The sequence below is a fragment of the Pelecanus crispus genome, chromosome 1 (genome assembly GCF_030463565.1).
Source record: "Pelecanus crispus isolate bPelCri1 chromosome 1, bPelCri1.pri, whole genome shotgun sequence".
Classification (NCBI taxonomy): Eukaryota; Metazoa; Chordata; class Aves; order Pelecaniformes; family Pelecanidae; genus Pelecanus; species Pelecanus crispus.
In genome coordinates this window covers 116,670,512-116,814,690 of record NC_134643.1, presented here as the reverse complement: position 1 = coordinate 116,814,690, position 144,179 = coordinate 116,670,512, and positions in this window count along the sequence as shown.

The window sequence follows — 144,179 nt, the reverse complement described above, 5'->3', positions numbered from 1 at the left end:
ACCAACTGGCATTTGTTTTTAGATATTTATCTATACAATGAAGAGACATTTTTACTGTACAATGTTTTAAGATGGGAATATGTTTCATTCCTGTAATATTAAGAATTCAGTACAGATTTTGATTGTATTTAGTTTTCACTTTTATTAGCAGATTAATTTATAATGCTAATTAATTCATTCATTTCAGAAAATTAAACAGTTTATGACACAGAATCTCTAAAGCAACTAGAGTACTTGGAAGAATTACTCTTTGGATATATATACATAAAATAAGTACTAACAATTATTTTGTGCTCTGTTAAGGATCCTAGTTGTATTATCTTTTTGCAGGGCATCTAAAAATTAATTAATATAAAAAATATCAGAAATTAAGGTTTAAAGAATATCAGTTGACATTCTGAAGTATATTAAAGCATTACATTATATCCCACTGTTATGCTTTACTAGAGAGAGCAGATAAACATTACAAAAATATTCATATAGCACAGTTGCTAGCAGGAACTTAGTAGTAAAGAAATATTTGTCTTACTCAATGGATTTAATCACAAGTCATGAACATAATTCATGAGTGGAAAAGAACAATTAAATATTTTTATTTTTTCACAACTTTCAAAGATTTTATTTTGTAACTTCTACTTATTCTTAAGTACCATTAAGAACAGAGGAAACTAAAGTAAACCTCAATATATTAGGATTGGAATTAGTTTAAAAGTTAAATTAAAAGCCTAAACCATTAAAATTCAAATAACAGCCAAGTTATACTGTGAGTTCACAAATCCCAGAGGCAAAGAACAGAGGAATTTTGGCCCATTGTCTTTTAGTGGAAAACAATCTTCAATGAAACTGTGATTTCCTTTTAGAAGGCCTGCTTCTCCAGCAAATCACCAGGGATTCTTGATAGGAATTGGATTAGACTAACTAAAGGTTTGTAAAAGTGTTCCCTAAGCAATCTGAAGGCAGAGTTTTGATCTTCTTTGTTTAGACAAGAAAATCAACTACCCATCAAATTTTACGGTGTTTGTATTTTAGTTTGTTTTACTCCCCTAAAGCACGGAATTAAAAACAAACAAACAAAATTCCAGCTTCTCTCTTACATATGTGAAATCTGTTTTCCTGTATTTTTGTGGTAATATAAAAAGCAGCAAACACTCACCAACTTTTATCCTATCATCAGCAAGACGTGCAATGATTTCAAGAAGAACGGAAAGAGATGTACTTAATGCAGGTGTGAATCAAGTCAGTGCACCCTTTGCACCACAGACATCATATTATGGCTGTGCACCTCATAATAAGGAAAGCATACACTTGAAATGACAAGCTTATCTGTAAAATTTTATAGCTTATGGGAGCTGGTTCAGTTCCTTAACACAGTAGCAATAATTTTGAATTGAGATACAGATAATCTGTTTTGCCATTCTGCCTTGCAGTGACACATGTAGTAAATACCACACAGCATTTGGATATTCCAAAAGAAAAATAGGCTAGGCTTGGTGTAACTTTCTATTTTTAGTCCATTGATAAAAGATTTTTATTTTCTTTACATTCAACCATTATCATGGATTGTTTATTGCTCACACATGTAAAACTCTTCAAGGCCAATTGAAATGCAAACTAGTCAGTAAGGGCTCATCATTCATATTACATATTGGTGTTTTCAAACTTTGTATAGTTTGAAGTACAATCCAAGAACCAGGGGTTCATCTATCACCTGTTCAATTGTCTGTAACAAACATTCAGGCAGAAAGAGGAGGAAAGTGAAGGGAAGAAGTGTATTATCAGCATAAATTGCAATCAGGTTATTTTTCTGTTTCTTTATCTAATACAATGCCATCCATTCCTGTTCATAGGTCCATTTAAGGAATAGATTGGGAAAAGAGAAATCCTTGAATGTTGGAAAGATTATTTTACCCACATACACACTCATGTAGTTTGTATATTTGGTACTTTCTGACATGTACAGATTTTGAGTATCCTGTTTTACTTTCAGTATTTCTTTTCTGTTGAGAATATGTATAAGGAGGATGCTTTAACTAAAATAATAGCAAGTAAAAGTACGTTGCTGATATAAACAAAGTTGTCAATGGTTACTGTGGTAATTGTTGTGGAATATTCAAGAAGATGCAGATGAACATAGGATCATAATAAGTACTGATTGGCCATGTTTAAAATGTCGACTGCTTGCTAGGAACAATAGTTTGCAATACTTAGGTGTTTTAGTTTTCCCAAGGGGACTAACAGAAAGAAATTTGTGCATGGAGCCTCAAGCACTCAGATACATAAGGAACTCCAGAGAATTTTCAATTAGTTTCATCATAGCTGTATCTCTGAAGCACTGTGTGCAAACGTAAAGCACTGAAAATAACCCATACCACTTTGCATTCCTCTGTTCTTTTGTGATAAGAATGTGATGTGTTTGGCAGCATAGGAAGCTTGGAGGTCAGTAAAAACAAACAACAAAAATTCCACCCAATCCCCCCATTTTATTAAAAAAGTAGAAAACAAATCTAAACCCATTACTTCTAAAATAATTATTAATTTCCAGAAACTTTTGTCTAATTATCATTACATAAGTGTATTCTTAAAAAGAAATAGAAAATGGTGGAACTGAGAATTGACATATATCAGTCTTGTCAAACCACTAGAACTTTCACCGTTGAACTTTAACACTCTAGGTTTTCTGACAGAAAGAGTAGTTCTTGAGACAGCAATCATAAGTAATGCTATAGTAATTAAACTGATACTGAAGGTTTGCTGTAATATTGATATCCTCAAATCGTATCATGGAAATTGAGATACTAATTGCCATTATTTAAATATGAATTAAGCATCCACAATTTCAGTTACTGTCAGAAATTCCAGCTTAAACTATAGCTTATTTCTTTTATGTGTGATATAAACCAGAAGTCTATAAAAACAGGAGTGATATAAAACAAGAAGTCTATTTAGAAAGATTGTATATCCATCAGTAGAACAATTGATTTCTAGGTATTCTAGCAGATCATTTCCCACTGCTGGAGAAAAACAAAATCCTTAGGACCAACTGTCTTTTTCATAATTTTTTTTCACTGCCTACACTTTATTTTATATATGAGCATTCCTTATTTGAAACAAAAAAAATAAAAAACTGTCTGCTAATCCACTTTTCCTTAGACTGGCTGTAACATATGAAACTTTCCAACAAAACTTGTCATTAAAAATGCATATTGATAGTAAACAGGATTTAAACTAGCTTCATATGGCAGGATGTTTGTTATGTTTGTCCAAGTTTATTACTGAGATGTAAATAAAGATTTCAGTCTTCCATATTTTTGGGCATACCTAAGAAAACAGTTTTCCTTAACTGCCCAAATGTAAACCAGCCAAGATCTTTCCCTTCACAAATGGGCTCTTTCAGTTTTGAAAATATGTATTCAAAAAGTGTGAGTGGGCATCTCTGATATAACCAGGAGTGACATAAAAATAAGAAGATTTAACTCTAAATATTACAGTTCTTTGGTAAGGATGTAACAGTAAAATAGGGCAGCAGAACTGTAACAAAAAGACTGAAAATATTCCTAGAAGGAAAAGAATCAAGTGAACATTTGCTCTTCCCTTCCCTGACTCCTCTTTGGAAGATGTGAAATTTCATTTTTTCATCCTTTGGAGAAGATGAATTGCCTAGCTACTTGGTTTTGGAACTTTGCCATTTGGTCTTGCATATAAAAAAATTTGCAATTAGCATCTTCAGAATCTTTATCTCCCTCCATACATTGAAAGATAAGTCATTTACTGGGATTATTTGTTCTTTACTGGTACTAACAGGGGAGAGCTCTTCTCTTGAGAAAGGAGATAATTGGTCACGACAAGGTCTTCTAACATGAAAAAAAAACTTATCAAAATGAAATACAGTTGGCTGGAATACCTATTTTTTAAACTTAATTTTGCAGAACATTTCTCTTTGCTACATTTATTCTGGGTGTATTTCTGGAAAACATTAATTCTATACAGCTGATATATTCTAAAAGTCAATAGTCTACACAACTTCCCAGACATTCAGGACACCTTTTGCTGTGGATGCTTGGAGCAAATAGTTACGAGGGTCTAAGGTCTAAATTTCATTGTCTTTCCAGTATATGGCACCCTGTAGTCACCCTATAGTCAGCTTACAGGTCAACGGTCACCCTGTAGACCCTGGGGCCACAGCATACATCCCTACCCTGGATTCTCTCAGGCAGTTAGGCTTTAGTATGGCTAATCAAATATTAAAAAATCTTTAGCGGAGGATCTATTTTTTCCATTTTTCTCATCTATAACCTTTTAATCTTCTAATCTACAGTCAATGTCTAGAAGAGTTAGATGGGATCTAGGGACCTCAAATTTCTGCTCGTTTTCTACAGAAATGTTGTATTAGCAAATTACTTTGGATCTGAAGTATTGGATTATTCGGGAATAACCGTTTTCATAACAGTAATAGTTAAAGAGACATACACTTGAAAACTGTACCTGTGAAGAGAGGTGGTAAATATTATGGATGACATTGTGGTTCCACTGAAAGAAATTTATGTTTAATTGTTTTTGTCATTGACTTTTAACTGGTTGTTTTTGTAGGTTGCCCTTGGCCAGCTGCCAGACACCCACCCAGCCACTCTTTCAGCCCCCTCCTCAACAGGACGGGGTGACAAAACAAGATGGAAAAGCTTGTGGGTCAAGCTTGAGACCCAGAGGTCATTTACCAGTTTCCATCACAGGCAAAGCAGACTCAACTTGGGGATAATTAATTTAATTTATTGCCAGTTAAGACCAATTTGGATGGTGAGAAACAAAGACGAAAGCCGAAACACCTTCCCCCTGCAAGCCCCACACCTTTTTCCAGGCTAAACTTCACTCCATTCCTGATTCCTCTGCCTCCTGTCCCCTCCCTGAGTAGCCACAGGGAGATGGGGAATGGGGGTTGTGGCCCATCTGTAACAGCTCCTCTCTGCTGCTCTTTCCTCCACACACTTCCCCTGCTCCAGCATGCCTGAAGTTCTTCAAGATAAACCTGCTCTGGCCTGGAGTCCGCCAGGGGCTGTAGTGTGGATATCTGTTCCAACTTAGTCTTTCCCAGGGCTGCAGGGGGTCCCCGCTGGGGCACCTGGAGCACCGCCTCCCCCTCCCGCTCTCCCCGGGGTGCCCGCAGGGCTGTTTCTCGCACTTTCCCCTGGCTGCCGGGCAGCCTTGTGCCCCCCCCCCCCCAAGGCCCCCCCACCCCGAGGCGCCGCCATGTTGGCTGCGGGGCTCAGCCCTGCCCCGCGCTGGGGCCGCTGGAGCCGGCTGGAACCGGCTGTGTCCGGCACCGGGCAGCCCCGGCCGCCCCGCACAGGGGCCGACACGCAGCCCCCGGGCACTCACGCCCCGTATACACATACACCCCATAATTCGTGTCTGTAAGAATAATATGATAATGAGTTGTTTGCTCTTATTTATGTTCATCAGACTTCATCAAATCATTTCACACACTATGTGTGACTGCACAACAGTCAGATGATGATAATCTTGTCTTGTTTACCATGTAAACCCAATACAAGTCTGCAATATTCACCTTTAAAATATCACAGTTTACATGACACGCCTTTCTTCCAGTTTTCTCATGCTTAATTACACAGGCACACAGACATTAAGAGTACAGTGTCTCAATAACACTAGTTTAGAGCGAGATGAACCTCCAAGTACTGGTCCTCATTTAGTATCAGAACTGCAGGTAAGTAGGCAATAACATACCTTTCCACTAGTCCAGCGTCTTTTTAACATCACAAGAAAGTATGCATGTGTATGTTTGCATTTTAACGAGCTTGTATATATGATATATGCAGTATAGATGGGTGCAAATACCAGATAAAGAAAAATACACGGCAGTACACTACTAGAAAATAATAAATGGTCCTTTCCCACTCTGTCTTCAGGCAGAAAATATACACCTACAGCTGTTCTAAATGGACAATAATTTTCCCCATTTTTTAGCCGGATTTTTAAAAACTTTTTTCTTCCTTTGCATTTTCACTTTACATTTGTACATAATTGTTCAAGCCTGCAGCATCAGCTTTAGGAAGCATTAACACCCATTTGTTCTGCACAAGTTATCACAAGTTTATATTTGCTTGCTCTTTCTGCTCCCTGAAAAGTAATATACACCATAATCCAGAGGGAGGAATCCTGACTGTGAAAGATTATTCTGTATTTGTTCATTCTGAAGGATCCTGGCAGTTATAGAGAGTTTTCATTGAATTACTTAATTGGGCAACAGCTGTATTTGATAAAATATGGTCAACTTTTCTTAACAATGAGAAGAGTGGAATAAAGAACTTTGGACTGGGTTTGCTGAACAGGAAAACCCTCATTCAACATTTTTATAATAGAGCAAAGTGTAGTTGGCAGTGATTTATGGGGTCATGTGATCATTCACAGTATTTCAACAATTTAGTATCTAAGTACCTACATACCTTCCCCCGAGTATATGAATAGAGCTTTGAAAATAGAAGTACCTGTAACAGTTAGTCGGTGACACTATAAGTGCATATGCAATGAAAACAGTTTTGCCAACCACATTTATCCCATTCTTATATTTTTCTTTTACATTTCTGCATCTGCTCATCTTGTAACTGCAAAACATTCCCTGTGACTGCTGCCTGCTAGTCTGCTCTCTAACATCTAAGCTTTAGTATTTGCCTAGTATTATCTTTCATTGATTTTCCAATCAGTCATGCTCTGTTGACAGCTTAATGCCTTGATTTACCTACATCATCAAAAAATGTAGTATGCCTCTGGTATTCCAGAGTATGTAACACTGGGATTTGCTAAGAAAGTATTTTCAGTCACCTTAGGTATTAGTGATTTCCATGAACCTAAAATGTGGAATCAGAATATAGGAACACTCACACTCTCCTTCCAAATTTCAAAACTACCTCCCCTACCTCTTCAGCTGATATGGGTTAGCAATAGTCATATTCACTAGGATTGACAGATGTCACCTCTGATTTACTAGTTACCTTAAGTTTTGCAAGACTGGATGTTATCTTCATGTAGCTAAATTATTACTTTAATTTCTCTGGAGTTGTATAGTCTCTCATTGTATATTCTCTACAACCCATATTGTAAGCCATCTGAGGCAAAGATGTGTTTTTTTCTTTGTTTGGACAATCGTTGGTACTATGTGCCTCTAAACCTGGTTTGCAGTTCCTGTGTGTCACCACAATAAAATTAATGCATTCTTTTCTATACCTTTTGAACAGGAAATAAGATTTCTCACCAGTCAGCAGTTTTCTGATGTTGATCTTGAAACTAGGACAAATGCTAGGAATTTAATAATTTCACTGCCTTGTTGAAAAACCAAAGTGTCTTCTCATGGTTGCTTGGTATGCTCATCTGTTTAAGCAAATATGACATACAACCAGCCTCAGTTTCCTAAAGACTTGTAGTCCTTATAGGACACAATGCACTAAATGTGAACTTATTTCCCTTAAAGTTGCTTATCAAGGCATAGTTTAAAGTGTTCAGACACCTACACCTCTTTTCTAGGCTCCTAAATTCTCATTGATTTTCACAAGCCTAACACTCCATTCACAATCAACATTGCTCACAGTTAAATATCCTCTTCCTCTACCAGGTGGCACTAAGTTGAATTAGATCTTTTGTATGAGATGGCTAATTAGACATGAAGATTTGTTTGTGACAAACAGTTGCCCTGTGCTCCAGGAGGACAATCCACCAGTCCACAACCCAGTCCTTACTACCATCACACTCAAGGCCCTTCAGACACAGGCTAAATGGATGCCACCGGTTGTTGCAGCCATTTATTGAGGCTCTATTTAAGTGATATAGGGGAAAAACCATAAAGGGTTTGATTTTATATCCCCATTATATTTCATACAGTAAGAACATGTCAGCTTTGTAATATGTGACTAGGAGCAGGGTGAGATTTCTGTGGAACTGCTTGGCCTGCTCTCATGCCCAGTAATGTATTATCAACCCTTGCTGTTAGCATTGTCTGATTTCTAAGGCAAGGTGTTGGATGACCTGTGTGTACCCTGTTCTGGTATAGCCAGTGCTAAGTTCAGATGTAGATCACCTGTACTGCCCCATGTGCCTTTTCAAGCAGCTTGTTGAGGCAAAAAGAGAAGCTGTGAAGCCCAGAGTGGCAAAGCGTTCGGATAACATCCTTTTAATAAACTGGAAAGATTCAGATCATGTAGGTCCAGTTTCAACAAAATACATCTCCTAACTTTCCACTGAAGCAAATAGTGAATAGCTGCTGAAACAGAGCTGAAAATAGAGTTGAAATGGCTGTTGAAGATAGGCCCATGCAGGTGATACTTTTCCTGTTTCCTATGGCTTAACATTCAAGACTAATTATGGACTTGATACAAAGAGAAAAATCTCCATTGTCCCAAACTAGTTGTTAATAGTTGTTAATAACTAATCAAATCCTAGTGATTTTTTTATTATTATTATTTTATAGCTAGAACTCTTTTTTTAAACAGCAAAATAAAATAAAAACAAAATGCCATTCTTTTGATTTGATCTAGATTTTTTTTTTTTTTTTTGTGATCAAAACATAACATCTGTCCTCATTTGGAACTCTTCTTTTTTGTTTCATGAAATTCACATACCTATCTTGAAATTGCTATTTTAAAAGCATCTTTGAAATTAGTCTGAATAAATAATGATTTAAAAATATTAACAACAGACTTTTCTGTGAAAAGGTAATAAGGTCATCTACCATTTCATTTTCACCAGCTACGTTCTCAATATTAAGCAAGCTTATGTTCATGCATTTTATCATCATCTTCATTGGCCTACATGAGTTGCATAATGATGATTGTTAAAATGAAGGCACCTACTTCTGCGAGCCCTTTTCTAAATGCTATATATGCTCAATGTTACAAGCAGTGCTATTCCAGAAGCAGAAGTGGATTTTACTTTAGTGTTACAGTGTATTTATAAGCTGGAGTCACACATTAAAAAGTTAAGGCTTTCAAAATGCTTAACATTCAGTACCACCCATCTAAACTGTATGCTGATGAATTTTATGGATTATATATCAATAGAATGTATTTGTTAGGAAATGCACTCAAAGGGAAGTTGATCATGGCTTCAAAACTTTAAAAATCAAGGTGAGGAAAGTTTCTTTAATTTATATCCTTTTTAGGTGCAGGAACAAAGAAAAGTGACTAGCAAGATGTGTTGGTGCTATAAATAACAAGATTTTAACACACTCCCTCATCCAAGTACCACATTCTTCTCACTTTTTCAACCTTTTAGCTTCCCTCAGCTGCAATCAATGTGGTATATAGCTTAGAGTAGACCCAGTTAGTCACCTGGTGTTCTAAAATCAGTCATTCAGTTTAAGTTAAGTTAGGTTTTCTCCTGTAAACATATTTCACAGATATCCATTCATATTATCTTAATAGTGTTTCTGTCATTATTTTTCTATGTTTTCTTTCTTCAGCTGCATTAGAACAAAATTCTTTGCTATAGCTCCCTAAATTATCAACTTATATTTTTTCCATGTATACTTGTAATCTTTTAAACCTTTTGCTTATTAGATATCCTCCTCCTAGCTACTGTCCCTTGTGTCTCTGATCAGTGTAGTTGATAACCTTCTCGCTTGGAACTCATTTATATCATATCGTTCATCTTTTTCCTTTTTTTTTCATGCTTCATGAAATGAGCTAGAAAGAAACATTAAAAAAAAAAAAAAGGAACTAGGTTATCTACGTGAGACTTCTAAGGAAACACCTGTATATCTGTGTGCATTTGAGGCTCTTTTTGAAGTCCCACCTGGACCACTGACGTTGTCATACAGGAAGGGCAGTGCAATAACAGTGTTAGTGGTCTTTCTGAAAGCTTCTGGGACAACTTCTCCTGTACCTTACCAAACATTGCTATATATTTGTTATTCATCATTGATCAAAAAAGAATGGACTGTTTTGCTGTTAGATACACTCCTTCTATTCCATACAGGAAAGTGTCTCCCAGGGGGACTTGAACAGAAAAAAATATTTAACAGAGGATTTATCGATTTAGTAAGCCAGACTAAAACATTTTGGACTAAAACCTACTTAGCCTGCAGAGCAAATTAAAATTAGCCTGATCATTATTAAACACTGAGCACCCTCTTGTACTTCTCCTTTCTCCCTTCAAAAAGGCACTGCACACTGCTGGCTTTAAAGCTTGAGAGGACATTGAAGTAAACATAAAATGAATAACATTTCATGTTATTAAAGCCTATCTGGTCTTCAGAGAAAAGAAAACAAACTAGAATACCATGGTTTCTTTAAAATCTTTCTTTTGTATGAAGATTGGCATATGCCAGTATTTTTCAAACTTCATTAATAGAATGTAATTGATGGGAACAAAAAAAACCCCACCCTAAAATTGAAGACCTCACAAATCTGAGCAAACAATAACAAAATGAGTCAGATATCTGCTTTATGTTCAGTGCTGAAAGCAATCTTAAACATAATTTCCATATACTGATTGTTCACTTTTAAATTAATTGTTGCAGGGAAATCTATCTTTAAAGATGATGTATCCTTGTTAGTGAACACCTACCTTTTTCTGCCATGGAACACATTTCTATGCATTACACTGTTGAAGCCAAGTAAGTGGATAATCATTTTACCACACACAGTCTAGAAATACCCTTCTATTAGGAAAAAAACCCAAAACACCTTTTTCTGTGTTTTTAAGTAAGTATGGAAATTAAACTGTAAAAATATGTAGGTGAATGAAGAACTATCAGTGAGCAATATTCCTAAATATGGTCTAAAATATTTAACTGTCAGAGGTAATAATTTATAAGGTAGGACTGTAGACATTTTTCTGATAGATCTGAGGGGCATGTTAATGGAGCACAATGAAGACAGATAGCTCCATTCTATTACCATCGAACAGACAGCCACCTCATGAAATGCATCTCTGCCAGTGCCCATCAATCTCGCCATGATGGCTGCTTAGATTAGACACAGAAAAAGTACTCCTGTGAACCTTTAAAAAGCTATTTCTGTCTTTTGTGAAGTTGTTTAACTTTGTTTTCATTTTATGGATTTGGCTGGGCTGTAACCCATGCAGGAGCCTGCAGACCTACCCTTATAAAATATGTGAAAATTGTTGTTGTCACAGAAATCTAAATTGTATCTTTAATGGTTTAACTACTTGCGTTTGTTCTGCTTCACACTATGTACTTTTATTAGTTTTGAATCAGTTGTGTAAATCTATTAATAAAGAAGTGTAATTTAACAATCTGATAAATTTTAGATATAAATATGCAAACTTAAACTTTACACACCGTAACTAAATTGTTGAAAGGTTTGGGAATCTAATATTTGTGTGTTCATGAGCAAACACAAACCCAGTTTGTTCACCCAGGTGCTACAGAGTTCCTTAAAGAAAGAATTGATGCTAGAAGAGCCTATAGTATGATTAATTTGTATGCTGAAAGCAAAAGCTATAAAAGTATTGCTGTCATTCTCTATTCATTACAATACTTGGTGGCAACAACACAAAATATGGCTGCCTGCATTTTCTTACAATGATTTGTTTTCAATCTCACTAAACCTATAGTTGCATAAAGAGAAAATAAACAATACCAAAGTCCAAGCCATACCCTTAGGTTTGTAAGAAGGAACAAACACCATCTATTATTAAAGACACCTTCATCAAGATACAGGATGTTGGAGAGGTGTTGAAGTATCAAACAATGCTTTAAGGTCAGGAAATAAATTCTGTCAAGGTAAATTATATTTAAGATGGCCATGTTCCTCTCATTGCTAGAATGGGTCTATCACTTAGAAATGTTTAAAACTCAGTATTTTTCTAAAAAAACCCTATACTTTGTCAGCTGGTTTTAGACTACTTTCCTTTTCAGTGATTCCTACCCTTTTTGTAGCAGTGGAAGATCCCTGAGTTGCTTGTGAAGAGCTAAATCCAGTCATCTTATTGCAATGTGTAACAGGAAACTATGTTGAACTCAACACTGTGGTACAAATTGCCATTAAACATGATGGGTTTGAAGTCAGAAAATTAAGTTGTTTCATGACATTCATACAAGAGAGGAGCCTCAGACTCTAGGATTTATAAATCAGGATCATGGATTTTAACAGATTTTGGCCAAAATGCTGTTTGGCCTTATAGTTAAATATTATAGTTAAATATTATTATTAAATATTATTTAGATTGGATATTAGGAAAAATTTCTTCACGGAAAGGGTAGTCAAGCATTGGAACAGGCTGCCCAGAGAGGTGGTGCAGTCACCATCCCTCGAAGTGTTCAAAAAAGTTAGACGTGGCGCTCTGGGACATGGTTTAGTGGGCATGGTGGTGGTGGGTTGATGATTGGAATGATGATCTTAGTGACCCTTTCCAATCTTAATGATTCCTAGTTTTTGCTTTCATTATAAATAATTGAGCCACCAAGCCAGGAAACATGAAATTGCTACTCTCCCCTTAACTGGTTTAGTGGTGGACTTGGTAATGTTAGGTTAATGGTTGGACTGGATGATCTTAAAGGTCTTTTCTAACCTAAACAATTCTATGATTCTATGATCTTTATTTTTAAATATGTAGCCCTATTTCTTCTGGTGTCTTTCACCTAAGTCACTTCCAGCTTCAGGCACATCTGCACAAATAAGTGAAGCTTTCCCTGGACATGTCTGTCCATGTTCTTGAGGATGATGCAGGAGATCATGCAAGGAGATGTACTAGCAAATTTGTGTGCCAGGGCTAACCTACGGTTTCATCAGATGGGAAAAACACTGCTCTCTGATACAAAAGGTGCTGTGAGCATTACAGGTCTTTTTTTTTTTCCCTATTGACAAAGGGATTTCTACTGAATAAAGTCCCAGGAAAGTAAGTGAGCATGACTTGCTCCTGGTTATGTTATCAAATAACCTATACCTACACAATGAGTTTACAACCCCAAACTCCTAGAAATGATGTAAGATATTTTACTTTTGTATGATAAAGGTGTCTAATTTTCTTAAATCAGGAGATCAGTGTCTTAGTTTAGACTGTCCGAGAATGCTGGAGACAATGATCAGGGTCAAAATTTTGGTACTGCACACTTCAGAATTTAAGAGAAAATAAACATGTCTTGAGCTGGACAGTATCATATTGAACTTACTATGGTCATCGGAAAGTCAGCAGAATAGCTACTGCTTTTTTAATTTACACAGTGAGTTTAAGTGCTTGTAGAAAACTCCCCTTCTCCTTTAAAAAGCACCGAGAGTAAGTTTATCCGTTCTTCAGAGAGAGGCTACAAAACTGTATGCAGTCCAAAAAAACTCCAATGTTCAGTTGTCATGGCATGTAACAAAGCTGCATTTAGTATTTGATTTCTTTTGCTTTAAAAGGCCATCAGGAAGACATATCAGCAATAGACTATGAAGATAGGAAGACAGGAAATACTGCCTGACATCTGGACAGAGTTAACATATAAGATAGACCTGGATTTGTGATGATTGATTCTGTGCCAAGCTCAGAGTTTGAATTTCAAAAGTGCCATATAATAATGTTTGATTTAGTGGCCATTTTGGAACATTCTTAAAACTCACTTTCATTCAGCCTCAGCAATTCCTTCCTATTTTTCCAAAGAGCTTTCTCTCCTTTATCTGTACTTTTGTTCTGATCTGATACTACACATTACAGAGTTCTAGGTGTGTATATTTGTAATGTCATCTGAGTTAATGTAATGAGCTTATTTTCCACTTCAATGTGTGAGATGCAGTGCATGATGACTTCCTCACCCTCCTCCATTTTGCTGTAGCTTAAGTCTAACTGATGGTGACTGTCATTTCAGTCTGAAAGCCCAGCATATCCCTAGAGAAATGTGGTGAGATGACATCTGTGGTGGTGTGATTGTCATAAGAAGAAGAGGTAATACAGAAATGATGAGTGGTCATGGAGAAAAAAAGAGATTAATGACATAACTTGCTAGCCAGAACAAGGTCTCCTCAGGGGAAATCAAAGAAAGGAAGAGGGGAAAAAAGCAGCACTGTAGGAATCTGAAAACATCACCAATGTCATGATTACATCATGGACACCAACAGAAACACTTCCTGCAGAGACAGAAGTCTGGTCAGCTTTGCTGCATGGTAGCCTATCTGTAACATTATCCAATATGTCTCTTGCTCACAGTACAACTAAAGCCAGAACAGCTGACCTGCTATCATATTTTACTTGAACATTTTAACAAAAATTGTAAGAGAAGACAGAATTCTAAAAATAGTAACAATTTAAAGGTAACTGAGTTTACTCAGCCTACGCTGACAGAATCCATTTTCACCCTATGTATTGCAAAAATACTGCTGGGTAAGGTGATATACTCTTTAGCACAGAAGAATAAAGAATAGGGGTTTTATTTTATTTTATTTTCCAAATACAACAAGACCCCTATTAGCATGACATTTAATCACACATTTAACATTAAGCAAGTGAGCAGAACTAGCAACCACATGTATGCCGGAATATTTTATGTAGGGAAGGATAACTCACATCCAGACATAGAAACAGAGGGAAAATGAATTAAGACAGCGGATCTGCATGATTTATATTACAGAGGATGAACATTAGGTGATTTCATTGCTCTTCATAGAGACAGTCCTTCAGTTAGCGTAGCAGTTCTACTTTGTGTGATTTTCTCAGGTTTCAGCACGTTTTCTGAATATCCATCTCAGCATGTTAATCACTATGCTAAGATTTTTAAAGGTTAGTACATCTGCTTTGACAGGAATATTTAAGCACCTAAGTACTTACTGAACTAGTTTTTAATCTGAAATGGATATTTTGAAACATTTTTTGGAAACTGCTTATCAAGATTTTTTTCATGCTAGAGTCAAGCAAACATTGTCACCTACTTCATGGAGAACTAATCCAAAATCTTAGAAGTTATTGCAGAAAAGAGTAATGGTCTTATGGTCATCTTTCATTTTCTCTGTATTTATGTAAGTGTGTGAATAAATAGTCAACAAATATTTCCAGTAACTGAGATTTAATAAGTTTATTTGCCAAATGAATTATTCTTTCCCCTTTATGAATATAAGAACATTCTGATTTAAAGGACAGAACAAAGAGATTTCTCCAGTCCCTCCTGTTTGTGTCAGTAATACATATCGGGGGGGTGATATGGAAAGGTTCACTATGAGCTAACAGAGATCTCCAGTTGTGCATTACATTGTGTTTTGAAAATATAAAATCCCCAAGCTTTAAAATCTTTACTATTTTTTAAATTGAGGGTGCTTTTTTCCTACTGGAATAAATGAGTACGTGCCCTGAAGGACAAGAAGTCCTTGTGGGACAGGTAGAATGATATACTCCAGAACAAGGACAGAATGAACCAACCGTATCATCAATTTCCATTGGTTGAACAATGCCTAACAAACAATTTATCTCTGGATTGAGACTTTTGTCTTCAATTGTATACAAATATATAGTGACACTAGTCTTTATATGAGTAAAATCAGCACTTACCCTGTAAAACAGATCACTTCTCTGTTACTGATATCCAGGCATGTCACAGATATATTTTAACTGTGAATGTCTGTGTAAAAACTCTGGGACAGATACACCCCACAATTCTAATCTCCTCTTTACACGAATGAGGGTATTATCGAATTATACTGGTGGTTAGAGAGGAAATAGCTGCAAGAACAGAGAAACCTTCCCAATTATTATCCCCAGAAAATAGGTATATTAATAACTATAAATATATTTTATTTCTATATTTTATAAATACAGAATTAGTGCCAACAGAGTAAACATCTGCTGCCATCATCTCTCATTTCTTCTCTTCAGTCCCTGTAATAAAGGTGATAAACATAGGTGCAGTTGTCTGGAAGTTGTATTTCCAATGAGGAAACAACTTCTGTTCCTAGCCATATGCCACCATTCAGAAGCTTTTGGATTCTGAGTTGCAAAATATCCAGCAAGCATCCTTGCTGGGAGACAAACTGTTTGTCACTCCCATTGAACTACTGAATGGGAACCTGTATCTTCTGCTTTGCATTATCTTCTGAACAGCTTCCACTTTAGATTTTCCATTGAAAAAAGAAACTAAACTCACAGTCATTAAGAGCTTGAGGATTGTTTGAACAATGTCTCTTAAGCTACAAGATATAGAGAAAGTCCTGGCAAACTGCACAAATAGAATGATCATTTCCTGACATTCAGCTTGATTATGGTATGGTGGTGCAATATAGACTCTTTTCTCTTTTTACATAACTCCTTCATCACTGTTATTACATGGGTTTTACACAGTGGCAAGTACATAGAGTTTGGCTACATCAGATTTCACTATGCTAGGCACAGAGAAAGAGGGAGTGGCAAGCCTTTCTCCACTACGTGACAGATGAATAGCAGATACAAATGGGTCAGGATGACTGCAGCAGGGTAATGGTAACAGAGAAAAGTGTGATCTCACTGAGATAGCAATTATACCATATTGCATGCCAACAGCTTTCGGATACAGTGAGGTTATCTGTTACAGACCTCCACTGCAAAAGAGGGAGAAGTAGCATATGATAGCGTGGAGCACAGGTGGGGGAAAAATGAAGAGCATAATGTGGTCACCTCTGTTACCCAGAAAAAATGAATGTGGAAAAAAGATGTTAAAAACCTAAAAATAAAAAGAATGCCTTTTCTAGCAGTCAATCTTTGAAATCCTGTTACGATGGTTCAAACCATATGAAACACACATATACAACAAAACATACACATTCACTGGGAGCCAAATCAGAGCACAAGCTAGATGACTGAGAGGAGGCAAGTTATGTCAATATGGTGGGGGAATATTATATGTTGATATGTGTTGATATGTATGTTGATATGTGGATAAACAGAAAATGTTAAACTAGCAACAACTAGATGAAAAAAGGTGTCTCCATTTTATTCATGTATTAACTGAAGTTGGGATAAATATTAATTTATTTTATTTGGAGAAAAAACATTGTTTTGAAAATATAATTAATACCGTAAGAGATAAAAGAGCATCTGAAAATTGAAGTTTATAATACAGGGAAAAAAAAACCCAGATATTTCTAAAACAGAAGATATAAGAATATTACAACAGGGTTCCATCTGTCTCCATATCTAAGCATCTGTCTCACAACTTAGTTTTCCGATATTAGCCAATCATAAATGTAATTGCAGTTGTCATCAGGAAACTGATAGGTGGTTTCCTATGGGAAGCAGCTCTGAAGCACAAAAGAACTCAGGAAAACTTGCAGCTCCTTAAAGACTGCATGCTCCTATTACAATAGCAGCTCATCCCCAAAATCAGGAAAATAAGTAGATGTATCAGGAGGCTGGCTTGGCAAAACAGACAAATCAAGTCAGAGCTCCACTGCAAAAAGGCAGCATACAGAAGGCAGAAGCAGAAATAAGTAAAAAGGAGGAATTTAGGAACAATGCCTGGGCATGAAGGAATGGTGCTGTAATAGCCAAAGCTCAACTGCGTATGAGACCTGAAAGGTAAGTTAAGGTCAACAAGAGTTTCTACTGCTACGCCAGTAGTGAGAGATTCAACAAGGAAAGTGTGCGTCAGTTGCCGAGTGGGATTGGTGATTTAGTAACAGCAGACACATATAAGGCTGCCTTTGCCTTACCCTTCATCAACAAATTCTGGGCCTCTGTGCCTACAGGCAAGGTTGAAGTAGGAGGAGAATAACCTGCGATGGATGAGGATCAAGTCAAGGACTAGTTTTGAGAACTCAATCCTTAAAAGTCCATAGGAACACACAGGCTGCACCACAGGACGTGAAGACAAAAGGCCAGTGTCCTTGCGACTCCTAGCACCTTTGAAAGTTCAGGGAAAATGGAGATGACTGGAGATGAGCTAATGACTGGAGAAAGGCAGATCTTTACGCATTTTCAAAAAAGTCCAAAAGGGTGACCCAGTGAAGTGCAAGCTGGTCAGCTTCACACCAGTCCCTGGGAAAATCACTGAGTGAGTCCCCTTGGGGAATATTTCTCAGCACATGTGGGAGAAGGCAGCAACTGGAAACAGTCATCAGGAATTGTCCCAGGCTAAATCTTTCCTGACCAACCTTATTGCTTTCTAGGGTATAATGACTGGATTTGTGGACAAGGGGAGAGGCAATGAATGACATTTACCGTGATTTTTACAAGGTTTTTGACACTATCTCCTGATATATTCTTGTATCAACTTAAGACATTACAGTCTCAATTCACAGACAAACTAGTTGGGTAAAAACTGATTGGCCAGTTAGTGGCTAGTGGGTCATACTCTACTGAAAGCCTGTGACAAGTGCAGCATTGAATGGGTCTAATTTGGCACCTGTCTTGTTTAAGATCATTATCTGGAAGAAGTGACAGGGTGCATGCTTGCCAAATTTTAGTAAGTTGAAACAAGAGACGTTCAGGCTGGAAATAAGTAGAATATTTTTTTCACAGGCAAGCAGTGGAGCAGGTTGCCTAGTAAGGTTGTGCTATATCCATCCTTGGAGGTTTTCAAGACTGAACAGGGTAAAGCCCTGAGCAACCTGGTCTGCTCCCAGAATTGATCCTGCTTTGAGCAGGAGTTTGGACTAGAGACTTCTCAAAGTCCCTTCCAACCTGAATTATTCTATGATCCTATGATCATTTATAAACATTTAAATAGTATCTGGAGAAGACACCAGCACATAACTTGATTCTAAATTTGTCAACATTAGTGAGACACTTCACTTTGTTTTTAATGGACTTTAAAATACTATTCTAACCTGATAGCTGCAGTATGTGGTTTATTATTGAACTGGTTCAATAAAACTAAGTAGAGGAATCAGTGGATAAAGCACTCATTTAATCAGAAAATGGTCCGAGCCTGCTTCCTGAGGCAGATATGAGATAAGTAACCAATAGAACCCAGCACAATATATGTAAACTGATAAGAAAGATCTAAAGCAGCACTAAATAATCCATAGCTTTCTGACTCAGCTAAGTTACAAGCATCATGCATTTTGAAGCTCTGCTAGCCAGGCCTCTGGGAACATGCTTCATATCAGCAATATTTCCCCCTTCCTCAAAAGGTGTATGCTCTGCTGTTTTCTTTAGAGCAAAGTGGGCTTAGCTGAGAGAACTGATGATATTGTGAAGAGTTGGTACAAAGGCATTTGGCTGTCTTTTTTAAGAAGCTTATCCAGCTTTCAATAACTCACTCAGAATTCAGTCAATAAACACACTTCATACAAAACTGAGTTTTGCCCATATTATCTGAAATACTCTGTTGAGTTTCCCCACACAGATAGTACCAATAATGTGTTTTACTGACTTACCTGCTAATTTTGCTGAGCATAGACTTTGTAAATATTGTGCTTGTTCCTCAACAGTGATGGGCTGACACTGCACGTGGTTTGACTGAAATCCTTGGCACTCTCCGCTCAGTGTCTGAATGAATGTTGGACTCACTGTTTGCTGAAAGGAATTTCATTTAATGAACACATAAATATGTGCTCTTCAGAGCATATACCTTAAATTCAAACCTGGTTCTGTTTTATTATGTATTAATTACATAAAACAGGCTACTTCAAGGTATTCTTTAAAATATTTAGAATGCTTCATACGAGACATTGTTTCTTACTATATCATCCCATGGTGTAGTGGATTGACCCTGGCTGGAGGCCAGATGGCCACCGCCACTCAATCACTCCCCCTTCTCAACTGGACAGGGGAGAGAAAATATAATGAAAAGGTCATGGGTCAAGATAAGAACAGGGAGAGATCACTTATCAATTACTGTCATGGGCAAACCAGACTTGACTTGGGGTAATCAGGTTAATTTATTACCAGTCAATCAGAGTAGGATAATGAGGAATAAAAATTAAATCTTAAAACACTTTTCCCCCACCCCTCCCTTCTTCCCAGGCTCAACTTTACTCCCAATTTTCCCTACCTCCTCCCCCTGAGCAGTGCAGGGGGATGGGGAATGCGGGTTGTAGTCAGTTCATCACACATTGTCTCTGCTGCTCCTTCCTCCTCAGAGGGAGGAATCCACACACTTCTCCTCTGCTCCAGTGGGTGTCCCTTCCACGGGGTGCAGTCCTTCAGGAACAGACTGCTCCAGAGTGGGTCCCCCATGAAGTCACAAGTCCTGCCTGCAAACCTGCTCCAGCCTGGGCTCCTCTCTCCATGGGTCCACAGGTCCTACCAGGAGCCTACTCCAGTGTGGGCTTCCTGCAGGCTCACAGCCTGCTTTGGGTATCCACCTGCTCCAGTGTGGGGTCTTCCATGGGCTGCAGGTGGATATCTGCTCCACTGTTAACCTCCATGGGCTTCAGGGGCAAAGCCTACCTCACCATGGTCTTCACCATGGACTGCAGGGGAATCTCCGCTCTGGTGCCCAGAGCATGTCCTCCCCCTCTTTCTTTGCTGACCTTGGTGTCTGCAAAGCTGTTTCTGTCACATATTCTCAATCCTCTCTCCATCTGCTGTTGTGCAGGGGTTTTTTTCCCTCCCTTCTTAAATATGTTATCCCAGAGGTGCTACCACTGTTGCTGATAGGCTCAGCCTTGGCCAGTGGTGTGTCTGTCTTGGAGCTGGCTGGCATTGTGTCTATCAGACATGGGGGAAGCTTCTAGCAGCTTCTCACAGAAGCCATCCCTGTAGCCCCCCCTACTACTAAAACATTGCCATGCAAACCCAATACACATGGTTAAAGTGTTGGAAACTAATACATTTTATAGAATCAAGGAATCATATAATGTTTTGTGTTGGAAGGGACCTTAAAGGTCACCTAGTTCCAAACCCCTCTGCCACGGTCAGGGACACCTTCCACTACAGCAGGTTGCTCAAAGGCCCATCCAACCTGTCCTTGAACACTTCCAGGGATAGGGCATCCACAGATTGTCTGGGCAACATGTTCCAGTGTTTCACCACTCTCATAGTGAAGAATTTCTTCCTTATATCTAATCTAAATCTACCCTCTTTCAGTTTAAAGCCATTACCCCTTGTCCTATCACTACATGCCCTTGTAACAAGTCCTCTCCAGCTTTCTTGTAGGCCCCCTTCAGGTACTGGAAGGCTGCTGTAACGTCTTCCTGGAGCCTTCTCTTCTCCAGGCTGAACACCCCAATTCTCTCAGACTTGTCTTCATAAGAGAGGTGTTCCAGCCCTCTGATCATCTTCGTGGCCCTCCTCTGGACTCACTCCAACAGGTCCATGTCCTTCCTATGTCAGGGCCCTCAGAGCTGAATGCAGTACTCCAGGTGGGATCTCATGAGAGTGGAGTGGAGGGGGAGAATCAACTCCCTTGACCTGCTGGCCATGCTTCTTTTGATGCAGCCCAGGATACAGTTGGCTTTCTGGGCTGCAAGCACACATTGCCAGGTCATGTTGAGCTTCTCATCGAGCAACACCCCCAAGTCCTTCTCCTTATGGCTGCTCTCAATCCATTCTCCACCCAGCCTGTATTTGTGCTTGGGATTGCCCCAACCCATGTGCAGAACATTGCACTTGGCCTTGTTGAACTTCTTGAGGTACGCATGGGTCCATCTCTCAAGCCTGTCAAGGTCCTTCTGGATGGCGTGCCTTGCCTCCAGCGTCTTGACCACACGACACAGCTTGGTGTCATCTGCAAACTTGCTGAGGGTGCACTCAATCCCACTGTCCATGTCACCAACAAAGATATTAAACAGCACTGGTCCCAATACCGACCCCTGAGGAATACCACTCATCACTGGTCTGCACTTGGATAACAAGCAGTTGACCGCAACTCCTTGAGTGCGACCATCCAGCCAATTCCTTATCCACTGAGTGGTCCATCCATCAAATCCATGCCTCTCCAACTTAGAGACAAGGATGTCATGCGGGACAGTGTCAAATGCTTTGCACAAGTCCAGGTAGATGGTGTCAGTTTCTTTTCCCTTATCCACCAATGCCGTAGGCACCAAATTTGTTTGGCACATTTTGCCCTTAGTGAAGCCATGTTTGCTGTCACCAATCACCTCCTTATTTTCCATGTGTCTTAGCATATTTTCCAGGCAGATCTGCTCCATGATCTTGCTGGGCACAGAAGTGAGACTGACTGACCTGTAGTTGCCCAGGTCTTCCTTTTTCCCTTTTTAAAATTGGGGGTTTTGTTTCCCATTTTCCAGCCAGTGGGAACTTCACCAGACTGCCACAGCTTCTCAGATATGATGGATAGTGGCTTAGGACCCTCATCCACCAGTTTCCTCAGGACCCGCGGATGCATCTCATAAGGTCCCATGGACTTGTGCACCTTCAGGTTCCTTAGATGGTGTTGAACCTGATCTTCTCCTGCAGTGGCTGGTTCTTCATTCTCCCAGTCCCTGCCTTTGCCTTCTGCGACTTGGGCGGTGTGGCTTGAGCACTTGCCAGTGAAGACTAGGACAAAAAAGTCATTGAGTACTTCAGCCTTCTTCATATCCTGGGTAACCAGGCCTCCCGCTTCCTTCCGGAGAGGGCCCATATTTTTGCTCATCTTCCTTTTATCACTGACGTACCTATAGAAGCTTTTCTTGCTGGCCTTGATGTCTCTGGCCAGATTTAATTCTATCAGGGCTTCAGCTTTCCTAACCTGATCCCTGGCTACTCAGACAATTTCTCTGTATTCCTCCCAGACTACCTGTCCTTGCTTCCACCCTCTGTAGGCTTCCTTTTTGTGTTTGAGTTTGTCCACGAACTCCTTGTTCATACATGCAGGTCTCCTGGTGTTTTTGCCTGACTTCCTCTTTGTTGGGATGCATCATTCCTGAGCTTGGAGGAGGTGATCTTTGAATATTAACCATTTTTCCTGGGCACCTCTTCCCTCCAGGGCTTTATCCCATGGTACTCTACCAAGCAGATCCCTGAAGAAGCCAAAGTCCACTCTCCTGAAGTCCACAGTAGTGGGCTTGCAGTGTGCCCTCCTCAGTGCCCTCAGGATCTTGGCTACTGCAGCCAAGGCTGCCCTTGAGCTTTCTATTCCCCACCAGCCCCTCCTTGTCGGTGAGAACAAGGTCCAGCATAGCACCTCTCCTCATTGGCTTCTCTATCATGTGGAGAAGGAAGTTAGCATCAACACATTCCAGGAACCTCCTGAATTACTTATGCCTTGCTGTGTTGTCCCTCCAACAGGTATCAGGGTGGTTGAAGTGCCCCATGAGGACCAGGGCTTACGAACATGTGGCTGCTCCTATCTGTCTATAGAGGACCAGTCTTCCTGGCCAGGTGGCCTGTAGCAGACCCCCACTATAATGTCACCTGTCCCTGCCCTCCCTTTGTTCCTGAACCACAAGCTCTTGATCAGCTCCTCATCCATCCTCAGGCAGAGTTCTATGCACTCCAGCTGGTCATTGACATAGAGGGTGACACCCCCTCCTCATCTCCCCTGCCTGTCTTTCCTAAAGAGCCTGTATCCTTCCATTCCATCATTCTAGTCATAGGAGCCATCCCACCGTGTCTCTGTGATGCCAATAAGCTCATACCCCTGCAGGTGTGCACGTCTCTAACTCCTCTTGGTGATTCCCCATGCTACATGTGTTTCCATAGAGGCTTTCAAGCTGGGCCCCTGGTGAAGCTAACTTACTGGCTGGAGTGGCTGGAATTCCTTTGTGCTGCTCTTCAAGTGCTCTCCTGCTGACCTGTGATCCTTCTCCAGGCTCTGGGCATCTATTTCTGGCACTGGTAGGAGTGGGATGGATTGAGGTTCCAGTCCCCTGGCAACTTTAGTTTAAAGCCCTCTTCACCAGCTTGGCAAGCCTATGACTGAACATACTCTTCCCCTTCTCTGACAGATGCACCCCATCAGCCCCTAGTAGACTAAGTTTCTCAAAGCATGTCTCATGACCTAAGTGGCCAAACCCCTGGCTATGGCACTAGTCCTGTAACCAGATTCAACTGGCCCTTTCAAACCCCTTCCCTTTCACCAGGAGGACTGATGAAAAAACTACCTGTGTTCCGGAGTCCCTTGCTGCCTCTGCTCCAATGATTCTGCAATCCTTCTTGATACTCCTCAGATTGTTCCTGGCTGTATCACTGGTGCCCACGTGAAAAAACAGCAGAGGATAATAGTCAGTGGACTGTACGAGGCTTGGTAGTCTCTTGGTGACATCCCTGATATGAGCCCCCAGTAAGCAGCACACCTCTCTAGAGAGTGCATTAGATTGGCAAATGGGTGCCTCCGTACCTCTCAGAAGAGAGTTGCCTTCTATCGTCACCTGTCGCCTTTTCTTAGTTTTGCTGGTTGTTACACAGGGAGTAGATCTGTCTGCCTTACTCAGCTCCAGTGTCTATCCTGGTGTGACGGGTCTTTCCTCTTCAGTCTGCAGAGCAGTGAAGTGGTTCTGCAAGGGCATCTCAGGCTTTGGGGAAAGTCTATTCCTCCTGTTGGTCCTTGCCATTGCAACCACCCATTCTGCTGCATTATTGGCCCCCCCTCCCTTCTGTGTGTGCCAGTGTGGGAGTTTTTGTCTGTTTAGCCATGGGCTGTGAGTCCACTGCAGACTGCATTAATTTTATTTTAATATACTTAAACTGAATACTTCCACACTTTCATTAACTAATAAAATTGGCCCACATAGTGGATGAGGGAAAGTCTGTGGATGTTGTCTACCTAGACTTTAATAAAGCCTTTGACACTGTCTCCCACAGCATTCTTCTGGAGAAACTGGCTGCTTATGGCTTGGATGGGTGTACTTTTTGCTGGATAAAAAACTGGCTGGATGGCTGGGCCCAAAGAGTGGTGGTGAATGGAGCTAAATCCAGTTGGTGGCCTGTCATGAGTGGTGTGCCCCAGGGCTCAATATTGGGGCCAGTTCTGTTTAATATCTTTATCAATGAACTGGATTGAGAGCACCCTCAGTAAGTTTGCAGACAAAACCAAGTGGGGCAGGAGTGTTGATCTGCTTAAAGGGTAGGAAGGCTCTGCACAGGGATCTGGACAGGCTGGATCAATGGGCCGAGGCCAGCTATATGAGGTTCAGCAATGCCTGCACTTGGGTCGCAACAACCCCATGCAACGCTACAGGCTTGGGGAAGAGTGGCTGGAAAGCTGTCTGGCAGAAAAGGACCTGAGGGTCTTGGTCGACAGCCAGCTGAATATGAGCTGGCAGTGTGCCCAGGTGGCCAAGAAGGCCAATAGCATCCTGGCTTGTATCAGGAATAATGTGGCCAGCAAGACTGGGGAAGTGATCATCCCCCTGTGCTCAGCACTGGTGAGGCTGCACCTCGAATACTGTATTCAGTTTTGGGCCCCTCACTACAAGAAAGACATTGAGGTGCTGGAGCATGTCTAAAGAAGGGCAACGAAGCTGGTGAAGGGTCTAGAGCACAGTTTTTTGAGGAACAGCTGATGGAGCTGGGCTTATTTAGCTGGAGAAAATGAGGCTGAGGGGAGGTCTTGTCGCTCTTTACAACTACCTGAATGAAGGTTGCAGTGAGGTAGGACTCAGTCTCTTTTCCCAACTAACTAGTGATAAGACAAGAGGAAATGGCCTCAAGCTGTGCCACGGGAGGTTTAGATTGGATATCTTTTTAGCAAGGCCTGTTGTGACAGGACAAGGAGTAATGGTTTTAAACTAAAGAAGAATAGATTTAGAGTAGATATAAGGAAGAAATTTTTTACAATGAAGGTGGTGAAGCACTGGAACAGGTTGCCCAGAGAGGTAGTGGAGGCGCCATCCCTAGAAACATTCAAGGTCGGGTTGGATGGGGCTCTGAGCAACCTGATCTGGTTAAAGCTGTCCCTGCTCACTGCAGGGGGGGTTGGGCTAGATGATCTCTAAATGTCCCTTCCAACCCAAAGAATTCTATGATTCTATGATATTAGGAAAAATTTCTTCACCAAAAGGGTTGTCAAGCATTGCAACAGGCTGCCCAGGGAAGCGGTTGAGTCCCCATCCCTGGAGGTATGTAAAGGATGTGTAGATGTGACACTTAGGGGTATGGTTTAGTGGTGGACTTGGTAGTGTTAGGTTTATGGTTGGATGTGATGATCTTAAAGGTCTTTTCCAACCAAAATGATTCTATGATTCTAAAACCACTACTTTATGCTTTGCTGGATAGTCTATTCTCAAAATGTGTTAGTAAGATATATTGAATCTCTTTCTGGTGTTTATGATGCAAAATTAATTTTAGGGTTCTCATCCAGTTGAATGTTACTTTGCACAATATAACTAGTTCAGTGCTGTGGACAATTTCTCTAAATAAAACCCTCATTTACCTTTTTCTTCTCTTCTCTTTTCCTTTCTTTTCTTTCCTTTTCTCTTTTCTCTTCTTTTCTTTTCTTTTTTTTTTCTTTTCCTTTCTTCCAATCCTCCGTTTTCCTTAAAAAATACAAAAAACCAAAGCTCTGGTTAGTCACCATTTTTAGACAATAAATCACACATCACTTACCTGTAAAACTTTCAACTTACCTGTAAAACAGAAACATATAGGAAACTTGTACAAAAATAGCATAAATTATAGGTGAACAACGTATTTTCTGTTGTGTCTGAGTCTATGATCTAAAACCCTGCAATACTTTAGCAATCTACGGTAGTGATCACTTGGTACACATTTGCAAAACCATATAATACTCTTAATTTAAGATCCTAAGAGTGCTAAAGGAAACTGAAAGCGTTACTGACTCACAGGGATTGTTAGACAAAACTTTTTTTAAGCTTTATGTGGTCATTTTAACTTTTTGCCAGTGTCCAAGTGTCTCCATTGATTCTGTTCAACCTTTTGACTTCTGAACTATATGAATTCCACATCAAACTTAGCAAGTGAAGCAGAGCCACTGCAAAACCAGCAGGGCAAGGACCAAAAGAGAGTACTTTTCTGAAGAAATAGCATTCATATTTTTGAAGACTTCCTCTAAAGAACAAAAAAGACTCTAAGAAAGAAATCTGCAACCCACAACAGACATTTCTTCTTAGTACCTAGCTATGTTTTTCATGCTGTGCACTGCTTTAAATTGTTTCCATGGCAACAGCAACTTACTGTCTTTTTGAAAGAGAAAATATTTTTCTTGCCCTTTTTCTTGTGCTTTCTAACTCCTGGGATTGAGAGGTTTATTATTCTGTTGTGACAAATTAGGAATTTATTAACCCTATATTATATATATGTATGTATATGTCTGTATATACAATCTGCATTTTAATTGAAAATTTGTAGTTGGGTTTGATACTAGATCCATTGACTTAATTATCCTTTGCTGACTTTGAAGTTTTAATGAACTACACTTTGCCTTTCAGCTACACCTGATGTAGTTAAAGAACAAGCAAAACTATGCTCTGCTCAGCATGGAAACCATGCTGGATAGTGGTAGTTCAGAATGAATCATCTTGTAGAGAACTTCCAGACTTCACAGAATATCAGGAAACTAAGGTTAGACTCAAAGTTAATGCCTGGAAAACATAATGAATTGAAGAAAATACCATCAACTGGGAAAAAAAAAATTAAAAAAAAGGTGGTTTTATCATGTAAAGCAGACCTTCCTCCACTGGATCTGGCTTTGAAGACATTCGTTGGTAAAGAAAATTCTTAAATACTGTGACAAGTCCAGCCCTTTGGCAATGACCAAGCATGAAGCATGCTGGAACTTGAACTGCAATGTGGTCAAAATATCCTTACATTCAACTGCTGTCTCATAAACAGTTATTTGAAAGTGTAGTGATGATCTTACCTTGCTATAATTATGAAGAATTTATCTGTAACTGTTTCTCAGTGTGATTACTTGAGTAAGATTTGTTCACATAAGCTAAGGCTACAGGCATAATCCTTTCATTTATAGTAGCTTCCAAGACTGGGATATTAAGCAGTCACTTGTTATGCTCTGAAATTTTAAAAATTAGGTGAATGGGCTACAGCAACTCTTCCAGAAAGAAAGAGTCCATAACCCTTTCTTCCTTCCTCTCTTCTAGCAAAGAAACAAAAAAGGTAAAGCATTTTCTAATGTTTCTATAAGAATCAAGGTTGCAAATTTAACAGCAAAGTTAGACAGCAAAGTTGCAAAATTAACAGGTTTTTTTTAATTTTTTAAAAAAATATTTTTATTTTTAAATAAAAACAGGCATTCAAAAGCTCTTTGCAACATTACGTAGATTGTGCAGTCAAAAAGGAAGAGGTCAGTGATATTCTAAGGATTACAATAATAGCACAACTTCCTTGGTATCAGAGTTAATTGCACATGTCCAGACTTTAAAGATTCAGTTATATTAATGGGAACCATCTCTTAATACAAGTGAGATTAAGCAGGTCTAACAGCTGTGTGATGTATTCTATCACCATATTGCAAGCAGCAGCTCTAAAATTATCTTTTTAAAGCAGTTGATAAAAGATCTAGTGCTTTTTTATAAACAGTTCATTTAAGATATTACATTTATAAATGACAAGAAAGTTAATACTTTCATGCACATAACTGAATGACAGATTTTAGTGAGACTTGTGCAATACCTTGAGTGGGTGACAGAAGAGTACAGATTTCTGATGCTCCAGGTGTAGTTCTATAAAAGCAGAGCAATACCCTCCCCCATTGAAATTCTTAACAAGCAGTGGAAAATGAAAGTGTGGTAGCATGACAGAAACCAAGCATCAATAAATTATGAGAATATGTGATTGCTCTCATTCCAAACATCTACAATAAAGTTCTTGGCTCTCCTACATCCAGAAGAAACTTATTTATTCTATATTTTTGTCATACTTATAAATACCAGGCCTGATTCAACAATCAATTTAGGATGTTGTCTGATTTTTCAGAAGCATCAGTATAACATGCCAGCAAAAGAATGCATGTCATAAGTTATCAACTGCAGTGAAAAATGAGGTGTAAGCTCAAGAAGTAATTAAAATCAATGTGAGATGTGTATACATGTATGCTGCATGACTGGAGGGAAGGTGTTATTTCTACTTAGTATCTTCTACTAAACAAAACACTTCTAATGCTAATGTGACTCTTCATATGACAATGTATCTGATAAAGAATGTCCGACTTTTTTTCTTTTCAAGTCTTGCAGGAAGGAACAAGTCTCTGAGGATAAGAAGAAAGACAAAACTCACAGTAGCTTGTTGATATGAAATTGTGTATCTGATAAACACTGCACACTAGTTCAAAAGTTAAGACATAGGTGTTTTGCTCCAAAATAGTTATCGGAAGAGGTAATGACCAAATTATTTCTTTTGGAGGACTACTGCAGCTGCCAGTCATTCTAGAAGTAATTATTAAGCGACTTTTATAAAGCAAAGAAAAACAATTAAAAAGCAAATAATTTATTTTGTAAGCAACAGAACTAAGGAAGGCTGAACATTAAAACCATAAAGTGGAAAAAGAAAATACAGTGACACTGACAGAAACAAAGGTATGCTGACAATATTGTCTACATACTTGCAAATACAGTAATTCCTACTCCACAGCATCTGTGAATCCCACTATCAAAAAGTCTGAAGTTCTCTTACCTACCTTAAGTCTCCATTTATGAGCTCCTGCCTGCCCCAAGTTCTATCCCAAAATACTCAAACTTTCTCACATAATCCTTCATATATGTGTATGCAAGGTGGACATGTATTTAGATGATCTGAAAAAAATCTTTCAGGTTTTCATCCTGCTTTAGAATGTAGCTAGCACTGGTCTCAGCTTAGGGTTTCTTTAAGTAGTTTCAGTATACAAAAAAGTTGTGAGTGACTAAAAAGAAAATCTGGTCAGTGCTAGCAAAGCATTAAAGTACAATAGTAAAGAATTTCAGGCTTTCTTTCTACTCAAGTGTAGTCCCAACACATCTTTCAGGCATTTATTTTGCAAATTGTCCCAATTTTACATATATATGTAATCATGACAGCATGAGAACAATTGCTTGTTAAACAAACTGGGTAAGTTCCATGCTGGTTTAGAATTCAGTTCAAATATTTTCATATTTTTTGAACATACACAGCTAATGTACATGATGTAAGAGTGACCAGCAAAAATTTGGGGTTTTATTTTTTTCTGAGAAGTAAACCATTATATAATGCAGTTCTCAATTAGGAGACAAATGCTAAAAAACAAACTCAGTCCCCTCCCAGTTTAGGAAAAGAACCCTAAAACCTGATTTACAAGGTCAAGACCTGACTTAGCTATCAGCAAAGATATGTTTTAATTTAAAATTTAAAAAATTAATTAATAAAATAATTTAGAGCAGTTAAAAACATATCTAAAATTCAGATACAGATTTTGGAGAAATAAAAACAACAGAATAATTATTGCTTGCTTTTGCCATATGAAATAATCTGATATTTTTGGATATTAAGGAACATAGTCATAATTCCCCAAAATATAATATTAACATGAGGAAATATTATTTGCTGTTCATATAGATTCCCACCATCAATTTTCTTCCAGTCCCTTTTAAATGTCAGTAATTCACTTAAGAAAAGTACCATAATAATCAAGTGATTCAGGTGGTCAGACAGGTTCCAGAAATAACATCCGAAGCAGTTGGAGCAAAATGACATTTAAAGAAGGTATTCTTATATTTGCTCCAGTATCAGAAAAATGTCTGAAAAAGAAATACCTTTGAAAATATCTAGCACAAGTTCAGCAAATCCATTACTCAGATAAAAATAGGATATAATCATAAAACATAGTGCAATTACTAATCAAATCTCTGCAATAATTCTTGGTTTTACAAGAATTTTACAAGCGTCATTTTACACTTACTTATCTGCTCAAATATTACCATATAGAAAACAACACATAAAGAACTTTGCTAACAGTCAAACAAGGTGCTTGGAAAGTTGTGAAAAGAGATCAGATTTTAAATGTGGTACCTTTAATATCAGACCCCCAACATCTTTTACATAGGGACTGAAAACCACAGGTAGCTAGCTATTCAGTTTGGACAATAATGTGTCTAGAGCATTAATTTGGTTATGGCTCCTTTGAGGGTCCAGTAGAATAAAAAAGTAGGTGTATTGGCAAACTTATTCCTACCAATTACTGGGTCATCATAGAATCATCGAATGCTTTGGGTTGGAAGGGACCTTTAGAAGTCATCTAGCCCAACCCCCCTGCAGCGAGCAGGGACAGCTTTAACTTGATCAGGTTGCTCAGAGCCCCGTCCAACCTGACCTGGAATGTTGCCAGGGATGGGGCCTCTACCACCTCTCTGGGCAACCTGTTCCAGTGCTTCACCACCCTCATTGTAAAAAATTTCTTTCTAATGTCTAGTCTAAATCTATTCTTCTTTAGTTTAAATCCATTACTCCTTGTCCTGTCACAACAGGCCTTGCTAAAAAGATTGTCCACATCTTTCCTGTAGGCCCCCTTTAAGTCCTGGAAGGTTGCAACAAGGTCTCCTCGCAGCCTTCTCTTCTCTAGGCTGAACAACCCAACTCTCTCAGCCTGGCCTCATAGGAGAGGTGCTCTAGCCCCCGATCATTTTGGTGTCCCTCCTCTGGACCCACTCCAGCAGGTCCATGTCCTTCTTGTGCTGAGGGCCCCAGAGATGGACGCAGCACTGCAGGTGGGGTCTCACCAGAGCAGAGTAGAGGGGCAGAATCACCTCCCTCAACCTGCTGGCCACGCTGGTTTTGATGCAGCCCAGGATTTGGTTGGCTTTCTGGGCTGCAAGCGCACATTGCCGGCTCATGTCCAGCTTTTCATCCACCAGTACCCCCAAGTCCTTCTCCGCAGGGCTGCTCTCAATCCCTTCATCCCCCAACCTGTATTGATATTGGGGGTTGCCCCATCCCAGGTGCAGGACCTTGCACTTGGCCTTGTTGAACCTCATGAGGTTCACAGAGGCCCACCTCTCCAGCTTGTCCAGGTCCCTCTGGATGACATCTCGTCCTCCTGGCGTGTCAACTGCACCACTCAGCTTGGTGTCATCTGCAAACTTGCTGAGGGTGCACTCAATCCCACTGTCTATGTCATTGATGAAGATGTTAAATAGCACCGGTCCCAGTATGGACCCCTGAGGGACTCCACTTGTCATATCACACATATGTAAAGTTATACATGCACAGAAGTCTTTGCACAACTTTGTAATTTTTGCTTTTTAAAATTAATGTGAAATTAATATTTCAGGAAAACACATTCTCTTGGTGCTACAATAGAAGCATCTTTTAAGAAGAAAGTGTCTTATTTCTAGAAGAACAAAAAAATAAGGCCTCCCCAAGAGTAAAATGGTTTTTAGTTTTCATTTTTAAATTATAATATATACCCAGAAGATTAGCAACACATTATCATTCTCAAGCTACAACATTTTTCAAAATACAAAACATTTTACAATATATTCATGATTAGCAAAGTAATTTATTCACTTATGTTTAAATTAATCAGTTTACCTTTTGTAAGCTCATTAGGCTTCAGTTCTGCTTTAATCATGATTAGCATTTTGTATCTTCATTTTGATTGCATAGATAACATTTTTAAATCATAACTACAGAGATAATTAATTAACACTTATAAATTTTTTGATGTGTAAATGAATTTGAGCAGTGACAGGTTCCTGTTATGTTCACGTTTGGGTTTAAGCATGACTGATTTTGGAGTATTATTCAATTTACACCTTGTCTACCATCTGAATTCGGTGTTTCTAGAGGAAATTTCATATATGCAGGCCTTGGAATGAGGATGGAAACAGAAAATTTTTAATGTAGTGAACAGTTTGAAAGTAGAAAATAGAAATTGTGTGAAGACTATAGTGAGTTCTATCTTGAAGTTTCCCATTAGTAACAACTCTTAAGTAAGATTTCTTTTTCAGGAAAAAATCTGGAAACATGTCTCCGGTATCTGTTAAAACAACATGTGCAAGGAAAGAAAAGGACAGAGAGAGTTAAGAAGAAAAGGTGGTAAGGGTTTTTTTGTTGGGTGTTTTTGTTTGTTTGGTTGGTTTTTGTCCAATGAAGGAGTAAAATATGTCCAGTAAGAGGAGGATTTTACAGCTTTAAAAATATTAGCTTTGGTTTTTTAACTAATAAGCTGTTGCTATTTTGTCTTTTGTTATGTCTGTGGGGAGCAACAGCTGCATATTAGAATTGTAAAGCAAGTTTGTTATGATTTTTGGAATTATTACATTATTCTGTCATTTACTGGATTGAGCTAGAATGTTGCAGTAGTACAGACAGAGCTAGAAATTTATAGGGAATTGCTTTAAAATATAATTTCTACCGAATCAGTTCTAAAGGATTAAGATTTAAAGAAAGTAAGATTTCTCCTACTAATTTTCTTTCCTGCATAGTTTCTGTTCAGCACTTTTAACTTATTTCACTTCTCAGAGGGAGAACAAGTTCTCAAAAACCAGGTGATTGGAGCAAAACCATAAAATTGCCTTTTTCTGTATCTGATTCAGCACAAACAGAATATAGGTGAAAAATGAAAGGATATGTAAACAAGAAAAAATTGAACAGCCTGGTCCAATGAAATGGCGAAGAACCACTTAATACTGTGAAATTCCTTGTTGCAATGCAATTTGAAGTATCTGTAATAGGTTAGTCCCTGATATTATTAAAGTATTGTGGTATTCATGATGTGGGTTTGGGTCCACTTGGTCCTGCTGGAGATCATATTTTGTGTGAACTTCAACCTTGCTTGAACATCTCAAAGGACAGGGCATTAATCATGAAGCACCTGCATTTCTGCAGTATCATAAGTGTGCTTTGATGGAGAAATGGAAGGAAAGATTTGCATGGTTTGTCCCCTGAGGGACATCACTTGTCACCGGTCTCCATTTGAACATCGAGCCGTTGACCACTGCCCTCTGGATGCGACCATCCAACCAATTCTTTATCCACTGAACAGTCCACCCATCAAATCAATATCTCTCCAATTTAGAGAGAAGAATGTCATGGGGTACTGTGTCAAATTGGAAGGGTAAAAGTGTGAAAACTCATGGATTGAGATAACGACAGCTTAACAGGTAAAGCAAAAGCACACACAAGAAAAGCAAAATAAGAAATTAATTCACTATTTCCTATTGAAAGGCAGATGTTCAGCCATCTCCAGGAAAGCAGGGCTCCATCACACGTAATGGTTACTTGGGAAGACAAATGCCATAACTCTCAGTGTTTCCCCGCACTTTCTCCTTCTTCCCCCAGCTTTTATTGCTGAGCATGATGTCACATGGTATGGGATATCCCTTTTGTCAGTGAGGTCAGCTGTCCCAGCTGTGTCCCCTCCCAGCTTCTTGGGCACCCCCAGCCTATGCACTGGTGGGGTGGTGTGAGAAACAGAGAAGCACCTGACTCTGTGTAAGCACTGCTCAATGATGGCTAAAACATCCCTGTGTTATCAACACTGTCTTCATCACAAATCAAAACATAGCCCCATACTAGCTACTGTGAGGAAAATTAACTCTACCCCAACCCAAACCAGTGCAAGATTCCATAGTAAAAATATTATTTAAAATGCTATTTCTTTCATTATGTCCACAATTATAACCTTGATGCTATCGTTATAAACATGAATAATATAATGAGTACACCTTGTACTAAGCTACTTAGAATCATAGTTGTTTACATGCTAAGTCATATATGAGCAACAAAATTTTCCAAAAATAATCCTTTAACTCTCATACCTTAAAAATGTTGTCAGATTTAATATGTAATGTAATCCAGCATGACACTCTACTGGGTCAATGCATTCGTTTTTATCACAGATCTTTCTTTCCTTCATTTCCTCTTCTATCTGTTTTATAAGTAATGTTAACGTGGTAGAGATAAGTGACATAATCTTTTTTCTACACTTCACCAAAGTCTGGCCAGATTCCTAGGCAAGGCACGGTTATCTAAGGTTGCTTAAAGGGCATTTGTCTCCTCTTTTTCTTCCATTCACCTGCATGTTTGATACTGTTTTCTGCTGTCCTTTACATTGCTTACTGCGCTTTGCAGTCATTCCAAAAAAAAGATTAAAATGCTTGGCTACAGATGTCTCCTAAAGACATCCATTTAGTGCCAGCTGCAGCTTTCTGTATCCATTGAAAGAAGTTAAGTCACTTCAATATGCTCTTTTTTGGCTTAGATTTCTAGGTGTATGAAAGAATAACAATAACAGCCCCCCTCCCCCGCCCCCGATCCCTCTTCTTAGTTTGAGACAAAAGATCAAACCCTCTATTCCATATGGTTAGATGTATTAGGATTTCAAGGGGGATTTCCAGGTAGGCATCATATTTCCTTCTTGCTGTTCATAACAGCAAATGGTTATGTACTGTGGAGTGTTTAGTGAAGAGAAAAATCTTGTGCTGAGCTGTGCAAGAGAGGACACAACAATTAGTATTCCTAATTTCACTAAGCCTGTGAGAAGCACATTGTGCCAACTAAAGTCATTTTAATACATAACTTTCACAATGGTTTTTGTTATTGTCTTGGTGAAATACCACTCTGGGATCCCAACTACAGAAAGTCAAGATCAAAAATTTCTTCACGGAAAGGGTAGTCAAGCATTGGAACAGGCTGCCCAGAGAGGTGGTGGAGTCCCCATCCCTGGAAGCGTTCAAAAAATGGGTAGACGTGGCACTTTGGGACATGGTTTAGTCCAGTCTACCATTGATTGGATTAGTGTGGTCTTGGTAGTGTAGGTTAATGGTTGGACTGGATGATCTTAAAGGTCTTTTCCAACCTAAATGATTCTATAATTCTATGCTTATGCCATGCCTGCCCACAGCCTTGCTGAAGTCACAGAAATTAACAACAGTGCCCAGCGCACCTTTTGCCATCCCTTGAGCACATCCAGTAGAATACAGCTGCCCTCTGTATGGCCTCACTATAACAGGACTCATTGTAAACTTCCTAATATAGCCCTGCCAAGACAGTATTGGCTGTAAACACTGTAGGTCACAAGGGAAGAGTGAAATTTATTTATATGCACCAACAGCAAGCAAGAAAGAATAATGAGAACCGCAGGAACTCTTAACATAATTACATAACATCCAGCAGAGCCAGCAAAACATGAAAACTAATTTCAGGAACAAAAGCTATAAACCTTAATATGGTCTTAAAAAACCTAGGAAACAAAATAATGCCTCACTTCCATGATTTTCAATAGGGAAATAGTACTACAGAGCAATTAAGTTCTCAGATCTTTATCTAGAGCTTATTACTTAAAACGTTTCAGTCCAGATGCTGAAAATAAAAATTTTAAAGGCAAGTCAGGTCATAGAGTGGTACATGGTTTTATTGCCAGCTGAAGGAATATCCCTTCTCACTGACCATTGCCTCTTCTGTTTGGAGCCCCTTCTGCCTGCATGAGAGGGATAGGGAGGAAAAGAAATCCTATAGTTTAGGTTACAGGTACATTATTCCTGTTTTCCTTCCGCTGAACAGCGTCATGGTGCCTGTGTCTCTCCTTATACAATATACAGTCTGGGAAGAGAAGATAACGCAGGTGCAAAACCACCATGTGACTTGCCAGAAAGGAATGATGATACTTGAAGAAAGCCAAATTTGGTGGCCTTAGAGTACCAGGTGACTCGTCCCATCCCAGTCCAATAAATGCAACTGTGGGGTTTTTCCCATTTGCAGGGAACACACACACAGTGCAGACATAGCCAACTACACAGATCAACACAGACAGAATGCAGTGCCTTTATTGACATCCGGATAAACACAAACCTCACTCACATAAACATGGAACAACAGAGATGGCCCAGCCCTGCACCTCTTTTCCAACAGATCAGACTGGAAATTCACTGGTGACATGTGCATACACCTTCACTCTCTTGATTGACAAACAAACACACATCCATGAATCCCTTAAGTATTAACATTGGCTTTATGTCTACCTAATACCTGTGCCCAGAGTGCAGGACCCTTACCTAGCCACCAGCTCAGATCTCTACTATTTTGAGGTACAGGTGTCCTCCTACTCACCAGCTAGTCTACTTCAAAGCTCTTTAGCTAATGGATACATACATAACTCTCCCCACAAGTCTTGAATACAGAGTGAGATCACACTAAAATATTTAGTAATAGAGTTTAAAAAGAAGATGGATAAACAGTGGTGACCAGGCACAGGGCTCAGCGAGAGAGGGCATACCACCCAGCAGCTTGTTTACTTGCACCTGTCCCTGTCTATCCCCCATTCTCTCCGCTATTGTGTCCTTGTTCTTCCTCTACCCACCCTGATCACTTGTTTTCTCAGACCTCGCCTTGTCCCAAGTAAACAAATTGCCCCACTGGACCCCATTTTGCTCCAACTGTACCCCACTGTCATGGTTTAACCTGGCAGGCAGCTAAACACCACACAGCCATTTGCTCATTCCCCTGCAGTGGGATGGGAGACAGAATCAGAAAAAAGGTAAAACTCGTCGGTTCAGATAAAGACAATTTAATAGGGCAGAAAAGGAAGGGAAAATAATAATAGTGATAAAAGAATATACAAAACAAGTGATGCACAATGCAATTGCTCACCACCTGCTGACCGATGCTCAGCCAGTTACCAAGCAGCAGCCATGGAATCATAGAAACCTTTATGTTGGAAAAGATCTTTAAGATCATCAAGTCCAACCATTAACCTAACACTACCAAGTCCACCACTAAACCAATTAAGGGGAGAGTAATAATTAATTTCATGTTGCCTGGCTTGGTGGCTGGATTATTTATAATGAAAGTAAAAACTAGGAATCATGAAGGATGGAAAGGATCTCTAAGATCATCAGTCCAACCATCAACCCAGCACCATCATGCCCAATAACCATGTCCCAAAGTACCACGTCTACAGGTTTTTTGAACAATTCCAGGGATGGGGACTCCACCACCCCTCTGGGCAGCTTGTTCCAATGCTTGACTACTCTTTCTGTGAAGAAATTTTTCCTAATTTCCAACCTAAACCTCCCCTGACACAGCTTGAGGCCATTTTCTCTCATCCTATCACTTGTTACTTCGGAGAAGAGACCAACACCCACCTCACTGCAACCTCCTTTCAGGTAGTTGTAGAGAGCGATAAGGTCTCCCCTCAGCCTCCTCTTCTCCAGGCTAAATAAGCTCAGCACCATCAGTCGTTCCTCATAAGACTTGTGCTCCAGACGTTTCACCAGCTTCATTGCCCTTCTTTGAACACGCTCCAGCAACTCAATGTCCTTCTTGTATTGAGGGGCCCAAAACTGGACACAGTATTCCAGGTGCGGCCTCACCAATGTCAAGTACAGGAGGACAATCACCTCCCTGCTCCTGCTGGCCACACCATTCCTGATACAAGCCAGGATGCTGTTGGCCTTCTTGGCCACCTGGGCACACTGCTGGCTCATGTTCAGCTGGCTGTCTACCAACACCCCCAGGTCCTTATCGGCCAGGCAGCTTCCCAGACACTCTACCCCAAGCCTGTAGCGTTGCATGGGGTTGTTGTGACCCAAGTGCAGGACCCGGCACTTGGCCTTGTTGAACCTCATACAGTTGGCCTTGGCCCATTGGTCCAGCCTGTCCAGGTCCCTCTGCAGGGCCATCCTACCCTCCAGCAGATCGACACTCCCACCCAGTTTGGTGTCGTCTGCAAACTTAGTGAGGGTGCACTCAATCCCCTCATCCAGATCATTGATAAAAATATTAAACAAGGCTGGCCCCAAAACTGAGCCCTGGGGAACACCGCTTGTGACTGGTCGTCAACTGGATTTAACTCCATTCATCACAACTCCCTGGGCCCAGCCACCCAGCCAGTTTTTTAGGCCCAGGGTGGTGTTCCGGGCAGTGGCATGGGGCACAGGATATGTTTCCAGCCATCCGGTAGTTGCTTCCACCATGGTGAGCACATAGCGCTTGCCTTGGCAGGTTTGTGGGAGTGTGATATAATCAATCTGCCAGGCTCTCCATATTCATATTTCAGCCATCGCCGTCCATACCAGAGAGGCTTCATCTTGTCTGTTTATACTCACTTGGAATATTCCTTGACTGCTCATAACACTAAATCCAAGCAAAAAAACCCAAAAAACTCACATCCAAGTCTGTCCCCTAACTTTTTTCATTGCCATCCAGTAAAATGGGATGCTCTGTAAACAGAAAATGAACCACTAGCATTTTGTTGGCATGTGTACTAAGATAGAAAGGTGAACAATATTGAGACTCTCCAGCTATGGGCTTATGAAATGAAAATCAATAGCAATGTCAGGTGTCACTGAGTAACTGACTGTGATGAGCATGATTGCCCATATGATTTCCATCAGACTTCATGGGTAATATTGATACATGATTTTGGAGTGGCTTTTTATTGTGCTGTTGTTGTTGGCCTACAAAAAAACGAAGATGATCCTACCACTTATAGCACACTGGAGTGTTCAGTGGAAGCCTCGGGCAGCTGAAGTTCTATCATCTGGAAAACTGTGTTCCAACAGTAATCCTCTTTGTGTTGCATTTTGCTGTAACGTCAATTTTATAAATCTTACAGCCATCACTTTACCTCGCAGCTATGGAGCTTTGCAAGACTAAAAGCAAATGAAAGTGCTATCAAAACTTTCACCCTTTTTTTTTTCTTTCTTTTTTTTTATTCTGTCACCAGTATTGTGCTGGTGCTAGAGTTACAGATTAGTATAATGTAAGGTAGTTAAGTGAACTGAGATCTTTATATTTTGTGTGTTTGTGTGTGTAGTTTTGTGTTCCTATTTGAACAGAAAATATATTTCATAAATATTTTTATTTTAGGCTAATTTATAGAAATATACTGTACAGTTTAAGAAAAGGTAAGAAATAAGATTTTATATTACAGTTAAAGCTTTTGAGAACTTTATTATATGAGTCTGAAATTTCCAGAAAAAAAGAAGACATCACAATTTAAAATAAGTACCTTCAATTAAAGTTTAATTTATTATTGGAACACCTAAACTTTTCATTGAATAGGATGTCTCCTTTAATTTCTCATTCTGCAATATTGAGAGTAACATGAAAAAAATATACTTTGATAAATACAGATTGAATAAAGACCAATTTCTACTTCCTTTGACCCAGAAACCTCTGAGGGTTTGCTATCATCTCAGGTACTTGTGGAGGCATAGTACCTATGGGGTTGTTAAAGGCACTGAACTGTGTTTCAAAGGATCCAAAGTGACACCAGTGCAAAGGACTGACAGCATTACCCATATTGAAGATCTTTGCACATCTGTAATTTAAAATCTCAACTTTTGTTGTGTTTTAGGTAGGAACAAGTAAACTCTACTGTGCCCAATTAGAATATGAGAAAGGACATTTTACTTCTCCACTGCAGCAAGACAGGAAAATCATGGTAGCCTACAAATGAACGACACAGAGCATCATGAGGCAATTATGCAAAAGTAGATCTGAAAGAACTAGCACTAACATACCGTCAGTATACTTTTAGCCAGCTGCCAGTAGTTAGCTACTTAAACTCACTGTAGAGCATCACAAAGAAAACATGGGAAAAAATGAAATTTTAGGGATGCCCCGTTGTCTTCAACATGCTTAATTAAGAATTGAGGAAGATAGATAGAATATTGAAGTCAAAATGAAACTCAGAGTATGTGATCCAGAGACAACTAAACTAGAGAAACATCATTTAACAGAATTTACGGCAATGAATACATCTAAGTCATACAATTTTTATATTCAGATAACATTAAAAAAAATTAGGATCATTGCAGAACTCAGAAAGTGGAACAAATTTTTAATATATGACCCTATTCCATGCTAAAAAACAAAAGAAGCTACTTTCTTAGAAAGACATAGTGATAATTAAAAAGGTTGGATTTTTTTATTTCCAGAGTATACTAATTGGTTGATCTGCATTTGAAATGCCAGTTCTGATCTTTTTTTCTCCTGAATGGTCATTCACAAATAAAAAAGTCAGATCTAATGAAAAAGCAAACAAGCTTACTTATATAATCTCTTATATTCCAAAGTTAGCATAGAATCATAGAATTTATCAGATGGCAAAATATTTCAGTCTGTAATCTAATCTCTGTCTCTGCGTACTTCCACAAGATTCATCATCTGAATAGTATGAGTTAAAAAGAAAAAAGATATTGTATTATATTTTCAATGAATAAAATGATATAAACCATGAAGTGTTGTTCTTTAGAGTACTTTTTTTGATGCTTAGAATCCTTATTTATTCTAGATTGTCTGGTGCTACATCTGTAATGATAAATTTAGCAGAAACAACAAAAACTGTCCTTCCCACTTCCACTCCCCCACCCCCAATTATCTGGTTGAGACTATGCTCCTTATCTGGGCAAAATAACCTATAAACATAAAATCATTGCGTACATCCCCTACAGGATAATCATGTCTATTTTAGGGCTTTTTGCCAGGACAGAAGGGATACGAAAATAGATAAAACAATCCCTAAAATTATACAGACAAAAGGTACTAATCTAAAGTTGCCCAGATTGCATTTATATGCCTTCATCACATCTACTTTAAAATGAAAGAAACAGTGGGACACTACTTTCCCTTCAACCGTATGTTGCATTCAAAATCAATAAAAGAATAAGTTTCCTGGTAGTAAAAGGAGAATTTACAGTTAAATCAGTATTCACACCCCAAAAGCATCTGAAGAACTGTTTCCTGTACACAGTAGCTGTTTACCCAAGCTTTTCATAATGAACTTTTAAAATTTTCCTCTGTCAGTCTCATCAAGTCATTAATCATTTTTGTTGTTCTTTTCTAAATTCACTCTAATGTTGTCAATGTTTTTTATGGTGTCATGAACAGTAAGTAAGAAGTTATTACTGGCAATATTCATTGAATCTTCACTGGAGCACAATAAAGGCATGTGTGACACAGTAATAAATCTTTCCAATCAGTTGGGTTTTTTGTTTGTTTTTTTTTTAACACAGTTAATTTCTCTACCAAAAATCTTTGGTAAACAGAGAAGCCTTGATAATTATCTTCTGAAAATTTAATGTTTTAGACAGCTATAACTGCTAATAGTATAATGCAGTGATGATGAACCTATGACATTCGAGTCAAAATGAGCAAATGAAACCGCAGTCAGTACCTTGTGAATATACTTTTTTCATCCTCTTCCCAGCTAACATTTCTAGTGTTGCTGAAGAAGCTTTCACTCTTAGGAAAACCACAATTTAGAAAAATGTTTTATAAGTAACTGAAGAGTGGTGGAATATAGAAATGAAAATGGTTAGTTAACTTATTCTAAAGTGTGCCTTTCTTCTCAATGTAACAAAATAAATTCAGCATTAGTCAGTCTTTTGGGAGAACCAAACATTTTCTGGTATAGACAAATACTTCTAACTCCAAGAAGCCAAAAATGTGAGCAGAAGGGCTCTGAAATTCAGGGGGGTTCTTTTGAAATGGAAGCACTGGAGTCAGTGCGGGGAACTTCTCCTAGATTGAGACTTGTGGATTTCATCAAGATGCTTTTTCTTCTTTATTTCATTAAACTACTGATAATATAGTTGATGATTCCCATGTAGAGGCAACGGTACTATGCAGCTGACACCATGGCTGATAGTCTCATAAATCCATAAATAAACACAGTATTCAATTTTTCATGAACTAATTACACCTGTGATTTTATTAGACTGAATTCCTGAATATAGATGTTACCTTAAAACCAACATCCTTAACAATACCTGTATTTGTTTGACCCAAAAAAGAACAATGAGAAGACAGGGCTTCTCAATGTGCAACCAGTGATAGTAATATACCTCTGGAAATTTTAGACTGGTAAGTTTTATTACTGTGGTAGACAGGAACTACAGACCTCAGGTCACAGCTCCAAGCAATAACAACTGAAAGCAAACCCCATTTCCACAGTTTACCTTGCCATCAGTGTTTTCCTTAGACTAACAAATGTGCTATAAGAATGTCAGTATGGCTCTTTTGAAAACTGGAAAAGATAATATATTGCTATTTCTATTTTGATAAAAGTGGAGCACTTCTGAGGTACTACACTGGTGGGAGTAATTTCAGTATTTAGCTAAACAGAATGGAGAATATTATCTATTAACCACTAATTAGTATTCATCTGTCCCCGCTTAAAAAAAAAAAAAAAAAAAAAAAAAAAAACAGAAAAGGAAAAAAAAAGTTTTTATATTTGGAATCCAATTTTCTATGTGGTAAATTTCCAATAGCTTAGATGTAAAAGCTGTAGTGAGAATTTCAGAGGTTCATGAACTGCATCATTTGAAAACCAGGCACTTATATCTCCAGGTTGAAAAAAAAAAAAAAAAAAGAATCTTTTAATGTAAAGTATTTGCTGTTGAACATGAAGAAAAAATATTACTTCTGTGCTTCTTTGGTTAAGTACGTTAACATCTGCATTTTTTGTCAAATTCAGTAATTGTGTGGATTTTCATGACTGGTAAATATATGAGCTATTTGTCTCCTTTTTCCTCAGGTATACATCTTTTCTTTCTCAGTAGTCTGAGAGGTTGAGGGTTTTTTTCCCCTCAGAGACTGTATGCTGTCTCCAAACTTACATAAAACTTAATGACAATTATTAAAATGCTTCAGGAAACTTGTCCCGTGTCACAAGTGTGTGTTAGGGAAGTCTAAAAGAAGGTATTTAGGTGTCCCCATTGCACAGATTTCAACTGAGATTTAAGCCTGTTTGTAGGAGTTAGACATTAAATAAAGTATTTGTTGGTCTACTAATATGACTAATTACCAACTAAAGTAAAATTACACTAAAAATCAATATCCCCCAAAAGTACAAATAATAATACAAATATTCTTCTAAGTCTTGCTGTAGTAGTGCAATTATATACAAGCAACAGAGTTAAAAAAAAAACCCCTTTAAAGCATAATTTGAAGACTTTAAATTTGAAGCCACATCCTCATTAGTTTAATATTTTGGAGCATCCTCATTAGTTTAATATTTTGGAGGATGTTCTGGTTATAACTGACAAGGTTTTATAAAAAAACTGGATACAAACTTCAAATGTTAAATTCTACCCTTTGCACTACAGAACTCATTGATTTCAAATGGAGTTACCATTTTACCACGAACACCTAATATTTCATTACTCATACTGTGAATTCCACAAGAAAAAAAAAAATCCCTTTCACTTGTGCACTCTCTAGGTATAGTGTGCCTTACCTATGACTGGAACAGTTAAATGCTACTGCAATAAAAGCCACACTATACTCCAGTGAAAACCTGTAACTGAAGGCTTAGAAGAGTTCTGACCTAAGCAACTGATGGTAAAACGTAACCCATAATTGTTTCGATACAGTGAAGATGTTTGTGTGCTTTCCTTTTGTGTAAGCAAGAAAGACTGTTAGAAAATTAGTGAAATAGCCAACCAGGTAACCAACTGGTCAACAATACATATTGTGGTTTTCAATGCAAAAAGAAGCAAGTGGGTTTTGGATCTCCATGGCATGTCTCTTCACATGTACTGGCATGACATCATTAACTGAACTTGATTCATTCATAAAAAGGAGTGATCAGATTTGGAATGTATATGCTAAATGCATTTTAATTTTGAAAAAGGTGAAAATTAGGTCTAGCTTGATCAACCTTTTGTGTTGCAGTTTCCCTTGCTTCTTGCCATTATTTTTTAACTTGCCCCTGGTTATGATAATTTATTTGAAATAACTCTACTAACCAATAGATTAAGACAACGTAGTCCATCTAGCTTTTGATTTAGAGGAACTGTACTTCTATCAATGTCATGTCTATAGATTATAAAGATTATATAGATTACTTATTTTCTATAATATAGTAATTATTCATATTTTAGATCAATGTAGAGGTTAAATTTTAGCTCTGCCTCTAACTTCCTGCAGCACCTTCTGTACATAGGTTTATATTCTATCTTGCATAATATGCATATCTATACTGTGCTTAAAGGACATATAAATTATTGATGAACATTTGGTAAGGTATGTAGAGAATTATTTCTAGTTATACAGACTATTTATATATAAATGTTGCTGCTAATGTTTTACACATATGATTTATGGGTTCATCTTCAAATATAATGAAAGACTGCATAATTTAAGAAAAAAGGAAAACCACACATAATAAATTTAAAATATGGACCCCTAGGAAATTTTATTTTCTTACATAAAGCACTTGAGAAAACTCCCCATTTTTTTAGCACAGTTTCATCCAATCTCTAATTAAAGACGGATTTTAGTAGAAAGTTTTTCCTTTGTTTGGCTTTTCTCCTTAAGCTATAATAATGCTACAGAATAAAGCACAGTCAAAAAATAAGGCATGGGTACTGTGACTATTCATTGCTACATGACACTATATCTTCTGGAAATCACTCCTTAAGCTTGTGGTGTATGACAATATGACATATATAGATCCTAGATTAAAAATAAAAATATTTTCATTGTCATAGGTTTTGCTAAAGAGTCAGCCTCCATTCCATGTCATTGAATATGCCTTTAAATTAGCCTAACCATTTTTATACAGGCAAATTTGGTGGCATTTCTGCTTCCAAGACAGGGACTTTGGGTGTCAGCATCTTTTTCTTTTCCATTCCAGATATGAATCTAAACTAACTTGACTCCATACAGAGAAGGACTTAGTTTTAAAGGAGAGCAATCAAATTAGAGCATCAAGAAGCACATCTAAACAATTTCCAGCTAAGCAATCCAACTATTAGTTGGGTTAATAAACTAATCCAGAACTAGTTTACAGCATTCAGAGTTCTTATACTCATTTGATCAATATCATAAGACAAAGTTTATATCAGCAAGAGTAACAGGACCAACAGGCAGTAAACCTCAGGAGATTCCGTTTGAATTCTGCACTACAAAAAATCCAAACTTTTCTCACCTCTGTGGTTACTGATCATTAAAAGTTAATGTCCCAGTGCTGCCTTTACTGTAGTGCTTTTCAGAAAGATAGCTCTATACAGTTCTTCAAGGACATTTCATGGGAATCTAACTACCTATATTCTATTTAATTTACCATGGCTTGCTTGCTTTTGCTTGGAGCTGAGAGTAGCACTTGCATTTACAGAGTGTTAGCAGTAAGAAAACCTCAGTATACATATCGCTTATAAAAATACCACTGTGGAGAATGTTGATATCTTCAGTAAGAAGCTTGCTTTTTAACATCTGATAGGATGAAAACACATGCAGCACATATTATGCTATAGTACAGAGAAGATTGCTTGCAGTCTTTTCTTTCTGCTTTGTAAATTTTAGTGGGTGAGTACTGTGGAGTTTTTTGGTTGGATTTTAATACTTGCCTTACAAACTTGATTACACAGAGCAAGTATGAAGACAGAAGTCTTCAGGAGGCGATGCTTTAAGAATTTTCAGTTCCTTTTCAGATTCATTTCTGGTTGTGAAAAGGACTTTGACCCCTGGAGAGGTTATTTTTACCATTAAAATTGAGAGCTCCTTGGGACCATATTTAGGAAAATCCTTCTTCGTTATATTATCCCCATCTTTTAAATATGCTGGGTCCAGGTTACACATGCTGTTATGGTGAGGATCAGGGTTTTGAGCTTGTTTGAAGACTTCAAGTCAATAAATAAAATGTATATGAATAAGTAATTTATATCAATAAGTACTTTAAATCAATACATAATTTTTTTATATCAACAAATACTTTATACAAATACAATATGTTAAAATAGATTATGTTAACACTTTATCAGGTATGACCAAGTTACACATACTTACACACACACATACACATAGCAATCCTTTTAAATGAAGTGTGATCCTGATTAAGAGCATATTGTTTCATGACCAGGTGCTTAACACCTCTGTAGTTAAACTGGAGTGTGACAAAGAAACAGATTTGTAGCCAACCACTTTGCAACTTCAAGATTCCGCCCCCGCCCCCCCCCCCCCGCCAGCTATTACTCCTTGTAGGTCTTTCAGGGCTTACATTATCTGCTTCCTTAATGCACAGGTTCTTACTCTTGAATCTCTACTGACTGATCATAACTCCTTCCTGCTCTCACCCCCTACACCTCTCCTCTCACTCTTGGTGGCCAGACCATGCTCCCCACAGGTGTTGTAGCTCTCCACTACTGAAGGAAACAATGAGCAATAGAGAATACAGTGACAGATGTTCCTCATCATCTTCTTTCTTTTTATTTTATTTGGGAAGCAAAAAAACCTCACCAACAGAAAGTGACTTCTTATAGAAGCAACAAGGTCTTTTGGTTTGAAGGCCATTGAGCTAAGTACTTTCTTGACTGGGAATGTACTTAGCAAGGGCTTTCCTGCTTTAGGTTTTCCTGAACCAGGACCTGTAATTAATATCACAGTTACCTAATATTTTATATAACTGAAAATTAGAAATGGTACAAAAATATCGTCATTTTGACCCAAAGTAAATTATAGGAATTAGTCAGATATTTTATGTTATATTTTCCATAAATGTACTAACTCAGCAGAACAGTGGTGTTTTTCCTCTTTCAATAGTTATTGAGTTCAACCATATGTTTCTTCAAATTATGAACAGAATTCAGAACCTGATAGACCCAAGTCAATATGGACAATAATGTGGTGCAAAAGCAGTCAAACCGATATAAGAAGCCAAGATTTGAGGGATGAATTTTCAAAGGATGTGCATTTCCTATTCCCTGAGAGAGAGATGTTAGTTACTAAATGTTAATAGTTTATTACATATTGATTTTCAATTTAAATGTTAGCTTAAAATTTAGCTGTTCTGCAAGCCCCTTGCATAAAATTTTTTAATGTTTCAATTTCATTTTTGGAGCAGACTGAAACCTCATTTTATTGAATGAAACGTGATTCTTCATTTCCAGCCAAAAACTGTAATATATAAGTACAACTCTTGTCATAGGTGGTAGGAAGTGGCCAATTATTTACATTACAAAGCAATAACCAAAGTATACATACTGACGGTATGAAAAAACAGTCGATAAAGTCAGGTCTTTGCAAGGAAATTACTAATGAACTATCCTAATAAATTAGTTTAATAAAAACGTCCTTGGATAGATTTCACTGTTTATAACAGAAAAACATGACTTTTAAAATCTCTTCTCAACCACTTCTACATATTTCTAATAATCCTAATTTAAATACTTTTTTAAATGATTGACTGAAATCATACTCTTTCTCTTGGCAAATAAAGCCAAGAGAATTATATAATTATATATTATAGTGATTATAGCCCCTTGTAAACATAAAGAATAAATAGGATCCATATTATATTCTATTATCATATTTTGGAAAGATAAAAACTGAAACCTTCTATTGCTTGTTGAGAACACATTAAAACACAGTTTCCATCCTTTCTAACTGGTCTCTGTTTCAATGACTGCTTTATCTCTTCCATTCCACGACAATGTAGTAGCAGCCTGTTTATAGTGTGTCAAAAAACCCCAAGGTTTTGCATTGAAATTTCTAGAATAGATTGTCATTGACAAGAGCTGGAAACTATTATTTTCTCATGTACATGATTGTCAGTAACAAAATAATTACACAAACAAATAGATGTGCTTTCTACAATGTGTAATTTTGTTTAGATTTTTTTGGGCACAATATGTCACTTTTTAGACTAAGTCCTTTAAACTCCATTGCAAGTGTTATTTATTGGTGCCATAAACAAAATTATGACCAACTCTTAAAACAATTTGGGTGATAGTAGACTTAGAAATTTAACCAGCAATATCCCCTTATTCTATTACAATGACTTGATAGAAGTGATACTGGAAGCCCTATATTTAATTTAAGGAAAGTTAAAGTACCTTTTTTTCCACTACATTTAATCCATGGCCTCTCCCAGACATTGTGAATGATAGCTCTATGATAGTGAATTGCAGAGTGAAAAGGGGGGGGAGAGAGAGAGAGCAAGAGACAGGGAGAGAGGAAAATAAATACGGGTATCACATTTTATTCTGATATAACCTGTGTCATGGTTTAATCCCAGCCAGCAACTAAGCACCACACAGCTGCTCGCTCACTCCCCCTGGGTGGGATGGGGGAGAGAATCGGAAAAGTGAGAAAACTCATGGGTTGAGATAAAGACAGTTTAATAAGTAAAGCAAAAGCTGCGCACACAAGCAAAGCAAAACAAGTAATTAATTCACCACCTCCCATGGGCAGGCAGGTGTTCAGCCATCTCCAGGAAAGCAGGGTCCTATCATGAGTAATGGTTACTTGGGAAGACAAAACATCACCACTCAGAACATCCCTCCCCCTTACTTCTTCCTCCCCCAGCTTTATAGGCTGAGCATGACATCACATGGTATGGGGTATCCCTTTGGTCAGTTGGGGTCAGCTGTCCCAGCTGTGTCTCTTCCCAACTTCTTGTGCACCCCCAGCCTGCTCGCTGGTGGGGTGGTGTGAGAAGCAGAAAAGGCCTTGACTCTGTGTAAGCACTGCTCAGCAGTAATGAAAACATTGGTGTACTCTCAACACTGTTTTCAGCACAAATCCAAAACTTAGCCCCATACTAGCTACTGTGAGGAAAATTAACTCTATCCCAGCCCAAACCAGCACATTCTCCACCCCTCATTCCATACCATTTACATCATGCTCAGGTCCCACACTGTCCAATAGAACCTCATTAACCTCCACACCCCTTCCCATCCTTTGATACAATACACAGATATTCCCCTAGTCTATGGCCCAGCCCTATAAAATGTCCACAAAATGTCTGCCGAGTTAATTTATCCTATGACTTTGGGCTCCCTCTGTTATGGTGGTCACTCAGGACAGGAGAGGTGGTGTGTTGTGTGGAGTTATTGGGCACCAAAGCCAGCTCAGCTCAGCTCACTGCTGCACTTGCACTGCTTCTGGTAAGGCCTGTTCTCCATTGGTTCAGGTGGTTCCTGCTATAGTAATTCCCACAACATACAACTCAAATCCCAGGTTACAACTATCTAAAGGTATTTCCATTACAATCTCTACCCCGGTCCCTTTGGGCCAGGTTATAGGGTTTAACATTGCAATGAACTCCTCCCCTTGCCCCTGCTACCGCTTGGACTTATCCACAGACTGCACTCCCTTGTACCTGTTCCAAGTGGAGCATTATCTATGAGCCACAGTCCCTTCAGGCATATACATGCTGCAGCATAGACTTGTCCACATCCATGGTCGCTTTGAGGTGCACCTGTTCAAGTGTGGACTTCTCCATGGATCACAACCCCTTCAGAGGTGTGGCACAGACATAATCACAGTTACAGACGCTTTGAGATGTACCTGCTCTGGTGTGGACTTATCCACGGCCATAGATGCTTTGGGTTGTCCTGCTCCCACGTGGACTCATCCACAGGTCACAGTCCCTTTGACTTGAGTTCACCCTGGAGTTCCATCTTGTCCAGTATAGCAGCACAGAAACAGCAGCAATGACCTGGCCATCTGCAAGCCCAGGTGCATGGTCATTGCTGTTATCAAAATGTTCCCAGGCACAGCAGAATAAGATGATAAGCAGTACAGCAGTACAGCAAGCAGTGAAAGCAAAGAGCAGCACTAATGAGCACTAACATACAGCATGAGACTCTAATGTACAGTGAGGCAAGCAAGCACCATGACAAGCACAGAGGCACGCCGATTAGTAGCTGAACAGCAATAACAGCTATAAATTTGATCTAGCACATTCCCATCAAACCTGTCGTTATCTTGAATCCTTCGAGCCCCATGTTGGGTGCCAAAAAGGATTGTTATGGTTTAACCCCAGCCAGCAAGTAAGCACCACACAGCTGCTCACTCGCTTCCCCCAGGTGGGATGGGGAAGAGAATCGGAAAAGTGAGAAAACTTGTGAGTTGAGATAAAGACAGCTTAATAGCTAAAGCAAAAGTGGCATGTACAAGCAAAACAAAATCAGAAATTCATTCTCTATTTCCTATCGGCAGGCAGATGTTCAGCCATGTCCAGGAAAGCAGGGCTCCATCACAAATAACAGTTACTTGGGAAGACAGATGCCACAGCTCCTACTGTCCTCCCCCTTCCTCCTTCTTCCCCCAGCTCTATGTTGCTGAGCATGATGTCATACAGTGTGGAATATCCCTTTGGTCAGTTGGGGTCAGCTGTCCTGGCTGTGCCCCCTCCCAGCTTCTTGTGAGCCCCCAGCCTGCTCACTGGTGGGGTGGGGTGAGAAGCAGAAAGGGCCTTGACTCTGTGTGAGCACTGCTCAGGAATAACAAAAACATCCCCATATTACAAACACTGTTTCCAGCACAAATCCAAAACATAGCCCCATACTAGCTACTGTGAGGAAAATTAACTCTATCCCAGCCCAAACTAGCACAACCTGTTTGGCAAAAAAAAAAAAAAAAAAAAAAACCCACACAGAGAAAACTGAAGACCTTTCCTCCATGTCCATATTTACACATATTTCCACCACACACCCTCTGGATGATTCAGGATGCTGATGATCCCAGTTGTTATTGACATTCCCAATATTCTCTCTTTCACAGATGGAGACAGATTCCATTGTCTTTGAGAAAGACAGTTGGGAGATTCTTCCAAAGCATCACTTCAAAAAAGGACATCCATTTAGTGGGCATTTGATTAGCTCACATCTATACCACAGAATCGAAAAAAACGCAGATATTGTTTCTAATTTTGCTGCTCTGTGTAGTTCCATCCATTTAAATACTGTTTTTCCAGTGCTTATCGGTTGCTTTTTAGTGTGGAAAAAATCTACTTTATCATTACTGAGACAAATCCAAATCTTGTCTGACTCAGCAAACCAAATGTTACCATTTTTAGCAGAACTGTTCTGTGTTCTGTTTGATGTTTGTCTTCATGCTTGACCTTCAGTATATTCTGAAACACCTTTACATGGCAGGCAAAGCAGAGCAGGCTGCAGGCATAAACCAGTTTCTTGTCAACTTTTAGTCTGAGTTAGTATCACCTCTCTTAGCAATGTTCTCAAACGTTAGAAGAAAAAACGCATGTAAAAGTAAAGAAAAGATTGCTGGGATTTAGCAGTCACATCAGCCTTCTGTCTGTGCTGGGCTCCCACCCACTTTGTGTTAATTGAGCTAGTGGTTATAAAGACAAAACACTTTTATTGGCAAAGGCCAAAGACATTGAACAATAGGTCACAACACTTACCAAAATTAAAGAAGAGGGATAAATTATAGGGTATGGAAAACAGACAAGTTGAATATTAACACTATTTGACAGGCGAGTTATAATCATTGTGTGCATAACTTCAGTGCAATTGCACAAGTGATAAGAGGAATTAGTTCTGGCATGATTGAAATCACAAGAACATCTGCCACAAAGAAACAAACACTCCCCCCCCCCAACAAGTCCCTCACAGATGTTTTTTTCTTAGCAAACTGTAGTTAAGCTACTCAGTAGGACTTAATACATACACAGACTTTGTGCTCGTCACTGCAGAAGCCAGCTTAATTCATAATTAAGCCATTCATAAATTTTGATTTGTATATAACTACTTTAGTCATTCCTGCTAATCTGCAGTTGGAATTTGAATTCAGGTAGCAAATAGCACATTGTGACAGCTTTGACATTCTGTGGCTACGATCTCTTTCAGCATGACAGGTTTGCTTGTTGCATGTATTAACACCAAACAGCTTCTTAAAACTTAAGTTTAGTTTTTAAATAACATTTGGTGATCCTATACTGGGTAGATATCTTCAGATGAACCACCAGCAGAATGGAGATTAAAAGGTCCTTATAAAAAGGACCTTATAAAAAGGATATGGGTCCTTATAAAAAGGATAGAGTACGCAAAGGACACAGTACAGCCATGTCGTTCCCCAGACCCCCTTTGGGGGGGGGTCTCCAACTCCCTGAGGACGGAGCCCTCAGCAGGTGACCACAGCGTCACGCTGTCTCCAGAGTCCTGCACAGAGGGAGGCAGAGCTCCGAGGCCCCTTCATGGCCCCTGCTCCCCCAGCAGCCCCCACAGGCACCACCAGGGCTCCAGAAGCTTCTGGAACCGGCTGTGCAGAGAAATGGTTAAGTGGGGTTCAACAGAGAAATCAATGCTGCCAGAACGGCCAGAGAAAGTGATGGGCTGAAAAAAGCTAAAAATAAACCCCATGCAGAGAAACGAAAGAGTCCCGGCTGCTGGCACACGCCCGGCCGTGCAGCTCCCCACCGCCGGCGCTGGGCCCGAGAGCCCTGGCAGCGCTTTGCCCCGGCCGGCGGCACAGCGCGGGGCGACAGCGGCAGCTCTGGCAGCGCTCAAGAGTAACCTCCTGCCAAACCAGGCACGGCTCTGCTCTCCGTCCCGGAGCAGCCTTCGGTGCCCCTCTGGTTGCAAGGGCTGGTGTTTGGGACAGGCTCCTTCTCACACTGCTAAGAAGAACCTTGAAACGTTGAGGATGCTTGCACGTTTCTTGCTGAATTAATTGCAAATTACTCTTCACTTACAGTGTAAAAAAATCGTTTGCAAACCCAGAATATAGAAAACCTTACTTTTAAAGATAAACATGTACAACCTGTATTTTAAAGAGTAACGACACACATGGAAAGCTGAGGAATTTTGATCATTAACATCTACAGTCACTTCATTCAGAGATGTGCTATATTTCCACCTGCTGTGCTTAAATCCCCTTAACTGAATGACAGGTAAGTCACCTAGATGGTATAGCAGATATGCAAAATTCCCACAGTTAAACACTCTGCAAATTAAAACTATTCTGAAAAAGTAGCCAGGGAATTTGCAATATTTACTTAGTTTTCCTCCGTTGCAAGTAGGAAGAAAGTCTAAGCTCACAATCCATTTTTTAAAATCCTTTTCCATGGCATCTTCCAATTTGCAACTTTTAGTAGCAATCCCCAAATTCATCTAAGCTTTCTCACTCAGTTTTCAGACACTTTGTACTCATCACTCTAATTTTTCAAACAACTACACGATTGGATGTCTCCAGAAATGTCATTCATTGTAACCAGATCATGGTGTTTCTCTGTTGTGGTGGGTTGACTTCAGCTGGCTGCCAGACACCCACGCAGACACTCTCTCACCCCCCTCCTCAGAAGGACAAGGGAAGAAAATATGATGGAAAAGCTCATTGGTTGAGATTAGGACAGGAGATTACTTACCAATTACCCTTACAGGCAAAACAGACTCCAGTTGGGGAAATTAATTTAATTTATTGCCAATTAATAACGCAGTAGAATAGTGAGAAATAAAAACAAAACTAAAACCCCCTTTTTCCCACCCCTCCTTCTTCCCAGGCTCAACTTCACTACTAGCTTTTCTACATCCTCCCCCCCCCCGAGCAGTGCGGGGGGTGGGGAATGGGAGCTGTGGTCGCTTCGTGATGCTTCGTCTCTGCCGCTCCTTCCTCCTCATGCTCTTCCCTTGCCCCAGCATGGGGTTCGTCCCACAGCATACAGTCCTCCACAACCTTCTCCAGTGTGAGTCCCTCCCGCAGACTGCATTTCTTCATGACCTGCTCCACCATGGGACCTTCCCACAGGGTGCAGTCCTTCAGGAGCAGACTGCTCCAGCGTGTGTCTCCTGTGGGCCACAGGTCCTGCCAGAAACCCTGCTCCCGCCTAGGCTCCTATCCACAGGCCGTAGTTCCTGCCAGGAGCCTGCTCCTGCGTGGCACGCTCCACAGGCTGCAGCCTCCTTCAGTGCCACCTCTGCCTGCTCTGGTGCGGGCTCCTCCACAGGCTGCAGTATGGGTATCTGCTTCACTGTGGTCCTCCAAAAGGCTGCAGGGGAAAATAACTGCTTCACCATGGTCGTCTTTACAGGCTGCATGGGAATCCCTGCTGGGGTGTCTGGAGCACCTCTCCCTCCTCCCGCTCTCCCCGGGTGCCCGCAGGGCCGTTTCTCGCACTTTCCCCTGGCTGCCGGGCAGCCTTGTGCCCCCCCCCGCCCAGGCCCCCCCCCCCGAGGCGCCGCCATGTTGGCTGCGGGGCTCAGCCCTGCCCCGCGCTGGGGCTGCTGGAGCCGGCTGGAACCGGCTGTGTCCGGCACCGGGCAGCCCCGGCCGCCCCGCACAGGGGCCGACCCGCAGCCCCCTTCTACCAACACCTTGAAATGTTAAACCCAATGCACAACACAGCCTCAAAGCCAAGAGCCCCCGCGGGAGGGAGATAATGGGCCATGTCTGCCCTCATCTGCCAGAGGATGTTCCAAGCTCCAGGCACCGCTTGATGCAACAAGAAGAAATCATAATCTGAACCAACGCACTTTGAGTTGTAACTGAATGCTGTGATCTGCCATGCACGCTTTCTGTCTGGGGCTATACGACAACTAATGCTGTTTTCAGTAGTCTCTCAAAACCGTGAAGTGGTGAGAGCTCTCTTCTGAAAGGGGAGTAATATTCTTCCATGGGAGGAGGGAGGATTAAACCCAAGTGCTTTTAATCCTTAGAAAGACACCTGCCAAGATGTTGCATGTTGGGGTGAATAAGAGAGGTAGAAACCAGCAGAATCACCTCTCTTTCTGCTAACGAAAAAAGCAGCTGTAACGTCCATCTTTTTTCAGTTCAGTTCTGCATCTTTGATAGTCAGATTTAGGCAGCAAATGCTTTGCCTGCTCAGTCTTAGCAAGACTCAGTTGTTTTGACGTGTTTCTAAGGGGAAAACTTTAAGCTTTGGATAAAATTGTTTATTGGAAAAATAAAGTGTCTGCCTATAACAACTGGGAAGAATTTTTCTAGATTACAGTAGTAAACATGGGCACATGTGCTTTAAGTTTCTCTTTAATGTCCGGATACAGAAGAGTTTATAATTAATGGAGAAGTTACATGATTTTTTTTCTAGATTGAGCTTGTAGACCCTTATCTCTGTAGCTGCTGGTGTTTTAATTTTTCAAGTCTTTACTGCTGTCTCCTAAGACTCAAATGCCACCAAATGATACTGTAACTTCTTTAATGGTGAAAATGTTAAAGAAAATTTTAAAACTCAGAAGCATTTTGAGAGTGGTGGTGCCACAGAACTGTCCTCAAGGATGTTACTCTTTTTAGCTGGGATCAATTCTTACAGGCCTAGTGTCTAATAAGAGTTCAAATCTGTCATTATGGCAAATTCAGTCTTAACAATGGAATAACAGACTCAATATAATAGAGAAACAAGCTAGTCAGCAAATTCACTATAAAAAGGAGATGGCAAAAGTTCTCTTTCTAAACTGTAATGTTTTCTCAGTATCTCTTGTTTAATTAAAAATATTTATTCTTTACCCAATGTAGGGAAAACATAAATGAAAGGAAGTGCTTTTTTAAATATTACATAGAGCTGACTCTTACATCATTTTCAACAAATGACCTACATTTCTTACCTCTGTGAATGTCTCATTTCCTAAATACTAAGTGAGATTCTTAGCTTTCTATTACAAAAACAAGAAACAAATAGTTCACTTTTCACTTAATTCTTTTGTAGGGCAAAATAAATACAAATAAATAAACGTGTACAAATAAATAAATGTTTGATAAATGCAGTTCTTTAAAGCTATTTTTTTTTAATGCTAGCCTGTACTTTTGCTGTGCTGTTTTTAATAGATGGAACCCAAGGATTTAAGAATACAGAGCCTCAAGGTATCTATCAAGAAAATGAGGGTTGAAGAGAAATCATCTTATAGGTTCTGCATCTTTTAATTGCTAGGGCAATTTTAGGCAGGCTCTGTGCTCAGAAATCCACTGCTACAGTTGCCACCTTTGATGATGCCTTTCTCAGACATTTAACAACTTCAGTCCTGCGGTACAGCTTCTTCCTTTCTGCGGCTCATTTCAAGAGCAATCCTCTAATTTTTCCACATCACCTGATATTCCAGACACCTTCCACAGCAACAGCAGAAATGCTATTCCTTGCTGTGATCTGTCAGGTGTAACTACTGATATCAGCCCTGCAGCTCAACCTAAAGTACCACTGAACTTGGGAAAGCAACAGAGAACAAGTCGGTAACCCACTGCTGGAAACATACAGGCAGTTCCCCTGTGATCAGTTGTGTTGCTGACATGAACCAGTGTTTTCATAATCAGAATCCTGTTTAGTATAGGAAATGAAGAAAATACTATTCCAAATACAACGCCGGGGGAGATTTAAGTGGGCAGAATGTAATTGCTTGAATTGGTATCTAAACAGCACACTGGAGTGCTAACATTGCTATTCCTTTGAAGAATAGTTTGATGGAGTTTTTAATGACCAGAAGGTCATTGAAAAGTTGCTTATTTGTGGCCATAGTTGGAAAGAGAGGGAAAAAGCTGGAGGTTTTTTTCTTTTAACTTTCTAAGGTGTGAAAAGTAAAGAGGAAGCAATAGGGTGAGATGAAAGAGAACATAAGACAAGAAAACCAGGAAGTTTCTTTTTTCTTTTAACAAGGAAAAAAAAAAAAAGAAAGAAAGGTATAACCTTTACAATTCTGTCATATTTTACACATGTGGTACCCCATATTGGTTATTTTTTATATTTTCTGTTAGGTAGGTGAAACAATATAATGCTCACCAGCAATTCTTGCATGAAATAGCTGCTTTGAAAGTTTTCAGAATAGACTAAAATGGCATGATGTCCCCAACTGAGTTGCTACAACAGATAATTACTTGTCTAGCTGAAAATGTGGGGTTTGAATTCATCTTGTCTCATCTTCTAGTCATTTGGATCTCATCCAATGAAATTTCTGTGCTAGAACAAAGTGCTTTTAACTTTAATTGATATGAGTGGGAACCTGGACATCATAGTTAATCTCAATATCCTGTTAGTCAAAGTAAATACGGTGGGCCGCTTAAATCATTTTGCCTAATACATTGTAATAAAGCAAGCAATCATATTTTTACAGGGGAATGGAGTAAAGCAGTATAAATTTTATTAATGAAGGAACTGCTGTTTTAGTTTTCTTTCTGTGATTAGTTGACCACCTCTGAACACAAACTACTTTGGTCTTCTATGGTCTAACTTCTAATCACATCATGCAGCATGAAGTAAATTGTCTTCAGAAGTCTTAAGTTTACTAGGTTTCCATGGTAACCAAGTTATAATCTCCTAAAATAATGTATCGGTTTTGTCTTAAAAGATCTAATTTCCATAAAGCTATTTTCATTATCATTAATTAAGTTACAGTCTTTTAATACTTTACCAGTTGTGTCCTTTATCAACTTTGTCTCGGATTTGTATCATGCTGACTATCTTAAATGTTGCCTAAGTCATCTCACATTTATTTTGAAATAGGAGGATTAACTACTTCTGCACTGTTGTAGTCTTTCCAATAGTTTTAAAATAAATCTAGAGATTCTATCTGTGTCACAGAGTGCTTCTAGGCCAGTTTTAAAAATTATTTCAGGCCAAGATGTGGCAACTTCTTAAATTTGATCATTAAGTTACTGTTTAATATGTTTATAGCTAAAATTAATTTGTTTTCAGAATAAAACACTAAAAGCTGTCATGAAACAGGCCTTTGTGTGAGGCTGATTGGAGGGAAGGAGTGTTTAGTTGTGTTATATTTTGCAATAGTTAGAACCAGCATAACAGCAGACACTAAAGCCATAGCTCAGGAGGACAATGTTAAATGTCCTGTAAATGTAACATTATCCAATGATAATGTTAAAGCTGATCATGAAATAAATTGCCTGAAAGAAAGAGGGTTTTTTTCAACTGAATGCAAGCACAGTGTCAGTTGTGTTATTCTGCAGCTGTGTGTCTGTATGAGAGAAAGAAAGGGATTTTGGAAAATGTAAGGGAAGTCACTGGAAATCAAATGAAATTTCTGGGCAGACTACTGCCTGCTACCATTTGTTTCTTTTGCATTTAGAGAAATATTCTGTGTGATGACACAGAATTGTACTGAGTAGGTGCAAAATCTCAATCTTATCTTCTTAGGTCAAGCAAGGGAAAAAAATAGAAAAAGAAATAAAATAGTCAGACTTCTCTCCATTAAAAAGGACATATATATAGATTTCATAGCTTCCAGTTTTCTGTATTGTTATTGACGTTTTATCTGCCCTAAAAAAACCTGGCCCTAAATCATACCTATAATATTTTTTAAAACTTTTTTTTAAATAATTCTTATTATGTTGATATGTCTCTATTCCAAACTCCTAGGCTACTCATGAATTTCAAAAAATATTTGGCATTACAAATTTCAGCCCAGATTTTATGTATTAACAACATTATTATTCAATTATTTTTCTGTCAACCAGAAATAATCATCAAATATATATTTTTAAATTGTTAATTATGTCCAAGCAAGCAGAAAGTAGTTAGCATCATATGTAATTAATTTCTCCTGAGACTATTGTAATTAGGAAGGAGGAAATACCACAAATTCAATAATAGCATTTTATGCCACATACTGTAAATGTAGTCTGCTGGTTTTGATAAGTTGGACATATTTCCTTCATGACCAAACTCAGAACTTAAACTGCTTATAGCAGTAGGGAAAAGATTGTTACATTCTTGTGAAAAACAGCATAAAAATATGAAGGCCTGCCTGTTACGTTATTATAACTGTTTGCTCCTATAACCAGTCTATACCAGCAGCCTGGTAAGAAAACATTATTTAAATATGTATTGCCTTGTTTAGTTCATGTTTATTTTGTTCTGATTTTTATGACACTTTTTAATATCTCTTGGATTTAAAACCTCTTTTAGATGTCACTGAATGTGTGCACCATACCAGTTATGACATTTTGTGGCTTGTCTAGCTCCCTATAATAAATTTAGTGGTTTATTATATCTAATCTTATGATATTATTAGAACACTTTAAATAGAACACATAACAAAGATATATGCTTGTAAATGCCAGGAAAAAAGAAAAGGAAAACCCACTCCCCACACTCCCCCCGCCCCGTAAGAATTATTCTTAATAGATAAGGAAGTCAAATAGACAATCTATATACCTCCCTCTCAATGACTCTGCTACTCAGATGTTGTAAACCAATGATGCTCCACTGAAAATACTTCAGCGTCTGACCCAAAAGTAGAGAAAACCTTCCAATTTACTTGGCATTCTTTTCCCTTGGTCAAAGCCTGTTAAGATTTCTAAGCAAAAGGAGGGGATATATTACAGATAACCTGAGAGTTGGCCATCTGTATTATAGGGCTCTGAATTCAAATGAATGGATATGATTTCCATCACTGAATACTTTCTGGTTTATGAACACTATGTTAAAAATAAAATTTATATCACTTTGGGGTTCCAGTGGGAAAACAGTCATCGGTAATGCTAGTGTGGTCTGTATGTTGATGGATTTTACAGTTTTGTCACATTAGCAATACTTCCGTGAACATTTATCTTGCTGACGGTGACTTTGACAGTAAGAGACCCACTGTACAGAAATGTTGCACTTTCATTAAAAAATTAAGCTGTTTTCCCTACCTGGTGGTCTGGAGAAGCAGTGCATGTCTGCCTTGTAAATTAAGACTTGAGACTCCTTTGCCTTGCAGGCCCTCTATTACTGTCTGGTGGTGATGAGAGTAATTTTTATTAGTGCAAATGAATGGTACCTGCTTTTACTCTTGGACTTTGGAATCCCTGTTTCAGATTAAGTGAAATGTTAGGAGGAGAGTGATTTCCACTGACATCATCAATACAGAATTTCTTTATGTTTTAATGATGGTACTTTCACACATGAACATATAATCATGCCCATTCTTCTAAGTTAAAAATTTAGGAGAACACTCTGGACTATGATAAGAATCTAAAGAGGCCTTGAAGTTGTTTTCTGTGTTTTTTCATCTCCTTGATGCAAATACTAGAGAATATTGCCAGTAAGTTTCAATCACACATTTACTTTTCTTTTTCCTCATGCAGACTGCCCCAGCAAAAATCTGTGACTTAACTCATTTTCATCTGCCAAAATTTGAAAAAGATGCTGGCAATCTAAAACTGCCTGAACCCAGAGTCTCATTTTCCTTTTAACCTAATTAGTAAAAAGATAAATCTTCAAATGTTTGAAAACAAAATTCCCAGCATTACATACACTTTTTCAAAATATAGCTAAAGGATTCTTCTTTTCAAAAATACATTTTGCAGGGAACATGTTGTGAATGCTTCTGTAATTTATCAGATTATTGTAATTAGGATTTGTAAAGAAAATGTTTTGTGAAATTAACTCTACTGGCTTCCAGTTAATGCTGTGTAATAAAATAGACATTGTACACTTTTTTACTAGTTGTTACAGTTCATTCTACTACATTGGTTCATTGTTATAGAAAATTATCCTAATCTGTTTCAGTGAGCATGAAAACTTTGTATTTTTCACTGGACTTTGCAACTATTCTTCCATTAAGATATTAGTATGTGAAAGCATTAGTCAGTTGTGCATTTCCTGATTTCTTCGGGAAATTCATTTGCATTCAGGGTATAGGACAGGTCTGAATGATTCTTATTTTCCTTTGTTACATAAGTGATAAACGTCACTGTCAGCAATGAAAATCCTTTCCTTTGCACTGGCTGCTACAGTTGGATCTTGACTGAAAATCTACAAAATTATTTTTAAAAGCAAAAAATTGGTGAGACAGCAAGGAATAGAAGAAGAAAAGATACATTAAAAGAATCCATAAAGTTTTGCACAGCTGTCATCAGCAACACAGAGGACATTTACTCTGAGACAGACATGACATAAAATTCAAACTCAGAACAAATTGGATAGAGAAAGCTCTCCAACTATAGAAGAAAATAAGAAAAATCTTTTTCAGAAAGGAGAAATAGAGAATAAAGTATAGCAGATGTCTATGAATCAAGGGGTTATTAGCCAAAGAGAGGAACTAAAATGATTAGTCTGTTGTCACTAGCAAGGATACAATTTGATACAATGCATTGCAGTCTATAGAAAGAGGGTAGATGATTGAACAAAAGACAAAAGGGAAAAAAGAGAATAAGCCATAATTAGTAGTTCATTGTTCTGCTCAATTGTAACATCTTTCGAATTAAGTCAGTATTTGAAATATGCAAATTACTAAATTCCAATATGTTTACTTGGCCTAAAGTGGGCTTCAGAACTCAAGAAAGTATATTATAGTCTTGTAATTTATCTACTATCCTATTATGTTGCTGAAATCTAAGTGTAAGAGAATTTGCTTAAAAATTATATAAAATCATTCTGTTAGAGGTTTATTAGTTAGGTGTAGTGAATTGATTTTTTCCTTTTTTTCATAATTATCATGGAGGTCAGGGAAAGCACATAGCAGCTTATTCCTTTTGCTCATTTTTAATTTTTTTTTTTTTTTTTTAGGAAATGTCGCTGAAGCATTAAATGCATTTGTCACAGGACCTTGAAAAAATTCTTAAGTAAAACCAGGAATAAGCTTTTTCTTTACTATTATATGTTTGAAACATTTTGCAGTTTTCTTATGATTCCTATTACCAGGAAGATTATAGAAATATTTTTAATCATAACTAAGAAATCAAGCAGCTTGTCAAAACATGAAGACTAAGCTGTGGTTTGACCTACAATGGATTAGAGAAAGCAGGAAAAAATATCTGGAGAGGAGCAAACAGTTCTTATAAATAAAGAACTTTTCCAGGTCTTAAGTTCAGCTTCTAGTTCCAAAAATATCCCACTCACACATAATTTCTCTGTTTCATAGCAATTTTAGAAGTCTGGAAGTCAGTTCAGGAAGATAAATATCTGTGAAAAATTATGGGCATTCCACTTTGCTGAGATATTTCTCTGCAGATTCAACAAACTTTTCCTTTGGAGTACTCTAAACATTTTATGGCTGAAAAGCTTTCTGTCTTTGGACTGCCCATGTGTTTTATCTTCATGTGATGTCTTCATCAAAGGAGAGAGATATCTGCAATCTTTGCTTTTAACTTTAAAGGACTTTTTAATCCATTGTCTTGATTTTCTATCATTTACAAAATCATCAACAGTTTTGTCAGCTGAACGTTTAAAAGATGAAGTCAACCTAGGAAATTTTATGGAGAGGAAAGGGAAACTTTTTTTTCTGAAACACATGCTATCAAATAGCATGCATTTGGCAGTGAAATATTTTAAAACTCTTTAAAAACAGGTTCCAGAAATATGTAATATTTCTATAATAATTTTAATATGATTTAAAAACTAAGAACTGGGGATTTCTATACTACTAAAGCCTATGGCAAAATTGCTGTCTACTGCATCAAGTACAGAATTGAGCTCTGATTTTCTTTATGAAGGACTGTTGATACTAAACTGCAAAACTGTTTTCAAGCTTACCAAAGACATCTTCTGTGGTATAAAGATAAAATGAGTGTCTTATTATAGTTAAATCCTTCTAATCATTGAGAATCAAAGTATTATCTTAAATTTTTGATGCATGGTATTTACAATGAATATATTCAATATGAATATGTACTTCAACATGAAAGGTTCTTACAGAAAAAGCAAACTCATGGTGACAGCTAACAACTATTTAGAAATACTCTAGTCAGTAATGGTCAAACTCTATAATGAACTAACTAAAGCAAGGAGATGGAAGGAAGACTGAGCTATGTGGCACTTAATCTTTTTCTGGGAAAGTCACTTTGTCACACAAATTCTTCTTCGCTCTAAAGACAACTTAGCATAATTCTATTAGAGCACATCAAGAAACATTTCTGTTAAATCCTCTGGATGTAAATGACTCATGCTCACTTTTCAAATAAAGATGAAAACATTGCAAAGACGTATTTCATGTGGCAATGCCTTCTTTTTAGAAGAGTGATAAACTACCTTGCAGACTATTGAGACACTAAAGACTTGAGTGTATCTATACTTAACTGAATGCTGATGTTGCTGTCATTTTCAGTGGAGCTGCACTGGCCAAGAGGCTCTTGCTGTCCGTCTCTCTAGTTCATATGACTGGCATGTGGATGGGCCTCAAGTGGCGCTCTGACTCCTCACAAACAGAATCTTATATAAACAGTCAGAAATAAGACTTACGTCAGTGGATCCTCTTCCATCAGATGTATGCAGTAAAACACAATGAAGAAGACTCGTGGTCCTTGGCCTCATTCTGTTCATACAATTTCTACCTTGAATATAAACTTGCATAAGGATCAATGAGTGTTAATATGGGGAAATTTTACTTTTTAATATTTTTTCATTTGAGCATCCTCTGAAATCTTTTTTGTGCCATGAGTTGTTCAAAACCTAAAAACACACAAACACTATAAATGAAAGAACTTTTGAGGCTTTTCGTGGTTTTGAGTATTATATCTGATTACTATTTCACCATTAATACTGTTTAAGCCATTGATATATGAAGATTTTGCCTTCTGCTTCCTTAAATAAGCCCTTGCTGGCAGCAAGATTTACTAACCAATAAGCACTGACTCCCATTACACTGTATTGTAATATTGTACTCTCTGAGATGCTAGGGCTTCACCAAAAGCAGGTAAGGGATTCAGCATTCAGGGCTTTTTAGAACATTATATGGGTATAAAAAGTGTTTTGAATGAACATAAGATAGTGAATTTAAGTAAAATAAAACCAAACTAAAACCTCATTAATGTTTTCTACTAAACAGTTCATCCCATACATTTCTTGGGACAGCAGATCATGTCCCATTTTCTTAATGGTTGTACAGACTCCTTTAAACATATATTTCCCCCAGACTCTTAACAGAGAAGGAAAATAATTCATCTTTTTCCAACTATGAGAGTTGATAACCTATTTTCTTAAAGTATTTTAATATAATTAACTTTTACTCTAAGATGTTTTACAAGCTTGGAGAAGGCAGAAAAATACTGCAATGCTGAGCACAATATGCATGGAGAGGTGACAAACTGCAGTGAATTCCTCTGTGGATATGTAAAAGCCTACACATCTACACATCTATACTTAATGAGAAAATAAGATCGAAGGCATAGAGCAGTTGTAGATAGCCGTAAATATTCATTATACTGTAAGTACTTTTTAATAGGTCACAGAATTTTAATAATAAAAAAGATATCTGCATTGATGAATAAAGATGAAGGTGGCTGAAAAAATTAATCTGTTTTGTGCAAATTTAATGAGGGGACTGAGCAAACAGGTTTAGAGACCAAAATCCAGAGTTTTTTTTATCTGCAGTTTCCTGACACACTTAGTCTACTTAATCATAATTTTAGATATCACATAGTCTCTGAAATGTTTCCATCAAAATGTAATGGTTCTAATTTGTGCAAACTGGTACCATGATGATAATATTTTTGTAAGTACTCTCCTAATATTTTATACTACTATTGTAATGAAGAGTGGCATCTTATTGTCATAATTGGTGAGAACTGAAAGTGTCTTTTTGTCAGTGATTTGGAAGATTTTTCATGGGATCCACTGTTGTACCCAACACCTTAATAAAAAAAATCTTTAAAAATTCCCCTGAATAAGGTCAAAGATGTGTGCATTGTTTCATAGAACTAAAATGACTTGTTTCTTCTGTTAAAAAGGTGTAGCAACCTCAAATTATTTCTCAGCTTTTCTTGGCTAAGAACAAACATCCACAGTGAAATGCAGACACTGACACCCATGAGCAGACCACTAACATCAGACACTAATGACTGTAGTATCTAGACTGAATCTCTGCAGCAGTGTGTAGAAGCAGTGGCCTTTGTTGTGCATAGTACTCAAGTACCATCTGCTTCTATGTTGCCTGATAATATGCATGTATAAAGACATCTCTTTTGTAAGTATTTTGTAAGTATTTTCTCTACATTTACTCAGCTTCAGATTCTGGACAAGATTTGCAGAGAGAGGAAGCACAGAATATATAGCATTCAAATATGATGGACAGCATTTGGGAATATAGGTTAGGATTCATCCTTGAGGATCTCTTAATGGAGAAAGACAGGCACACCTGAAGTATTTGGCAGACATTTTCTGCGAAATGATATCAAATCTCTAGCCCTCTCTATCCCTCTGTAGTAATTACCAAGGAAGCTGAGGGGAGCTAGATTAGATACAGATGTTTGAAGTTAGGTCAAATGACTCAAACCAATAGCATCACACAGATTCCAGACACTTCTTGTCAGAATCTCTCAACCACTCAAAGGATACATTCAAATGCAGTGTGTACTCCTTGTAAACATAAATTTTTGTGTTTCAGGAAGCTGGTAAGCAAAGATTTAGTCTTTCCAATGATATAAAATCTCCTTACTTCTCTGAGAAATAGAGATGTATAATGACACTTGTGTGGCATATCCTTTAAACAGTAATTAAGTGCAAAATTAAAATTATATCCTTAGTAAGATAGATCACTGGGGAAGTTGAACTATTGCCTTTTCCTGTAACCCACACTTGGTACAATTACAGTCCAAAACTCACTTTGGATTTTAAACCATTAGCATTTAAAAACAACTATGTTAATTTAGGTATGTAAATCAGTGTAATTACTGTTGCTTCCTACAGGTTTCCACATAATCAATATGAGTTGTATTTTCCTGATGAGGTCAAGACTAGAATTTCTATTTTAAGGCAGATTTTTGTGTCTGTTACATTGATTAAAGTATCTTTCACTTAAAAAACTGCTGGTATTTTCTTATATATGTAACTGTCAAAGCAAAGTACATGTAACTGCCTAATTATTGGAGTAAATTTATATATAATTAAATTAGCATTCCTTCAAAGACAAATTGATTATTGATTTACCTTCTTTTCTTCCACTAAAATGCTGTATAAGTTAATATTTTCATTGACTATAAAAACTGATAAATGGAAGTACCATTATGTACTGTGACTCACATTTTAGTACCATACAGTACATATCTTTTGTGTTCATCTACACCGTGTTTGTTCAAGACACTGACTTTTGGTAATGCTTGATATACTTCAACACATTTTCCCCTCCTACAGGTTCCGTGAAAGGAAACCGCTCAATCTAAACTGTTGACCTATGTTAGCAACATCCACTGGAAAAAAAAAATGAAACCCAAACCAAAAACCGTATGAGCATTGCTGATATTTCATATAGCTTTAGAGTTCTGAGAGCCATTTAAAATGTATTCATCACATTAAGCAGGCTATATGTGATATTACTGTTGTTATTGTTGCTATGTAAGTTGCTGGTAACAGTACTTGTATTTCAGATTGCCTGAAACTTCCTGTTCCTTGATAAGCTTGTGTTCTACAGTAGAAGCACCAACATGTTTACCAGATTGCACCTGCTTAGACATATTTTTCCAGTTTGGGTGTCTAGCCTGAGGGTAATTTTACAAAAGTTTCTTTAAAATGATTAGACTATTTCTGGAACAAGATTAGGGGAAAAAATGCTGTAGAAATATTTTAAAAAGGTTGGGGGGCAAGGAGGAAGTTGCATTGCTCTCTGAAGGAATGCTGACTTGTATTCTTTAAGCAATGATGGGAATTTGGAAAAGTGCTCATCCCTGGGATAAAGGTTATAATTTTGTTCATACCAGTGGAACTCTGCGTTAGTGCTACCCAAACTATAAGCATCGAAAAAATCCTGAAAGAAACAAGGACAACTTCATATATGTCCATCATCTTTTGATGTTTTGCAGCTAAATCATCTAAAGAATTCTTCTGAACTAGGCTTTTCTGAGTTGAAAAATGTGGATGAGATTTGTTCTTCTTGCTGGTTGTGGCACTTGACACATGAAAAAGCAGAAAGACATTCTTTCGTGTGTTCTCACTGTGTGGTGACTAGTTGCAAGGGAATTAGGGAACAAAAAGGAGTAAACAGAAACTTGTCAATACAGAAAGCTGCAATTTGACCAGTGGGAATATGAAGAGGCCTATGACACAAGTCAGGTAGTGCAAGGAAACAGGAGAGAGAGGAGCAGGAAAGAGGAAATGGGTAGGAGGGGAGGGGGGGAAGGATACTGGATAATCAATAGGAAGCACTGATGGGTGGATGGGAACAGAGAGGGACCAGAGCTTAAAATGGGCATTTGTTACATGCAGAGTAGACAAGGGATAAAAATCAAAGGGAACAGGGATATGGCTCAAGATGAGCAGGAACTGGGGGAAAAGATTGTTTAGAGGAGAAGACAGTGGCCATGAATTAGGGTAATAGATTTCAAAAACTATGGAAATTATATTCCTATACTTTTTATTTTTAAATAAAACCTTGAAAGCCATAAGGTTGGAGACACCACTTAACTTGTCAAGCACTGTCCCTATAAGAGAAAACTATGAAGTGTAACACTTCTGAATCCTGTATTGAGCACAATTTTACATTGATTTGCTTTTGTACCTAAAACGTCTGTCAATCCCAGAACAATTTTCCTTTATTCTATGTTCAACTCTTCTCTCATATATTTATAGAGCAAAATCATATCCTTCACCACATTGCAGTTTGCTAGCCTAAACAAGTCAAGCATTTTCAATCATTTCTCGTAAAAAGATTCCACATTCCCCTAATCATTCTCTGTGCCTCTTCTGTATCAAATTTATCAATTTTGAAAATAGTTGGACTGAACTTGAACTAATATTCTACACAAAGACTCAGCAGTTCCCTGAAAAAAGGTAAAGTTTTGTATATATAAAGAACTAACACCGATATACTCTGGCATCACATCTGCCTTTTTCACAGATGCAATATCCCTGCCTGCGTGCACTATAATACAGTTTTATGACAGCAATCCCTGTCTACACTAAGTTTGAAAAGAAATGTTTGTGAGGAAAAGAAGTATGTGATGATGTAATTGACAAATATAGAATCATAGAATCATTTAGGTTGGAAAAGACCTTTAAGATCATCCAGTCCAACCATTAACCTAACACTACCAAGTCCACCACTAAACCAATTAAGGGGAGAGTAATAATTTCATGTTTCCTGGCTTGGTGGCTGGATTATTTTTTAATGAAAGCAAAAACTAGGAATCATTAAGGTTGGAAAGGATCTCTAAGATCATCAGTCCAACCATCAACCAGCACCACCATGCCCACTAAACCATGTCCCAAAGTGCCACATCTACCCGTTTTTTGAACACTTCCAGGGATGGTGACTTCACTACCTCTCTGAGCAGCCTGTTCCAATGCTTGACCACTCTTTCCGTGATGAAATTTTTCCTAATATCGAATCTAAGTCTCCCCTGATGCAGCTCGAGGCCATTTCCTCTCATCCTATTGCTAACTACTTGGGAGAAGAGACCAACACCCACCTCGCTACAACCTCCTTTCAGGCAGTTGTAGAGAGCGATAAGGTCTCCCCTCAGCCTCCTCTTCTCCAGGCTAAATAAGCCCAGCACCATCAGTCGTTCCTCACAAGGCCTGTGCTCCAGACTCTTCACCAGCTTCCTTGCCCTTCTCTGGACACGCTCCAGCACCTCAATGTCCTTCTTGTAGTGAGGGGCCCAAAACTGGACACAGTATTCCAGGTGCGGCCTCACCAATGTCAAGTACAGGAGGACAATCACCTCCCTGCTCCTGCTGGCCACACTATTCCTGACACAAGCCAGGATGCTGTTGGCCTTCTTGGCCACCTGGGCACACTGCTGGCTCATGTTCAGCCAGCTGTATACCAACACCCCCAGGTCCTTTTCAGCCAGGCAGCTTTCCAGCCACTCTTCCCCAAGCCTGTAGCATTGCATGGGGTTGTTGTGACCCAAGTGCAGGACTTGGCTCTTGGCCTTGTTGAACCTCATACAGTTGGCCTCAGCCCATCGGTCCAGCCTGTCCAGGTCCCTCTGCAGGGCCATCCTACCTTCCAGCAGATCGACACTCCCACCCAGCTTGGTGTCATCTGCAAACTTAGTGAGGGCACACTCAATCCCCTCATCCAGATCATTGATAAAGATATTAAACAAGGCTGGCCCCAAAACTGAGCCCTGGGGAAAGTCTCTTGTGACTGGTCACCAACTGGACTTAACTCCATTCACCACAACTCTCTGGGCTCGGCCACCCAACTAGTTTTTTACCCAGTCAAGAGTGCGCCTGTCGAAGCCATGAGCCGCCAGCTTCCTTAGGAGAATTCTATGGGAGACAGTGTCAAAGGCTTTACTGAAGTCCAGGTAGATAATATCCACAACCTTTCCCTCATCCACCAGGTGGGTCACCAGGTCATAGAAGGAGATCAGGTTGGTCAAGCAGGACCTGCCTGCCTTTCACGAACCCATGCTGGCTGGGCCCGATCCCTTGGTTGACCTGCACATGCCTGTTGAGCGTACCCAAGATGAACCACTCCATAATCTTCCCTGGCACTGAGGTCAGGCTGACAGGCCTGTAGTTCCCCAGATCCTCCTTCTGGCCCTTCTTGTAACTGAGCATCACATTGGCAAGCCTCCAGTCATCAGGGACCTCCCCTGTCAACCAGGACTGCTGATAGATGATGGAAAGTGGCTTGGCAAGCTCCTCTGCCAGCTCCCTCAATACTCTCAGGTGGATCCCATATGGCCTGTAGACTTGTGAGTGACCAGGTGGGGTAGCAGGTCATTAACTGCTTCCTCCTGGACTGTGAGGGCTCTATTCTGCTCCCTGTCCCTGTCTTCCATCTCAGGGGCCTGAATACCCTGGGGATAACTGGTCTGGCTATTAAAGACAGACACTGCATGAGTGACAGTCATGTTTCCTTCATTTTAATTGCCATTGTTTAGTTGCTCAGTACTTTTTAATTCTAAAGGATATGTATTTTTAAATGTATATTTTGTATTATTATACCCTATATAAAGCCAGCCCTGCTATTTTTATGTCCTCTCCTAGGCCTCTAGTAATATCGGAAAAAAATATAAAACTAAGACATGTTGGCTTGTGTTGTGGATGTAAAATATAAACTTCAAAAAAATTATGAGGAATGAAAATAAACCAAATCCTTTTTTTATTTTGGTATGAGTGCATGGAGAAATAAGCTCTGTTTACTGTACTATTAAATCTGCTTTCATGCCCATGTTCAATACTACATTAATGGGTTTACATTCAGACATAATATTAGTGGAAAGGAAACTATAATCTTGAGAAAAAACATTACATTGGTATTCCAGTTAGACAACGTAGTATGTTCACAAAATATCCAATATGCATTCAATTCTGCATAGTAAACACTCTTTCAGGTGGATTTTCTTTATATTTCCTGGTTCACAAGCTGAACTCAGAATATTAAATCTGTAATCAAAGATATGAGCTGTAACACAGAGGCATTAGAGAAAAGCACCTGCAACATTTTAGAGATTCTGGATGTTCTATATAAGCACCTTGACTAAATTAAGTAGCTTATGCCTACATTCATAAACTCAGTGGCTGTGCCCTCCTCACTTAGTGTTTATGACACATTTCCCAATAAATTCCATCCACATTTTAAAACCTGTAGTCCTTTCTAATGAAATGACTTTATTAATAATGCCATTAAAATTGTGATTGAAAATCTTATCTTGCCACTTCAGAGTCATGTATGTATGAAATTCAGAGTCATTTAATTCTGATATTCTTAATATGAAATCTAATTTTAACAGACTGTCATTAAAGAGAACTTGTTCTTGTATGATTTTAAGGCTTCACACAGTACTACAGATATACAAATAGCTTTATTTAGACCTTGAATAAGACCGTTCATTCTCTGAAGAGATTTGAGTCCAATAGATACTGTAGAACTGCCTCAGATTGCCATCTTTAATCAGAAAGTTTACTCTATCCTAACACTGGTAAAACATTCATTCTGTGAACTGAGGTTCTCTCATTCTTTTCTCACAGGCTCCATTAACTTAATCAAATCACTGTAAGTTATCCCTGAAGAATTATAATTGAATATATAGCTATCATTTATCTCCTTGGGTAGCTACTTCATTTTAGTGCATATTTGTTCTTTGATTCTTTTAATACTTTTAACAGAATAAACAAGCTAAGGAGATGAGTTTGCCTCTATATGCAAAGGTGGTAAGACTAGAACTGGTCACTGAATGCAATTCTAGTTTTCCTATTGAAATGAGAAACCTTCTAAAAATTGGAGATAATATAAAAAACGCACATAATTGTCTTGTAAAGGTGTTTTAAAGCAACAGGTTTAAGTATACTGACTATGTTAAATATATTCAGTGTATTCATCAAAAAGAATATTGACTGTTGACTTGATTACAGGCTTAAGAACTTTGATGTAAAATAAACTGGGAATGATAAAGTATTTTTGATCTGGAGGAGAAAGGTATTATAACAACCAGTGGCTATTCACAGTCAAAACTGGGTAGTTGTTCTTTAACATTTATTGGCCAGTGATGAAGGGGCAGCAAAGGTGTTTGTTACATAACTGTCGTGGTTTAGCCCCAGCCAGCAACTAAGCACCACGCAGCCGCTTGCTTATTCCCCCTGCCCCGATGGGATCGGGGAGAGAATCGGAGGAGTAAAAGTGAGAAACACTCCTGGGTTGAGATAAGAACATTTAATAATTGAAATAAAGTAAAATAGTAATGATAATAACAACAATATAATAATGATAATAATGATAACGATAATGATAATAATAATAATAATATACAAAGCAAGTGATGCACAAGGCAACTGCTCACCACCCAGCGACTGACACCCAGACAGTTCCTGAGCAGCGATCGCTGCTCCCCAGCCAACCCCCACCCAGTTTATATACTGAGCATGATGTCATACGGTGTGGAATAGCCCTTTGGTCAGTTTGGATCAACTATTCTGGCTGTGCCCCCTCCCAGCTTCTTGTGCACCTGGCAGAGCATGGGAAGCTGAAAAGTCCTTGACTAGCATAAGCACTACTTAGCAACAACTAAACCATCAGTGTGTTATCAACATTCTTCTCATCCTAAATCCAAAACACAGCACTATACCAGGAAGAAAATTAACTCTATCCCAGCCAAAACCAGGACAATAACATAATCATTGCTGGCCTAATTTTTTACAGACAAAGAAATTTTAAGGAAAGGAGGCTGTTAGAGACAATAAAATGTCAAAGTACGTATTTTCATGAAAGAAAATAATTTTTTTTTTTTTAACCTTTTCACAGAGGATATATGAATCAAGGCATTTAAATCCTTATAGTACAATTTACTGAGTAGTACACATAACTTCTATCTACTTTTGGGAAACGTTACTGGTATATATGAAAAAATTTGTGAAATGAAAAAGAACAGCATGTTTTATATCAGTTATGGCAGGTTATAGTAGTGTCATTAAGAATAATAATCTCTAATGTTTAAATGACATTTTCCATCCATAGATATGAATTACAAGAATGAGAGGAAGAGGATGAAAGAATAATGAGAAATAAGTAGAAAGTCTTGACTTGTTAACAATCTAGTAACAGAACAGATAGCACTCCTCTGTCTGCTGAATCCCAATCCAATGTTTCACTGATTCAGTTATTTTTATAAGGAAATTGAAGTAATTTACTCTCATCACACACCTAGTGCATAAAATATGTTTCCATATATAGAGTTAAAAATATGATACCTGGTAAAAAAACCTAGACTTTGTCACAGAAGTAACTGGCTTATGTGCTGTTTACCTTATTTTGTTGAAGTAAAAATACTAAAAGTTTCCAGGGCTTGTGAATCAAAATACAGAAAATTAAACTTAACAAGCACAATCAGATCATACATTAAAATGTAAGGACTTTAAATAGTCTTTACAGCAGAAAAAATATGAATTAAATTTACTATTATCCATTGTGTTTGGTTATTATGCAATAGTGAAAATAATTTTCATGCATTGTATTAACTACCTTTTCTTTTCATCTTTAAATATTATGAATCAAAAGCAGAAGCAGTCTTACAGGGGAAAGCAAGTTTGGAATAGTTTTCTGATTTCTGAAATGGATCTCTTACGATGTATGTAGAGACACTTTTTCATTCTGATATTGTACATCAAACTGGATGAACAAAAATGGGGTCATAGGAGGATAATAGCAACAGGTTAATAGTGAAAATGGTGCTTCTTTGATATTAGTTTGATAGAAGATTCAGTGGTATCTTCTTAGGAATATAAATTAGGAAAATGTATTAAAGTTTAAACTTACAAATAAAAATAGAACAATATTTGACAATACATTTTTCTCCTTGTTGAGGACCAGTTAAAGTTATTTTATGTTAAGGATGCCAAAAATACATTAACAGTGATAATGAAATTAATTTTCTGTAAGGAGTCATTAACAGGGGTCAGATTCACTTACTCCAAACACATGTTGTACTTCTGTACACATGTATGTTTCTACAGTGAACAATAAATAGGTATTTTTGCAAATTCCTATGGTAAAAAGGATATTATACATATATACCAGAACAGCTGCAGCAAATTGCAGTAAGACAGAGTGGAGATTATCTTTTACTTCTTCTGTTTCTGTTTTTTTGCATGGCATGTTAAATCTTGAACTTAGACAAGGAAGGATCCAGCAAGTTAGAAAACAGAAAATACAATGTTAAGAGAGTTATATTCCACAGAGAAATAGCTGGAAACATGAGCTCTGCACTGCCACCTGTTTCTCTTCTAACAGAAGTTTTCTCCTGGAAACTGTCGGCACAGCTGGATGGAGCTGAACTGCAGGGTCTGTGGTTTGCACTATGGGTAGATGCTTATATATGTTTGTGAGAGGGGAAGACTCATAAAGTTAACTTATTTCATTTAGAAAATTATTGCAAATAAACCTGAACTGTTTTTCAGTAAATATTTCATAAAAATTCCAAACTCTTTGCCATTGTGTGTATTCTCAGAAGACATATAACCAAGAGCTTTAAGAGCCTCTTGATACTCACTGGTGGAATAGATTGCAGTAGGTCCAAAGGAGCTCTTACTATCTGGTGGGTGAAACCATACCTTAATATTGATTTATAAGACTGTGAAAGCTCCAGAGGAGCAAATAATGTGAGTTTAAAGAAGTTCCACACGGATTAACCTAATGAATCTGAAGTAGTAAATATGGGACTTTTTATTTATTTATTTTATTTTTTAGGGAGTAAAGTCCTAGGTGGCTTTAAGTTATTGATTTATATTTTCACAGCGCTTTAGAAAAGTTGTCCCAGCAGTGCAAAATCTCATACAGCACTCCACAGGGGCCTGATCTGTAGGTATTCATGCAGGCAAATCTCCTAGAGTCTTCAGTGGGCTTGGTCTGTTTAAAAAAGTAAGGTTGGTGTAAGGAGAAGGAAAATAACTAGACACGCAAAAGCATGTAAGGGCAATCTTCCACCTTGTACTCTCTCATTTGAAGTATGTGAAATACAACCAATTTATCTTAGAATTCCATCATTTGTAACCCTACTGAAATGTCATAGAGCAGAATTTGTCCCTCCTTTGCTTTATAAGTGTTTGGTTGTTTGTATTACAACTATAGTGATGTCTTGCCTAGTGTTCAGCAAAGCTAAGGGAAACACAGTGAGAGGAAACTATATTTTTAAGATAAACTTTTCCTGTTTTCCACTCTAGTAAAAGTAACAAAAGGTAGATCCAGTTCACAATTTTAATTCTGAGAATTAAAATGTATCTGTTCTTGTATATTGTATGTATGACATTTCTAATTAAAGTTAGCCACGGTTGAACTATAATGTAAAATTAAATGACCAGAATTAATCCAAGTGGGTTTTTTTTTTCATAAGAAACCAGAAAATGTGCCTTGAATAGATTGACTTACAGCTGTTAAACTACTATAAATTACTTTAAGTAATGTTGAGAATCTGACTTAATTCAACAAAAGCAAGGCAATTTGATTAAGTTGTCACTATATACCTATCCTGCCTGTTGTCTCTGCACAGTTTGAGCAATATGATCTTTCTCCGGGAATGTGAAAAAGTTGTGCTTTGTTGTGTATTATTATCAGAGGAGAACTGGGTCAAAAACATAAACCATAAAATAATTTAGATTTCTGCTTCCAAGAATCAGTGGTTCCCTGTGCTGCAGTCATAGATAAGCAGTGGTTCAGAACAAGGAATCCTAACATGCATTGCAATTGTACATCTTGCATAGTGTTTTCAGCTGAAGTATTGCTGATGGATTTCCATGGTATGTAGAACTTCCTTGGTAACTGCTGAGGTTTTCCAGTGGTCTCTGATCTGGAAACACATTTCACCATCTTACTAAATTCTACTCAGTTTGGGGGTTTATTTAGACATAATTATGTCATGGCTCAGGTTTTACTGATGTTACTTGCTACTAATAACTACAAAGAAGAGAAAAATACAAGAATGTTGTTTGGTAGTTTTGTACTCTTATCACATGACTTAAAAGAAAAGTTAGAGTAAAAGCAACAGCAAAACTGAAAAATTCAATTACTGACTCTGGACACAAAATTCCATGGGAAAAAAGCCCTGTATAACATAGCTATTCTCCAGGACTGACTCCTATATGCAAGACAGGTATCACAAGGCAGAGATCCATACATCTTTTATATCTAGGGTAAACTCCTGGGTCTGTTAAAGTCAATGGTGGAGCTGACATGGATTTTACAGGGCCCAGAATTTCACATTTTGTCTTTAATTTTTAATAAAGCCATTCATATTAATACATTTCAGTCATGTACTGACTTTCAGATATGTGATACTTAGAACCAGGGTTCACAGGATAAGCAAACCCAAGATTTTAATGAAATATTAGTAGATAAAACTATAAACCATAGCCTATATCCTCATTAAATGCATTTTAACAGCAAACATAACTATAGCCTGTCAATCAAGTCTGATGAGGCAACACAGTGTAGATTATATGCGTGTCCATTTGTTCCTATATTGTAAAATTTTGAACATAGTGTGCATTTTTTAACAGAAGTTATAGCTCTTAATATGAAAAATCATCTCTATTGCCTTTCTCTGTATGATCAAGGAGGAGTGTGATTGGAATAATTTACTTGTAGTGCAATTTGTTAGTTTTTACCATCCATTCTATGAGGAAAGATTTAATTTTGTTATTCCTCAGTGTTTTCTATTTCTGTCTGTGATTTTTATGACTTTGATCAGAAAACAAAAAAAAATCCTAACATGAAACATGATCGCAGTGATACCATATTAGCAGGACTGTGAACCAATTCCTGCAGCTTCAGAGAGTTGGAGTCCCTTATGTAAAAACAGATATCTAGTTCCTCCTGATGTTTGTTATTGTTTTAGAAACACAGAGGTATTTTTAAAGGAAAGCCCCTAAGAATCTTGGTAGGAAAGGCAACAAAACACAACTATAATCCAATGTAATAAGCTAGCCACATGACTAATAAAAAAAAGACTAATTAGAATTTTTTCCCTCACATAAAATGTTCAGTAAGTAGCATAATTATTCTCATCTTACGCAAAGGCTGGAAACAAATGGGATTCTGAAAGATTTCTTGAGGGTATCACAAGTGTGCAATACATATAATCTGAACAGAGTCAATGGTTACAGATCATGCTTAGCTATTGTGATTCTCAAATATTGACAGGCATAACTCTACCCCACCCGAGCACCTATTCAGATAATACTACTGGAAATAAGGAGATACAGAATACAAAGGCTTAAATAAAATGTGATTTCTGTATGTGATTTATGTGTAACTGAAACTAGCACTCAGTCACTGAGGCAAGCAGCTCCAGTGCCGGCATGATCCGCAGTGGAGCACTCTAGCACAGTGCACAGGGGGTGTTCCTGAACCAGGGGAACCTCAGGGGCAGCTGAGAGAGCCACCAGGAGCCTGCAGCTCCACGACAGCAGCTGGTGAGACCTGGGTGGGGCCAGCAGCAATGGTGGCCAAGTCCCCCTACATGTATAAAAGAAGACCTTAGGGAGTGCTAGCTAGCAGGAGCGCTGCAAATGGGGCAGGCAAACCAGGCATGGCCCATCAGCAAGTGTGTGGCACGGCAGTTTTCACCGCAGTTCACCCAGAAGGGTGTGAAGGAAGGGTGCTACAGCTCTGCCAGCTCAACCAGGGAGCAATGGTATCCACCTAGAAGAAAGCCGTGGCTTCTCTCAGCTCTGCACCCAACATGACAGATGCAGCTTCCCAGACAGAGCTCCAGTGGGAACATGCTGCCAGCATGTCAGGCTGCGGTGTGTGCCCTGCTCTATGCCAGTACCAGATGGCAGCAGTGAGCACACCTGTGGGAGGTGCGCCCAGGGAGAGGAACTCCTCCACTTAGTAACAGAGCTCCGGAAGGAGGTGAGTAGGTTGAGGAGTATCAGGGAGTCTGAGAGAGAGATAGACTACTGGAATTGTGCCCTACCTTCCCTGGGACAGGCCCAACAGGCAGACAGGACGCATGATACAGCGGATTCCCTATCCTCTCTCCACCTGGCTGATCACAGTGACGTAAGGGACAATGGGCAATGCCGACAAGTTCCTGCCTGCAGCAGCAGGAGTGTCTCCTCTGTGATTACCTCGCCTTCCCAGGTGCCCTTGTATGACACTCTGCAACTGGAACCAAACAATAATGAGGACAACGGTTCATCTAGTTTGGAGGTGCAGCCGAGGTTAAGTCAACCTTTGCCCCATGTCAAAACCGCTTCCATAAAGAAAAAAAGATGGGTCATTGTCATAGAGGACTCTTTGCTGAGGGGAACAGAAGGCCCAGTGTGCAGACCAGACCCACTTCTTAGGGAAGTTTGCTGCCTCCCTGGGGCCCGGGTTAAAGATGTGAAGAGAAAGCTTCCTATCCTGGTACGGCCCTCAGATTATCACCCATTACTGAGTTTTCAGGTAGAGAGCGATTGCAACAAGTTGCAACAAGAAGTCCGAGCATCATCAAGAGAGACTTCAGGGCCTGGGACAACTGCTTAAGGGATCAGGAGCACAAATAGTGTTCTCCTCTATCCTTCCAGTTGCAGGGAATGATGAGGGAAGAAACAGGAAGGACCAGCAGATCAATACCTAGCTCCAAACCCAGTGTCACTGGCAGAATTTGGGGGTTTTCTGATCATGGGTCAGTTTACATGACACGAGGCCTGCTGGCGACAGATGAGGTACACCTGTCTCAAAGGGGGGAAAAGATCTTTGCACAGGAGTTAGCAAGGCTCATTTAAAGAGCTCTAAAATAGATTTGAAGGGGGAAAGGGATAAAACCAGGCTCGCTAGAGATAAGCCTGGGGGCGGCACACCAATGTTTGAGGGATGGTGTGCTAGCAAGGTCCTTTGGTCTGCTGTCTCAGTGGAGGTTGGGGATGCAGATCCATGCAGCAGCAAAGACACAAGGGTTGCTGATGTGTTAGAAACCATGGAAGTGCCTGAAAATGGTCATGTAGGAATTAGGGCTTCTCCCCCCAAAACGTGGTGGGATCAATAGCCCAACTGGAGTGCATCTACAGCAATGCACGCATCATGGGCAACAAACAGGAGGAGCTGGAAGCCATTGTGCAGTGGGAAAACTATGATATAATTGCCATCATGGAAACAAGGTGGAATGACTCACACAACTGGAGTGCTGCAATGGATGGCTATAAACTCTTGTGATGGTACAGCCCCCCGGGCCACTCTGAGGTCCCAGGAGAAACCCTATTGTGCTATTTTCTTGGTCATAACAACTTGGGCATCAGGCAATGTCTGTCCACACCTGGGCTATCTGCTGCCTGAATGGTACATCAGAACAACTCAGCACAAATTGTGTCCAGAATGTAAAATAATGACCAAAGCCAATCATCTTGAGATCCTATAAACAGCGATCCAAGAGGGAGACCTCTTTGAGCTCTCTGGGACCACAGCAGGCTGTGTGACCCAGTATCTCCCCCTGAGCTGGCATGCCTCTCAGGGTAGATTTCACGAGGGTTGAAGGATTGTCCATAGATTTCGTGAGGATTGAAGGATTATGCATTGATTTTGCAAGGGCTCAAAGGACTAACTTTGTGAGGTTCACTGACCATTGATGAATGCCTGCACATCAAAGTGAGTAATTCACAAAACTCACAAAAAGGGAACTTTTGATCACAGGTTAACCTCGGTGTGTGCATGTGTATGTGTGCAATTTGGCTACATATATATCCATATACACTATCCCTACTCATATATACCGTTGACCAAGTCTGAGACTAAGGTTGGACGTAGTTGCACCTAGACTCCTCTCTGAAAGGAGTTTAGAAAGCAAGGGGGGCTATTCTGAATCTTGTGACTCAACAGGATGGTCCCCCTTATCCCCTGCACCCACGATCCATATGTGAACCTGAATTCTCCTTTGTGTACTTCTTACACGTAAGTAATAGAGTGAACCTTGACATTCCCGAATCTTTAACTAAGTTGCTGACTTGAATTCCATCAGATCGCTGTTTCAAATTGGCTGATACTTAAGTGTTGTTAAGAATTAACAACCTAATATACAACCTAATACTGTGAGCTATCTCAAAAATATTAATAAATCTTAAATTGCTGCTAACCAAAGCTGTGTAAAAAATCATATTTGCAACAACTCTTCAGAAGGGATAGGCGAGGAAGGAGAGGCAGTGGGGGAGCCCTGTATGTTAGGAAGTGTTTTGACTGTCTCGAGCTTGATGATGGTGATGACAGGGTTGAGTGTTTCTGGGTAAGAATCAGGGGAAAGGCCAACAAGGCAGATATCATGGTGGGAAACTGTTATAGACTGCCCAACCAGGATGAAGACACTGAGGTGAAGGGCTCTGGAGCATAGGATCATGCTGGGGACCCTTCCTAAGGTGGCAAAAGCACAGGGAGAGAGAGGGCACCCCAGCCCTCGCCAGAGCGGGAAAGACCATGAAAGAGTGAGCTGCTGATGAGCGGTAGCTCTGACTCAGCATGGGTGGGGACAGGAATGATGGCAGCCAAACCCCCTCACATACAAAAGCAGCCCCCAGGGAGCTCGAGCAACCAGGAGCACAGTGAACAGGACTGCTGTTGTGGTTTAGCCCCAGCCAGCAACTAAGCACCACGCAGCCGCTTGCTCACTCCCCCTACCCCGATGGGGGTGGGGAGAGAATCGGAGGAGTAAGAGTGAGAAACACTCCTGGGTTGAGATAAGAACAGTTTAATAATTGAAATAAAGTAAAATAGTAATGATAATAACAACAATATAATAATAATAATAATAATAATAATAATAATAATAATAATAATAATAATATACAAAGCAAGTGATGCACAAGGCAAGTGCTTATCCCCTGCCGACTGATACCCACACAGCTCCCGAGCAGCGATCGCTGCTCCCTGGCCAACCCGCCCCAGTTTATCTACTAAGCATGACATCATATGGTATGGAATAGCCCCTTTGGTCAGTTTGGGTCAGCTGTCATGGCTATGCCCCCTCCCAGTTTCTTGTGCCCCTGGCAGAGCATGGGAAGCTGAAAAGTCCTTGACTAGCATAAGCAGTACTTAGCAACAACTAAAACATCAGTGTGTTATCAACATTCTTCTCATCCTAAATCCAAAACACAGCACTATACCAGCTACTAGGAAGAAAATTAACTCTATCCCAGCCGAAACCAGGACAGTATCCACCCCTTATTCTATACCATCTACGTCATGCACAGGCCCTCCCCTTTCCAATGCATTCTAATTACTCACCACCACCTTCCTTATCTTGATATATACACACAGATATCATTCCCTTCGTCTATGGGCCATACCTCTAAAATGTCCATTGAGTTCATTTAGTCCTTGATTTTGGGTGTCATTTGTCATCACAGTCTTTTAGAGCAGGAGAGGTGGTGTGCAGTGTTGGATTGTTGCATGCTGAAGCCAGTTCTCATTCCAACATGATTTCATCAAAGTTCATTTTCATTAAGCTGGGCAATTCTTACTGTAATACCATTGATGTGGCATATAGCAACCATAACATACTATATTATTATATTAATATTATACTATATTATTATATTAACATACAGTTAAGAGATAACATACAGTAAGAGATAATATACAGTTAAGAGATAACATAACAGTATTATAGAGCAATTAAGATCATACAATTCAGTTCGTTGACTATGTTGACCCAAAACCAAATTCCCTTGAGGTACGTATTGGACTTCCCCATCCTTTTGCATCACCCACCAAGTGCACCCAGGTCCTTGAGCAAAAGCAATCCCACTAATGGGTTTGCCTTTGCCAGAGGGGGAAGTAACCCAGACTGTCTTCCCCAGCATATTTTTTATGTGCACTACAGGGACTTTATCTCCTTCTACGGTACGTAAAAGTTTTGATTGGTCAGGGCCAGCTCGATTGGCAGATCCCCTAGTGTTGACTAACCAGGTGGCTTTCGCTGAATGTGTATCCCAATGTTTGAATGTCTCGGCACCCATTGCTCTCAGGGTAGTCTTTAACAGTCCATTGTATCATCCAATTTTCCCAGAGGCTGGTGCATGATAGGGGATGAGATATACCCACTCAATGCTATGCTCTTTGGCCCAGGTGTCTACGAGGTTGTTTCGGAAATGAGTCCCATTGTCTGACTCAATTCTTTCTGGGGTGCCATGTCAACACAGTACTTGCTTTTCAAGGCCCAGGATGGTGTTCCGGGTGGTGACATGGGGCACAGGATATGCCAGCCATCCAGTGATTGCTTCAGCCATGGTGAGCACATAGCGCTTGCCTTGGTGGTTTTGTGGGAGTGTGATATAATCAATCTGCCAGGCCTCCCCACATTTATATTTTAGCCATTGTTCACTATACCTGAGGGGTTTCAACCGCTTGGCTTGCATGATTGCAGCACGTTTCACACTCATGAATAACCTGTGCAATACTGTCCATAGTTAAGTCCACCCCTCGATCATGAGCCCATCTATATATTGCCTTTCTTCCTTGATGGCCTGAGGTGTCATGGGCCACTGAGCTGTAAATAATTCACCCTTATGGGAAGTGGTTGAATGCCATCTCTGGAGGTGTTTAGAAGACATGTGGATGTGGTGCATAGGGACATGGTTTAGTGGTGGACTTGGCAGTGTTAGGTTTATGGTTGGACCTGATGATCTTAAAGGTCTTATGAAAGCTAGATGATTCTATGATTCTCTGTCCATGGGCACGTTTTATAATAATGACAGGAAAGATGAAGACACATCTTTCAATAAACTGAAGGAATAAAGGCTTATATGATTGGGTTTATAATAGCTGGCACCTATTTTTATTTTTTTGGTGGACTGAGAAACAATAGTGATGACAAAGCTGAAGCTAGAATATGTGCTTAGGAAATTTATATATCCATAAAGGAATAAAAAAGGCCTACATATAGACTAGTTAATTAGAATGTAATCCTCCCAACAGGTTAATTAGAATATAAGCCAGGGAAACAGAATAATGGAATATTTACAAAGGGAGAAATTTCAGTGCATCCTCTTTTAAAGTCTTATTGGCAAATGTGGAAAGTAGAAGAAACTCATCTGTAAGCATTCATTTAAAGATTGGGTTTATATTTAATTTGTGTATTTGCTTTCATTTACCACAATTGAAATTATTTGCTTTCTTTCTACTGTAGCTGACCAGCATTATTCTTCTGCTGATAGCATGGAACAGCTTCATCTGTCTATCCCTGTAGTCTGTTTATGTAAAAAGGACAGTGTCCTGAGAGAAGCACTCATTTTTAATTTGTTTGAATTGGAAAGAAAGAAAAAATTGTAGATGGCAAGCTTTATAATTTCCCTTTGTCTCTTAAGTGTCCCATTCTTTGCTAGCCTGACAGTATCTTTTTTTCCATATTCTAGGAATTCAGTATTCCTTAAAATAAAATATCTTCTCATGCATTATTATGTTTCAGTTCAATTAAACTGTTTTATTGGAAATCCACTACAGCAGCAATAGGAAATCACATTAGCTCACTGACTATATGTAAGTTTGTGTCTCATTCCCGATTCCTGTATTTTCCTCAGCAACATGCCCATTATTTCATGAAAGGAAGAAATGTTTGGGAAAGAATAGGAGAAAAATGCCAGATTAAGTTTCAGAAGGCTGTAGTAAGCATCAAATCAAAGACTGACTTAGGTGAAATTAATTTAGCAGCAGCTGTTATCACACCCTTTTGGAGCGGCCATCTGAAGGTCTGCTCTAAGGAAGAGTCAGATCTGCACAGTCTTGTTCTAAATTGTAAGTGAAGTCTAGCTGACATATATGTACATTGTGAATAGCATCAGTGGATCCTGACCCTTTCTTCCAAACCATGTTCCAGCCAAACCTATTGTTTCACAAAGACTAGGGGCAATAAAACATCTTATTGCCATCTTGAGGCAGATCATGATGTCCTTGGGCAAGACCACTGTCAGTCTTCATCTGAATTCTGTAGAAATAGTGTCTTCACCTGTAGAAGATGCATTTCCTGCATGAAGTATGGGGTAAATATGCTTCTGTCTTTGGATATTAGTTAAATCTAACAGATTTATAAAACATTTCTTCTAACACTGTAGGGATCTGATGAGCTTGGCATTAATTACAAAGATACCTGTAAATCATAGTTTTTTATAATGTTGACACTCTCATCCTCATCTACCATGTGACACTTAGCTGGCAGCAGCTTACCTTTTCTGGAGGAATGCTACGGATTTGCTTCTAGGTCTCCGAAGTGAGAATACACCGTAATTACTATATGCAGTTGTTTATGCTCACTCCATTTTACTGGTGAAACTACATAGCTGCCAACAATTAATGGTAGTCTGCTCATGTAACCATTTCCTGCCAAAAGTTCTGGTCTTAGTTTACCACTCTGAAGTGGTTGCTGACTCAGTAGCACCGAATGGCTGCTGACTTCTGCCATTTAATTTTATTTCTCCTTTTACTTGCTTTTGTGAACCTCAGTTTGAGAAATGCTACATTAAAGCTGTAACAAGTTAAAGTTTAGCTACAGCATGTGCCTCAACACATGGTTGTCTTCTTGAGATTAAAGTGAAAATGGAAATCATCAAAAAATATGAAGTATAAAAGAAAAAAGAGAAAGCATATAAGCGCGAACAGAATAGACAAATGTCAAAGGGAACAGAAAGAGCATCCCTCCTAGGAAATTTACCAGAATTTACAGAAAGGAGGTAAGGAAATAGCAGTAATATTAAGCTATCCTGTTCAGATATTTATTCAGATGAAAAGAATGATATCTACATAGTTCAGGAATCAAATGCCAAGAGACAAAAATGATGAATTAGGAAGCCAGAAGGTAACTTTGAAAATTTTTGTTAAAAGATTAGAGGCTTGTAAAAACCTGACAATTCAATAAAACTAGATTCTGCATGGACTTTTGGAAGAATTAAAGAATAGCTGTGGGAAGGAGAAATATTCTTATTATAGAATTTAATGAGTTGCCTTGTTCTCAGTAATTAAAATAACCTAGGGCCACATAGTCCTTTCTTAGCAATGTCTTATCCATGAGAAAGATGAGATAGAATGATATACAGTAGCTAGTACTACTTATTGTTTACATGAGAAACAAAGTCTACCTTAAATTACTGAAGGCAGCGTTTTCATATACAGAGTTTGAAATGCTACAAAAGTTTGAAACCGTAATTAAAACAAAGGGATCTAAAGGGTGGGGAAAAAAAAAAAAAAGGCAAGGGGAAACTGGCTATCAGCCAGATAACAAAGAATCACTCAAAATGGGCCAAAGGGGAATCCACTGACAATTGATGTAAAAACCAAACAGTGGCAGCAACTTGAGCTGGAGAATCTTGCTCCGAAATGTGAACACAGAAAGTCAGAATAAACCAAGTTATCATTAACTATGGTGATACTTAACATGATAGATATTTTTAAATAAAAATACCCTGGTTCTTTAATATGCTTTTTGTTAAAATTATGTGTTCTTTTGCTTTCACAGTTACAGATTTGACATCATTCTTTTTACTAGCCTGTGAACACAACAGCTTACAGATTTACTTGTGTAAGAGTTCTTGGGGTTTTTGCTTGTTTTATTTTTAATTAACTCAACATTCAGTACTGTATTTGTTTCTGTTGTCTGCAACATTAGTTTTATGACAGTGGTATTGTTATTGCAGGGGTGGTACTCTTAAGGATGCAGTTTGTGGGTAGAAGTTGTAATCAATTAGATTAACCATTTTACTTTTCTTGACATACTGTTTCACTAATTAAATATCTTTACAAATTTTGTTTTTCAAGATGTGCACATTTATGTAGCACTTAGGCAACAATGTTTAGGAAAAAAAGTGATAATCACTATTTAAGGTTACAAGCTGACTGGGCACTGGCAGTTAACACTACATACTAGAACTACATGTCAAGGTTTATATTTGCATTTCTTCCAAAAATTCTTGATGGAGCTCAAATTTTTATATATATATATATATTTATATATTTAAAATCTTAATGAAACTGACAAGTCAGTTAGGGTGCCAAAAGCAGAGTTAACTAGGCATTGCATAGCTAAGCCTATACCTACTGTTCTAATTTGGTTCTTAATGTCAAATTACAATTAACTTTTTTTCCTAGAAATTTGGAGGGTGACACTCCAACCTGGAATATTAGTGATTATCAACCAGTTTCTAACATTTCAGTTGAAATTTCATTTTTCTAATTATATATTGGTATAAGGTAATTTATAAAAGTCCAGCTCCTGTGTAATGCATTCAGAAATTTCTGCCTCTTATAGCTCTTCATTGGTGTTCCTCTACCTTGAGCAAAGCAGAAAAAAGAGAAAGCCTATAGCTGTGTGGATTGGTCGGTGCCAAAGCTGTTAAAAAAAAAAAGGATGCCTCTCTAAAAGTTCAAGTCTTCCCTTTTTTATGTAGACAGGTCTTGGTTTCTATAGGAATCGCTTTTAAAAGCAGAAGGATTTATTTTGGGAAGGAGTGATCTGGATGGATGCAACAATGAGTTAATAACCAGATGTTGATTTTGAGCAATAGGGAATTGATGTTTATGCACAATCACAAGGACGTGTCACTTGCTGCACAAGACATCTTCGCAATAATTTGAAAGAAGAGGAGCATATTCTTGAAAAGAGAAGTCCAGTTGATGAAATAATAGTTATTTTGATTTCAGGTGAGACCACTATGCCTCATTAAACTATTGGAGTGCTTTGAAGGTATTTTTACCGCAGTCACTAAACAATGTATTATATAGCGTGTAGTGTACATAGATTTTTCTGACAGCATTTGATAGAGTTTCATATTTGAAGTTAACATATAAACTGCAGACTTACGGAAAGCACCCAGGTTTTCTGTTGTACAGACAGTACTTGATAACCCAACTAGTCCCTCCAACCTTATCGTTTATGTTAAATAGGCACAGGATATAACATAGGACAGTATCTTCTAAGAAGCCAAAGTAACTAAGTTCATTTAGCCCCTTTTCATGGAAACTACAGTTTTTATTGTGGTTTGTGATAGGAAAAACTGATATGAAAAAAAAAAACAGTGTAAGGTAAGAAGAACTATAGGGTAAATAAGCGTATGCAATTGAAATGATTTATGTATCTTGTATAGGTACCTGAGTGCTCATGACAGCTCTGTTTTGACATAATAGAAATGTACTTTTATTCAACAGTGGCATCAACAGTGAAAGCCTTTACAAGACTCTGACAATTGGTCTGAAAGATCAAATTTTCATCTCCTTTTTTTTTGTGTTTTCTCTCTCCCCATCACTGTTTCTCTTCTTAGTGACATGATAGCTAATATCAGACCACACAGAGATTTCCTGGGAATGCTGTTTTCCTTGAAAAAAATCCTTGTATCAATATTTTCCAATTCTGAAAAAGTAACTTTTTTTTTTTTTTTTTTTAATCATAATGACAACTAACTGTTAAACTTTTAAAAAGACATGTAGGAATGATAATGGAGTGTATTAGGCACCCCATGGCCAAGTGCCCATTTCCCAACCTGTCTGAGCTTCAGCTCTATGACTGCTGCTGAGGGGAAGAGATTGACAACCCCAGGCAGTCCCTGCTGGGCAAACAGCCCCCGAGGTCTGCAGTGCATCTTTCACCCCTTCCCTGGGAGCAAGGGGAAGGGAGCAGGCAGGAAGGAGGAAAATGTAAGAAAAGAAAGCCAAGGGAACCCCAGGACTGAGGAAGAGGGGATCCCAACACTGGCATCATGCTCCTCCCAGAGAGATCTGCGGACACTGGTGGCTCACTGCAACATCCCCAGCTTCTTTGCTTGGGGAGTGCTGAAACTGTCCACCATCGCACCCAGAGGGGCTTCAGAAGGGTGAGTGTAGCACCAGGAAAAAAAGAGGACAGATATTCATAAGTTTTCTTGTATAAAAAATTTAAGAATATTATCATTGACATCTGTCTGTATAGATCTGGAATTTAAATGGTGTTATTATTATAACTGGATATAAAACTTATTTGATTAGACTATTACAATATTACACTAACAAAGTCTTGACTGAATATATATTTGTACACATACATACATACACATACATACATATACTTTAACATTTATGTTTATCAGACTCAGCTTTAAATAAAAACCAGCTATTTTTCTTCCCTATCTGTACAAGATATGAGCATGTCTTACACAATTATGAGTAGTTTTCTATGATACCCAAGCTGGGGAAGAAAACATTTATTATTTAGATTTTGTAAATGATCACATTAAGTGCTAGGAACACACAAAACAGTACAAGTTTCCCACATTTACATTAGAAGTGTATATTAGAGTGAGAAAACACTACCAAAACCCTCCAGTATGCCTTCTTTACAACATGATATAAAAACTTTGAGGAATGTGTTGCTAAGTTGAAATATCTGTATATAGAATGATTTGGCAGGGTTGCTTGGGAAGAAGAGAGAAGTTAAATGTTTTGGTTGGGAAAAGGACACCTGCTGGTTTCCTGGGTAATTAGATTATGAACATGACAATCTTCAAAGAGCAGCATCTGTCACCAAGGCAATCAGATATTAAATGGAAAGAACGAAACAGGCAGCAGCTCCTGGTCAATATTCAGTCTGCTTAGGAAGAAAGGTGCCTAGTATTACTTCTGGTAGAGTGCTTGGTAGCTCAGTCATGTCATGTTTTCCCTTATGGTGCCACACTTGAATCTCTAACAGGCATTCTTCTTGGGATGGAAGCTTACGTAGGTCTTCATGAGCACCATTTTTTTGTGTTTCAGACCCTTTGCAGTTCAGCAAAACTATCTCTGCTGAATAAAGTTCAGCCCTTTCTAAAAGGAGATAAAAGAGCTATTATTATAAATAAAATATAATATTAACAGGACATAATACTTATAAAATTAACAGATTTAATAACATAGTTAGCCAGTGTTGGTTTTCATAAATTACAATAATAATGAATGGCAAAAATATTCTAGGGGAAAACCTCTCTCAAACCAATTACATATAATTATATATGTCCAAGCATAATTAAGGAATGGAAGGAGCAAGGGGACAATATAGGGTGAGATAGGAGGATAAAGTGGACATAGTTGCGAAAGCTGGTAAAAGAGCTTTAGCTTTCTTCACTTTCTTTCACCTCCCTCCTCTGTTTTCTAACCTCTGAGAGTAAGATTCAAATGGGTGCAAGCATGTCCCTTATCAGAAATTCTATAGTGTCTAAGGGGCTTTGCCATACTATGATAGGCAAGTTGTTTACTTCACCATGTCCTCCAAACAAATAAAAGTAAATTCTATTTCCTCAGGGATAAAAGCTGAAAGAGAGGATTGGGAATGAGAATTATTTGCCTAATGTATGCAGTGATTCCCCAGAAAATACATCAAATGATTCAGGGAAATAAAAATACTAATAACATTATTTATACAATCATCTATGAATAGCCAATGAACCCACAGCACTCAGGACACAATGAGTAAACCCTATAAAATCTCCTTCCTTCCCAATAAGATTTCCATTGCAAATTTATAATACATAAACTGATGCTCAGAGATCTGAGGTCCTCTACAATCTTTTCCAATACTCAAGTATGCCATCTTTAAAAAAGTGTGTATATATATACATATTTCTTCCCACATGATTTATTTTTATTTCATCAACACCTATTCAGCAAAACCTGTCTTGATACCTGTAAATTCTACAATAACAACAATAGTAACTAACAGTAACAAGTAATTGTGGTAAAATAAGATGGTACGTAACTAATAGTCTATTATAGCTAGTTGTTCTCTTTGAATTTTCAGAGGGCATAAAATAATAATTACTTGTATTTGTATTGTGTCAAATTTCATAGGTCTGTACTAAATGCCTATCCTGAAAAATGGACAAAATGGCATGGTACTATATTATAAAAGACAATATAAGCCTTTTCTGTACCCTTAATAGCAAGCTATGTTATATAAAGCATACATTGCTTATATTTCCATTCATGACAAATTTCTACTAACCCCCTGATCCTTTTCCTCATGGTTCACTTATTAGCTTATCTAAGACCTTCTGCAAGAACTTATTGCAACATTTCTCTATTCCATGTGTTACTGCAGTATTAAATGTAGACCATGTATTTGTTATTAATAAAAAATAAACAAAAAAAGATTTTTCAAATTTCTGTTGGGAAGTCAGTTGTCTAGAAGACAGCTAACATAGTAGAGGATTGATGCAGAACCTGCAAACCCTGCTTGTATGCATTGTGCATCTGTCTGTGTGCATGCACATCCTTTAAATCTTATTTTCTTTGTTCTGCAAAATAGCTGTAATTTATACATTAGAGCTGAGCACTATTAGCTGATTACTTTGCAGTTGTATGGTGGTTTGCTACACGATGCTTCTATGCCTGACTTATGTACGTCTAAAAAAAGCTTTGAACTCAGCATATACTAGGCAGGTGGAGTTGTATTTTGCTGATAACAGAACAAACAATTATAAATGCACTGCTGCAGATGTAATTCATGTACTAACAAAATGGGTTGAAGATGTCCAAGTGGACTATCTCACAAATACAGATGGTAATACTTGGCTTTCCAGGAAAATTGTCCCCCTAAGGGGCAATTAAATGCAGAAAACCCAAGAATCTGAATATGCACCAAAACTATTTATTATTAGGAAACTGTTTTCTTATTCAAAACCATCACTAGCCCTGTCAAATGCCAATTATTCAGGTTAAATCTCATTCCACATGAATAGGTGGTTTTTCATATGAAAAAATGTTAGCATGGCCAAAAAGTTACTTTGCTGTGTATATGTGTTGTTATGATCTTCCAAAAACCTAGTTAAAGGAACACCCTTAGTGTTGTTATTAGCAGAAAAACTAAGCACTGAAAACTGGATTTAAAAATTGTTCAAGGATGCGGTTTTCAAAGTAAAATGATCAAAATGTGCTCCATGAAAAATAAAAACAAATCCAAAAGGCACACCATCAGCTGTTACATGGTTTAAATTAGTTGTGTTACAAAGCTGAACTCATTCTGGTGTGAAAGCTACATGAGGTGCTCTTTTGTCGTGTTTTAGTTCCATGGGCATTTAAAGTAGCAAAACATTATCATTGTGCCCTATGTAAAATGGTGCTTGTTTATAAATCATTTGTATGTTTTACAGTAACTATGTTGTACCTTATCTGATGCTATAAATTGTATTAGAATTCATGGTTTTATAAAACTCAAAAAATGCAACTGACCTATATAGAAATATTCAGAAACCCCCAGAATTTAAAATATATCTTTGCTAAAGCCCTTAGGTGCATATGAATATCCCACTGATACACAGATCTAGCAGAAAACATGCAGAATTTACATCTTCAGATCTGTTTAAGAGATGGTGCTGAAGGGCAGTAAAGGCAGTAGCAAAAAGTGGTGGCATTTTATTATGAGGGTTGGTGCTAGCAAGGGAATACAGTGCCGCTCTTTGTCTGAATTTGGCTTGCTGCTCTGTGGCACATTAGGAGGTATGAGCTGAGAAAATCCCTAATGTACCTGAAGACAGAAGGCTAATTTCAAAATGCAGAGAGCAGCAGAAGCAACTACCTGCTTAGCATGTGAGCAGCTGAGTTCACTAGAGGTTCACAGCATGAAAGAGCAACAAATTAGAATAAATTCTAATTGTCTTTACCTGAGAGAGCAAAAGTTTGTCCTAAGCTCTCTAGGCACCAGAAGTGGCAATGGATAGGGCACAATACAAGCTTCTATTTCCTCAGAGGAGTCCAACATCTTTTTTTTCCCAGCAGATTTTATCCTCAGTTCAGTTCTGAAAACATTCATCTGAAATTCCACTGAAGTCTATCAATTTATAAATTGTAAAAGTAAACAAAAGTTTTCTTTGGCTGCCTCTCATTAAGAATAAAAAAATTCTTTGAATTACCTATGTGTTCATGCTCAGAAAAACTTTCTCCTGAAAAGTATCCATACTTACATGTGGCATCTGCTTTTACATCTAAAAGCCCTAACTGCTTTTTAATGTTTATTTTAGATGTAGAATATTCTCAAATTACACACAAAAGAGAAAATATTTCATGTAGGTTAACTAAAACAAGACTGATTTTTATCTTTAGTTCTATAAAATTGTTTTCTGCTGAGTCAGTAAGACTTTGTTATGAATTATTCCCTGCTTTTCAAAAAAAAAAAAAAAGAAGAGAAAAAGAAAGAAAGAATCCTACTTCTACAGAGCCACTTTATCAGAAATGCTGACAAAACTAACTGTGCTTGGGATACCAAATACTGAAGAATGTTTTCATTCACTCTTGTGGGAACTGGAATGCTAAGTACTGTCAAATGTCTGAGACCAGATCCATTTGACCAGTTCTTCTGTCCATCAGGAGATTTCAACAACCACTTTTAGTGAAGTGCTATGGAAATCAAAACTATTTTGAACATGTTTATATTAGTACCGTAGTTATACAAAATTCTTAACAGAACAATGGTTTACAAGAGAAATAATAGAATATTGAACACACACTCACACACACAGAGTGCAGTGACTGTCAGGTTTCCCCATACAGGGGGAAAATATTATTGTGGTTTTCTGCAAAATTCACATTTTCCATGGGAAAAGATGTCACAAATGCCAACACCTATATTAGCCTTTTGAACTAAAATCAGTGGATCTGTCATACAAATAGAGACAGGTATAAATTTGAATTTCTACATTGGTGAAAGAAAATGTCAGCCTTTTGCATATACTCTGTTTTTTAGTTCCCAATATTGACAGTGTCTGCTTGAGAAGATTATCTTCTATTATTTCTCACTGAAGTCTAATTGAGTCAGGAGTGATGCATATTTTCCCTGACAGCTTTTTGTTAAAAAATAGGATAAATATACAGGTCAGAATATGTGTCTCAGAAGTAAGAATTTTTTTTTTTTTCTTTTTGCACATGGCTTCAGAAGGAAAACAGACAGTTACTTAAAACAACACCAAACAAAACCCAGGCTAGCAAGCAATTGGTTACATTGGTATACTTGTGTCACTCTTCCTGGAGGGCTACCAAATCTGAGATCACAAAAGAATTTTTTTATAATCCTGCAAGTCAAAGGTCACATATTTTTTTTAATAAAATACACATGCTAGTAATGAATTGCATTATTGACTTAAATACTATGTATCTATTTTGTCACAAAAGATACCAAACTTGCTAATATTCTTAACACTTTCCATATTAGAATATAAATTTGAAGCAAAATTCAGTGCTGTTCAAGATTCTTCAAAAGTTTTTCACCCTATATTTCTATTTCTTTCTTTTTTTTTTTTTTAAAACTCAGGTTACTTTAAGAAATGAGACATGGCAGAGACTAAGAAGACTGTGAATACTATTACTAAAACAAAGTATCAGCTCTACTCACTGTATTTGACTTCTATTATTACTCTTTACAACAAAAATTGAGCAAAACATAGTAACAATTGTTTTCAATCAATTGTTTCAAATAACTAGATATCAATACATGGGCACACTTACATACACTGTTGCTCCGCTGAGTTTCTATGCCACTGTCTTTTTATTCTCTGCAGAAATTGCTTAGTAAGGAATAAACCAAAAAGTTATTGAAAAGCTAAGTACTAGTCGCAACTTATCTGAAGTTCATCTGTTGTCTCAAATCAGCCCATTGTCTCATCTACGAGAGACTAGCTGGGAATGCCTTGACCCTTCAGGGGATTGATGACTTCAGTGCAATAGGCATGAACACAGGCAGAGACACATGTGGTGTACCCAACTACACAAACTTGAATTTCATACTTATACCTTAAATTCCATAGATTTTGCTATGGGGTTTTTGTTTAAAGGAGCAGGGAAAGCTACTTGCAACACTTTGGGGATTGGTCTAAACAGAGAGATTCACTGTAACTTATACTCTGTACCTTTCTTGAGGACCAGAGAGCCTCATCCAGACAATTTCTTTAGTTTTCAGTAGCAATACACTCACTTGAAAATTATACAAAATCAAAGGAAGAATTGTAAGTTACTTGGAAAGGAGGGTAAGTTATTTTACTTCTTACTCATGTTAATGATAGTTCTTACGAATGAATATCAGATTCCTGTAAATGTCATCATTATTTCCCTCTCATTTCTTACGGATAGCATAGTCTGCTTTAAAATTCAAAAATACCTCAGTGATTTTAAGGATATAAATGATTAAAGAAATACCCAGACCAGTATAAGTCAGATATACTATTATCTTTGATTGTTAAGATCACTTGTAGTTTTCTAACTGGATAGCTTCATTTATGTGAGGGTGCTGTAAGTATGTTTCAAGGGCTCCTGATGATTTAAAGAACACTTTTGTTGCTTAATGATCATCAGAAAAAAATTGTAAATTACTACCTAAAATGTATTTTATCAAGGATAGACTGTGATATATACCAGTTAGATGGGTAATTGGGGGGTAAACAGCAAGAAGAAAAGAGCAATTCAGTGTTTATTTAGGAATGACACAAATAACTGAATATGTGTGCATTTATACATATATAAAAATAATTTATATGAAGTAATGAAACTTTAAAGTGGGAAACACCTAAAAAAGCTTCTGCTTTTCTCTTTTCTGATCTCCTCTAAGTCATATCTATCCAATAGAATGGGCAACAGTTACTTTTTGGTAAAAAATTGATATCTGGGTTTTCAGCAAATTGGCAGAATAGGCAAAATAATTTTTTTGCTTGTTCTGATAAATTCATAAAATAAGTGATGAGCTTGGCAGCTGAGTTGCAGGAAGTAGTGTTTTTCAGGCACTGTCACGTGTGATAGGACAATGAGGAAAAATGAGAATAAAGGTAGAGTTACAGAAGGAACATGAGGATGAAGAGCTGATGATACTGAAGCTGGAAAGAAATGAGGTGCTACCCAATGTTGGTAAAAAACTCTTTAATGCCCTCCTCTCCCATGCCAATTCTGCCTTTCTTACAACATTGGTCCAAACAGACACAAACTCACATGAACTTTTGAAGCCTTCTCCCTTCCAAAGGACTGATTCTCCATTAGGGCAAGTACTAACAGTTTTGCAAAGGAAGCTTCCCAACACCTAAGCTAACTCCGCAGCTTGAAAATATCCTTTATGAAAAGGGAAGGGCAGGCAATTTCTTTTGAAGGCTCATTGAAAAATTTGTCTTTGGAAATACATATTGAAATACTTTTTTTCTGCCACAAAATCATCCTGACTACCTCATGAGTAAGGTAGGACAAACAGATGCTCTAACTAATTTTAAGATCAAAAGTCTACATAATAAGTGAAGAAAGACAGTAAATCTTATCTTCTGATTGCCTGTGTTCCCAGTCTTGCTTCTTCCTAAGAATGTTACAAGCAGTCTGATGAGTAGTAGGGGAAATACATGGGATTTGCTTGGAAGAGGTTTTTGCGTGCATGGAGTAGATCATGTACCACATATTCAAATATATGATGAAAGGTTGTGGCACAAAGTATCATGTACTTCTTTACAAAGAATCATGCAATTGTTCATTAAAGGAATAGATATTATCTATAGAATTTTGGTAAGCTGTAGACAACCATATAAATTAATTTTGCAGCCCAGGGCTCTTGCAGCTATTGTGAGACAGCTGTATTAGGACATTTTGAAATATTTGTGTAGTATCCAAGGATGCAGACATACGTGAGTAAAATGTATCCTTTCTTGTATGTCATGGTTTGTACATTACTAGACTCCTCTTTCACTCTCCCACATCAAAACTCAGTGAATGTATATAACATTCTATTGTTTATGAATCTTTTTATATAAAGATTGCAGCCAAAGTGAAACAGTGAATATTCTTAAATATGTTATATAGCTTATCACTTAACACAACTGAGTTCTCTATCTTCAGAGTTCCTCGGGGTTATCTTAGATTTAAAGTAAATATTCCTAATGGGTTTTGTGCATTATAATGCAATATTCAATACTTAACATTTGAGGGTGAAGAAGATGCATATTGAGACTTACGTACAACTTGAAAAAAGTCTGGAATAGTATTCTGACAAGTGCCAGGGAGAAAAATGTGCAAATTTCAGTTATGCTCAGTGCTTATCTTTAAAAAAAGCATAACAACATAATTTTTATTAAGATTGTAAATTTAAAATTAAACAAAATGCTTATACAGTTGGTCTGGTAACCATATTAAATGTACCTGAATAATAAAAACAACAACAGCAACAACAATGAATCAATAACATTTAGACATGGATCACTAATGAAGTATTTATACAGGACGTGGGTGTGGCTTTCTACAGAAGGGTTCAAAAACTTTAGAACTATAACACCTGTAGCAGATGATATAAAGCCAGTATACAGAATTCCACCTTCTCTTTGGTTTCAGAAGTCTTTGGAACAGTCCTCATAAAGACTTTTCTTTGCATGCTTAGCAGGGTAGCAGATCTGACTCCTAGAAGATATTTTGCACAAGGAGGAAAAAAAATATATTCTTAAGGATAAACAGAGGCATTGTGGCAGTATGCTTTTCACTGCTTTCTCATGGAAATATGGAACCCATGCGACCTATTGCACAGAACCATGTCTTTGCTGAGAATTATGCAAAGTCAAAGACTGTGCAAGAGAGAAGCCTTCAGTGGTTTATGGTAAAACTTAGGGAACCAGAACATAGCAGGGAAGTCCTGTTCATATTTTGGCCCAAAGTAATCATGTGAAGAGGAATGTTGGTTTGATCATTACAGGGATAAATTTTGAGGTAAACTGAGGAATTTTCAACCACAGTCAGACATCAGTATATTCTCAAGTTCACTTACACAGCAGCTGAGAGAGCTACCAAAATGCAAAAGAATCAGAGTAAAGAGTTAGGAGTAAATATATAGACAGAAGACTGAAATGCCTTCTTAGTTTGATGGAAAAAAACAATATAGTTATATATGTCTGTATGAAAACAAGCTATACAAATCTGAATTAAAATAATTTTTAAATGATTGAACTAAGAAAGATACATGGCTTCCAGGGTAGCAAATGATTAAAGGCAGCTTCTGATGTTGCAGAAAATGCTACTGTAACACTACCCAATAAAAATTGCATTCTTTCACCCTCTTGACTTGCTTTTCCTCTCATTACAAGCTTTCTGCATTATTTTATTTATTTACTACAACAGGTTTTCCAAGTTTATATGTAAATCATATCTTACACTAAAGTAGAGAAATTTTCTAGAAAGTATATTTGCTTTCTTAATAGCTGATCTTTATTTTGAACAGCAAACTATTTCTTCCTATTATTATGATTTTCTCAACAGAATACATACTTTAATAATTTCAACTCAGTCACATTTGAAACCCTTTATTTCTCCTACTGATTCTTTTTAGGAAATTTTTACTAGCTCAATAGTTCCAACAGGTGTTCTCTCAGACTCAGGATATTTATTCCATGTATCACTGATTCAATAAGAAGTTAGAGCTTTGATAACTGCCCCAAATGAAAGACCAGCCTTTTATTTAATACTATATGCATGTATGTTTTTTCTTCCAGAACACTTACCTGTAAGCAACAGGAAACATTTTAATGATGCTTTTAATAAGAAATCATGCAATTGATATGTAGGAATGTTATGAATCTGTAAGTGATTTTAATGGAAGGTATGATATGTCTTCTGTAATTCATACAGTGTTTTTATAGTCTTTTATTGTTTGGTGGGGTTTTTTTTGCCAAATGTCACAATACACTAAATTTTCCATTTCATATTTTTTTCACAAGTATTAAAACAGTGTTAAACATACCCTAAGTCAATGTCCTGGTTTCGGCTGGGATAGAGTTAATTTTCTTCCTAGCAGCAGGCATAGTGCTGTGTTTTGGATTTAGGATGAGAATAATGCTGATAACACACTGATGGTTTAGTTGTTGCTAAGTACTGCTTACACTAGTCAAGGACTTTTCAGCTTCCCATGCTCTGCCAGGTGCACAAGAAACTGGGAGGGGGCACAGCCAGAATAGTTGATCCAAACTGGCCAAAGGGCTATTCCACACCGTATGACATCATGCTCAGTATATAAACTGGGGAGGGGGTTGGCCGGGGAGCAGCAATTGCTGCTCAGGAACTGTCTGGGTATCGGTCGTTGGGTGGTGAGCAATTGCATTGTGCATCACTTGCTTTGTATATTATTATTACTATTATTATTATATTGTTATTATTACTACTACTACTACTTATTTTACTTTATTTTATTTCCATTATTAAACTGTTCTTATCTCAACCGAGGACTGTTTCTCACTCTTACTCCTCCGATTCTCTCCCCCATCCCACTGGGGCAGGGGAAGTGAGCAAGCGGCTGCGTGGTGCTTAGTTGCTGGCACCACTTTCTGTCAACGACATAAAGAGAATTTCAGTCCTGAGTCTCATGTCCTATGCTCATGTATGTTTTCCCACATACTTGAAGCACTAGATTTACTTATCATGCAAATGTCAATTACATTAACTATGAGCATTATCTCAGATACCTGAAGAAAGCAGAAGAGTTATTGCATATGGGATGTTCAGTGATGTTACTAAGGTTATTACCATGGGGTGACCAGGGAGCGTTACCAGGACCTGAAGGAAAGCAGTGGATGTGAGAATGCTGTAAACATCAGAACAATTTACCTGACTTGCCATTTATTTCTCAACGGCCTTGGAAAAGGAAGAAAAATACAAGAGGTTATCAGGCTGGGTACATTGCCGTAGCAGGTATCATTCAACCTTTAGGTCTTCTGTTGAGCATATCGAATCTAACTGGAGCCTTTTCGTTATGCTCTCAGTCCTCATCAGACATAAGAGCAGGATGGGTTTACAGTTCAGTGCAGTTACAACTTCAACCACAACAGGAAACCTGATTACAAGCACAATGCCACTATGAAAGTAGTTAGCAATACTAAGGACACCCTGGAAGCTATTGGTATGAAATTAAAGCCTCAACCTATAGATTTCAAAGGTCACTTTAATTGAAAGCTGCATAAAGTAATTCCAGGTAAAAAATAATAAAAAATATATCTTTATTACACATATGCACTCATGTACATGTACAAACAAAAAGGGATAAAGGAAAGGTTTGTTTGTCTTTTTATTGACACTTTGCAATAACCTAACACCTGAATCAGTCTAGGCTATATTCATACTCTTTACGTCAATGTACTGTGGTACAGAAAAGTTCGATAAAATTCTATAGCTGCACAACTTCTTAAAGAGGCAAGACTATGTTAAGCAGGAAACATTTAGTAATTAAAGTAAATGCTTACCACTCATTAAACCTTACATTTTTTTATATTATATTTAAACAGTGGAACAAGGGGTTTGCTTTCTGTCTCGCTCATCCACCCCCCTTTCTTTTGTGTTGAGACAAGACATGTCTTGTATGTCCGAGGCTCATTTCATCTTGCATGTAGGTACAGAAAAGATAGATTTCTGAGTACATGTCAACATTTAAGACTTGATGAGTTCTGGGTAAAAAGAAGCAAACACCCTTTTCCACTACCCATATAGGATAACTGTTTCTGTAGCTGTTTTCATGAAGGAATAGAGTGGTACCATTCTTGTGCCATCATAGCCTGAGACTGATTGCAAAGTACACATAACTGGTTTTTGTTCCATGTTTTGTTTAGGATTTTTTTATGTATCCATAATTTATTAGCAAGGACTTTTCCTAATATAATAGCGTGATTCTTAATTTAATTGATTAAACATTATTCATTCTTTTGTTTACTTTCCATTTAATCTATAACCTTTGAAACATACCCAATACAATTATTTCTAAAAAAATTAAAATTATTTTAGTGTACAAGCACTTGTCATCATGGATAATAAAAAACCCTGTAGGATAGCCCACTATATGGATGGAATTAGATTTAAGACTGAAACCTTTATCTTCTAAAAAGAACAACTGAAAGAGCAGGTCTGTGAAAGAAATATGATATAGAATCATAGAATCATAGAATCATTTAGGTTGGAAAAGACCTTTAAGATCATCCAGTCCAACCATTAACCTAACATTACCAAGTCCACCACTAAACCAGTTAAGGGTGAAACAGTCTAGTTTGAAGTGAAGTTTAGGAAAAAAATATAATCAATGAGAAACTATTACTTAAAGGAAAAATCAGTTCAATATCAAATTCATGATGATTTCAGAAAATGGTAAGAAAAAGTAAGTATGAGTATGAAAAAAAAAAACAAACCCAAAAAGAAGCCAGAGAAGAATATAATGTTCAATATACAAGGAAAAAGAAAACAATTGCTCTCAATAAAACGATAATAGAATTGGAAAAAAATATTTTTCAGGTCAAGGGGATTAGATTGGAAGAAGTCTTGAATATGTAAATGAACAAACAGAACATCAGGAATCATTTAAAATAAGAGTTTTGATATAGCTTTTATTGATATACGGACCGTGAACTCAACTGTTATTTCATAAAGATACCTTAAAATAGTTGGTATTTTTTACCAGTAAAGACAAAGGTATACAAGTAGAATCACTGCTATAGTGTGCATCCATAGGTTTCTCACACTGAAGTTTTACCATGACAATTCTGGGTACATTTATTGGTCATATAAATGACAAATATATCTATAAACATTGTTTTTATAGCACATATTGGAATGAATTGGTGCAAAAGAATTTTCTCATAAAGAAATGGTCCTCAACACAAATTCTATAATCACAATCAACCTAAAATTTTCAGACACAAAGACATATATTACTAGAAGTTACTATTGTTTGTTTAGTTAAAAATGAACTGAAAACCACAAAAGTTTGTTGTGGTGTTCTAAGTTTTATATTGTGGTTCAGTTAGCTCCTGAAAAATTGATTCTGGGTTACTTCTTGTAATTACAAAACATTAAGTTCTTTGTCTTTTTTCCAGTCACCATGAGGACCTAAATTATTGAAGAAGCAAAATCTGAGGCAGCTATGATTAACATATGCACAAATACAACATAAACCAAAAAATCAATAGCATTAGTTACTGGGTACACACTCTTAAAAGTTTTCAAGTCAACTTTTCCTCTCTTTAGATGTTCTTCAGATTCCGACTTTGCATAAGAGCTACCATGAAAAATTATCACCTGTTATTCAGCACATTTCCAGTCAGAACACATTGAAAACAAAATAGCAGATTGCACAATGTCAGAGTAAACAGGAGGGTAGAAATGAAACACCCAGTGACAGAGACTTAGAAACCACAAAGTGAATTAAATCCATATGAAGGAATAACCCATTAAAAAGCTACAGTACATTTTCAAAGCATTTAGAAGAGTACAGAAGATGAGGTACTTAAAAATAATAATTAAGTATTTAGTTCCCAGTGGAACCAAGATAAAACACAGAAATCTCAGCTGTAAAATAAATATATATAAAGAAAGAATACATATAATAAACCAGTCTTCAGTCAAATCCAAGCTATCAAATGGCCAAAAATAAATACTTTCAATAGATTTTTTTTTAATATAACAAGAAAAGAATTCACATAATTTATCTGCAGAATTATTGGTCACCTCTGTCATTTTAACTTGTGGTTGTGGTTATAATTCAGCCATCAGTGCGAACGTTAAGATAGATTTTATCTTCATTTTAGATACGGCATTCTGTAGGGCTCTGTGAACGTAGAATAACACGACCAAAATTTTCTTAAAATAACAGAGTTTTGTTTAGTACCAGTTTGATATTTGTAATGCAGAGCTAGTTCTTTCAGTGCTAGAAGACAGAGTTATACTCATCTTTTCACAGGCCATTGAATATTTTACTGTGTTCCTCAATATCTTTTCCCAACTATCAACCGTTACTCTGTATGACAGGCCGGCTAATTGGGACTGAAATAATTTGGAAAGACTACTGGGATGTCAGCTGAATTAGTATATATCTAGAAAGAGATCAATAGGAGGTGATAATATTTGTCACCTTTCTCTTCACTTCCTGATGCCTCTGCTCTAGTATCACAATTACTAGGCTCCTCTTACACATTTACCCTCTCCTGGGAAAATATCTACACTGCCAGCTTAAATTAGGGCTTAATACCTCAGTTGAGCTCAGACTACCTTATACTACTTGATTCTGCAAATAATCCCCAGCTGGACCCTTGCTGTCAGTAACATCAATGTGTAGACTATTAATTTCCACAGGTCTTCATATACTAACTCTTTGCTCCATACAGACCTAAATCCAATGACGCTGTGGTCCACTTTACCTCCTGTTTTTTTTTTTTTTTTTAATTGGCCCAGAACTTAAAATTAATTCATTTTTTTGACATAACAGCTACCGTAGTTTCACGGAGTAGGAAAAGTCCATGCCTTCTCTAGTGTAGACAGCAGACTATTTAGACTTTACATAGTACTTACTTTTCAACATCATCATCAAAAGCAAAAGAATTCCCATTTCGTTCTTGTTGCCACCTAGAGGTTGTTCACTACAACAGTAGTGTTCCCAAAAAACAATGCTTAATTTAGAAAAGGGCAAGAGAAGAAAGAATGGAAATAAAAAATAAATTCTTTTCATCTCTTGCTGGTTGTACCTGAAAAATCATAAGGGTTGTACTTATTTCCAGTGTTTCCTTTTCTGTGAAGATCCTGTTAGATATCTAAAGATCTTAAAAATAAAACAAAACAAACCCTTCACGCCCATTGAATTGCAGCAAAGAAAGCAGGGAGAAGAGGGTTTATAAAACTAACAACTGCCAATCAGAGCTAGACGGGGTACACGTCCCGGGGGAGCAGCAACAGCAGGGCTTCTCCAGGAGCGAAGACAAGCTGGGAGCTCAGGACAACCCCAGCACAGACAGGGCAGTGCCCCTGACCCAGGCACAGTCCCACAGCACCTGAGCAGCGTGGGCATAGCAGGAACAGGCTCTGTCAACTGTTGACCATCAGCCACATACAAGACCTCACATCAGGCACAAGGACCACCCAGAAAAGCCAGCAAAGAGGACAGGGCAAGCAAGGAGCAATGCTGAACACAGGCTACCTGCAACACAGCTCAGAGCAGGACTGGGTACATGAGTCGGAGCTGAGATGGGGTGCCTGAGCCATGACCAGAGGGTGTGGGTGGATGTCCCAAGTGAGGCTGGCCAGAGTCATTAAAATGTGCTGCTGCACTCAGGGTTCTGACAGCATGCCTCCAGCTGCCAGTACTACTTAATTTATTTTTCTTCCTAAAGTTAAGATTGTCAGGAAAAATACCTATTACAGATTAGAATGGCTGTTGAAAGTCTACCAAGGCTAGTGACAACAGCAGTTGTCAAGAGAAGTGTGTATTAGTGCAAGCACAAGTGCACTGGCTCTGAGGGAGCCCAAGATTTCATGAACTGAATGTGCTTTGTATTTAGGGCAGTTAATGGATTGCTCTTTCATTAATTTGTCCAGCCTTCCTTTGGACTTCCTCTAAGCTTTAGTATCCGTAACATCCTATGGTAATGAATTTCAAAGATTATCTATATGTTCCTATGAGATTCAGCTATATTTGTTAAACCTGGTTCCTACTACATAGAAAGGGTCAGTGACCATTTCTCATTAGCAAGTATTGGGACTCTGGAGCAACAAAACAGGTGCTGAGCACGACATTCCAATTATATATGTATCCTGAGGTTTTACTTCAGGCCATCTCTAGTCTGGGTCCACAGAATGAATGTTCATTAGAAACTGGAGCACATAGATGGGCTCCTGCAAGACATCTTTCAGTTTACTTTCACCTGACAGAAATGCAGTCTGCATGTGCTGTGGTTGAAAACAAAGGTTTAAGGGGACACAATCAAACAAGTACCCTCTTATTTCAATCAAAACCACTAATGTAGCCACACCCACTGAGAAATGCATCCCAATTTATCTGCTGTAAGAATGACATGATATTATAGACTTCTAAAATATCCCTCTGTCCCACCCCCCCGAGATTTTTTTCCAGGAATGAAAACTCCTGGCTTGCTTACTCATTTTAAAGCACATATTCCATACTTGCTCATCCTTCTCACCCTTGTCTGAACCTTCTCAATTGTACTACATCCAGGAAATAAAACAGCAAATACAATTCAAGATGTAATAAGCAAATCAGAGATTTCTCATCAGGAAGAGGGAAAGCATATACTTACACTTCAAATACCCTCCCAATATTCAGTACATCAGGGGTTTCTTGAACCAAAAGCACAAAGTACAATATTTCTTTATTACTTTATACCAGGAAGAATGAAGCAAAGATTTTCAGCACTAAATGACTGTAAGAACTGATCATACAATTTTCAAGATATCTGCTGTTCTAGAACACTTATTTCTCTGTGGAAAATTCAGGAATATTTTTAATTCATTACCAACACAGAGAGAGTCATTGTTGACCATGCCTACTAACATATTACTTCTAGCATTCCTTTTCTATCATTGGTGAAAAGTCTATCCAATTTTTTTACAGAAGTTCAGTTTATATATTCTTGGATTAATAACTCTAACATTTTTTGTTCTGAAAAATTATATCCAGCCTCCTCTAGATGAGGAGAATTTCTGTGGATTTCTTATTTATCTTTTACATTATCCAGTTTTATTTACAGAAAACTGCATATGTGTTGATGCAATGCTCAAGGGAACAAATGAACAATTTGCAGCAATATTATCTTTAAACTGAAAAATAAGTTAAATCAAATTTGAATCAGAAATTTTGTGCAACCTGCATGCCAATGCTGTTTTATTTTTGTCATCAGTGAACAGAATTAATTCATTCCAGAAACAGCTAATCAAACCAATAAAACAAATCACTGACTATGTCAGAAGGCATACTGTTTAAAATAGGATAGTTAAATATCAACTTCAAATATATGGAGATTAAAATTTCTTTTGTTCATTTGTTCATTGTTAAAGCACAGTCTGTAATCATTGCAACAGTGAAGAAATATAATTTCTTTGGCATCTAGTCATTAGCACTGGTAAGAACTAATTGGATATGAAGCCAGTGTTCACGACAGTGGAACTGCTACAGATATACAGAACATATAGACACAATCATTTAAGAATTCAATGTGCTTCACACTGTCTTAAAGTAATAATTTATTTCTTCTTTTCCAATTTTTGCATAACAACAGTGCTGTAAATTAAAATAAACCCAAAATAAAAAAAAAAAAATAAAATAAATCCAGGAAGTAGTTAATGGTCTTGATTTAATTTGTACTGAAGTAGAGTTAAAACAATATCAGCTAAACAAACCCTATCTAATGAAACGTGATTTTTGGTAATGACCAGAAAGGAACTTGTAGAACTCTTACAGGAAAAACAGTAACAATTAAGAAAAATTGTAGAATTCTGCTCTTCAAACCTATTTTCTAATTCCACAAGTAACTTTAAGACCTGTACAAGGAATTTAGGTCATCTTTTCTAACTCTTAGTGCTCTAACATTGACTGACTGTAGATGTTTCTTGTTTCTCAATTTCTTTCACTAGCTAACTATATATACAAAGGGCAACAGATGTGTTAGCTACTCCACTTTAGGCAACTCAAGCTTCTAACAGCTCAAATAGGGCTCTACACATCAACTTGCTAACTCTTCTGTTTAGTTCTTTCTTGGGCCATGATAGTATTTTTTTCCTTGCTTTCAAGACTATTTTCTTGCTAAAACTGTAATGTTGTCATGAGGTACTGCAGTTTCAGTTAATCCACTTTTCCAGTGGAAAATTATTTTATCAAACAGGGAGACAAAAAAGTTGGATCTCGATCTCATTATCATCCTAGTTTCAGAGGTTGAAAAAATGAGGTGGAAACTGATTAGTTGTTCTGACTTAAAATCATAATAAAATATGACAGAACTGAGAGTATAATTTATTATGCAGTCATGCACAATAACCACAAGAAAAAAAAAAAAAAAAGAAACAGAAACCCAGAAGAACCAAGAAGAAAACATGTATGTGCATTGGGAAAGAAAAATTTGGTAGAAAATTTTGATTCATAGTTTTCAAATTGTTCTATAAGTTATTAGTAGTTCTTTTATATATATTTTTTATGTTCTTCCTATAACTTAAATATCTGTCACAGCAGATGATGTAGCCTTTATTTATATGCAACTAGAGATTTGCAGTACAATTTGTTTTATATAAAGCTCAATACAATATTTTCTATCTTCAACAGAAAGACCTGTAAGGGTTTTTCATCTGAAAGCTCTCTATAGAGATCTAAGATTTATATGAAATAAAATATACCAGGATTTTTGATTACACTTTGTAGAATACTTCAGAGCACAATGTTAAAATTTAATAGAGGAATTTCGTAAATATTTCAGAACAGATGTTGAAGAGGCAACTCATTTTACACCTATTAAACACTGTAAAAACCCATTTTTACAATGTTAAAATGTCACAATGGCCTATTTCAAATTGAATAAAACTATTCAAATAAACCTTTCATCCATGAGATTGTATATGGCAAGAATTCATTCAATATAATGTACATTAAGCTTGCATTCAAACGTCTCTCTCCTATCTGGATCATTTCTTTTAAATGTAGAAATCTGAACATTTCCTTCTCCAGGGATTTTTTTGCCCTTTTATACTTCTTGGATTACAGTTCTAAGTAACATTTTATTGCCAGTCTACACAGATGAAGGTTAATTTTGAAAGATACAATATTATTTTAAATAAACTTTTTCTATACAGTTTGAGCATATTCTTCTGGGAGAGGTTGGCCTTGCAGATAACAGCTATAATTTCATTTTCTAAAATCCTTGTATTATAATTAGGGATAAATAAATAAAGGTAGACTATTCCAATGAACCAGCAATTTGCCTGCTGTAGTTACAGCTGGCTGGGATTCATGTTTGCCTGATCTATTCCCACAGGTCGTTTGTCATTGCTTGAGCAGAGACTGGCTTGGAGTAACAAACATGTAGCTAGAATGTTGGTTGGAATTAGGCAAATTCTAATTCAAACCCTCTGGACAAAAATTTATAAAGTCAAAGCTTGGGGTAAAACAATTCATTGGAACTGGAGAAATCAGCAAAGGAAGTTTTGGAAATACAAGGTCTAAGGTTTTGCACATATATTATTTTTGAACATTTTTATTATTTTATGAAAATAAACAATCCAAAGAATGAACAGAAAGTTAGGCAATCATTGGAAATGCATTATAAAAGCATCCCAGCAGTCAACTCCTGACCAAATTTTTATTTTCCCTTTCTTTTCCTTTGTGTCTTGATGTAGAAATTAACCTTGTATGTGTTCTATCCATATGCATTTTTATATCCATTCATTCATGTTTCGTATCCAGTCATAGATAATTTTGTCTACCATGGTACCTGCTTGACTTCAATGGGTTACTGTAATGCTTAAGGCCAAAATAAAAAAGATATTTACCTTTTGTACCTGTTAACAGGTCTACATAATCTGGTGCAGTTATTTCCTGTACAGTTGAATAGTTATATTGAGGGAGATGGTGCTGGACTCTCTCTCTCAGGATCCTTGAGAGAAAGTCTGACATAAAGAGGAACATTTAATACTTTATTATAGAATTAATTTTAATTTTTTCTATTCTTGCTTTTAGAAGTAGGGATTCCCACATAGGAAACAAATCAGAACTAGTCTGCAGGGTCCAATCACATTTCCACTGAACCTATTTATCAGTCTTCAACAATGTCCAAGTGCTAGGAAAAGGTTAAGAAACAAGAGGAATACAAAGGAATTATTCCCCTACTCCTTTCTACAATTGGTTATCTATGAACCACATAAGACAGATTCATCTTCCTACCTTTACATTTAATAACTGGTAATGAAACTATTTTCTTGGTTTTTCTTTAAAACTTCACACATCTCTTTTCAATAGGTTTATTTAATTAGACACAGTTAACTGAGAAATATTTCACTGTAAAGAAATTTTTATGCAATAAGAAGTAGAGAAAAATCCTTTTTCTGTTCACATGCTTCCAGACATTCAAAGGGAGATGCCTTCAGTCAATATTCTAAATATTCTCCCCATAGCGGTGATAAATTCATCAGGATTAGAATAAGTAGGCTTCTCAGAAAAGCACCTTTGGAAGCAACTAGAAGCAAAAGCATATGATATTCACAAACTGTTTTACAGAGCAGGTACATATATAAGACTTAAAGAAACAAGGAATTATCAAAGGAAGCATTTTTCCTGGGACTAGACAACTTTGAAAATATTAATACGCAGCCAAAGAAATATTGCCAAACTAATATCCGTTTGGTGTTGGGACAGGGCATTTCTTGCTCTGAGCCTGAGAGATACAGCTTGATGCCAGGTCATGAGTGGACAGTGTAGCCCTCAGGAGGCAAAAGAGTTTAGTGAGAATCAGCAGAGGCTCCTGGGATCTGGAAGGCTTGATGGTTTTTGGCTGGGATAGAGTTAATTTTCTTCATACTAGCTAGTATGGGACTGTGTTTTGGATTTGTGCTGGAAACAGTGTTGGCAATACACAGAGCTTTTCATTATTGCTGAGCAGTGCTTACACAAAGTCAAAGCCTTCTCTGTTTCTCACCCCACCCCACCAACAAGTAGGCTGGGGGTGCACAAGAAGATAGGAGGGGACACAGCCGGGACAGCTGACCCCAACTGACCAAAGGCATATTCCACACCGTATGACATCATGCTCAGCAATATAGAGCTGGGGGAAGAAGAAGGAAGTGGGGGACATTTGGAGTGACAGCATTTGTCTTCCCAAGTAACTGTTATGTGTGATGGAGCCCTGCTTTCCTGGAGATGGCTGAACACCTGCCTGCCCATGGGAAGTAGGGAATGAATTCCTTGTTTTGCTTTGCTTTCGTGTGTGGCTTTTGCTTTACCTATTAAACTGTTTTTATCTCAACCCACGAGTTTTCTCACTTTTGCTCTTCTGATTCTCTCCCCCATCCCACCTGGGGGGAGTGAGCTAGCAGCTGTGTGTGTTGCTTAGTTGCCGTCCAGGGTTAAACCACAACAGAGGCTCAAGGAAATAAAAAAAAACCACATTCATTTTTAGAAAGGACGAAATAAGGAGTAAGCTGTCTCTCTGCTTTTCATTTAGTGCCACATAAGGAAGTGAGTGTTCTCTCTTTTTCTATAGCAAGGAATGAGCAAAAGGTAACAGTGAAACTTTTCAAGGAGAAGTGGAGGTATTGCTGCAAAATACATTAAAATATTGATGTAGCATGGAAATGACAGAGAAAGGGAAGAAAAACCCAAGACAGTAGTTACAGCTTTGCAATGATATACTGTATTTTGATAAGACTTCACTGAGCTATTGTAAGACAGATGCCAAACATTAGATTGGGCTTTCAAGTCCAATTTGCAGCAGTATAAACCCATGACAGGTTTGTGTTCTCACGGCATATTTGAGCATATAGCAGGTGAAGCTACAGTATAGCTGGATTCCTTCTTATCCTGGGAAAAAAACATATACTTTTTATATGCTCAGATGTGGCATTGTCACCCCACAAGAATCAATATATTTTATGTACTCTTTTCTGTCACCTTGAGTGCTCTTCCTATTATGTAAGCTACGTCTTTTTTTTAGATTCCACTGTACTCTGCCACATGCAGCTTTTCTTTTAAATTGTTCCTTTAGTCTTATTGTGAAAGATGTACATCAAAGCTAGAGTTGTAAAACTGACTAAGCAAGAATAATAGAAAAGCTTGTGTTCAATTAAGATGCAGATTCCAGATTGCTGCATTGCTTGAAAACTGATGTTTCTCTCTTATAGTAGTACCTCTTATTGAATGGAAAACATACTATCTTAATGATATTTCCAGAGCATCTAATTTTTAAAAGGAGCAAGTGCTTACTGAGGAAACAAATTCAAATAATTTAAGGTTGTTACTGGATATAAATGATAGATAGGATTTCCCCCTCTCACATCAGACCTTCTAGCAATTTAAGAACTTTCTCTTTAGCACTGAATGCAGAAATGCCTTACAAAGCTGAGAAATTTGAAATCATAAAACCCTGATATGATCAGCGGAGGTGTTTGGGGGTAGAGGTGTGATTAAATATGTCAAGTACAGTTATTTAGTGACTGGCTGAGAAGAAGATTCAAGAGTGTATCTTTATCCTTCCAGAGAACAAGAGACTTAAAGCCCTTGAGACTGAAGGAATTTTTTTGTACTGAAAATAGGAAAAATACAGGTGAGAAGACATTTGGCTCTAAGTGATTGCATCAAGATTATGCAACAGGTGGAGTCCAGTCATTTATTTTAACTGTGAAACAAAACTCACACTTCTTCCTTTTTATTCATGTCAATATATAAGATGAATTAGGAGATGAAACTGATGACAGATTTTGTGAGCTTCCTCAGTACCTTCACAGATTATTTGTATTGTAACCTATTCGATCACATAAGATCTAGGAATGCAGATGCTCCATAAAAAGACTGCATTTGCTGGGACAGCAATTTGTACTCAGGATATTCCTTCCATAATCAGCTTAATGCAGTTTGAACAAGATACTTTTTCCTCAGTAACAGAATTCAACCCTTACAACCTTCATGCATCTGTGCACTGATGTGCGGGTGTTGGCATCATCTGCTGTTTCTTCCCCAAAGGCAGAATGAAGTTAAATTGGTTAAGGGGATTTTATTTTTTCCTGTAAAGATTATCCCTGTAAAGAATAATTCAATTTCAATAAATTATTAATTGGTGGACTAGAAGGCTAAACAAACACAAACAGGATTGCTATATATATGCATGAACGTTGTGTGTATATACAAACACTACAGGAAAGTATTAATTTACAATAAGAATATTAATTTGGTACTGAAAGTACAAGTGTATTATTAGGCTTTTATACTAAATCTCTTCTGTACATATGAGCAAAAGGACATTAACATTGCAGACCCTTCTTTCATTGCCACTTTGTAAGATTTTTAGCTTTACAAAGAACTGAACAAAAATGCATATCAACTAGCTAGATCTGTCCTGTGTGTTGAGTACTGCATCCAGCTCTGGAGTCCTCAGCACAGGAAAGTTCTGGACCTATTAGAGCAGGTCCAGAGGAGGGCCACAAAAATGATCAGAGCGATGGAACACCTCTCCTATGAGGACAGGCTGAGAGAGTTGGGGTTGTTTAGCCTGGAGGACTCCAGGGAGACTTTACTGTGGTCTTTCAATACGTAAAGGCAGCTTATAAGAAAGATGGGGACAGACTTTTTAGCAGGGCCTATTGCAATAGGACAAGGCGTAATGGTTTTAAACCAAAAGAGGGTAGATTCAGACTAGATATAAGGAAGCAATTTTTTACAATGAGGGTGGTGAAACACTGGCACGGGTTACCCAGAGAGGCGGTGGATGCCCCATCCCTGGAAACATTCAAGGTCAGGTTGGACGGGGCTCTGAGCAACCTGATCTAGTTGAAGATGTCCTTGATCATTGCAGGGGAATTGGACAAATGCTCTTTGGAGGTCCCTTCCAACCCAAACTATGCTATGATTCCATGATTCTATGATTCTGTGATTCTGTGATATAGAAGTTAGTGCTTTATTCATTAACTGAATTTAACCAGAATACCTCCAACATCCTAAAGAAAAAGAGTAAAGATTGTTATTTCTTTTAAAAAATGTTTTATACAAAAGGCAGGTGGGAAATACTCAAAGAAATGCTAGTCAAAAGATAAAGTGTGACAAGACTATGACTTCCTGTGTAAAGTATGGAAAACATGGGCAGCAGGAACTCTCTGGACTTTGGTCCTATTGCTGCTGCATTGGCAGCTAGAAGGTGTAATCACATGCAAACTCTACTTAATCTCTTCAGTTGCTGGAAAAAATTAGAGCTGTTACACTTTGAGGATGATGCACAAGCATCCCTACCTTCATGATACAGAGGATTTCTGACAGGGTGGAACAAACGTGGCACAGGCAGAAGTATACCAGTTAAACAACAAGAGTCTTTGAAAACATACATAAGTAGGGATATTTTGAAAGTTTGAAACAAATACACCTCCTTGCTTTGAGGCAAAACCTCACCTCTTTCATCCTCCATCATATTCAATTTGTTATAAAACAGGCAGTTTGTGACTTTGCTACAAAGTTAAATCACTTAAATGTAAAAAGCTGTTTATCCCAGGCTATTTCTCATAAACAGCAGAATTATCATTAACCATAATTAAAGCAAATAAAATCAAATTTAAAACAAAAACAAGAGCCAGATTTAACTTGGAAACTTTACACAACAAAAATTACATTATACAAACAACTCCTAAAATGTTCTTAATCTGGAGAAAATGGCTAGAAATCTCAACCTGAAGCAGAAATACCTTTGCTAATTGTACTATAAAGAGGGAGAATATCTACATCTTAAATCAATAGATTCACAGAAGGGGAAAGGGAACTGAAAAATCTGAAATTAAATAATAATTTTTCTCAGATTATCTTAAATGTATAAAATTGAGCCAAGAGCTTATAATTAATACTGATGACTAAGAAAAGAATTAAATATATGCACCTTGCTTTCCTTTCTATTTTCATTCTGTGACATGTCTAATATACAACTCAATAAATATATATATGGAAAATAACAGTATTATTGACATTTTTCTATGAACAATGAATATTTGATTATTCTAGCACAATCACTTCTGGTATAAAAATTTCTAGTGCAATTACGTCTATACTCTGTTATGTATAAAGTATAATCTTGCTCTGCTTAATGCAAACAAATGAAAATTTGGCATACTTAACTGAAGTGTAGAGATGTTGAATTTTTTGACTGATGGTAAGTATCTGAATAGTAACCTCTTGCCTACACCTCATCTAAGTTGTGTCCTTCAATTATTCAGTTTGAATCTTTCCCTGGTTGCAGGAGATGAGTGTTTTGTGAGAGAATTCTTTAAGTAAAGGAGTTTAGCCAGCATTTCAAATATATCTACAGACTGAATTCCTCAGAAATGTAAGTGAATTCAGGTACTATCTATCCTATTTTTAATCATAGAATCATAGAATATCTCGAGTTGGAAGGGAACCGTGAGGATCATCAAGTCCAACTCTCTGATCCTTGCAGGACTAACTAAAACTAAACCATATGACTAATAGCATTATCCAGTCACTCCTTGAACTCTGAGAGGATTCACTTACTGGCTCTAAAATTGAGCCCTGGGGAACCCCACTTGTGACTGGCCACCAGCCTGATGTAACCGTATCAAAATATATATTTCAAATTCCAGGGTTTAAGGAAAGGGGTAAAAATAGAAAATAAAAAAGAGGGTTTAGCTCCTAATAACATATACCATTAATTCTGTGCTGTCTTGTATGGTTGAATTCAATGAAGTTATTTCAGTCATGTTAGCATGAGCTCTTACTGAGGCCCAAGGAGTTCATCCTTACTTTTTGATTTCTTATTTGCCTTTTTGGTTCAGGAGATTCTTCTATACAAATCATATGCCAGATTCTTTGTATCAATTCTTTAGTATTTCTGATGACTTTGTATGGTCATGAAATATCACTTTTTGCCTGTCTAAAGAATTTTAGAAAAGAAGGAATAAATGCCCATTTTAGAACAGCCTAGGCTTTGAACATGCACCTATGCATACTTGCAACCTATGAAATTTCCACAGGTCAAAATCTCCTTTTGACTGTGCCTAACTTTGAGAAAAATAATATTACTTCTTCATTTTCTCTCTCCCCCAGTTAAAGAAAACTGTCCTTTATTATCAATTATAGTATGATATAAACATAATGATTATTCAATGGAGGGAACACATGCTGTGTTTGGATAAAGCGGTATTTAACTGTATTGATTAACACAAAGCATTGTCATAGTGAACACTGAGCAGTGTAACATAGAATCATAGAATCATAGAATTGTTTAGGTTGGAAAAGACCTTTAAGATCATCAAGTCCAATCATTAACCTAACACTACCAAGTCCAACACTCAAACAGTTAAGGGTAGAGAAATAATTAATTACATGTTGCCTGGCTTGATGGCTGGATTATATTTAATGAAAGTAAAACTAGGAATCATTAAGGTTGGAAAGGATCTCTAAGATCATCAGCCCAACCATCAACCCAACACCACCATGCCCACTAAACCATGTCACAAAGTGCCATGTTTACCTGTTTTTTGAACACCTCCAGGGATGGTGACTCCACCACCTCTCTGGGCAGCCTGTTCCAATGCTTGACCCCTCTTTCAGTAAAGAAATTTTTCCTAATATCCAATCTAAACCTCCCCTGATGCAACTTGAGGCCATTTCCTCTCATCCTATCGCTAACTACTTGGGAGAAGAGACCAACATCCACTTCACTACAACCTCCTTTCAGGTAGTTGTAGAGTTGTAGACATCACCACTCCAAAAACAGTGACCTCGTGTGATGTTTTAACAGAACCTCGTTACTATAATTCTGTCTACTCGTAGTTACTGCTGCTGATAAAGGGTTAGTTATTATAATGTGGGTAAAGCTGAAACTGTGCTCTGTAAAAGGGACTAAACTTCACTCAGGAAGAAACTAATTGTGGTGAAGCCTAAATCCCTACCCAGCACGCAGGAAGGGGCTGTATGGACCATCCCAGGGATATTTAGTCTGGCTCCCTGATCTCCTGCGGGATCACACACACCTGAGCCATTCCTGACAAATATTTTCAACTTATTTTTAACAAATTCCAGTGACACAGTTTAGATAGCTTCTCTAGTCAGGCTGTTTTAATGTTTAACCATTTATAGCTCTTTTTTTTCTCCAAATAGCTCATCAGAACAGCCCTGCCTGAAAAGCAAATCATCCAACAGAAATGGTTTACCAAAATCAATCTGAGCTACGCCCAGGACCCGGAAGGTACCACAACATGCAGCTTCCTCCCTGCTAGGATCTAAGTAATGGCACCCTGAGAGTAAACAGAAATTCTGGGTTTCTACTTCTATCTTCCAGCATAGCATGAAGAGTAAGAGGGAAGGGAGAAAAACGTCCAGCCAACATTTCATGGATATCTTCACCAATTACAAATGTACTCAGCTTGTGAACATATAATAAAGAATTGTATTTAAGCATATGTTCATATATACTTATGTGGAGAGAGAGAGAGAATGTATGTACATCACAGTATGTACCAGTGTTGCAATGAGTACATATATGTCAGTGGATCTCCTACACCAGCTTTGCCATAAAAGCATGCATATTAACTTACCTGTAGTACCTGTGCATGTATGTGCAATCATTATGACTCATATGCAAATTATCTAATGCCTTAGATAACTGGTTTTGGCTTGTGAACTGTGTGATGTTTTAAAGAAAATGTACATTTATCATTCAACCTAGGAACCAAACCTGGATGATGAAACACTTTGATAGGACAAAGGAATTACCAAGATCTTCTTTAAATGTACTGAAACCTAAGTCATTTTAAGAGTTACAAAAATGATGTTAACTGTTGTCTGTTTGTAGAAACTTTGGTCATCAGGTGTGGTAAAGGCATACAGAAACAAAAGTTTATGTACTAACATCCCCTTCCCTCTGTATGAAAATTTTTATGCTGATGTCACTTTATGATGCTTTATATTAGCAGCAAGAAAAAATATTTGAATAAGAAATGCTTTTAAAGGTTACTAATGTCAACAACTGATTATAAGGCAATATTAATTACTTTCCTTCAGCCAAAATATAATATCTGGATTAGTAGAATGGAAGGATGCATTATTTGCCTTGAAGTTCTAGGAATGGCAGCAATCTTATTTAAGGAAGATTTCTTTCCAAAATATCAACCAAACTTTGAGTCAGCTGCTCTGAGACAGTAAAGTAACCTGTTTGTCATCCTCTCAGCTGTCCTCACACAAAAGTGACTTGCAGCTGTGCTGCAATGCACTGATGGCTGTGCACAATAATCTGCTGCACAGAAGAACGCTGAAGATTTTATACCTTGAGTTTTGACTTCAGGCAGTAAAAAGCCTAAGATCCTGCTGTCAGTTGTAGTTCATCTCTTAGGTTGTATACTTTTTTCGTCTTCTTTTCTTTTTTTTCTTCTACGTATAAGAAATTAACTTAAAAACAGATGCAGAGGAAGCAAAACTATCTGCAAAATTGGGTTGAATTTGACAAACAGTTTTCATCCAGAATGGAAGAAGGACAAATTTTGAGAAGATAATATTTTTTGGTTTCATCAAAAGACTTCTGCTTCATTTCAGCTCAAACAAATTGGCAGTCTCTTTCCTCTCTCCAGAATTTTTGTCTCTATTATTAAACTGAAAAAAGTGCATTGCTTTTCCACTTTCAATGCTAGGAATATCTGTATAGATAGCAGCTGAAAGAATGATTTTCTTTTATTCCTATGATATTCCTGTACAGCTGAAAGAATGAGATTACACACCATTTTATGACCTGAGTGGGCTCCATGATACCTCAGCCAAACAATTAACATTTTCTGGCATTCAAGCAATACTTTTTTGACACAGTGTCAAGGGCATACTGATGTTATGGTTTTCTGGTGAACTTTATGGACATACTTAAGACAAACACTCTACATTTAATAGCTTTAAGGCTGTTGTAGAATGCTAATGCTTTGGGTTTTTCTTCTGTTTCTATAGCAGACTAAGGTTTTACTTTACATAGATGTGGTTATATTTGAGTTTATTCAATGCTGCATCAACATTTCTACATAAAATCTGCTACAGATAGATATTGCAGGATGTTAGTAAAGTCCTTCCTGTGTAACAGCCTCAATCTGTCCTACACTGAAGGATTACAGTCACTGCAGCAGTGACAGCTCATCTTGGTTCTACAGAAAGGTGGTAACAGCATCCATGACTTCAATATCTTGTGACTTCTGTGGAAAATGTATAAAAATCTCAGAATCCAACAAGCTCCAACTTTTGGAGCAGTTTTGCAAGAAAACTCAGGACATTGTGAGCGCTCAACCTATTTGAGTCAAATAAGTTTCTTAAAGCAGAAGTTTAGTAGACAGAACAACGCAAGAAACTGAAATGGCCAGAGCATGTTATCAAATTGCAATGGCTCAGTGAAGAACAGAAACAATACACAGTGAAGAAACTCCTATAGAAATTCTCCTTGCAGTATAAAAATGAAGGAAAACATCTAAAATGGCCTCAAGAAACAATGCAGGAATCTAAACCTATTAGTACCTCACAGAAGTCAAGTCCCTTTTTCCAAATCATGGGAAATAATGAACCCTAAAAAGAGATCCTAGAGTATAAGAGAAATTATTATAAACAGAACAGTGTTGAGGGGTTATAAAAGAAGGTGTAACTAAGTGTTAGGATAGTAGCAAAAAGCCACACTGAAATAGATATTATTTGCTTAATTTTCATCCTGAGTCAGACATTTACAATACACTAAGTATTTAGTATAATACAATATTACAGGGTTGTCGTGAAACTTTCCATATACATTCTTGAAAAAATGTGAAGAGAAGTGAGCTTCAAAAACAGATTATAAAAATGAAGGGCAAAAGCACTGTAGTTTGATGTGGAAAAAAAAAAAAAGAAGAAAATTCAGTCAGCTATTAATATCAATTATTTAACTTCACACTGGGTCCATGAAATAGAAAAAAAAAAATTAGGAATAGAATTCTTATATTTGGTGCCATACCACAGAAAATGCAAGAAACATGTCATTTGAAAATACAGCAAAATACATTCACTCGTATTGATAAGAGGAATCTTTCATTTGACATGGCTATCATCTTGAATTATATTATGTTGCTTTCTTTTAAAGTTGTTTATTGTTTCATATTCTACAAAATGTGGTTTTAATCCTTAACGTGCTAGTAAGCCTACATTTTAGTCTACTTTTGCAATGCTGAAATATGAGAATCCACCAAAACGCTTTCCTTCACTGAAATTCTTTGCTAATATGTTTGTGGTACACAACTTCAAAATTACAAAAATGTTATTTATTCCATCACCAAGCTATATATCTACAGGTTTACAGCCTCAAAACTTTCTCTGAAATCTGTAATAAAAAATCATGTATTTAATAGTTGTATCTGAAAGTGAAATATAAAAGCTAAACTTCATTGGGAACACCCTGTATTATAGGGTGTTATACTCTTACTTCACATCTAATTCATATAATAATAAAAAATGGCCTGTAAAACCTTGGATGGAGAAATTTTTCTTTTTTCTTTTTTCTCTTCAGTGATTGCAGTATTTGTTGTTTTTGAAATCACCTAGATTTTACTCAGTCGTGTCTAGAATTTCAGGATAATTATTTTAAATACCTTCAATGAGTAAATTATCTACTACAATTTTTGTCTTGTGACAAAATGCAGTTGTACCTGGTTTTATCCTATTTTATTTTGTCTGTTCTTAAAGGTGAACAGGTTTACTCAGGAGACATTGCTGCTTTAAATTAAGTCCTTAAATAAGGATCTTTAGCTTTGTTAAAGTCAACCACCACAATAGGTAGTTCCTGTTCAGAGTAAGACATTTTAAAATATTCTATAGAATAAATTTACTTCTAGAGAAGACATTCTTAAGCAAAAAGGAAGGGAGTGGTTCACAGTGATCTCTAGAATGTGAGAATTTTTGAAAGAGAGCAGGACTAGGATTATTTACATTTGAGACAGTGCAGAAAATCCCTGCACTACTGGGGGAAATTAGCAAGCTGAATTCTGAGAGTTAGAATTCTTTTACTGGGGTCGCATTCTGTTACAGTCAATGGGGTACTGGAAATGGACAGGCGAGAGCTTGCAGCAGACCAGAAAAGTGATTGTGCATGCATATATGTGTCTAGGAATGTGTGCACACAGACAAACCTGCATGTACCTATCTCTGTGGTGAAGAGGCAAAAAAGAGAGAGCATAGACTGTTACAGGAAGCAAGAAGTGTAATCCCCCAATACAAAAGTTAGAGGACTGCTGCTCTGAAGGACTAGACCCAGAGCAAGCATTCTGAACAACTCACTGCTAATTACTATATTATTATCTCCAGAGTGACATTTAAGCAATATGACAAGAATGACAAATAGAATTACAATATGGTATTAGAAAAGTAAGATTTTCCTTGGAGCAAAAAGTTCAAGGCAAGTTTTGCATGAGAAGTGGGTGATAATTGTCAGAAACAAGTAATGGGGATGGCAAGACATATAAAAGCCCAGAAGGGAATCTCCTGCACTCTCACTTACTGTTTGCTAATATAAAAGATATAATATTTCTCTGAAAAACTTTTATTGCATTTATTTTGAAGTGTTACTATTCAGAGAGTAGTTAAATGCACCAATAGCTTCCTTTTTAATGAAAAAACACCCTACTATCTGATTCTTTCTGAACTTAGTCTGCTAAGATCCTGCACTCTGGAGAACACTTGAAAATAAATTTCAGAACATGTCTGTGTGGTCTGGACTCAGCAATACTTTTATCCACATTTTCAGCTTGCTCGGCACATTCAATTCTTGATGTAGGTGGTGGTTCCCTGATCAATACTCAATATAAATGAAGATTATATGAAAAAATGCAGACAAATATTTGTGTTACTTCAACACATTGTACGAAACACTTCTGAAAACTAAAAATCAGGAGCTGTTACTGTCCTATATTATGACAGGGCTTATGACAAAGAACACTACTTCAAAGTGACTCCTAAAGATTGTAGCATGATGCATACCATCTGTTGGTTCTTGTTTGGCTGGGTTTTTTTGTCTGATTTAATTACAACGGAATCCTCCTTTGCTCTGTGGGATTGAACAGGTAGAATTTATATCTGAATGAGAACTTTTCCTGAAGGTTCAGAGGAACACAAGGAACAGACTGAGCCTTGCAATTGTTTTTAACAGTGTGGAATATACTAAAGTGAAAACAAAAAAGAGTAACACATATGGACAAATATCTCCAGACAGTTGCTGGTTTTTTTCCTCCTTCTTCTTCTTCCTATTATTGCTGCTGCTGCTGAGAAATGATGAAAGGAAGTCTAGAAACCCAACAGAGTAGGAAATATCAAGCCTGAAATATCCTCATGGCACCTGAATCTCTCTCAGTAGCCTGAGTAGATGTTATTTGCTGTGTCTGGCTCAGAACAGGAAGTCACACTGTGAGGTCCCTCCTGTTTGCTCTAGGGTTATTGCAGGGATAGTGTGGCTCATTCACCTGCAAGGCTGGGGAAACATCTTTGCACATACTTTTACATTTGCACAGACACTTCACTGCACTTGTGTGCCAGGCTGGTAACAAATATGTTCTTTATAACATGTGCAAGGAAGATATGAGCAGTACAGAGATTTCCTGAGGCTGGCAAAAGAGGAGCAGAGCACACACAGAATTTTGAATGACTGAAGAGTTTTGCTGGAACACATGCTATGTGTTGATGAAATACAGTGCCTTCTTTCCTGCAATTTTTATTTTAACACCTCTGGGCTCTCCACCACAGTCTCAGCCTCCTTCATCCTGTCCATAGCAGACTTTTCACCCAGCCACTTGCAGTTGTCCCCACTGGTGCCACACTGAAATTTTTCTGATGCCCTTCTTCTCTTATTCTGGCATTCTGACTGACTCACCAGCAGTCTTCAGTTTTACTTTCCTCATCCTAATCCCACCTCAGTGTTCGTTTCTCTGATTTCAGTCTGGTGGCCAGCCAACTCCATGTCACTCTGACAGTCTTCCCATTTGCAGCACCTGTTTCTAATAGCCAGAAGTGACAAGGTGTAAGTAGGAGGGGGTTACATCAGCACCTTGTGCGGGAGAAGGCCATGAACTGCCATGTGCTGGTCACAAAGGGTGACACATGCTAGACCAGGGACACCCCTGAGGCACTCTGGTTCTGGGTCACCTATGCTGAGTCTGGGATGACAGTGAAGGACTGCAGGCCATGGATGACTCACACCAAAGCAGGTCCACCCATGAAGAACTGAAGCCGGTGGACACCCCATGCCAGGAAGGGAAGAGACCTGAGGCACCACAGCCTGTGGGCAATCTGGACCAGAGCAGAGACACAGAAGAATGAGGTGGCAGGAAACCATTAACTGTAGGGTGACAGAAAGGAACCATTATGCCCAGAGTGGCCAAACACCACATCATGCAAAAAAAGTAAAACACGGTTATGCAGATCACTTCTCCCTCTTATGCCACCCAATGCCTTCCTGAAAGAATTTTGGTGGAGAGAGTGTAACCCAGCAGTGAACATACAGAAAATAGAGGCTATGGAGGGAGGAGGATAGATGTTATATAAGTATTTCTTTAATTGTTTGTTACTCTTTTTCCCACTTTCTGAATCAGGGATCAGAAGTTTGTGTCCACTGGCAAGGAATTAAGTCAAATAAAATTACCATACTTGAGACTATTTTGCTGCCAACACTGTACAATGCTATAAGCAAGCCATCCACATATTCTTAGTTCTTTTGCCTTGCCAGCTCTGTCAAAGTCTCCTTTGGCCAAACTGATTTATTTTCCCAGCCAACCGCAGCCTTCAAAGCCACTGTAAGCCCATGTTCCAGTTCCCCATTTTTACGTGTCTTCCCACACTCAGGCCCAAATATCTCCTTTTAATGCCTCATGTCATTCATACCTTGGTGGACAAAATTTTTATTCAGGACAAAACTTTTCTTCTGTCTCTTGATTCATCCTTCAATGGGAAGTGTGGAAAAGAGAGAACAGGGAGCACAGAGCAGACAAGTCACACAGATTTTTTTTCTGCTGGCCAGCTCTGGACCTCAGGCTAACACTGCTTCAGCACAAAAGATCAGTAATTGCAAGGAAATTGTGCTTAGAGTATGGCCGATGCAAAGTAAATCTTTGAAGAATTAAGCAACAAAGCTCTAAAAATTGGTACTGAGCATCTGCAAGCTACTTAAAATCAAAATGTTAGGGGTCTACTGATTATAAAGATACAAAGCGGTTTCAAATTATTTCAAGACTTGGGGATGGGGGATTGGACGGTGGGGACTGACTTTTTAAAAATAAACATTAGATAATAATAGTAGTCTTTACTGAAACATCTGACAGAAAAATAAAGCCCAGATGGTTAAAGTTTAGGAAAGTTAGAAGCTAGCATAAAACCAACATGTAGCAGTTTATATTGAGAAGCATTATAATCTTAGTAATAAGTTGCACACCTGTTCAACCTCAAATATCTGCTACAAGAAAAAAATAGCAAAACATTTTTTTGCAGCAGAGGAAGAAAATGTCCAACTTCCTTGGAGAAAGAAAAATAAGCTCTGTGCCAAATGGTTGGTTTATACAAGTTTCCCATGCTATTTATTGGTGCAGTGCTGTGCCAGTATTGGCAGGTCTCATGCTGCCTTCAAGCTTGCAGAGAACCTTGCTGAGAGAGCCTAACAGTTTCTTCAAGTAAGTAACATTATATGCCCTGGTTATTCCAAACTTCAATGATGTTTTCAAGGTCATTAAATGATTTTGGAACAATTCTAATAATATAAGTATATATTCCAAGACATTCACTGTTTTTAGAAAACTTATTCTTATTTGTTCTTATTTGTTATCTTCTTTATTGCCAGAGCAGGAAATTCAGAGGTTAGGAATTCAATTCTGGTTAATATCCCTTACATATTTTTTTCTGCACCTACATTAAAATTCATAAAAACAATGTGTAATAACACATTACTCCCAGTTTTAACATTTTCTGGGGTTACTAGACTGTTGTATTTCTGGAAGGTGTAGTAGCATTTCAAATATTATCATAGTTTAGTGAGTGAAATACTTACAAGGAAAAACAGCAGCATATTTAGAGGATATATTTTATTTACCTCGATTTGTGTGTAGTATCAACCATTTCTGCATGTCTTATCTTTTGAAAAATTTACTGTAAAAAAACAGTTATTATTGAAATAGTCCACACTAGGACATTCAACATAATGACCAAATTTTCCTCCATGGTTTTCTAAACAGTCTGCTTTCTCTGTCTTTCTTCATTAGAGAATTTCTGTTAGTACTCAAGAGGAATTTTCAACTTGAATGCTCTCACCTGCAACACATTTTACATGTCTGAGGAACTACAGACTATTTCCTTCTGTGATAGTGGGAAAAAGCAGCTGGCTTTCAGTGTACAAGATTATCAAGTATATTTTACAGGAATCTGTCAGACTTTATGCTGCTTTTTTTCAAGCTCTAACCTCAGAAAAGATATCATGTTTGTGAAAGTAAAGTTCTTACCAAGAAGGAAAGAATTTCCACTTCAGAGTGCTGTTAGGAGACTGTTGAGAGCTGAACCATAAGTGAAAAGACGTCAGTGGCTGAACCAGTAGTTCAATACCAGAATTCAAACAGATAGAAAGATACTATAGCAACCACCAGTCTACCATTCAGTTAATGCTTAGGTAGCAAGTCCTCTTAAATGGATTGAAAAGGAGGAAATCAATTCAAACTCCCAGGATATCAAATGTTTCTGTGTGAATATTTGTAAAGAATTGAAAGGATAGTACCCAGTTTTCCTGTCAATTCCACTTTGGTAAATGACTCAACGCATTTACAAAACTAGAGTTTTATCCATTACAGCTGATCAAGATTTCCACAGTAGTAATACATACTTTTTAATTATTACATACGCCCACTTGGAAAATTGCCTGTGGCTTGAAAGGAAGACGCATTCCAAAATCCCAACACGGCAAACAAAGTTTGACAGAGGAAGACCTTTTGCAATCAAAGGACCTATGTAGGGAACAAAACTTGCTGAAGCCACAATTTGATCAAAGGATTTATGATATGGCTCTTCGTAGTTGAAAGACAAATGCACATTTGAAATGTGATGAATTTTAGTACAATACAAGCCACTTTTCAACCACTGATCTGGCAAAATAATATGTGCATAGACAATGTATATTACGCATCTGTTGCAGCTGACAGAAAAACAAAAAGAGTTCATGAATATGTACTACTGGGAAATTTGATTTTTATTCTATTTTGAAATCACAGGCTTGCTGTTTCCTTGCCTTCAAAAGATTATTTTTATGATGTGAATTTCCAGCAGTTTCTTAAATCTAGCTTTACTTTACTATTCTTAAGAAGCTTACCAGAACTATGCTGCATTTTAAAACCTATCTTCAATTATCTCATTTTCAAAAACGGCGAAGTCATCTTAAAATAATACATTGATACACCTAACCTGAACCATAGTTCCTTGCAATTTTGTATGGTATCAGAGACACATAGACCTGTTTTACATCTATTTTTCAAGAGAATAGTATTAACCAGTTACAAAGTCCTTGTTTCCCTTAACTATGAAGAAGCCCTGAAGTTACAAACTGAAAATATACAAAAAAGGACTTGTAAGTCTGAAGGCAGATTAAATTTTTGTTTATGCTCACAAAAGGGCAATTCTGTCTTTTTTAGCTAGCTCGTACTAGTAAGATACCTGAATTCTTGTGATATCTAGAACACAGGGAAATAGATTGTACTTCTTGTGCAACATAAAGTAGCCAGAAGCCATCAGCTCATCCACAGAAAATAAAAACTGTCTTTACTCATGCAGATAGTCTCTATTCAGTTAGGGCATGCCAATAAGGGAAAACAAACCAAAAAAGCCCCCTTATATTTCATAGGGTTCAGGAAATTTCCAATCATTTTAGTAGGGTTATGTTAGTAAGCAAAACTAGTCAACATATTTCTGATGCAATATATTTCTTAGTTAAAAATGTCAATTTTGTGGAATCAAAACACATGATAAAATTTTTAAAATTATGTATTTATGAGACCAGGATATTTCATTTTGAATTTATGGTGTTTCTAACACTAACAGTATTATTATAGCAAAGATATTGGAGCAGTGAAATGAAATAAAAAACCAGAATGTTAAGACTGTATGAAAAGTTAAGGATTACACAGTTTTAAAATGTTTAATTTTATAGGAAAATTGTTGGTCATGAGGTTTAATCTACGTTTGGGAAAAAAAAAAGTCTTCTAAATTTTGGCTATCTGCTTTTAGCAGGGATTCTTGTGTCTGAGTACTGACATAAAAACATATACATGTATGTATATAGTTTATTTTCAAGATGCAATTTATAGTTTATTTTGAGAAAGATTGAGTGTAGGTAACTGGAAAAAAAGATGATGCCTGTATGCTGTTACTGAAAAATCAATCAGCCAACCAAACTTTAGAACAAAAGCATAACCTTGCTCATTCACTAAAGCAGATCCTATGCCTTCTGGAGTGTTTTAGGAAGAAAAGAGCCCTTTAAAATATAGGTGTGCACATAATATAATTACTCACACAATTACATTACCTATTGCAAAGCATACCTTCAAAAGCACAGTCTTTTTCCTGGAAAAGTGAAGTCTTCAGGAACAGGAATCCCCATGAGCAGAACTTGAAAGAGAGATAAGATTATTAGGAATTATTTTCTGAAGATCACTAGGTTTTCATAAGCTAGCCTTGTGGATAATAAGATTATTATTGTTGTCTCCACTTCTTTACTGAAAAAGTTGGTGATGAAAGAAAACTCTTTACAGGAAATGAAAAAACATATGTGGGCTCACCTTCCAACAAATCTTCCAATTATCATAATTTGTGGTGTCAGTTCTGTAGTTCTTTGTTTTCTTTTAAAAGGCAATAGTGAATTTTTCTCCTCTCCTGGATACAAGACATCTGATAAAAATTGTGATTTAGCTTCAATTAGAAGTAGAAAAAATAATTGTTTTCTAGCAATGTGATAAAATAGAAACATTTTTCTTATGTTTGTGCCAGGAACACATTACTTCTGAGACTTAACTCCAGCTCCCATTCATCACCTCTAAGCACAGGTTAATAACCAAAATATAAAGCTTCAGAGATACTGTTATTCATAGAATCATAGAACGATTTGAGTTTGAAGGTACCTTTAAAGTTCATCTAGTCCAACCCCTCTGCCCATGGACCTGGACATCTTCCACTAGACCAAGTTACTCAAAGCCCCACCTGACCTGACTTTGAAAATTTCCAGTGATGGGGCATCCACAATTTCTCTGGGCAACCTGGTCTAGTGTGTCACCACCCTGATCACAAAAAAAATTTCTTCCTTATGTTGAGTCTAAATCTACTCTCTTTCATTTTAAAAACCATTGCCTCTTGTCCTGTCACTACATGCCTTGGCAAAAAGTTTCTCTCCGTCTTTCTTATAAGCCCCCTTTCTATACTGAAAAGCCACAATAAGGTCTCCCTGGATCCTTCTCCAGGTTGAGCAACCCCAACTCTCTCAGCCTTTTTGCATAGGAGAGGTGTTCCAGTCCTCTGATAATTTTTGTGGTGCTCCTCTGGACCCACTCTAACAGGTCCATGTCTGTGTTATGGTGGGGACCCCAGAGCTGGATGCAGTACTCCAGGTGGCGTCTCACAAAACATGAGTAGAGGGGTAGAATCACCTTCCTCGACCTGCTGGCCACACTTTTTTTATTGCAGCCCAGGATATGGTTGGCCTTCTGGGCTGCAAGCACACAATGCCAGTTCATCTCCAATTTTTAATCCACCAGTACCCCCAAGTCCTTTTTCTCAGGGCTCCTCCCAATTAATTCATCCTCCAGTCTGTACAGATATTGAGAATTTCCCTGACCCTGGTGCAGGACCTTGCACTTGGCCTTGTTGAACTTCATGAGGTTTGCATGGGCCCACTCCTCAAGCCTGTCAAAGTCCCTCTGGATGTCATCCCTTCCCTCAAGCAAATCAACTGCACCACTCAGTTTGGTATCATCTGCAAACTTGCTGAGGGTACACTCAATCCCACTGTGTTATTGATGATGATATTAAATAGTATTGGTCCCAGTACAGACCACTGAGGGACACCACTCATTACTGGTTTCCACTTGGACATAGAGCCATTGACTGTAACTCTTTGAACTCAGTCATCCAGCCAATTCCTTATGCATCCAACTGCCTACCCATCAAACCCATATTTCTCCAGTTTAAAGGTAAGAATGCTCTGGGGGTCTGTATCAAAGGCCTTACAGAAATCCAGGTAGATGACGTCTGTAGCTTTTCCCTTGTCCACTGATGCAGTCACTCCATTGTAGAAGACCATTAGGGTAGTCAGGGATGATTTGCCCTTGGTGAAGCCATGTTGACTGTCTCTGATCGCCTCCCTGTCTTCTGTAGTATCAACATACCTTCCAGGAGGATCTGCTCCATGATCTTACCAGGAACAGAGATGAGGCTGACTTGTCAGTAGTTCCCAGGGTTCTGCTTTTTACCCTTTTTAAAAATTGCTGTGATGTTTTCCTTTTTCCAGTCACTGAGGACTTCACTTGACTGCCATGACTTTTCAAATATGATAGAGAGTGGCAACTTGGCAACTACATCAACCACTTCCTTCAGGACCCTGGGATGCATCTTGTTGTGGCCCATGCACTTGTGTATGTTCAGGTTCCTCAGGTGGTCTTGAACCTGATCTTCTCCTATGATGGGAGGGACTTTGTTCCCCAGTCCCTGCCTTGAGGTTCAGGGACTTGAGAGATGTGGGAAGACAGATTAGCATTGAAAAATGAGACAAAAAATTTGTTGAGTATCTCAGCCTTCTCTGTGTTTGTTGTCACCTGTTCTCCTGTCAGGCTGGATACATTTTCTTTAATCTTCCTTTTCTGGCCAACATACCTGTAAAAGACATTCTTATTCTTTGCATCTCTTGCCAAATTCAGCTCCAGCTGTGCCTTAGCTTTCCTGATTCTATCACTACCCATCTGGACGGCATCCCCATATTCTTCCCAGGACACACATTCCTGGTTCCACTGCCTGTATATTTTCATCTTACACTTTAGTTTGATCAGGGGGTCCTTACTGAGCCATGCTAGTCTCCTGTGCTCTAAGAAAAATGCCCTTAAAGAACTGTCAGCTCTGTTAAGCTCCTTTGTTCCTGAGGGCAGTTTCCCAGGGGGTCCTATCCACTCATTCCTTAAATAACTGAAAGTTTGTTCTTGTAAAATACAGCATCCTGACTCTACTCAGTTGGCCCATATCCCTCAGGATTGTGAATTCCACCAAGGCATGATCACTGCAGGCCAGGCTGCCACCAATCTTTACATCTCTAATTAGTTCATCCATGTTGGTAAGCAACAAGTCTAGTAACACTTCTCCTCTGGTTGGGCTGTCTATCATCAGGATTAAGAAATTTTCCTCAATGCACTCCAAGAGTCTGCTGGACTGCTTACAGCTTGCTGTGCTTCTTTTCCAGCAGATGTCAGGTGATTGAAGTCCCCCAGCAGGATCAGAGCCTGTGAGCATGGTGTTTCCTGTAGTTTAAGTAAGAATGCTTCACCAGCAGGCTTGATTGGGCTGCCTGCAGTAAACACCAACCTTGAATTTTCCTTTGTTGGTTTGGCCCCTAATTTTTACCCATAAGCTCTCAACCTCTTCATCACTGTTTTTCAAAGACAGCTCTGTGCAGTTAATCCTTTCTTTACATAGAGAACAACCTTCACCCTCTACCCTTCCTTCCTGCCTGTCCCTTCTGAGCAGTTTATTGTCATCAATTGCAGCACTCCAGTCAAGTGAATTATCCCACCATGTTTCAGCAATAGTGATCAGATCGTAGATTTCTAGCTGCACAGTGGCTTTCAGCTCCTCCTGCTTGTTACCTATGCTGTGTGTATTGGTATAGAGGCACTTCAGCTAGGCTACTGATTGTTTTATTAAACATATAAAAATACCACTTGGTCATGAAAAAGATGGTATGGTCAAGATAGGAGTGGAAGAAAAGTTTTAGAACAGAGAACTAGTCCTGTAAAAGATGGCACCTATTAATAATTTGATAACATAGTGCTTTGACTATATTGTATAAATTCTTGAACATCTTCACCAAAGGAATAATAGATTTCATTAACAAGCTGTGAGATCTTGCTAAGTCTCCTAGCATTTTTACTGTTTATTCCACTTTCATGGAAGGAGAAAATGAAAAAGGAAAAAGTATCCAACATGCTTCAGATGAATGTTCAGGTACTCTTTAGCAGGCATTCCTATAGTGCCCTCTTGTGATAACTGAGCTGTGGGTTCTTGAAACATGTTTGACACTAATACAAAGTACCAGAAATTGCCAGACTTGATCAGAGCTGCCAAAAATTTGTCAGGTGTTCAGACTCCCATAAAGACAAGTACCAGCTGCTTCAGAAGACGACAAAAAGAACTCAGATGGCTTCCATATCAGAAGTTTCCTCTTAAACTTTGTCAAGGATTAACTCCTATTAAGAAAATGTACAAACATTTACTTCAAGTTAAGTCATCATCATATTTAGCTGTGGACTCTGTTACCGGCCACAAAGATTTTGAATTATTTTTTAAAAGCTGCTGTTCTTTGGCCTCAGGAGTATATTCTGTCCCTGAATCTACCTGTTTATTTCTAAATTATAATGCATTATTTTTTAATTTCACTGATGTCTCCATTGTTTTCCTTGTAATGGAAGAAAGAAATATGTATACAGAAGAAAGAAGATGTGTATATAGAAGAAAGAAGATATGCACAGTTTAACTTTTTATGCCATTAATCATTTTAATAAATTGATTTCCAACACTTTTTGGATCCATATTGGCTTCTATCCTCATGCAGTGTGTTGACTTTTTAGAAATAAGGTGATAGGAGGATCTGACAACATTCCATATGAAGATGCTAGTAGGTAGTGTCTTCACTACTAGGTGCTACTAGATATTGGAAATTTAATTTTTTTATACTTTATAATATTGCTGGCTTTTCTAGTTGCTCTCTGATCACAGGTGACATGGATATTTCTAGCAAGATAAGAAAATAGCTTTGGCACCACTGTGTCGAGATTTAACTTGAAACTTGATAACTTTAGTTCAAACTCATTTAAACACATTTGCTGGAGCCAGTTGAAATTCTGAACAGAAAGTGTATTATCTGTTCTGTGCATCTTGGTGGATTCCTGTAGAAAACAGACCAGAACATTTTCACTAAATTTTTTTAATTTACTCATATTCAGTAGATATCTATGTTTATTTCTGTTTGGTCAAAATATCTTTCATCGACCTCAGTATTGGAACTCTGTGAACTGTAGATGATCTGCCATTGCAGCGGCACCCCAAGTTCATTGCATTTTTTGTATTCTTTAGCTTATCTTGTTAATTTACCCAAGATGTGCAACTCTTATAGAGATTCTTCATAAGGTTCAAGCAAAATGTTCTTCTCAATGTCTACAGCTCCCCTGCACCTCCCTCCCATCCATTCCTCCATTCCTTTATTCCACCTTATATTAAGTAAGCGTGATTAGCTTGGAAGAGGTTATTTTGGTTCATGTTTCTGAGCTAGAAGACCAGAGTTAATTAACATTCCATTGTATCTATCTTCTGAAACAACTGGTGATGCAGTTGTCATCTAAGCTGTGTTCACATTTTTCTAGTCGTCTGTATTTCGGGAATATTTTTCTTAGTTTAACAGAGCTGTATATGCATTTTTTGTATCTGTATTGAGCTCTACATTTGAAGAAACACAGAAGACATGAAATCCAGCCTACTCTTAGTCTGTCTAATCTAGTCTATCCAGGCCAAAGCCTAAAATTTGAATCAAACAGTAATTAAGTTTAGATTTTTAAGGCAAGCCCATAAAAGCTTATTCGACAAAGTTTTAATCTCTGGTGGGCCGATTGATGTGGCTTTATTGCCAGTATTTTTCAGATTTCTAATACTGTACAATAGAATTAATATCTTTCAAATGACTACTTGATCTAATTACTCTGATATCATCATATAACTTAGAAATACACAACTAAATAATTTTAGCTCCTGTTCTCCTATTTAGTTTCTGATCTCGACACCAAACAATCCTGATCTTGGTACAATATTTGAAGAATAAAAAAAGATTAGTATTTTAAGGTAATTGATCTGAAATGTTTTTCCAGCTTTTCAATATGTGTGCCATATATGGGTTTCTTCTAAACTGCTGCATGTTATAATCTCTCCTTCTGAATGTGATACATGATAGTTTTTTTCTGAATTAATGTAAAACAAAACAATACTCACTGCCTTGATAACAGTATGATAGTATATAAGGTATTCTTTAGATTTTTTCTTTATTCCACACATACATTTGTGGATAACTGAAAAGCATATTTCATTCTTATTAAATAATATTGCTGTATATCCTGGGTCTTAATGTTACACAAGAATTTATCAAATACATTTCAACATAACTACATCATGTACTCCATTTGTTTCAATAGATAATACAGCATAAGATCATGAAGGTATTCATTATGTATCTGTCAGTTCACTAGATATCTGTCAACAGCTGATTAGTAAGCAGTTTGACTGTTGGGATCAGCAGAGTAATTCCGGGATGCAAACATTACCTTCTGCATTTTGTCTCAATCCCAGTGAAAACATTATGCATATTAGATTTATTGTATTTATTTTAGTTTAGCTGTATTTCTGATGCTCTTCTATGTGTTTTTTCTTTAACACATTAGTGTTAAAGTGGCCAATCAGGTCTTTTTAGAAAACTATTTTTCTTTTTATTTTCTCCTTTTGCTTTTTAAGCTAGTGTTATCAATGTATAACAAAAAACACAGAAATGTTTCTGATATAGGTTACTTGGGCTCAACTTATACCGCTCAGATTTCATTCTAAGAAGGAAAAATAATAAAAAAAAAAAATAGTTGCTGTACTATTAACTATGAAAAAAAGGTAGAAATATGAAATCTGACAGATTTCTTCAAATTCACATCACAATTTTTACATCATCCATATATAAAACAAACATGTTTTCCTTCTTAAAAGATTTTATTTAGTCACTATTTTTTGGATATTTTGTAAACATAGATGGTTGAAATTTTGGTCACTCATCCTGCTGATACTGGAGTTAAAAGATGAGATTTCAGGTTAAATGCATTTTCTTATTGAAAGAGAAATTGGAAGGAAATTCAGAAAAGCGTGAGAAACCCATCCAGCTTAGTCTAATAAATGACCATTGAAATTATAATGAAAAAGTTAAACACTATGAGCTTCCTTACCACCAGGCCAATATCCATTTTTCTACAAGTAATAATAATAACTCCTTACTCGTACATACTCTTATTTGATTGTCATACAAAGGCTGCTTGTTCATTTTGCATAAATACACATATTAGTATATGTAATGAAGTACAATAATATGAGCTATTACAGAGCTAAATATATTATGCAAAACTTTCATATATGAAAGTGCATAAAAATTAATTAAATCAAAGAAATAAAAAAATAGGCTTCTAATAACACTCATTGCATATCTTCATTTTATCTATTTTGTTAGTGAAACTGTACTGAGGAAAATAGGCCTGAAAACTTAACCAGACCATGATATCTTTCCCTGCAGTGACCTTCATACACTACGGATGAAATGCGATACCATTTGTCATTTGCTGCCATCAGCAACCTTTCAATCAGGACACAGGGAATCATGTTGACACCTGACAAGAGCAAGCTGAGGCAATTTACACCATGAACTAAGTATCCTTGAGTTCATCTTCTGCTTATGTCTCCTCTAAATCACAAATGCAAACATGATATTGCCTGTACCATGATCCCTGGTGTGAAATGTGAATTTACCATACAATCTAATTTCTCTGAAGAAAGGAAACTTAGCTCTGATTGTGGGTGTAACTACAAATAACACCAATGAACAGTGGTATTACCTCATCAATTCTCTCATTGCGTCCAAAAAAATTTTTCTTTTCTTTGTGACCACATTTTATTACTGCTACTAATTATTTCTTGTGTTTTATCATTCAGTTCTGCTTTGTGCGGCTAGTAGACTGGTTGTGAGATAATATCAAAAAAGCCTCAAATATTCTTCACAATAAGGCATCTTCTCCCTTGTGGCTGAACATACCATTACCAATGTGGATTCAGAAGTACAGTTTCTGACATCCCAAGAATACAAAAGAATGCCTTTCTTATTCTTCTGGCCAGGCATGCAATATATGTCAAAAACCTGCCTCTTCTTGTGCCAAGTAATGTGGCTGACAATAAAAGTAGCCTGCATATTACATTAACACTGATTGACAAAAATTACCTGATGCTTTGAAATATTTCTTGCTTCTCTTTTCTTTTCTCTTTTCTTTTCTCTTTTCTTTTCTCTTTTCTTGTCTTGTGTCATTCTGTCATCTGACCTCTTCCTGGAAAGAAAATCGCAAGGAATTTTCTGTTAAATTTTTCCCCTTCAATTCGTAGACTGAAAACTTTCTATTGACAGTTAGCTACAGTAAGGAAGCTGAGTCTGAATGCCTTGGGGACTTTTCTCTGCAAGGAAAGCATTTGGAGAGGCAAAGCACCTTAACACTGAAACGATAAGAACTGGAAATAGCTGTGAGCAATAATACAGCTTGTACTGCTGCAATAAGGTCTTAATAGGCAGGACATCTTTACAGCATGTCATTGTAAAATGGTCTTAATAGGGAAAGAAGTTTAGTGCTGGGCTAGATACAGATATACATGGAAGGTGAAGAAATAGGACCCAAATCAGATATATTACAACTTTCTGTACTATGTCACAAGTGCAGCAAAATATCTTTGCATGTAAATGCTTTGGGGATTACTTATTTTATTTAAAAATCCAACGACCTATACTGCAATAGACCTACTACAGAGAAAGCAAAATAACTGGGTAAAGCAGGAACTGGATTAATTTATCAGGTGTTTAATTTCAAAGTACCAGTGCAGTTCAGACAGAGATAGAGACACAAAATTGTAAATGGTACCGTGGTTACAAAAGTAAAATAGTCCTATACATTAAATAGTCTCTAGTGACATAAAAAGAAATTAAGTACTATTGTATACATTGTGGACATGACACCAAAGTGGCACAACTGTGTAATTAAGCAACTTCCCTAGATTTACAAATAATTTGGCCCATAGGTGAAACCACTTAGTAGCTGCTATGAACAGAGTACTTTGGGATTTTTAAAGCAGAAGTGCTCACTATCTATGAATATTGGATTATGTTACATTAGGTTATGGAATAACAAGCATGTAAGTCATTCAGCTTAAAACACTTGAGGGTATCAAGTTGGCTTCTCATTGGCTTCTGTGGACTTCAGTTGAGTTATTGTAGAATGAGAAAAGGATGAAGTTCTGCATCTGAAAACCTGTATCCTTATAGGGATGGAAAGGTCCTTGGCCCTGTGATGTTTTTGATTTGGAGCAATGTTGTGTCTCAAAGCTCAGGAAATGATTTTGCAATGATAAGCAGATGAATTTGTGTCTTGGTTTCGGCTGGGATAGAGTTAATTTTCTTCCTAGTAGCAGGTGCAGTGCTGTGTTTTGGATTTAGGATGAGAAGAATGTTGAATACACACTGATGGTTTAGTTGTTGCTAAGTACTGCTTATGCTAGTCAAGGACTTTTCAGCTTCCCATGCTCTGCCAGGTGCACAAGAAACTGGGAGGGGGCACAGCCAGAATAGTTGATCCAAACTGACCTAAGGGCTATTCCACACCGTATGACGTCATACTCAGTATAGAAACTGGGGGGGGTTGGCTATGGGACAGCAATCGCTGCTCGGGAACTGTCTGGGTATCAGTCGTTGGGTGGTGAGCAATTGCATTGTGCATCACTTGCTTTGTATATTATTATTACTATTATTATTGTATTATTACTACTACTACTACTATTTTACTGTATTTTATTTCAATTATTAAACTGTTCTTATCTCAACCCAGGAGTTTTTCTTACTCTTCTGATTCTCTCCCCCATCCCACCAGGGCAGAGGGAGTGAGTGAGCAGCTGCATGGTGCTTAGTTGCTGGCTGGGGCTAAACCACGACAATGCGGAGACAACACAAGTAACTAACTCAGGTTTTAATTGCTTCCTTTTTTTCCACTGGAAGCCTCAGGGATTTTCTGTAAGGGGGTTATATCAAATATTCTGTCATTATTCCTGACATGTGCTTCTTTTTCAGTGATCAAAAATATAGGTTGATCATCGTTCATGCTTTTGATGAGACTTTGATTTATTGTTCCTATTTGCCCGTATTGTATTTTTTATTCAATCACTTCCTTTCATTCTCATTGTTTGTAACATTCACTTGACTAAAATTAGGTTATTGATTATATCTGTGAGGCAAGGAGATGTTTCCAATATATTGATATAGCTCCTCAACATTATTATTTTATTCTGATACTAAAAAACCTTATGCAGTACTCTGGGAACTTTTGACAAATATCATAAATATACTCTGTTGCAAGTATAATTTGTTAAGGTCCAGTCAAACTACTGACAATTTAGATGAGATAGAAATTAGTATTTCTTCTTCTCCTATTCCCTCCATTAATCACAAAACTAGCTGGCTGGAAATTTGAAGACAAAGTTATTTTTTTTAAATGCCAATTTTCAGGTTGAAAACTGATGAAAAAAGATGCTGAATTTTCAAAATCTGAGTCAAAAAGAATTTAATAAATCTGCATCAGAAATCATGATGAAAGCAGAAAATATTTCATCCAGAGAGAGTCAGTCTGGGGATGAAGGAATGTTTCCGCCCCCCAAAACATGATGACCTCTTTACAAAACAGTAAAAAAGCTGCTTCGAAAGGTAGAGAATAGAAGAGTTTTTATAGTCTGAGTAGGGAAATTGGCTATTTGGAGCCCAGACAATTGGTCAGGAAGACCTATCATGACTGGCATATGCAAAGATGGACAAGAATCACAAAGTATTGAACAGGTGCTTTACAGAACACCATGAGGTATCCAGTGGTCTGTGCATTGAGGACCCCTGATAACAGGGGTCACATACAGGAAAAATCCTAACTCCTCTTGGAAAGCCAGATTTAAAAAAAGAGAGAAGCAAGTCTCAGACCTATCGCTGACAAAGTGCTATAGTAAAGTTAGCTTACTAATTCCACTAATTAGCACATTTTAGTTTGACACAGTTCTTGGACACTTTATCATAATAATGGGTATAAAATAAAAACCTCCCTGACAATTGCTGTAGTGACTGTTGATCTAAAGTATTTCAACACTTCTGTTGTGGCATTTATCTTTACTAGCTCTTTTACATCTATAAGGAGTCATTTGTTTAAGACACACTGAGAAGAGGAATCCTAAATCACAGCAAGAAGACAGAAGATGAGTAGGGAATTCTTGTTCATTTTTCATAACACCCCAAACACTTGGGGGCATAAAGAGTTTAAAAATAGGAAAGAAAGCCCTTTTTTGCATGCACAATTAAAACCTTTCAGACAGCTTTCCAAACTAATGAGAATACATGAATTCAAAATATGTTTAGAAAAAGAAACACAGAGTAAATGCAATGACCTAGAAGGTTCTTAATCTGATGGCTGTTGGAAATCTGAAGGATAACGTGTATTTTCCAGGTTGTTGTGCTGCTTTTCCCAAGCTCCAAGCCACTCTACAGTGTTAAAAATAGCACTGAGAGTTTTTATGTCAGTGAGGTCTAGGTTGCTGGAGAGGAAGTTGATCAGTTGCCACAGGACAAGCTACCCCCTTTCCATCCACACTTCTAGCCAGACTAATCTGCCTGAACCAGATCAGTTCAGAACAATAGAGTGGTGAGTGAAAGAAAATTTCTTCGCATTTTATCCAAAGTACATCCCAATCTGTTAGAGGCTTTCTATTAACTTCAATTTATTGCAACATTTTGAACACAGTGAAAAAAAAATATGCCAGAAACAATACTTTATGCATTCAAAGGCACTTCAGGCCTCCTAGTCCTTTCTTCAGCAACCCGAAGTTTTAGGAAATCCTTGGTGAGAATTCAGAAATTACTCAATATATGAAGACATATATTCATAAACTTTACAGAAAATAAAACACATGCAGAGAACATAGTTTTTGCCATGTTTGCATGGCATTCTTTTGTCATTGTACAGTACTTCCTGATGCTTTCAGTGTGAAAGATGTTCTCTGCAGTATAATCATATCTGATGGAGTAACCGCCACACCTTATCGAGGCAGAGATCACTGGAAGGACATTCTAATAAGCATGAAGAGCAGCCACGTCATCATTTTCCTGTTCATTCTCACCCTCCCCTCCCTAATTACCAAGTAGAATAGCATCCATGTCCTCTATTTATTAAGCCTTTAAATGCTCTGCTCTTTAGTTCTATGACATGGGCATAAATGTCATTGGGTACAAAGTTGCATCCTCTCCCCAGATACTCTCTAAAATAATTCTTGATGTAAACCTCAAGGCAGGCAAAATTCAGTTCTTCATCTGTCATAGCTTTCTTATAAGAATAATGACTTTGAATTCCTGTATCTCATCATCTCACTAGGAATGAAACACCAGCAACCTGTAGAAACTTCTGGTAAGGCACTTCTTTAATGTTAAACAGTTATTTTATATTACCACCATAACCTCACTTTTTATGAACTGCCTGCTATTCCTACAGCATTCTCTGGTCATAATGGACAAAATTTTCTGGTTGAGATCAGAGAGTATGGGAAAATGTTATCAAACCCTTCACATGGCCTCATTTAACAAAATCATGCTCTTGTCACAATGACTACTTTTAGGAAAAGAAAGCCATGCAGTCAGCCTGACATCCAAGCAGCAAGTAAGAACTATGAAAACTAAGGTGTTCATAGGCCTAAATCACTTGGTTGAAGACCATGATCTTCCTTCTCTAGCACATTAAATGCCTCATACAGCATACAAAGACAGGCTCTGCAACTGATATTATTACTTCAGGTCCTAGATAGCATCTTTATCAGCTCTTTATCAATACTTTATCAACTTTCTTATCAAATGTAACCCTAAAACTTGGGGTGAGGGGAATAGGATTCGTGGTGTATGTATATCTGGAACAGGACAAAGGAATCTAAAGAACAGCATACTTGAAATTTACCACTGAAATAACTTCAAGACAGTGTTTCCAATATCTGTGCCTAACTTGTATAACTGACTGAAAGGCTAAGGATGTGATTTAGAAAGGGAATTAAAAAAAAAAAAAAAAAGACAGAGAGTGTAATTTCAAATGCACATTTCTCTTCAGTGTCTCAAGCTGGTTAGTTTAAATATGGGAGGACAGCCAATGGTAACTGAGTAAGGATATCTAAAGTATTAATAAATTCCACTCAAGTTCCAGTAGCTGCCATGCTCTATGTGTGGTTAAACTTAAAAAATCTAGATGGCACAAATTTTGTAGGTTTACAAGGAAGAGTACTCTTGCTATATATATAGTGCTCTGCTTTTTCTGTGACTTCATTTCAACCAAAAAATGTAGAATGTGAAGTAGTGTAGAATGTGAAATAGCTATTCCATACCGTATGGCATCATGCTCAGTATAGAAACTGGGGGGGTTGGCCGGGGAGCTGCGATCACTGCTCGGGAACTGTCTGGGTATCGGTCGGCGGGTGGTGAGCAATTGCATTGTGCATCACTTGCTTTGTATATTGTTATTATTATTATCATTATTATATTATTATTATTATCATTTTACCTTATTTCAATTATTAAACTGTTCTTATCTCAACCCAGGAGTGGTTTTTTTCACTCTTACTCCTCCAATTCTCTCCCCCTTCCCATTGGGGCAGGGGGAGTGAGCGAGCGGCTGCGTGGTGTTTAGTTGCTGGCTGGGGCTAAACCACAACATAGGCATAGTCTGCTTGCCTTTGGTATACTTTCTATAGTGTCTTGCATGACATTCTCATAAGCGGTAAGAGAAATATACTCAAGATTACCCATCTGGTAGGTAGCCAAAAACCTAATGAGAGAACTGTAACCAGAAAACAGCTATCAATGAATCACTAACAAAAAATACTGAGTGAGGTTCCACAAGCATCTATCCTGGCTCTAGTGCTATATAGTGTTTTCCTTAGTAATCTGGACAATGGCAAGTATAATTTTATGTAAAATGTGGGTTTGATTTTGATTGACACAAAATAGGGAGATGCCAATGTCTTGGAGAATATGACTAAAATTCAAATTTACCTTTATAAACTGGAAAAAAATAAGCCAGAATATAGTATGGAATTCCATTAAGACATAGGCAGCAGTAATCAGCTTCTTAAATAGTAGATGGGTTAAACTCCTTTGGAAGATTTTCCCAGCTTCTTGGAAATGACAACAGTGCCATAGTGTTGCATGAACACAGTCCTATTAATGAGCAAATAATGGGATATGACATGGAAAAAACATAATTATGTTCTGTTCTGCTTGGCACAGAGATAAGCTGAACAACAATCAAATTTGGCAGTAGTCAAAGTCCACAGATCAACAAGAGTGATCTGAGGTCTGCAGAAAATAAACCATGAGCAAAAGGTTAAAAGTTTTGAGGTTAGGAGAAGACTGGAGAAGACAACTTGGGAGGTTTTGGAGTTACATCAGTGTAACTGTATTAAGAACAGGCTAGGTGAATATCTGAAAGACAGGGCATATACTGAATTAATCCTTCTTTGTGGCAAGGTAATATACTAGCTATTTTTTTCCTCTGCTGTTTTTATGTGATTATGTCACAATGATCTTGAAGAGTTTGGCTTATTTCCTAAAAGACAAAAACAACAGACGAAAATTGCATCAAGGTATGATGAACCTTAATGGGTTTTGCATAAAGTCAGCTTGATTTTTCTGCACCATTTTCATGGAAGCAGGAGAACCCTGGAATGTGCAAACAATGTGCATTCTTCTGACTGGACTCATTGACAATCCAAAACTTCAACTAACAATGGAAATACTAATGAAAAAAAAAAAATCTTTTATACAAACAATAGTTCAGAATTCAAAATCAAGGAAAAGAAACTTATTTTTCATTTAAAAAAAATACTGAAATGACTAAAAGAAATTAATTTATCACATTAAAGATAAATGGCATGCAAAGTAGTGATGTTGAATATGGAACTGTTCTCCATTTCCTGAAGGAAAAAACAAAAGCAAAACAGCAGCAATAAAAAAGGGACAATCCTATTAAAAAAAAAAAAAACACCCACCCCCACTTCGTTAAATAACTAAGTTAAGCAAAAAATTCACTGAGGATGAGTCTTTCTCAATTCATACAAATGATGAAAAAGATAACTAGAAATGCTAGGAAGTGAGAAATAAAGAACAACATTAAAATCATAATCATCCTAGAAATTGTAGCCTGTTGTCTTGAAAACTGCACAGTGTGTCTGTCATCCTCATCTCTAAAAGACATTGTGGAACTGAAAAAGTGCAAAGAAGAGCATGAAAAGATTATTAGATTCCTTATGGTGATAAGTTAAAGAGACTAGGACTTTTCAGTTTAAAACCCGGGTAACTGGAAGGGTCCATGACAGAAAATAAATTGCAGGAAAATATTAATAGAAAATAATTTATTATTCTTGTTTATAATAAAAAACTAGCGAATATTACATATAATTAAGAGACAGTCAAGGGAAGTTTGGTTTTTTGGCACACAATGTATAATAAGTTTGAACTTCTTATAACAGGACACTTTGGATAGATAACCTACAAATTGATTAAAAAATAATAAAAATTCACAGAAGACAGGTATGAATAAAACTTCCATCTCAAGTAATGATATGCTGAAAATTATCAGAACCAGAAGACTGCCAGGGAAGGGATCATGCTGTAATTACTTCATTCTTTTATTTATTACCTAAACATCTATTATAGGCCACCATCAGAAAAAAGATACAGAACTAGATGTCTGAATTTTCTTAATTTTGTAATGATGAGGAAAACTGTGTTGCTCTGTGTATATACATCCCTGTCTTGATTATTTTCCTTATTCTGCTTCAAAGTATAGCTGAATATAATCCTGACTGGGTTCTGAAGTTTTTGACACAAAGTAGTAAATCAAGTCTGCTTCACTAATTGTGTTATTACAACAGAGTTATTATGTTTCTGATTTTTGGCAAAATTCAACTTGACCTGCTTAGAACTATGTACAATGCATGACAGCCTAGAAAAGCAGATAGCTACCTTTTAAATTATACAGTATTAACTGTTCATGACAGATGTAGAAGTCTGACCCCACGTGGATGCAAGTAACAGCTGCAATACATCCATTTTCTCAAGAGAAAAGGTCAGTAAACTAAATGAATAAGCAAGTAGTGAAACAAAAAAGCAGAAAAGTATGCCTTTAAACACGATGTTTCCACTGGTGTTTGCCTTGATACAGTTATCATTCTAACTGTTATCCAAAATCTGGAGACTTTGTTGAAAAGACAAACAGAAACAATCTTTCTATTCATTTTGGAACCTATTTCGGAACAGTAATTTGGAAATAGTAAAAATCAGGAAAAGAAATAGGAAGTTTTTAAGACTTGCTTCATGCCCATTTGCCTTCTACTAAGGAGAAATGCTCTCTTCACACATCGTTATGGGTTTGGGGAGAAGTACATTCAATAATCCTAATCAGTAGTAATAGGAAGCCCACTTGCTAGATAGCATCAGGTGTTCTTCCTTGGCAGTACTTCTAAAATGGATTTGAGTTTATGATAGTTGCAAAAAGATTCAAGACACCTTAAATTCAGTGCATGGAATTTATGCATCACTCCCTTCTTTTACAACTGACAAACATATTGGTGAGCGTCACACAAAAATTCACTTACAGAACAAAAAGAAATTTTTCAAAGAATTTGGGTTTTTTTTAAAGCTTTTAATGAAAACATTAATGTTCTAAAAATGAAGGCTTTGGTGGTTCTTTTCACCCTATAATACTTTAAAAAGAGAACAGTTGCTCACTGCCCTGAAAATGCTGGGGGAAAAAAAACAAAACAGAAGGAAACAGTTCAGCGTGTCCTATCTGAGCTGGAAATTCTGATGGACTGTTTGCAGATATTGTTATCAGATATTTAGATGGCTGTTTGCCTTGCACCAGTTGTTACTTGAAAATAATATTTTGTTGTAATTGAACTATCTTTGCATGGGAAAGAAAATACAGTAGATATTTAGTGTTAGCATGCACTCATGATCAAATATGAGAGCAATGCTATCTAATCCTCATCCTACTACTATGCCTTCCTTCAAGGCAATAATTTGTCAAAATCTGTTATTACACAATGAAGATGCATCATTATGGGCTATGTGTCATACATATATGACACATTTTATACGTCCACTTTTTGCTGAACTGGTGACACCTATGTGATATTCTGGTAGACAGGAGAAAGGCACATTGGTCTTTACAGTCAGGTTACAATAAACATGACAATGCAGCTAGAAGAGAAGAAAGCTAACAAACATTTTATTCTATTTTGCCTTGCCTTCCTTTTTTTTTTTTTGTGTGTCCTGTCTCTGTGATTTTTTTTTTTTTAATATCATACAATAGTAATACTAATACTAATAAAGCAGTTTTAATGATAAATCCAGGGATTAATTTTTGTACCCTGCCTGGGAACCTAGTGGCTTACATTACCTCCTCATTATGGGCTGAAGACTTTGACACCAGTGGACATTAGAGTGAAGAGAATATTTTCCATCCTTCTTTCCTCCCACTCTTATAAAATGAACAGTAGGGAAGAAATTAGCCAAGAAGTTCACAACCTTCCACCTAACTCTTAAACCAGCCATTTTCCTGCCAGCTGCAGTGACACCAATTATTGTAGGCATAATCCCCTTCTGGTGCTAATTTAGTGAAAAATGTAACTTTGAATAATGTTGAAATAAAGAGTCAATTGATTTACCCCCTATCAGAACTTTAGTAATTAGAACAGTGTGCACAATATAATTATTCATGTTGTTTTTAATTTAATTTTAAATCATTTCAAATTGATAATGAAATTTTAATGGTCTTGGAATATAGACTATAAAAACAGGCAGGGAAACCAAGATGGTTATCCAACACTTCTTTTTTAAACCCTATTACATCTCTCAGGAAAAAAAAAAAACTATTATACATGATAATTTATCAATGATTTTCTGCATTTCAAACTGTTGGGATTTTTATCTGTGCAGAATAATAACTGAGCAAATATCCTATTCAAAGAATACTTTTTGTTTGTTATTTCTGAAGGACAGAGAGAAGGTGAACTGTAATAGTAAAAGGTGTAGAGTAAGTCATGACTCTGCATCTCAGTCTCGCTACCTCACTATACCAACTGAAAAAATGTAGCATTTATTTTAATTTAGTGGTGCAGTGTATTGAATCTGTTATCACTGTTGGCAGTGGCAGTAGCATTTATCAACTTAACCTACAGAAGATATTGTGCAGAGAACTATCGTATCACTTCATGCTCATCTCCTACAGTTGTTCCTGCTCCCACAGAGAAGGACTGGTAGCAAAATACCTTGTACTTTATCAAAAAACTAAAGAACCTATTTACACATGGCAGGCTTTTTTCTTAAGAAAGTAATTCATCTAAGTATTTAAACGGTGTCAATACACAAAATATCTGTATATTGTACGACTAAGCAGCAGGAAAACACCATATTTTTCCTCTTTCTTTTATCTGAGCAATGGACTTCTCAGAATTTTTTTCCCTTTGTCAGAGTCTGTGGTTTCCACAGTTGAGAAAATATTGGGGATGTCTTTTGTATATTGTTTCATAGTTGTCAAGACTCTGAATCATCCCAATAGTAAGATCTCTATATGAGTCAACACAAGAGTTTCCACTGACAGAAATATTCCCCATATAAATAATTCTTCCTGCTGAGATGTGAAAAAAGGGAGCATTTCCCAAGATAGCTGATCTCTATCCCCTATAAACATGGAAATCAGAAAAAAAAATCTTGACTCAGAGCTTTCCACCAACATTGATGAGAAACCCCTGTGATACTTGCAATGAGAGGTATGCATTTCATGTGTGTCTGTGTTTTGCTGAAGAAGATTCACTATCCGTTATTATTTTTTTTTTTTGAGAAACTTGCTTCCCTAAACTTCATGACAAATTGGAGACAAAATGATTGTTGGTTGTGAGAACAAACACATCTGTTTGAATAAGATGATGATCAGCACAAGCCTCAGAGAAAATCTAAACTCAAGATCAGGCCTAGCTGTGAAAGTCAGCTCCAGGTTCTAACTACAGATATTTTGAATCACAAGAGAACTTGTAGCACATTACAACTCCATTGGATATATAATCATAGCACTATTACTATTACTCTTTCCCCATGAAGTAATCATAATTTCATTTAAAGTATTTATTTCTACTTTTGTTTTTAATTAGTGCATTCCACTTGAGGTTTTTTCAACTAATTTAACCCAAAACTTATAGCTATTACTCCAACCTATTCAAGTACATTTGTAAAACTACTAAACTTTATGAATATTCATTTTATAAGCATTATAAAACACATGTGGAAGTGAGCTCAATAGAAAATTATGCCAAAATCAAAGTTAAGCATTTAAAATAATCATGCACAAACGAATCCTTCAAAACTAATTTATATTTTAGGATTGACTCATCTGCTACTATTATTGGTGTTAGATGGTCTGCATTTGGTTTACATGGCAAGGTTTTGGTAGCGGGGGAGCCACAGGGGTGGCTTGTGTGAGAAGCTCCGGGAGGCTTCCCCTACATCCAACAGAGCCAATACCAGACGGCTCCAAGATGGGCCCACCGCTGGCCAAGGCTGAGCCAGTCAGCAGTGGCAGTAGCACCTCTGTGATAACATATTTAAGAAGGGGGAAACACATGCTGGAACAGAGGTTCCCCTGCAGCCCAGTCCTGAAGGACTGCACCCTCTGGAAGGGACCAACGTTGGAGCAGTTTGTGAAGAACTGCAGCCTGTGGGAAGGACCCATGTTGGAGAATTTCGTGTAGGACTGTCTCCTGTGGGAGGGACCCCACGCTGGAGCAGGGGAAGAGCTTGTGGAGTCCTCCCCTGAGGAGGAAGGAGCGGCAGAGACAATGTGTGATGAACTGACCCCAACCCCCATTCCCTGTCCCCCTGTGCCTGGAGGGGGAGGAGG